Source organism: Colobus angolensis, unplaced genomic scaffold (genome assembly GCF_000951035.1).
Source record: "Colobus angolensis palliatus isolate OR3802 unplaced genomic scaffold, Cang.pa_1.0 Scaffold4, whole genome shotgun sequence".
In the NCBI taxonomy this organism is placed as follows: Eukaryota; Metazoa; Chordata; class Mammalia; order Primates; family Cercopithecidae; genus Colobus; species Colobus angolensis.
In genome coordinates this window covers 1,646,367-1,790,545 of record NW_012117376.1, presented here as the reverse complement: position 1 = coordinate 1,790,545, position 144,179 = coordinate 1,646,367, and positions in this window count along the sequence as shown.

Sequence of the window (144,179 nt, the reverse complement as noted above, 5' to 3'; positions counted from 1 at the left end):
CGAGGCAGTGAGATCTTTATTGGTTTGGGAACTGCAACAGTTTGCGTGCTGAGAGGGTGCAGGAGGTTTCCAAGCACCCCATGTGGAGTTTGGTGCTCTGGCACGGTTCACATGGTTCCCATTTTGCCAGATCCTTTCTAGAGGCTCCTTCCGCACAGCCTGGGGAAGGCCCTCAACAGAACATAATGTAAATCTGTGGCTCTTGTTAGTGTTCTTAAAGATAATACATAGGTTCGTTCAACATTTGACAGTTCACACAGATTATTTCTATTTCTTACCCTGTTTGCTGCTCAAGAGGCACTAGGAGGGATCCCACACAGGAATTATTGACCCTGGTTTGTAGGGGAGGAAAGTGAAGTGCAGAGAAGTCAAATAACTTGCTCAAGGTCAAGTACAAAGAAGTCAAATGACTTGCCCAAAGTATTAAGTGGCAAAGCTGAAACCAAAATCCGGGCTTCGAGATTGGGGCCTTTCCCCTGACTCGCCCTTATCATAATCATAATCTTAAGCTATCTTTACATTTATTGGTAACTTTACAGCACAAAAAGTCACCTACAGAATTCCATATGGTGTTTCATTCTGCTCCTTGAATTAATACTAAGACTATGTAACATTTTCTATTTATTGCACACAGATCTTTATTGTCCTCTCAAGCCTAAGAATTAGGGAACTGTTAGCTAGAAATGAATTAGTGTTTTATGGCAACACTGATTGATAAAATACTGTTGGAGAGCAAGTGATGATGTCATCATGTGGCCTCGGGTTTCAGCTTCACTATTCTATTCGCATGACCTTGAGCAATTCTCTTCATATAAACAAGGGAAAAGTTACAGTCAGTGGGCTCCAGATACATGATCTTAGGTTGGAATTCCAGCTCCATCACTTACTAGCTGTGCCACCTTGGAGAAGATCCTTAACCACTCCTAGCCTCTGTTTCCTCATTTGCGGAATGGGGATAATAGTAGTACTCTGTCATGGGGGGTGTGTATTAGTCTGCCAGGGTTGCCATAACAAATACCATAACCTGGGCAACTTGAACAACAGGAATTGTCTCATAGTTCTGGAGCCTGGAAGACTAAGATCAAGGTGTCAGCAGGGTTGGTTCCTTCCAGGGACCTTCTCCTTGGCTTGCAGATGACCATGTTCTCACCATGTCCTCGTGGGCGCTTTCCGATGCATGCACATCCTCGGTGCCTGTGTGTGTGCAAATTTCCTCTTATAAACACCAGTTGGATTGGATTAGGACCCATCCTAAAGGCCTCATCTTAACTCAATTACCTCCTTAAGGGCTCCCATCTCCAAATACAGCCACATTCTGGGGTGCTGGGGGTTAGGGCTTCAACATATGAGTTTCCAGGGGCAGGGGAACGTAATTTTGTCCATAGTAGACTATGAGAATTAAATGAAATATTTTGTTTAAGTCACATAGCACAGTGCTCCAGAGCCATCAGCTGCTATGACCTCTGATGCTCATCGGTGTACTGGAGATAATAATACCTCTCCCATGGGATTGTTATGACAATCGATGCCAATGTGCTTCATAATCTACACATCACCTTAACAGGATGAATACTAGGTGCTGGGGTGGGGGTGGTGAACTGAACTGGTCACTTGATCTGGGAATTACCAGGCTATTCCATGGGTGGCTTCAAGAGTATTCTTGCTGGGTTGCAGCTGCTCCCCAAGTCCCAGGTGAAGAGAGTTTGGGGCCAGGGTAATGGCTCTCTTGGTTCTGGGTGAAGTGGCATGGACAGCGGGTCAAGACTGGTTCAGATGGAAGGAAACACAATGATGCTCTCCATGCAGGGATCCTGAACTCAGGTGGAAGCACTCCAGACAGGAACCTGAATGTCTACAGTTAGTTGCCAGCTGGAAGCTGGTTATTCTAGAATAAAGCCCCAGGGTGCTCAGAAAGGACATCATCGCCCCCTTGGGACTAGAGGATTATTAGGTTAAACTACATGAACTTGCCAATATTTCCACAACTAGCAATTTCATGTGATTTAACTGAATATTAACCTCCACTTCGTGAATTCATGCATCTGTGCCATTTTATTCTTTGATCCCCATGATTCAATGATTCACTGGTTCAATCTTTCATTCTGCAAACATTTACTGTCGTCTGATGTATGGGCTGTTGTGCTTTGAGTTAAGGAGCAAAGCCGCTCCTCTTCTTCCTGCTTAAGTTCCGGATGCTTTGAAAGAGACGTGAAGTCAGGCAGATGGAAGCGGAAATGCTGGCTTTGTTACCAATAAGATTGGCTCTGGAGAGCATGTACAGACAATGGGCTTCTTGATGTTGACCCCCAGGATTGGGCAGACCACCAGAACTGGGCAGACCCCCACCCAGCCACAAGGGGCGCTAGAAAGCTGCCACCCAGGGTCACCCAGGCACAGGTTCTTCACTGAGACAGCTTCCAAAAAGAAGGGAGAGGAGTTTAAGCTACAAACCTGCTTTCTCTCCTAAATTGGGGTGCGGGGGGAGGGGCGGAAAGGGAGATCAGAGTGACTAGAGGCCAATTCAGGGCAAGAGTGCCCCTTGCCACTCTACCACCTGGAAACTAAACCAGAGAGAAGTTTCCCCACAAACAGTAATGGCAGCCGCCGCCCCACCCCTCCCTGCACCAAATCCCACTTACTGAAAGCGGGTGTCTGCACGGGAGACTTTATGAAAGGTTTTGGGGTAATGGAAATAGATTTACATTCCGGCAAAGCTAACACATTATAATTAGTTACTATAAATCATTTTCTTTTTTTTTTGAGACGGAGTCTCGCTGTGCCGCCCAGGCTGGAGTGCAGTGGCCGGATCTCAGCTCACTGCAAGCTCCGCCTCGCCGGTTTTTCTCCTGCCTCGGCCTCCCGAGTAGCTGGGATTACAGGCGCCCGCCACCTTGCCCGGCTAGTTTTTTTTGTATTTTTTTTTAGTAGAGACGGGGTTTCACCGTGTTAGCCAGGATGGTCTCTATCTCCTGACCTCGTGATCCGCCCGCCTCGGCCTCCCAAAGTGCTGGGATTACAGGCTTGAGCCACTGCGCCCGGCCGAAATAATTTTCTTAATAGGCTGGTGTGTAGCTCTGTTGTTGCTCTCTCTTTTCTCCTCCTTCCTCTGTATCTCCCTCTATTCTCTCTTCTTTACCTCTTAAGGGCATCCTCACTCCCCATTTTACTATATAGAACACTCTGATTCTCTTCAGACTTACCCCTCAGTTTCAGTTGAGATATTTCTTTGTGTATTTCTTCTCCCTCCAGAGCACATATCTCTTTCTGTTATATGGAAGAAGCTACCTTAAGAGTACATAAATAATTCTTTAAATCCTCAAAACCCCAAACTTACTTATGATCTTATTATCCCATCGTTTCTGTCACAAAATAAAAACCTAAAGAATAAATCTCAGTTATGCTAATATTTGACAGATGTGGAATCTCCCCAAAAATGTCTTTTTCAAAATACAATTATTCTAAATACTAACCCAGTGAAGCTTAGTGTTCAAAAACACAGCACTAACAATCTCTGCTCTCCAAAATTAATGTTAATAAATTAAGCTTTGCAATATATAAATTAGTTCCAACCTGAGTCACTAATTTTCATTTTCCCTCTTCCATTCAAATTAAGAAAAAGTGAGAGAGAATTAAGAAATTAAAGAGAAATATCCAATACCTCTTTCTCCAGAAAGAATGAGTTCCTTTCCAGTAATCAGCTTTTAGGAATTACAGCTCCTTTCTCAGTGATTAATCATATACCTGACAAATCTAAAGAGAAATGTAAACTTGAGGAAAACTACATTTTGATACCAGTCTAAAGGGGTATTTCAAACATGGGCTCAATAACACATTTCTGCTAGATGACCATCTTTAATACTATCAGGATAGTCAAATGTGAAACTGGGAGGTATTTTAGAAACCATCAGTTGCGCCCTCCTTGTTAAGCACTAGTTCAAATGGTTTTATGCAGGGAGTCCGAGTAGAGCAGGAACTAGAACCCAGGTCTGAGCTCCCAGCACTGTGTCTTCCCTTCTCATGCCTGCTGTCAGGTTCTACTTTAAAAGTCACAAAAACATCAGAGCAGAAACTGGGGTTTTCCTCTTCCTTATGACTGATAATAATGAAATTCTACCCAATAAAACAAAAGGACAGTTAGGAAACAAAGTATTTGGAACAGATGAATTTGGAAGCTTGATGCTATTCCTCCCACCTATCCTATCCAAGAAGCCACTAACTTTCCTCACTAGAGTTCTCCCCAACATAGCCATCACCACCCTTCTGATGAACAGAGCGCCTCTGGACTGAGGGCCTCCTGCCTCCTACCAGTGCATCCTTCCAGCCGGCCCACCAGGCCACCCTGCTCAATGCATGACCCGATGTGCATCTGCTCTAGGGGAGCATGGTTTACCCTTCTCTAGTGAAAGGTTCACACTTGCTTAACAAAGAGAAGGAACTCCACCCTCACTTTCGGTGCTCTTGGCTAAGACAGGGGCTATTTCTGACCTTTGCACCAGAGATAATATGCTTACTTAACTCCTTACTGAAACATAAGAACGGGGAAAAAAAAGCATGATAGGGCATGCATGACCCAAAGTTCTTTAGTTGTCTTAACTGATGTCCAATTCTAATGCCCTTAAAATCAACTTTAACTCATTCTATGAGCTCATTCATGTATTTGCAGTCAGAAGTACAACATGTATGGAGTAGAAATGAAACCCAATGACCACATTATGGGTTTATCTGCTAATAGCCTAAGTTATCCGAATGCCATTAGATGCATTCCATTCAACTAAGGAATCAGGGTCAGATGTTATATTTTCTTTTCATGTTAGAGGGGGGAAATAAAAGCAGCATAAGGAAGGGTATTTTTCCAAGGCAACCCCCACAGAGCATGAGCAGAAAAGTTCATGTGGGAACCCCAGAGTTCTGGTCCCAATCCAGTCCTCTTGAGCAAAGAGAATTTTCATTCCTACTGAGGGTCCCCAGACATTGGCTCTGCTGTTATCAAGGCTAGGTAACGAGGGGCAAGGGAATGAAGGAGGATGTCACAGACAGTTGTCAAAGGCATAGGGAGTTATGCTTTGGGAGCAAACACCTTGTGATATGGTTTGGCTCTGTGTCCCCATGCAAATCTCATGTTGGATTGTAATCCCAATACTGGAAGAGGGAACTGGTGGGAGGTGACTGGATCACGGGCGTGGATTTCCCCCTTGCTGTTCTCATGATAGTGAGTGAGTTCTCACAAGATCTGGTTGTTTGAAAGTGTGTAGCACTTCCCCCTTGCTCTCTTTCTTCCTCCTGCTCCCACCATGTAAGAGGAGTTTGCTTCCCCTTTCCTTTCCACAGTAAGTTTCCTGAGGCCTCCCCAGCCATGCTTCCTGTACAGCCTGTGGAACTGTGAGTCAATTAACTTAAACCTATTTTCTTTCTAAATTACCCAGTCTCAGGTAGTTTTCTTTCTTTCTTTCTTTTTTTGAGACAGAGTCTAGTTCTGTTGCCCAGGCTGGAGTGCAGTGGCGTAGTCTAGGTTGACTACAACGTCCGCCTTCCAGGGTCAAGCGATTCTCCTGCCTCAGCTTCCCAAGTAGATGGGATTATAGGCATTTGCCACCACACCTGGCTAATTTTTTTGTATGTTTAGTAGAGATGGGGTTTCACCATGTTGGCCAGGCTGGCTTTGAACTCCTGACCTCAAGTGATCCACCCACCTCAGCTTCCCAAAGTGCTGGGATTACAGGCATGAGCCACCATGCCCAACCACCACGTAGTTTTTTTTTGTTTTTTTTGTTTTTTTTTTGAGACGGAGTTTCCCTTTTGTTGCCCAGGCTGGAGTGCAATGGCACGACCTCGGCTCACTGCAACCTCCATCTCCCAGGTTCAAACGATTCTCCTGCCTCAGCCTCCCTAGTAGCTGGGATTACAGGCACATGCACCATGCCCGGCTAGTTTTGTATTTTTAGTAGAGATGGGGTTTCTCCATGTTGGTCAGGCTGGTCTCCAACTCCCAACCTCAGGTGATCCGCCCGCCTCGGCCTCCCAAAGTGCTGGGATTACAGGCATAAGCCACCATGCCTGGCCTTTCTTTATAGCCATGAGAAAACAGACTAATACACCTTGACTTCGCTGAGGCATAAACTTAATGGTAGGAAACCATTATTTCAGTGACAAAGCTTTGTTCAGTTGACTTTGTCTCTTAATTATCTGCATGCAAATGCATTTGTCAAGTTTCCTGAGGTGGGATTGATAACAATAAACCTGCATTTCTGCACAATATTTTAATTCTGGAGGTAGAAGCAGCACGATACACAAGGAAGGAACTGTAGGCGGCCCTGTGCTCATCCTGGCTGCTGCTCGTTGGGTGTGGATTTCGACTCCACATCTATGCAGAGCCTGGAGGCTCACTTAGCCACATTGAGCTACCAGGCTGTATCAGGGCTCTGGGGCCCCAAGGTTCCATAGGCTAAGGCAGGGTTCCTGGAATGTCTTGGCCTAAATGCTCCACATCTTGGGAAGACATCCTTCATCATCATCTCCAAAAAGCAGAGTCAGTCTGATTTCCTCTCCCCTCCACAGGTGTTCTACACCCCCAAGCATGGGTGTAATCATGGGGTTTCTGCCTCCAAGCCACTTGCTGGCCTACTTAGCAAGACACCAAAAAATCCCTGGTCCTTGAGTCCCCATCTTTTCCCCCAAGTATGAGATGGCCCCAGCTCCTTCAGCAGCCACAAAGATTTTCTATCCATGTCACTCAGGCTGCCTTTCTTGTAGGAGACTTTCCAGGGCAGGATCCACCTATGCCCAGAGACAGGCCCATGCTTCTGGGCTTGGATGAGCTAACCTCTACATAAACTCAGCTCCTTTCAGAACTCCCTAAGACATCTTCGATCCTTTCATTCTGTCAGGGAATTTAAAAGATGTTCTTCAAGAGACTGGTCTACATAATATTTCAGGGCCTCCACTACAAACTGGGGCTCTTTGGGGCTCACCTGCAAACTGTACTCTAGTAGTCTGCTCGGATGTTCCAGAGTTTCCTGGTTGAATGTACAGGATATTGCGATCCTTATTACAGGGAGCCAAGGACAGAACCTTAAGGAATACCAGCATGTAAAGGCTAGGCTAGGGCAAGGAATCCACACAGGAGGCTGGGAGGAAACACCAGACAGAACACATTGTTTGTCTGTTCACATCTGCCCCTCCATGCCAGGGTGAGAGAGCACCTCCCTAGGGGGACCAGGAAATTGACTAGCAAATTGTTACAGCAATGGCCTTCAACTTGTTAAGTCTTCTCTGTATTCACACCCTTGGTTAGTTCCCTGCCACACTGACTTGAGGCTTGTCCATATGACTTGCTTTGGCCAAAGTTACAGTAAAGGAAAGATGTCCTGGCTAGCCTGCTGGATCATGAGAGGCACATGGTTCATTCTCCCCAACTGACAGTCAGTTGATCCCCTGAGATGTATGAACAAAGCCATTCTAGATCATCTAGACAACCTACCTTACCTGACTGCAGTTGCAGGAGTAAGCTCAGCCTAACAACTCAGACCAGAAGAACCACACTGAGCAACTTGCTTTGCATTGATAGATAATAACTCATATACTGACCAGGGAAAATTCAGATTAGGAAATCCTGAGTGTGATAGTTAATTTTATATGTCAACTTGACTAGGCCATGGGGTGCCCAGACATTTGGTCAAACATTATTCTGGGTATGTGTGTGTGAGGGTGTTTCTGGAAGAGAGGAACATTTGAATTGGGGACTGAGCTAACCATATTGCACCCCCTAATATGAGTGGGCCTCATCCTATCCATTGAAGGCCTGAATAGAACAAAAAGGCCAAGTAAGAGGGAACTTCTGCTTGACTCCCTGAGTGGAACATTGGTCTTCTTCTTCCCCTCAGGCTGGAACTTACTATTGGCTCTCCTGGTCCTCAGGCCTTTGGAGTCAGATTGGAACTACACCATCAGCTTTCCAGTGTCTCCAGCTTGCCAACTGCAGACCTCAGGATCAGCCTCATAATTGCATAAGCCAATTCCTTATCCAAATATTAGTATATATATATAATTTCTTACAATAAATTTAAGTAAACTTCACATGTATAATACTTCTGTCTTCTATTGGTTTTGTTTTTGTGGAGAACCCTGATGAATACACAAAGTTTCCTGGTAATTGGCATTCTCTGCTCAGGAGCTGGTCCTCTGGTTTTCTGTAGCATGCCTAGCTCTTCCCCTCCCCCAAGACGGCTGAGACAGTCCGCAGGTGGGACTTGAGCCTTCCAGACTCCTTTGTCCTAATTGCAATCAGCAGTGACTTCTCACTCACTGGTACCACCCATTAGCCCCTCAGCTGCTGCTTCTCTGCTGTGGGAGCATAGCTGTCACTCTGGAAACACAGTCCCTGGGCTGCAGAGGGAAGAAGGCCCAAAGGAGGAAGGCTGGTTTTTATTTCTGCTGCATAGGATCATTCTTTTCCCTCTTCCCACCCTCCCCTCACCCTCAGAACTGAATCCAAAATAAATGAACAGACTCCCCGATTCCTGAGCTTTAATGGAACTAATGAGCTGATCACAGAGTCCCAATGCTGTGACTGCTTCCATTCTGGCTAGCGTTAGATTGCATTACTATTTTCATTTGTTTTCATTATTATTAGCTTTTAGCAATGAAATGGAGTTAAAATTATTACAGTTTGTAACATGCTTTTTGTACTAATAATTCAAGTACTTTTGAGTAGGAGCTGAGAGCATTAATTTGTCAATCACTGCTGCTTTGTATCTAGTCCTACTTTAAATAGACTAAACAAAAGAAATGAACACTATATATTTCCCCAAGGGATAGAACTTGTAAACATTCAGATATGTTAGGCTTTCATGAAATTATAAACCATAATTCCAAGGTATATTGCACAAATAATAGGGTATTTCAAAATCAGTGCAGCTGACACACAAAAGCTTCAACTCTGGTTCAGATAATAACATGGGGCAGCCATCTGTGCTCAGAGTTTACTTGCCTAGTCAGGAGCCAAGGTGAAGGTGAATAAATGCAAACATGTTTGGAGGCTGAGCAGAAGGTCCTCAAGAAGCTCTGAGTCACAGGCCTATGTGTGCATTAAAGAAAACGAGAGCCTTTCCAGCTTCCAATCCCAGTCATTTGGAGGCAGCATTACAAAAACAACAACAAAATGAGGATAGCCTGAACTATCACTAAGAAATGCCACATTAATTCTGCCAGGAATGTTTACAACAAAGAGAAAAGGAAGAAAGATCCAGAGCTAGAAATAAACGCGATGTTGTAACTGCATATAAATGCGGTACAACCTCTTCATTAAACACGATGAAAAAGACCAGCTTATGTCAGTGGAATGTCTAGATTACAGGATGCTTTTTCAATAAAGAAATGCCATCTTTTGCCTTAAAATACATATAGTACTCAGTCAGATTAGGACAAGATTAGTTCTCAAGGACCTACTTTTAATGAATGACTAGGAATGATTTGTTGTTATCAAATCAGTTGTCTCGGGTAACACGGTCTTCGGGTAGTCCTGTTAACAGTTAAAAAAGGAAAAAAAAAAAAAACAGTTAACAGTCCTAGTTAACAGGACTACCTAGCTAATAGTCCTAGTTAACAGTTAACAAGGTTAAGCATGAGCTCTCTCTCTCTCTCTCTGTGTACAAATCTTGCGTGTATCTTTGTTTCTCAAACCTTTTTTTTCCCCCTAAAGCAAAAAATCTATAACTCATTTCCATTGTTGATGGCGATGGGTCCTGGATTGGAAACGCCCTCACAGAATAGGGGCCTTGAGTGGGCCTGCTCTGGTCTCGGTGTTGTCTGGGAAGAAATACAACACATGGGGAACAGCGGAAAGGTCCATTTCTGCAGGTTTGACTCCTACTTCCCACTGTTCTTACCCCCATTTTTTCATCCCACCTTGAGAAAATCCAGAATGTTAAACTTGGCCCCTAAAATTAAACGCCTCCAAGAAAACACAGGACTCGGTATGTTACCGGGTTTCACTCCCACTGCTTAAGACTGTGATTTTGATAGTCTCATCTTTCTGACTAGGATATATTTTGTCATTAGTAAGAGGCTGCACTGCACCTGTTCACTAAAGGAGGGAGGTTTTTCAAGTTTGGATTTCCCCTGGCAAAAGAGACCTTGGAAATTGACCAATTGGCTAATCCCATTGATCTCTGAGTCCCCTCCACGTGCCCTGCCCCCCACCCTCCACCTCTCAGGCTGCTCAAAAAATAGCTTTTGACTGTGGCCTTTAACAATATGATAATTTATTTAAAACAGATACAGTCCTGAAAGTGACCCACTTAAAATTATTAAAGAGATACTGTGTTTATTTTTGCTGTCCATAAAACAGAAAATGGTTTATGAATATGCAAACTGATCTGATGTAATTAGCATGATTGGCTCCTACTGCACTCCGTTTTATGTGGTTAGAAGAGTAGATGCAGAAACTAATGAGGTCATGTTAATGTGCCTGTGAAGAGAGCTTCAGCTGTCAGAACAACGAAGGCGAATGTCTGGGAGAATCTTTTCTTTTCCACAAAATCACTGAAAGTTGGCACGAATAGGGTGAGATCCCGCCTGTGTGCTGGGGAGCCACCAGGTCCAGGAGCCACTTTACCTCCTGCATGCAAGGAGTTGAGATGAGAAATAAAAATCTGTGTCCACTCGAAGCAATGATTAATGTGGTATTTAATTATCTAGAAAGTCTTCAACAAGTGCTAATAACTGAAACTCCTCGGGCAGTCAGTACATGCCACACAGTCCCATTAGACATGCTAACACCCTATCCCCTGGCCCTCCTTAATTAAAATAAGAGGCAAAAATGTTAATTGTGCACCGACCACCTCTGGGGATTAATCTGCCCTGATCATAGCACCCGAGGAAGCAGGTTGCTCACCGGAGCATGGACACTGACACACCAGGCTCCTCCTCTCTGAGCGCCGCCACCCACCTGGTAAATGCAGGCCCCTGCCCCTGCTAGGGGAAGGGAAGAGGAAGGGAGGCAGGCCGCGAGTGGGCAGGGGTGCTTTTTAATCTGAATGCCAGAAGGCATGTCTCAGAAATCTTCTTAGATATTGAACAGGACACACAGCCCGCCACTGAGCTTTTCCTCTTACATCTCTCCTAAAGCATAAACATATGAACTTGAAAACCTTATTTTCAATTTCTGCCAGTTCCTCTATGGTTCTAAAAATATACTTCTCCTCTTTGTACCCCCTCCCTCCAACACACACACACACACACACACATTTTGCAACAGAAACAAAGAACGTCTTGAGAGCTCAAATGTTAAAAGGGAGGAGACCAGTCGAAAGTGAAAAATGAAGCTTTGGTGCTAATCAAAGACTCAGCTGAGTTCAATGTAAAGGGACCTCACGGGAAAGACATTGAATTTGCTCATTCTAAAGACACTTAAACTAAAAGAAAAGGAAATGGTGTTCTTCAGCCTGCACCTGGTAGCAACCTTGACTCCTGCCTTTGGAGAAGCAGCTGGTCCATTTCTGATGGTCTCTGCAGTTACAGAATCTCAAAGAGGAATATTTATTGCATGGCTACTACATGCCTGGCACTTTCCTGGGTTCTGCAAAGTAGGAATTTTTATCCCCATTATACAGAGGTGGAAACTGAGGCTTGGAGGGGATCAATAACTTGTCCATAACCAAACAGCTAGTAAATGGCAAAGGCAGGCTCTGAATCCAAGTCTGTCTTACTTCAAGGTTCATGTTCTTTCACTATATTATCTTAGGATGCGGGGCAAAAGGAGAGACATAGGTGTGGGCCCTGCCCTGTGATGTCTTGAGTTTGGCTTGTTTAAGGAAAAGAACGACATTTGCCAAAAATATTTTTACAACTTTGAAAATGGGAACTCCACAGTAGAAAATGACAGCATATCTTGCCCTAGAAACCTCAAGGAAAGGAATTGACAGGAAGCATGGAAGCAGGGTCTTTTTCACCCTGGCCTCCCAACACCCACAACCCTGTACCCGGCATCCTGGTCACATGAAACTTACCTGCCACTTCCCAAGCACGTCACAAATGTGCACGTCTCCAGTCCTTTGCCCACACTGTGTCCTCTGCCTGGATCTCCTTCTCTTTGCTTATTCTACTTCACTCCTCCTCATGAAAATCTGCCTCTCCTTCAGGGCAGTACCTGGATTTTCCTTCTTCTACAGGATGACATTCCTACAGATGAAGCACATGGAACCTACCTCTGTGTTGTATCATTACCACACTAGATTATAGCTGCTTGTTCATGTGTCTGCCTTTTTGGCTGGACTGGCTGTTCTTTGAGCTAAGGGAGCTGAATGTGTATCCAGAACCCTTAGCCAGTGCCAGATACATCGCAGGTGTTCCATAAATGTTTGGTGAATGCATCAGTGAATGAATAAAGGAATAAGTAAATTTTTAAGAAGTGTATGGCCCTTTTCTTAAGGATTTCCACTGCTTTGGAGAACATACTTAGATCATTTCTTTCTTTGCTCACAGGGAGCCACGTCCATAGGCAGGGTGCAGTTACCATCCATAACAGCAGAGGCATGACTGCACAGATATCAGAAGGTCCCATCCTAATCTGAAATCTCCATCCAGTTTCTCAATTTCATCCTGATTTCATGGCACCATATACCTCTCTGTCATAAATCCTTATCGCTGTTGTAATTTTACATCTAGTTAGGTGATTCTTTGATTAATAGCAAGAAGTAACCTCCTCCTCTGGGCTCTGGGCTCCATGAGGGCAGGTTTTGTTGGTCTTACCCTACCTTTAATCACTGCTGTGTATCCCACACCTAGCCCAGTGCCTGGCACAGAGTAGGTGCTCCATAAGTATCTGCTGAACGAATGAAATGTGGGGTAAAGTGGTTTGACCTTAGCCACGTCGCTTCTTCTGAGCCTTTTTCTTTCCATCTCTGCTATCACGGTTTCCTTCCATCTGCCATTCTGTGATGTTGGGATAGCTCCTCACTTCCTGGAAGTGAAAGCTTTTAGTCTCTAGAAGGCCCAGGTAAAAATTCAAATCTATTACCCAAGCAAGAGTATACTAAAACAAGAGCAAACTATGGCATACAAATTGGCCAGCCACCAGGAAGCAAGGCCTTGACTGTAAGCAAGAAGATATGTGTGGTTGTGGTGAGTCAGGGAGGGGCCCAGCTGGAGGGACCAGGCCCTGGCATGGCTGTCAGGGCCCAGAACCCCCAGGGCACAGTACCATGGCTCAACAGGGAGAGAAGAAGAAGGGAAAAGCAAGGAGCATGGTATCACTTCCTAGGGCTGCCATGACAAAGTACCACACACACACACAAACTAGAGGGCTTAAAGCAACAGAAAGTTATTACCTCACAGTTTTGGAGACCAGAAGTCTAACATCAAGGCATTAGAAGGACCATGCTCCTTACCAAGCCTTTAGAGAAGGGTCCCTCCTTGCCACTTCCAGCTTCTCGTAGCTCCAGTCATTCTTTGGTTTGTGGCAGCATCACCTGAACCTCTTCCTCCATCTTCCTATGGCCAATTTCCCTTTGTATCTTCATAACATCCCCCGTCTGTGATCCATGTCTCCTCTTACAAGGACACCAGTTCATATTGGATTAGGGCCTACCCTCCTCCAATTTGACCTCATCTTAACAGGATTACATCTGCAAGGACCTTTTTTTTTCCAAATAAGGTCACATTCACAGGTACCAGGGGTTGGGATTTAAACATATCTTTTGGGAGAACATAATTCAACCCATATCAGGGGTCAAAAGCAGACTCTAGGTCAGCAAACTTTTGGCCACTGCTATGTGCCAGGCCTTGTGCAGGTCTAGATGAAGAAAAAAAAATGAATCAGATATAAACAATAATACAAAGTACACAAAGGAGACATCACATCCTCAAAAGGGCATTTGATGCTATGAGCATTGAATGAGAAGAAGGCAAGATAATGTTCAGTCATGGAAAAAATTCAAAGAGATGGTTGGGCTTCAGATACTCGTTGAAAAATAGATCAGAGTTCAACAGACGAATATGGGGACAGCAAAAGGTGGTCCAGGAAAGGGAAGAGCATAAGCAGGTCATGCAGCACAGAACTGATGCTCTACCCTCTGACGGTGTATGGTTTTTAAGCAGAGAATCATAAAGGGATTCGATTTTGGTTTTCACAAAAACCCCAGCAGGACATCAGAGGCCCTGACTGATCAGTCCCTATCTAGTTACTGGTCCAGAGTGAAGTTTGTTCTGTGTGTGGTCTTAGAGGTGCCAGACATGCCAGGTCAGTACTCACTGGGTATGCGCTTGCCCTGCTGCCCAAAATCCTCCTTCCCTCCCTTGTCAGGCAAAACCCTACTTGACTCTTATAGGTCAACTCTGATGTCACCAGCTTGGTTTGTTGTGACTTGCAAAGCAGTGTCAGCTCACCTTTGCTACAGACTAAAGACACCATATTGTCATTATCTGGCACAATCTACTTCCCCTACTAGATCAGGGGCTTCTAGGGCTCAGGTGCTGGGTCTAATTAATTCCTATGCCACTGGTAAGCAACCAACCCCTGACATGCAGCTGACGTTCAGTAAATGTCACTGACCACAGTACTAAGAAAGGACTAGAGGAGATGAAACTGGATACAGGAAGGTCCATTTAGGTGACATCTACAATAGTACTTGCAAGTGATAATAAGGCTCCTAGTACTGCATAAGGCAGGGACAAGGGGATGAAGAAGAAAGGCAGATTCCCCAGAAGCCTAGAAAGACACACTTTATAATTCTGCCCACTACACCCTGGACATCCCTTCCTCTCCCTCCCCCTCCACCCATGTGCACACTGGTGGACATCCCTTTCTAAAGCCTCAAGGACCTGGCATGACCCAGAGCTTGTCTGCCCTAATTCTGGGCAGGAAGCAAAAGTGCTGCAACCCTTAGCCTGAGGCTCAGTCAGGGAAGTGTTGGGGGTTTGGCCAGCCCTCTCCAAGGCCCCAGGGTAGCTCTCTACTGCTGGCCCTAGGCTTCCCTTAAAGTCATTTCTTAGAGCCCAAGAAGAGCCCCGCTATTGCCCTTTGGTGGGATAAGAGCGACCCCCAGTGCCCAGGAACTTGCCCAGGCAAGCTCTTCACCTACAGGTTCTATTTAAAGGGGCAGTTTGAACCTGTGCTCAAGACCTTTGATAATTTTAGATACAAAGCCAACAAGCTGTGATGAGCCTTCGCATTCTGACAATGCGATCAAGTTCTGAGTGTTGTAGAGTGAGAGAGGAAAGACAATTAGAAAACAATGCAAAGGATGGAGGGAGCATGCTCTGGTGTCACTGGCAAATCCTCAAAATTCAAGGGGGAGGCTCCCTTGTGCTGCACAGATGTGATACAAAACCATCCATGGACACAAGGCAGATCCCTTCAGCAGACATTAGCTGAGTAATTACTATGTGTGGGTCACCTTCACGCCTGCGCACCTTCCAGTTTATAAAACACCCTCATGTCTCTTATCTCTTCTGCTTTTCACACCTACCTATGAGGCACATGTGATCATCCTAACCTCTCTCATGAAGAGACTGGAGCCCAGAGAGGCCATGGGGAGTAGGAGGAGCCAGAGGATAATCCAGATCTGATTCTTGATCCAGGGTCTTTCCCGTACACCAGCCACAGAGCATTGCTCTTGAAGTCACCAAATAAAATAGCCCTCAAAGTGCAGCACATCTAACCAGGCTCTGCAATCCTGAACAAGTCACCTCTCTTCAAGATGGCCAGAAAGAATCTAGAGGAGGGTGACAATGACTTTGTGTTGAGGAAAGGAAGAGCAGGGACAGATTGAAATGACCTCTACTCAGCATGGTGAGAAAGTTTAGAACTGGCAAGCTCCAAACCCACAGTCACTTTGGGGGCTTCCGTATACAGCCCATCTTAGGTATTCAAGTTAGGGGTTTCCTTTGACATTTGGAGAAGTTCATTTAGAAACAACATAGAATTTGTTACTTTGTGCAGTGTTAGACTTTTGCAATTCATTTCTCTAAGTGGTCATGCTAAAAATACAGTCACAAAGAAGAAAGGAACTGAAGACATCAAATAATACCATCTCCTTCAATGCTAAAATGTTTCCAAATGATTTAGATGATGTTGTGGGTAGTAACTTACAAAATGATCTAGAATCTTCTGAGAACATCCTTAACCTTTGAGGTTGACAACAGATCAGATAGTTATGCCGTTTAATATAACATTCCTCAATGTCCTAATCAATGATAAATTCTGAGCCTAATGATCCAGGAAGTCATCTCTGACATTCTCAACTTACTCATTTCTCAAATATTTTATTGAACACCTATTATATACAGGCCTTGGGCTGGTTGCTAGGGATACAATGGTGAACTAAGCAGACACAATTCCTGCCCTCAACCTGCAGCAGGGTGGGAGGCAGAGACACCATAATTATAATACAAACGAATAAGCTTTGCCAAGCGAAAATAAAGAAATGCTATGAGAGCCCCAAGAGGGGCACCCAACTAAGCTCAGATGGTCCAGAAAAGTTTCTTGGAGTTGTTGACTTCTAAGCTGGGACCTGGAGGATGAATAGGAGTTAAAAAAGTAAAATAGTCAAAGGATAAAGAGGGGCAACAATGGAGGCAGTAGTGAGGAGGCTGAGTGCCAAGCAGAGAAAACAGCTTGTGCAAAGGACTAGAGTCTAGTGAGAGTATGAGGCACATGAGAAAGGGAAAGCTGCTTAGAACAGCTTCAAAGTTGACCAAAAGAGGTGGAGAAAGGTTTTAAGACAGATGAAATTAGAGAGACAGGCAGGAGCCAGCTCATGAACAGCCTGATATATAATATTCAGGAATATGGACTTGAGCATGAAGGCAGATCCCTGACCAAACCAGAAAGTACCTTTAAGAAGGTACAGCTTAGGCTGGAATCTGTCTTCAAATGCCCCCTGAACACCCTACAAAAAAGAAAATGTACAATGTGAATGAACTGCTCAAACTAAATGGCCTCAAATGCGAAAACACTTTTTTGAGGATTAGTGCCCAGAGCAGGCACAGACGTACGTCCCTACACTGAGTTGTCTCTCTAAGAACAAAGTTGTAAAGTGTTTGAGGGTATGGGCTGTGAAGTCAGAGTTACTCGTTCAAATGCTGGCTCTGCCAATTAATGGCTTTCTGACTTTGGGAGTATTACCTAATGTTCCTTGGGCTCAGTTTCCTCATCCGTAAAACCTGGATAACCATACCTACACATGTCCAGGACTGCTGCAAAATAAGTAAAATAATGAATGTAAAATTCTTAGCACAGTGCCTGGCGTTAACTTGCTCCATATAAGGTACTACCATTTAGAAAAGTGCGTTGTCCTGGACTGTGGGTGCTAAATCTGGTCATGTGCCAATGAGATTTGATAAAGAGAGAGAGAGTCCAAGATGGCAGCTACAGAGGCCTCTCCAATCCTGCCTCATCTGTGGGCATTTATTTCTAGTTTTAATTGTATGTCAGAGTGACCTGACATTGAAATTCTCTGAGTTCCTGGGAAGGAGAACCTTCCTGGGAAGGTCATCTGGGGATCCAAATGCAGCACACACTGCAATATGACAAGCATAGATGTGAAACTAGGGAACCTCCAGCAATGGTTCCAGTTGCAGAGACAGAGAATGTCATCTTAAAAATGAGAGCCATGAACTGCCCTGGGAGGTTGTCGGACAGGTAGGTCATGGCACATGTATTCGTTTCCTAGCTGTTATAACAAATTACTACAACTTGCTGGTTTAAAACAACAGAAGTATATTCTTTGACAGTTCTAGAGTCCAGAAGTCCAAAGTCAAGATGTCAACTGGGCCATGCTCCTTCTGAAGACTCCAGAGGAGAACACTTCCTTACCTCTTCTAGATTCTGACAGCTCCAGGCATACTTTGACTTGTGGCTGCATCGCTCTTATCTCTACCTCCTTCATGTGGCCTTCTCCTCTTCCCTTCCCATGTGTCTTTCCTCCCTGTGCCTCTTGTAAGGATACTTGTCATTGGCTTTAGGGCATACTCAGATGACACAAGATAATCTCATCTTAAGATCCTTAACTTAATTATATCTGCTAAGACCCTTTTCCCAAGTAAGGTCACATTCACAGATTCCAGAGACTAGGATGTGGATACATTTGGGAGCAGGGAGACCATTCAATCCCCTATAGTGCATGTGGACGATGGGTCCCAACTCCGTAAGATTTCTGTTCACTGATGGCTGTTTACCTCCAAATGCGTACAAGGGCATGTACAGCAAGAGACACAGGCAGAGATCCTGGCTGCCTCATTGCTCTGCTTCCCAGAGCTTCCCTTTGTCCAACCCCCTAGTGTCCATTTTTTGTCCCTCCTCTTGCAAGAAGGGTCTAGTTATGGGTTGTCAAGATGTCCATTTTACCACAGTCCTTGTCTATTCCACCTGAAATCGCATAAGCTACCTGGCCCTGGACACATGTGCAACGTTGCAGGAAGCCATAGGAAGGCAGATAGTTTTATTTTTCCAAAGCCTTTCTCACCCAGAAGGACAGACAGGGTCTCATTATTTGTGGGGACAAGAAAGATACATAGTAGAGGAAACATTGATTCAAGCAAAAGGTTCATTCTTTTTATGTACAAAATTATGCAACATAATTGTTTTACCATGATTAATATTATTTCAGGGGCCTAACAAACACCATTTACAATGCAAATCTCCTCAAGGCTGCAGAAAGGTACCTGTAATCAGGGAGGGTGTGATGGCTGCCCAGATGGAGTGAGGACAGGATGGAGTGAGTGAGAAAGGGTCACATGGCTCATCTTTGAGTGCAGCATCAGAAAGGCCAAGTGGGCATGGCGGTCTCCCCTTTGCTGCACCCAGCAAAGGCTTCAGGAGAACTTTCTGCATCTGCCAAGCATGCCCTCTGAGCTCTAAGCCAATGTCTCCATTTCTACCCTCCCTTCCTGAGGCTTCCCTTTAAAAAGTCACATGTCTTTACTCCTAACCAAGAGAAAGCCACATGACTAGGTGGTGGGAAGATGGGAAATTGGAAAATAACAACATGGGAAAATGTGTCAAAAGTACCCATCTGTTCTAATTCATCCCATCATTAATAACGTCTCCTCGCCCCCCCCGCTTCCCCGTCCAGAAAGAAAAAGCAGGAGGCCTCCCACTGGGCTGTATCCCCATCTCCTGGTGCCATCGCAGGAGCTCACGTGATCTACCGCTTTGATGTGGTTTGATTCTCTAAACGTGTGATTAGCACACACTTTGCACCACACTCCCAGTTTTAGTCCTCTCTAGCACTCACAGGTTAGAAGCCCCCAAGCCCCACCACCAAATTGCCCTTGCGAGAGAGCTGCTCTCTCTAACTCAGCTTCCCCACACAGAGGAGCTCCTGATGCTGAATGAAAAATCACCTCCCTCTGCCTACGCTCAAACAGCACAAAACACATCCTGGGAAATATCCTCTGTCACTCCGGGATAAAATTTCTCCTTACCTCTTTATTCCCATTGCTTCCAATGTCCTGTGTTATAAATGTATAAATTCAATAAGCGTGAAATTTTCTAGAGACAGAGGGAAAAAAATCATTATAGCATGGCATATATGTTGGTGAATTGTTAATTCGCTAGAGTAACAATATCACTGCAATGTTACAACTGGTTTCCTTAGTAACATGTTAAAGTATATAGGAAAACACTTTGGGGTAATAAAATGTTCCCATTTGAATTTTGAATAAACTTTCACAGGAGGTAAGGATGTGGGATTTTAAAAATAACAGATTAGGTAATCAATTAACTTATTCAGTCAATCCATGGAATTTTAAAGTATGAAAATATTGCACTTACTGGAAATATGTCAGGTTACCAGAATTGTGTCTCGCTGTGCTGGTCAGTTAAATTTTGAAGAATTACTTAGAAAATTTTTCCTGTTTAACACTCAGCAATGTATGGAAACAGCTCACCTGGGCATTCTGAAATGAAGAGAGTTTATTCTTAAGGGTCCAATAATTAAAAATAAATTTCGTTCCTGGTGCTGGAATCCAGCAGCCCAGACTTCCAAATCATAATTTTCTGGGGCAACGGTTTTCAAACTCCACCGTGCATCAGATTCCCCTGGAGCGCTGGTTAAAACACAGATTGCTGGGCCCCGCTTCCCAGAGTTTGATTCAGGAGGGCTAAAGTGGAACCTGAGAATTTGCATTTCTAGCAAATTCCCAAGAGGTGCTGATACATCTGGTTCAGGGACCATACTTTGAAACTCATGTTCTAGGGGAAGCCTAAAAATGATCACTGGCCCTACATATCTGAGCAATAAAAAGGGATTTCATAACATCTTAAGACAATCTTAATCTTAAAGCAATAGCACAGGGATCTTCTTTCCTTATTCATCATTTATAAAAAGCGATGGCTCACGCCTGTAATCCCAGCACTCTGGAAGGCCGAGGTGGGTGGATCACCTGAGGTCAGGAGTTCAAGACCAGCCTGGCCAACATGGCGAAACCCTGTCTCTACTAAAAGTACAAAAATTAGTCAGGTGTAGTGGCACGTGCCTGTAAACCCAGCTACTTGGGAGGCTGAGACAGGAGAATCTCTTGAACCCTCGAGGCAGAGTTTGCAGTGAGCCAAGATCGCCCCATTGCACTCCAACCTGGGCAACAAGAGTGAAACTCTGTCTCAAAATAGTAGTAATAACTAAGGAGATGGGTCCATTCTCCCGGGACATAGATGGGTCTAGAGGCTGCATGCCTTCCGAAGAGGATAAACAGGGAGTGGGGCCCTCACCTGGCATCAGACCAACATCACACAGGATGATCCAGGGCCTCTATTTTTAACCAGCTCCATCGCCAGTGCTCAGCAGACAGCCAGACACCAAGTAGGAGGTTGGCCAGATGCGCTTCCACTCAAGTTAAGAGTACAGTCAGTGAGAAGCTTGGTTTTGTTACAGGTTTTACTAAATGTATTCACAAAGTCATTGATGACATGAAAATGCTTAAATCGCAGTCCTTGCCCTTTAGCTCCTGATATGATAATCCAGGTCTCCAGGTATACAGTCAGCGTATAAAGTAGAAAGTGCCCTGGGCTGGAGTCAGGACATCTTGCTTCTGGTCCTGAATTTGCTGTGACTTGCCATTGACCTTGGGTTCTCTTCCCTTTCCAAGAGGGTCAGACCAGTGTTCTCCAAGAACCCCTTCCAGCCCTAGTATCATAGGAATTAACCTTAATCCTATACTCATTCACTGTTTTTTGTTGTGTCTTTTTACTATACCAAATCAATTTCAGTTTGCATAAAGGAAATTCCCAAATTACTGTTTTGTATCTTGCAGAAGATCACTTCCCACAGTTAATTTCTCAACTTCAGTTTCGTTGCTCCAGAAGCTTGCTGTGTCCACATTTCAATTAATTGCCTATTGGCACACACCCGACTCCAAATATTTGTGCAGTTCCCGAGAAAGCCTCATTCAGCTAAGTACCTGATCGCGTCAACCTGCTCTCTGGTTCCAACATCTCAGAATATCCAAGCGAGAAATATGCAAATGCTAAAGTCACCCAGAGAGAATTCATCAGGGGAGGCAGTCACTGGAGGCAGGGAGAGAGTCTCAGATGAAAGATATTATCGCTTGCTGGAGACAAGGGAAATTGGGGTGGGGGAAGGGAAGAAGTAAAGAATCTGAGGACTGCAAGCGCTTGCACTTTATGGCACAGGATACTGTTTCTTCAGAGAAAGACCAAGCAGATCAGCTGAGTTACAAATATGCTATGGAGGTACTTGCAGGGAGGCAGGGTTTGTTTTAGGAGCAGGCAGAAAAGGCAGTATTATTAGAGAGGCTACCCAGGTCTCTGTGCCAATAAATTCATTACTCCTACTTGCTGACAAACTCCTACTATTAGAATCACTCTTCAATGTGTTTTATAACATTGCAAAATGTTTGGGGTATACTGCTCAGTAACAAAAGGGGTATGCAAAATTATGTAAACATGGGACTCTCAAACACATGGAAAAGAAGACAAGAAAAATATGCCAATGCTGATTTGCCTCTGGGTGATGAGATCATGGGAAACATTGTCCCTACTTTATATTTTTCTTTACTCTCCAGGTTTTCTACAATTATTAAGTACTGCTGTATTGCTTTTAAGGTTAAAAAAATTTTTTTGAACTTTTTTTTCCATACGAAAAGCATGCTTTGAAGGTAAGTCACTGTCTTAAAAATGTTCCTGGTAAAATGCAAATCTGTTACCTAAAAGAGATTGTCCATGAATAGTTGTGCATAGTTTAGTTTGTCATCTTGGTTACTCTCATCTTAGACCCTGGGCCACGGATCTTGTTTCATTCATCTTTGCACCTGTAAGCTTAGTCCTGACCTAGGCACAGGATGAGCATCAAATGTTTATTGAATTGTCCCCCAAACAGAAGACAACAGATCTCTGAAGAATGGAACCCAGGATAAGCTTTGAAAGAGCAAGGGTGGTTTGGAAAGGCTTGGGGTAGGCTGAAGCCCAGGGGATGATAATACTGAGGGAGCCCAGTAGAGAAGAAAACAGCACGATGGCCTTCAGCACTGACTCCAGGAAGGGATGGAGTGGAACAAAATGGGGTAGAGACCGGGGGCACGTCTAAGGCTGAAGCTTCCTCGCTGCAGTTTCGCCACTAGCCAGCTCTGCCTTTCAGCAGAGTACTTCAATGGCATTGGTAATGCTACTGCTGAGCTCTAGTTTTCAAAGCTATTCCACTCATGGAGACACTGAAAGTGAAATGGAAGTTCCACTAAGGAAAACGTGAGGAGCTTCTTCTGGCGGGATCTGCCTCACCTGGACTAATGACATTGTGCGGAACGCTAAAGGGAGCTCCAGGGAAAGGTCAGTGGCTTTCAAGTTTGAGCAGGGTTTCACAACAAGACGGAGGAAGATATGGAAGAAACAAAGCTCAGATGGGAAATCTAAGGCACAGAATGGTAGAAGGACTTTGGCAAAACCTAGTGACATAAAGCTGTCTGCTTAATTGCCACTGTGCAGGTGCCCAAGGGAAATGGCTTATATCAAGTCAATGGAAAAAAAGACTTCCTTGATTTTCTCATTTGGGGCAAGCTGCTTATACGTATAATTATACCTACTCATTTAATAAATATTTATTGAGTGCCTACCATGTGTCAGGAGCTGGAAATTGGTAATGAATAAAGCAATACTCCCTGCTCTTGAGGAATATGTGAGCTGGAAGGAACATCATTTACTATCAAGTTCAACTGCTGTATTTTACAGATCAGGAGATCACAGCCCACAAAAGGGAGGCCACATGACCCAGAGCACTCAGCTAGTGCTCTTTCACCGTTTTTAATACCACGAGGTTGTATACCTCGTCACTTCCCAGGGTTTGCAATGTCCCTCCCCTACTCCATTGACAAAAATTCCACCTTCCCTCTAAGGCTTGTTAAAATGTCACGTAGTCTCTGTGAAGTTTTTTTCTATGCCCTCCTTTGGTTTCCGCAGCCCACTGTACCTCTATTGCAGCATTTGTCTTGAACTTTAGTGAGTATAAGTCTGCCCTCTCCACTGGATTCCAAGCCCCCTGAGGGCAGAGATGGTCTCCCATTCATCACTATATTCTCAGCACCTCACACCTGGGGGGAATAACATTTATGGAGTAGCTACCAAAACCTGGACACTATGCTAAATGCTTTATACACAGTCACATTGAATCTCATCCAAACTCTCTAAGGTGGCTCTTCCTTTGCTTGATGTAAAGACGAGGAAACAGAGGCTGAGAGATGTTAAAAAACTTTCCAAAAGTCACAAAGCCAAGTGGAGAATGAAGGTTGAGCCCATTCTATCTGGCTCTAAAGTCCATGCTCTTCCTCTTATAAATGATATGCTCCATGAGGTCAAGGACGATGTCTATCTTGTCCATCGCGGCATCTGTAGCACCTGGCGCACTGTCTAACATGGTGGCGTTACACAGAGTGCAAACCACCAGGAAGTTGGAACCCTCAGGGGTCATCTTGGAGACCATCTGCCAGCAAAGGGCAAGGTGCAGAGACCAGCTCAGGTGCAGCGTCAACAGATCTGCCATTATAATAACCTAATCATGTTCAAGGGCAGAAATCAAAGTGAACACACAGTAATCTCAAAACAAAACAAACAAAGTGAGCCCTAGTTGTGTTGTGTGTGCCAACAACACAAGTCCCTGGAGATAATGAATAAAGCAGAGCCACATAGGACAAGCAGCCCAGCCAGGTAGAGGCTGGGAGAATGGTGAGGTGAGCAAGATCCAGGGATGGGATGGTTGCAAGGTGCTAGGACCACAGTGGTAACAGAATGTGTAGAACATGCACCTTACAGGGAGTCTGGCATGCGGCAAGGGGCTGAGGGGGGCTGCTAAGAGGAGTTTCAGTGATTTCAACACTCATTTCAACTCCTAATTTCTGAACCAAATCTCACAAGTAACTGGTTTCCCCACCAGGTTGCCACCAGCTCCCATTTCCCACCTCCCACCAGCTCCCTACTTCCTGGCTTTGCCTCAGCATCAAACACCAGATCCAGGTTTTCAGAAGTTCAGGAGCAAACCAAGGAAGGCTCAGTGGATCCACATTTTTGTCTCCTTCATCCCCTTCCAGCCAATAAATGATTGCATGATTGCATGGAGAACATCTCTGAGAAATTGGTGGAAAAAAAAAAAAAAAAAAAGAAAAACCCACAGATTTTTTTTTTCCCACTGGGTCTCTTCAAACTCTCTTTTCTTTTTTCTTTTCATATTGACAAGAGAAAACAGCTACCCCTCCACAGACTTGCTTTCTTTTATTGCATGCTGAGAACAAGATAACCCATGGGATTCCTTGGCGCAGTGGCTTCCAAGAAGCTCAGAACTAAATCCAGTGTTCATGTCTCACCCTAGGTTATAAGTTCCTTACAAGCAAGAAGACAGATGTGCTTTTCTTTTTGCTCCTACAGGGCCTAGCACCGTGTTCAGCAAAGGGACTCAACAAAGGTGTGTGCAAGTTAAACATTTGAGCACAGTGCCCCACTCCCACCCTAAGTCTTCCCACCTCTCTTTTGAGTTTTTTTTAAACGTTCTTATTATATACGTGTTTTTATCATGACCTACCTCAAATCCTTTATGTAGGCAGGCAGGGAATAAATGAATAAGTAAACAAATAAATGAATAACGGGCTCCCTCCTGCCTGAGGGTACTTGCACAGGGTTTTATTGGCTCTGCCTCCAGAAAATCCACCCTAACCGATATTGAGCTGGAAAACAACAGTTTGGGAACTCAGCAAGTTCCTTTTTTCTCTTTTTTAAACCTAGATAAGCTTCGGTGCCTCAAGTAAATTCCCCTTTGATTGGTATGTTTCATCAGTTGAACTCTAATTGGTGCAAACAGGTAATTTGGAGATTACAAGATTTATTCTTCTATAACAGTGATTACTGATTGCTAATGATAGTGCTGATTTTTAGGTGTTTAAAATCTTGACAGTTACAATACTCATGTGATTTACTACAGTGTCTTAGAGACAGCCTTCTATGGATCTCTGAGGACAGAAGCCGTGTTCTCCATGAACACTGCCCAGTGCTCCATGGGGGTGTGTGTATGAAGAAATGCTTATTAATTTTAATAATCATCATCACAAAATGATAAAGCATTCACTCAGAATACTGAGTCATGCAGTCTGCTTGCAATTTCATGGATTTTTGAAATGTGTACCTTCTCTCACCAATGCCTAATTATACGGGGTATTAGGATTATTAACTCTAGAAATAATTGGCCTTAAAAGCATATCATAAAAGGAAAAAATTATAAACTCTCCTCCCTGACATTTGGAGAGACTCTGGTTTCGAAGCACTCAGAGAAGCTAGAACTACTAAGTAGCTGCCTTCCTGCCACCCCAGGGAAAGGAGCTAAACAAGGTTGCCCTGGCCTGGTGCCAGCTCAGAAGCCAGGCACCGCCTTTGGGCGCTTTCCCTCGTTATCCCGTGTTAACAGGCCAGGCACTAACATGTCAAAACACCGGTGTGTAAAGTGAGTGGAGAGGGGCAGTGCCCAGACAGGAAAGTTGCCTCCACCCAGGGAGCCAGCACACAGGGCGTGGGCATCCAGTCTTACCAGGATGAAGCTTGGCACACAAGTGCACTTGCCAATAAGGAAGGCACAAGTGATGAACTTGGGCCAGCTAATTCAGAAATGAGCAGCAATCACCACTGGGTCCGGTACCGTACTCAGAACACAACGGCAACTCCCCAGCCTTAGTACCTATTTACATATTTTTTGTTAAGACTTTAAGTGAATAATAACAGAATACGACGTTTCCGATTTCCTGCCTCCAAGCCTTTGCACAGGCGGCTCCCTTTGTAAGTGGCACTGCACCTGCAGGACCTTCTTCTCAGGCAAGGGCCAGGTCAGTGCCGCTTCCTCCCCTGGTTCTACCTCTCTTCTATCTTCCATGCTGGGTAATTAATGCCTCCCTCCTCTCAATTCCCATGAAATTCTGTTAGCACCCTGAAGTGGTGGGTGCACTTTCTCTGCGTGGTGCCAATTCTCTGGGCATGGGTGTTCACTCGTGTGTGAGCTCAAGTCCAAGAAAACCAAAGGCTTCGGTGTCCTCCCATGCTCAGCACACTTCCCTGCACGTAACCTACGTTCAATGAAGCTAGTTGGACATAATCAAGAAAGCTTTCCTCTAGGTTTGTAGAATCATACGACTTAAGAATTGAAATGGACCATTGAGGAAATCTCTTTGACCCTTTCATTCCAGGGATGAAGACACAATGGCGCTAATGGGTGGAATGAGTTACCCGAGGACTCTCAGTGAGTAGCAGTGTCAGATGGAAGACTTTAGCTACAAGGGTCTAAAAAAGAAGCATCCCAAGTCACCTACAAGTAATACACCTACACCTTTTGCTCTTAGAAGAGAGCAGATCTTTGATTAAACTCAATGCTCATGGCCACCCAGGTTTCTTGGCAGTTTGGGGTGTGTATATAACCGCTGTCCTTCTGCATCCCATACTCAGGGCCACAATGGGAATTATGACACTCAAGCCTTCTGTAGCACTTTATATTTTCAGAGTGCTTTCAAATGTATAATTTGATCCTTATGACAATTTTTAGTGGAGTTATTATTCCTATTTTACCTAGCAGGGAACTTGGGTGAGATGACTCGCCCAGGGTCACACAGCTAGGGCTCACTTTGTTTATTTGTTTGGTTTTAAGTTTACTGTGAATTCACTTTGATTTCTGCCTTGGAACAGCTAGTGCAGTAGAGCTGAGCCTTGAAGCTAGGACTTTTATTCTTTTTTTTTCTTTCTTTCTTTCTTTTTTTTTTTTGAGACAGGGTCTTGCTCTGTCACCCAGGCTGGAGTGCAGTGGCACAATCTTGGCTCACTGCAACCTCCACCTCCAAGGCTCAAGTGATCCTCCTACCTCAGCCTCCTGAGTAACTGGAACTACAGGTGTGCACCACATGCTTGGCCAATTTTTGTAGAGACAGGGTTTCGCCATGTCGCCCAGGCTGGTCTCAAACTCCTGGGCTCAAGTAGTCCACCTACCTCAGCCTCCCAGAGTGCTGAGATTACAGATGTGAGCCAACATGCCCAGACTTGAACCTAGGGCTTTTGATTTCAAGCCTGGTGTCTGTGCTCTTTGTCTCAAAGCTGCCCCTCTCAACTCTGCTCCATAGAGACAACATCCTAGGACCTCCCCTTGGCCTGTGGCTTCTGGAGTCAGGCACTTTTGAGCAGCTTTCATCCTTTACTCTCCCCATGTAATCCTAGACATGCCCATCAGATTGTTCCTATCCTGCCTTTAAATGACTCAAAAAGGCTGATGTGTGAGGCTTTCTGGAGAAATAGAGGGCTAGCTCTGGTTTGGCCTGCATAGCACCAATCCCCAGCCCCCTTAGATTGAATTCTACTCTGCCACAGTATATTTTTTTCCTGAAAAATTGGAAAAAGTTTGCATTTCCTAGGAGAGCGTCTTCCTATCACCATTAAAGTGAAGTTACAGCATAATTCATCTTCCTTTGTGATAGAGGAGAAACGCAGAAACATTTGACCCATGTCTCACACCTGACCCATGCCTTTCCCTTGTAGGAGAAAGGAATGAGGCTACAGATGGAACTATTTGACTCTCATTGACTCCCTCAGCTTTTACTGCAAGGGGTGCCATGATTTTTTTCCATAAGTTATTGGGGTACAGGTGGTTTTTGGTTAAATAAGTTCTTTAGTGGTGATTTGTGAGATTTTGGTGCACCCATCACCCATGCAATACACACTGCACCCTTTGGGGTCTTTGGTCCCTTGTCCCACCCCAAGTCCCCAAAGTATATTGTATCATTGTTATGCCTTTGTGTCCTCATAGCTTAGCTCTACATATCAGTGAGAACATAGGATGTTTGGTTTTCCATTCCTAAGTTACTTCACTTAGAATAATAGTCTCCAGTCTCATCCAGGCCACTACAAATGCTGTCAATTCATTCCTTTTTATGGTTGAGTAGTATTCCATCATACATATACATGACCTGTCTAGTGCTGTCAGTGGAGTGTGTGTGTGTATATATATATAAAATCACAGTTTCTTTATCCACTTACCAATTGATAGGCATTTAGGTTGGTTCCACAATTTTGCAACTGTGAATTGTGCTGCTATAAACATGCGTGTGCAAGTATCTTTTTTGAATAATGACTTATTTTCTTCTGGGTAGATATCAGTAGTGGGATTCCTGGATCAAATGGTAGTTCTACTTTTAGTTCTTTAAGGAATCATCACACTGTTTTCCATAGTGGCTGTACTAGTTTACATTCCCACCAGCAGTGTAGAAGTGTTGCCTGTTCACCACATCCATGCCGACGTCTAGTTTTTTGAGTTTTTAATATAGTCATTCTTGCAGGAGTGAAGTAGTATAATACTGTGGTTTTGATTTGCATTTCCTTGATCACTAGTGATGTTGAGCTTTTTTCATATGTTTGTTGGCCATTTATATATCTTCTTTTGAGAATTGCCTATTCATGTCCTTAGCCTACTTTTTGATGGGATTGTTTGGATTTTTTTCTTACTGATTTGTTTGAGTTCATTGTAGATTTTGAATATTAGTCCTTTGTCAGATGTGTAGATTGTGAAGATTTTCTCCCAGTCTGTGGGTTGTCTGCTTACTCTGCTGACTGTTCCTTCCTTTTGCTGTGCAAAAGCTCTTTAGTTTAATTAGGTCCCAGCTATTTATCTTTGTTTTTATTGCATTTGCTTTTGGGTTCTTAGTCATGAAATCCTTGCCTAAGCCAATGTCTAGAAGGGTTTTTCCAGTGTTATCTTCTAGAATTTTTAGAGTTTCAGGTCTTAGATTTAAATCCTTAATCCATCTTGAGTTGATTTTTGTATAAGGGGAGAGATGAGGATCCAGTTTTATTCTCCTACATGTGACTAGCTCTGGGATCAGCTAAGGTTTTGATAGGTTGTGTCATTATTGTCATTCAGTTGGAAGAATTTTTAAAATTTCCATCTTGATTTTGTTTTTGACCCAATGCTCATATAGGAGGAGGTTATTTAATTTCCATGTATTTGCATGGTTTTGAAGGTTCCTTTTCGAGTTGATTTCCAGTTTTATTCCACTGTGGTCTGAGAGAGCGCTTGATATAATTTCAATTTTCTTAAATTTATTGAGGCTCATTTTATGACCTGTCGTGAGGTCTATCTTGGAGAAAGTTCCATGTACTGTTGGATAGAATGTGTATTCTGTGGTTGTTGGATGAAATGTCCTGTATATATCTGTTAAGTCCATTTGTTCCAAGGGTTTTTCTTTGTTGACTTTCTCTCTTGATGATCTGTCTAGTACTGTCAGTGGAGTATTGAAGTCCCCCACTATTATTGTGCTGTTGTCTATCTAATTTCCTAGGTCTATTAGTAATTGTTTTGTAAATTTGGGAGCTCCACTGTTAGGAGCATATATGTTTAGCATTGTAACATTTTCCTTTTGGACAAGGCCATTTCTCATTATATAAAGTTCCTCTTTGTCTCTTTTAACTCCTGTTGCTTTAAAGTTTGTTTAAGTTACAACATAATTCATCTCCCTTTGAGATAGAGGAGAAACGCAGAAACATTTGACCCACATCTCACACCTGACCCATGCCTTTTCCTTGCAGGAGAAAGGAATGAGGCTACAGATGGAACTCTTTCACTCTCATTGACTCCCTCAGCTTTTACTGCAAGGGATGCTGTGATTTTGAAGCAAAAAAAAAAAAAAAAAGAAAGAAAGAAGAAGTAAATCCAGCTGTCATCAGTTGGAGTGGCTCTCAGTACAAAAGAACACTGCTGGTATCATGAAACTTCTCAAACAGGTCAACACAGTCACTCACTGGAGTTTTCTCACTAGGATCAGATAGACATTTGACAAGGTGTTAACCCCACAGAGGAGGGGAAGAGGCAGGGAAGGAGACACGGCCAAATGTTGCCCCCTTCTTTCTCTTCTTCATAGGACCTCTGCTCCCTTGTTTCCTGTTGACTCTGGCAACTTCATCATGCTACATTTGATCATTACATAAGGATAAGGTCAGTCTCTATCACCTTCTCTCCCTAAAGAACTTTTAAAACAACAAAGTATTTTCCGGAATGTATGAAGGCAAAGTCAACAATGGCCATAGATCATTCTCTAGAAAGTTTCTTAGGTGATGGGTCCCTTAGTGTGTTAACATTTGCAGCATTACATTTTGTCTTCCCCTGCCTCCCCCAGAGGCTCTGATATAATCAGCAGCACCCCAACACAACTTGGAGCAATTCGCCTTCACACGCACACCCAGAGTCTTGCCTAAATATAACATGAATCATCTTTTCACATTCATTATCAGCCGTCTCCAATTATCCCAAGAGAAGCTGAGGCTGTGGTCTGATGGTGAGAGACTAATGTAGTCTTTAAGGTGAGGAGTCTGGGTTTGCTGATTGTGTGAGAGCCCAGTAGATCATCTCAGGTGAGCAGACAGGCATTGGCCCGACGAGCACATCCCCTGACTTTGCCGCTGTGTGGCCTTGGGTATTCAAGGGCACAGTTGCCAGGAACAGGTTCCAATCTCCACCATCCTGGTGGCATTGAAGACGGCACTGGGCCAGATGACTTCATGGGTCTCCTCCACCCCTCCAGTGGCTGCTCCTTTCTGTGACATCATAACAATGGAAGTGGGTGGCCCCTGGAGCTGATTCCAATTTGAGGAAAGACTCTCAGCTCTGTGTCCTCCTATTTTCCTTCTCTTCTTCTTTCTTGTTCTCTAACACCCACAGGGCAGGGCTGAACAATAACACCTACCCAGATACCATTTTCCCCAGAGAGAACAGGCAAGGGGCCAGTGGTCCACAAGGGCATCTTGAGGAGTGGAGTAGTTCTTTCTCACATCAGGGAAGAAGAGCAGCCCTGGTGAGGACATGCCTTGGCAGAGAAGAGGCACTCGCATCATAGATGCAGTATCTCTTTCAGTATCAAACGGCACTGGCAGGCATAGACCCAAATCGCCAGACTCCACTAATAACTGAGCCAGCTCCCTCGAGGCCATGACAAACCCTCCCAAAGCTCAGTGAGCTCATAAGCTAAAGTTGCCAATGAAACTATCTAGAGACCCTATCCTGAGGATGCTGGAGCCCAGGTGGAAAGTTCCGGCTCTCTACACCCTTACCGCAGAGTACTTCTCTTAAGACCATGGAAGAAGATGGGGCACGCTCCTGGAGCCAACCAGAGACCTTCCTGGTCGGTCTTCTGAGCAGACCACAAATCCTCCACAGAATTAAAATCTGCAAAGGGGTTTAGAGAGGCACAAGAGGGCACTGGATGCCTTCACATCCTAGTTCCACCTCTTTCCACCTCTTTCACTCATCCGGTTGTTTGGCTCCAGCAGGAAGGTTCTGCTAAATCAGGGGTCATGCAGATAGCGAGGAGAAAGTCACTATATTCATTTCCTAGGGCTGCCAAAACAAATTACCAACAACTGGATGACTTAAAACAACAGAAATTTATTCTCTCTCCTTTCTGGAAGAAATCTGAAATCAAGGTTCAGTAGGCCATGCTCTGTCTTGAGGGCTCTGTGGAAGAACCCTTCCTTGTGTGTTCCCAGGTGCTGGTGGCTCCTGGCAATTTCTGGTGTTCCTTGGCTTGTAGCTGCATCATTCCAGTCTCTGCTGCCATGGTCACTTGGCCTTTATCCCTGTGTGTGCTCACATGGCTTCCTTATAAGGACACCAGTCTTTGGATTTAGGGCCCACCCTAATCCAGTATGACCTCATATTAACTTAAAACTACATCTACAAAGACCCTGTAAGGTCACATTCTGAAGTTGGAGGTGGACATGAATTTTGGAGGGACACTATTTAACCCACTACAGCTAACGTAACTTGAGGAGCCTAAGCCAACTGCTGGTCTGTGTGCTTCATGCACCAAACCCAGCACTTCCAGCCTCTCAGAAGACAGAGTGAGAGCCCCAGAGTGAGATACAGAAACATGGCGATCCCAAACAGACCTGGAACTAAAAACATACCTAGCAGGCAGACAACCATATGGTCTCAGAAATAACATCATCATTTCAAAACACTGTAATCCTCCTCTTGTTTGATTTTCCCAACACCTCAGTGAGGTAGGCAGAGCAAGTAATGCTAACTACACAATGCAGAAGAACCAGCTGAATTTCACAAAGATGAAATAACTTACCCCAGGCCATCTTGCTGGTTAGAAACAGAACTGGGATTAGGATCAGGGTATCCCCATGCTCAGTCCAGTGTACACTCCCCCATCTCCCCAGCTTATAATCACACAAACACTTAAATAAGATCGAGGAGAAGACATCACCAAAAAGAAAAGCATCACCATGGACCGAGAGTTTCAAATGTCCAAGCTAGTCATTAAATACTCAATACTGAATCCATTTGTATAGTAGACATGGAAGAAACAAGAATTAATGAGATACAGCCTCTGTTCTCAAGGAGTTTGCAGTGTGGTGAGGAAGACTAAAACACCTAAACAGACACACATAATAAAATATTACACACACTGTGATGGAAGACTGGAGTGGTAAAGTGAACACAGGAGGGAGTGGCCAGTGCCAACAGGCAAAAGGGAAATTAAAAAAAAACTTCAAGGAGCAAATAGCATTTGGAGATGGTCTTTACAAATAAATTGGTGGTCCTGGGTCAGAAAAAAATTGCTATAAAGAACAGTATGCAGACAATTGAAAATAGGAATATGAACTCTCTATTAGATAATAAATTGTTTTCAATGTTAAATATCCCGAATTTGATCATGTGTCATGGATATGTAAAAAAATCTTCCAGGAAATCTCCTACTGAAGTCTTTAGGGGTAAAGGGTACTGGTGTATACAATTACTCTCAAATGGTTAAGCAAATATTAATAGCAATATGAATGTGTGTGTGTGTGTGTGTATCTGTGTGTATAAAAACACATCCACACACATATGTAAAGAGACAAGGAGAAAAAGATAGAGGTGAATGTGGCAAAGTGTTAATAATTGGTGGAGGCAGCTGAAGAGTACAGGAAGGTTTACTATTATTGCAACTTTCCTGCACATTTGAAATTTTTCTGAAATGAAAAATTAAAATAGACCAGGACTGAGTAAGGAGAGGAGTGAGTCATTTAAGAAATAAATAGAACTGAACAAATTATTGGATTATGATGTGACTAACTATCCTTGCTACCCAGCAAGAAAGGAAGAAGGGATGGATAGAGCATGCAGGTGGCAGTTACTGGGAAAAATAAAACTGTTTCACCTAAAAAAATCATTTAGAGTGCAAGATGCAGGCTGAAGGGAGAGGAGAAGGGAAGGGGCAGTGATGGGCAGAAGGAACAGCATGAGCAAATGCCTAGAAGCCTAGGTAGCCTGGGTGGGTATGGTTTGTGCATGGGGAATTGGGGCAAGAGCTGAAGCTGGGAAGGTTAACCAGGACCAGATCATGCAGAACTTGCCAGCCATGCTAAGGAGCTGAAACCCATCTGAAAGCCAATCTGGAGGCACTGAAGTGTGTCAAGCAGGAGAGTGACTTGAGATTCCCACGTGCAGAAGGCAGCAACAAGTGTGGACAAGAGTGGGTTAGAGCAGAGTTGGGATGATCTGGGAGATGTGTTGCAAGCCTTTTATCACACATAATAGTTAAAAGACCAGAGAGGATATACTTATTTTAATACATTAGAGTGTATTCAAGGTTGTGCTTACAATAGCACCACACTCATTCACTTGCATTCTAATGGTTTTATTGTACATTAGGAATTTACACACAACAGGAAGTGCACCCAGTGTGTGAACATCAGCCTTCCTGTACATCCCAGCTAAGAAAAGGCTAAGAACCACTGGATTCCGTGGGTGAAAGAACAGGGAAATATGGTTTGCTGGAGCCCTGCAAAAAATCCAGGAAAGAAATGCTAAGGATTTAAGACCAGTGGTTTTCAAATGTTTAACCACTGGATGCTCTTCAAGCAATATGCAAAAACAGATAAACATGAAGTTGCTCTGGTTGAGTCAGGGACAGGATGCCCATAATCTGGCCTGCTTAACACCTCCTTCCACTCCAACCTCAGAAGCCACTGAAGGGACTCCAGTAAAATACTTTGAAAGGCACTGGCCTAGACTAACAGGGAGAAGGTAGCAATGAGAATTTTGAGAGGAGGTGAAATATGCAGAAAGTTAAGAATCAACTTCTCAATTAGGGGATGAGGGTGGGGGAAAAGTAATGTAAGTAATGGGGTTACTAGACCACTTGCTAGAGTTCCAGGCTTCTGGTTGGGACTGGGAAGGTGATGATCAAGATGGCAGGTTTCAGAAAAGGATGAAGATTTTTACATGTTCAATTGGAGGTCTGGGTGGGACACATTTTCAGTAGGCAGTGCAATAACATTTAGAGCTCAGGAGAGAAGTCCCATACAGAGAAATAAACTGAAAATTCATCAGCATTTGGTGGTAACTGAAGACCATGGGGAAGAAAAAAACATGCAGGAAAAAAAAAAGCCTGTAATCCCAGCACTTTGGGAGGCCTAGGCGGGCAGATCACGAGGTCAGGAGATTGAGACTATCCTGGCTAACATGGTGAAACCCCATGTCTACTAAAAATACAAAAAAATTAGCTGGGTGTGGTGGCGGGCGCCTGTAGTTCCAGCTACTCAGGAGGCTGAGGCAGGAGAATGACGTGAACCCAGTAGGCAGAGGTTGCAGTGAGCTGAGATCGCGCCATTGCAATCCAGCCTGGATGACAGTGTGAGATTCTGTCTCAAAAAAAAAAAAAAAGACCCATATGGTATTATGAGAGGCGAGAACCTGGGACCAAATCCTGGCTCATGCTGCCAACATTTAGTGGTTGGTCAGAGAGGCAGAAGGAGAAGCAGGTTCATGATTATCTCAGAAGCTAAAGGACGAAGAGAGAAAAGGAATAATCATTACATGTGCTCTGTGTTCCTAAGACTCTGTGATTATACTCATAGTCTAAGAACTATGCAATTATGTGTAGAGAGCTGAGAACCTACCTATTTCTTCATTTCAACTGAACTCAGGGATAGGGATTTTCTCATTCATAAATATGTCCTGTGCTTAACAGAGGCCCTGGAATATAAGTGCTTTATACATATTTGTGGAATGAGTGAATTAATTAATGATCTTTAAGATTTATTTGGAGAAAGCATTATGCTAGCTTTAAGAGCTGAGCAGCAGAACAATGGAAATGATCAAGATAAACTGGAGGACCATCTGAAACTTTCCCCAGAGGAGAAAATCTACTGAACGATGTGCTGACTCCCAGAAGACCCAACAGCCCTGTCATGGCCCACATGGGGCAGGACTTAGGAGGAGCAGTAGAGGCCAAAGGAAGCCGGCCCAAGTAGGCGTCATGACTCAGGTGCACAGCTAGACAAAACTGCATGGAACAAAGCCAAAGAGCCAAGAGGACATGGAAATTACTGGCTGTAATTTCCCAAGAGGACCTAAAGTCATCAAAATAGAAATTCCGAGTTGGATACTCACTTCACTCTTGAAACTGTATTTGAGAAGCGAGACAGGCAGCCCTGTAGGGGCTGGATACTGCAAAACGCCAAATTGGCACCACAGCCACCTTGCCCGTAGAAACCAGGCTTCCTTTCAGTCCTTCTCTGACCCCATAAGCCAAATCTCAGCTTCGGTAACGTTTCCTTCTTCCAAGCAACCACAGGTAGCAGGAGAGACTGGGACCACGGTGGGCAAAGTTCCTGAAGGGGATGTCCTTCCAAAGCCTGCTTGGTAGAATCTCTCGTGCTCAAGGGCAGGAAGAGCGCCCCCTCCTGAACAGAAGACGACTCGCTCCATAAGAAGGAAAAGGAAGCCATCAATTCACCTTCTTTTTTTTTTTTTTTTTTTTTTTGAGGGAGTCTTGCTGTCGCCTAAGCTGGAGTGCAGTGGCACGATCTCGGCTCACTGCGACCTCCGCCTCCCGGGTTCAAGCAATTCTCCTGCCTCAGCCTCCCGAGTAACTGGGATTACAGGTGCATGCCACCACGCCTGGCTAATTTTTGTATTTTTAGTAGAGACAGGTTTTACCATGTTGGCCAGGCTGGTCTTCAACTCCTGACCTTGTGATTCACCTGCCTCGGCCTCCCAAAGTGCTAGGATTACAGGTGTGAGCCACCGCATCTGGGTTTTTTTTTTTTTTTTTTAAAGATGGTGTCTTGCTATGTTGCCCAGCCCAGCCTGGAACTCCTGGGCTTAAGCCATCCTCCCACCTCAGACTCTCAAAGTGCTGGGATTACAAGCGTGAGCCACCACACATGGCCTCAATTCACTTTTTATATTATTACAGATAAAGAATAATAGAAACGCACTCTATGATTAGCTGGATAATAATTAAAATAATAATGATATATAATAATTATGCATAATATGAGGGATGAAGGTAAAGCTACAGCAGGCTCCTGTTTGAGCAGACATGGGACTCCAATTTCCACAAGTAAGTTATATGTAGACCAGGAACGCAGCTAAGCAGTTGTTGCCCCTGCCCTATAGCCCATTAAAGAGGCTAGAATGAAGGACTAATAGCAGCTACAACAAAATTATTATTTGTTCTCTGATATGGATTAAATTGAACACTGCAGACCATTTCTTTGGCCACATGTCTTCAGACTTCTGGGAGCAGCGTGCCGAAAGTTGTCCCTTCCAACGCAACTTCCAAATGGTCTCAGCAGGAATCTGAGCATTCTGATCACACATTTCTTGGCTTCTTTTCAGTGTTTTATCACTTCGCTTAGTTTTAGAAAGTGTTTCCCCCCATTAGATGGGTAAGACTAAACTCTGGTATAGATGAGAACTCACACACACAAAAAAGGTGACCTCAACGTTCCTGAAGAATGGAGGGCTGTAGAACTGAATCAAAAGGGAAAAAAGAGAAGGAGCAAAATGAAACAGGAGAGAGAGAGAGAGACAGTCTGGAAGGACACTAAGGTTTTAAAGGCAGCATCTCTAGGATAATGAATGTTTTATTTTTCCCCTTTTGGTCTGTCTGCATTTCTACTTTTTCTTCAATGAAATGTTATTTTTAAATAGGGAAAAACATAATCAAAATTATTTTTAATGAGACAATTCAAATTAACAAGACAATTCCAAATATTCTAAGGTAGGATTTCTCACATGCATAAACATTTTTTCCTGTTGTGGTTAAATACATACAACATAAATTTCACCATTTTAACCACTTTTAAGCGTACAATTCAGTGGCATTAAGCACATTCACAATGTTGGGCAACCATCACCACCATCCATTTCCAGAAATGTTTTATCATTCAAAACAGAAACTCTACCCATTACATAAGAACTTTCCATTCCCCTCTTCTCTCATCCTTTGGTAATCTGTATTCTCCTTTCTTTCTCTGTGAATTTGCCTATTCTAACTACCTCATCCAAGTGGGATCATACAATATTTGCACTTTGTGTCTGGCTTATTTCACTTAGTATAACGTTTCCAAGGTTCGCCCATGTTGTAGCATGTATCAGTGTATCAGAATGTCATTTCTTTTTTAAGCTGAATAATATTCCATTGTGTGTGTGTGTATATATATATATCACATTTTGTTTAGCCATTCATCTGTTGGTGGACATTTGGGTTTCTTCTACCTTTTGGCTATAGTGAATACTGCCACTATGAACACTGAAGTGCAAGCATCTGTGTGAGTCCCTGCTTTCAATTCTTTCGGGCATATACCTAGAGGTAGAATTGCTGGATCATACAGTAATTCTACGCTTCACTTTTTGAGAAGCCGCCTTCTGCTTTCCACAGGGGCTGCACCATTTTACATTCCCACAAGAAATGCACCAGGATTCCAATTTCTCCACATCCTTGTCAACACTTGTTATTTTCCATTTTTTTGATAGTAGCATCCTAATGAGTATGAAGTGGCATCTTGTTATGCTTTTGATTTGCATCTCCCTAACGAATCATGATGTTGGGCATCTTTCACCTACATTTTGGCCATCTGTGTATCTGTTTTGGAGAAATGCCTATGTAAGTCCTCTGTCCATTTTGGAATTTTTGTTTCTTTGTTTGCTTGTTTGTTTTTAAGTTGTCGGAGTTCTTTACATATTTTGAACATTAATCCCTTATCAGGTACATGATTTGCAAATATTTTCTCCCATTCTGTCAGTTGTTTTTTCATTCTCTTGATAGTGTCCTCTGATGCATAAAGGTTTTTAATTTTCATGAGGTCTGGTTTATCTAATTTTTCTTTTGATGCTGTGCCTTTAGTGTTGTATCCAAGAAATCATCATCAAATCCAGTGTCATGGAGGTTTTCCTCTGTGTGTCTTCAAAGAATTTTATTCTTTTAATTCTTATGTTTAGGTCTTTGACCCACTTTGAGTTAACCTTTTATGTGGTATAAAGTAGGGGTCCAACTTCATTCTTTTTCATGTGGACATTCAGTTTTCCCAGCACGGTTAATTGAAAAGACTGTCCTTTCCCAGGCGGGGTGCGGTGGCTCATGCCTATAATCCCAGGACTTTGCGAGGCCAAGGCAGGCGGATCACGAGGTCAAGAGATTGAGACCTTCATGGCCAACACGGTGAAACCCTGTCTGTACTAAAAATACAAAAATGAGCCAGGTGTAGTGGCGCTTGCCTGTAGTCCCAGCTACTTGGGAGGCTGAGGCAGGAGAATCGCTTGAACCCAAGAGGCAGAGGTTGCAGTGTGCCAAGATCACGTCACTGCACTCCAGCCTTGCTCCAGAGCAAGACTCTGTCAAAAAAAAAAAAAAGAAAAAAGAAAAAAGAAGAAAGAAAGAAAGAAAGAAAGAAAGAAAGAAAGAAAGAAAGAAAGAAAGAAAGAAAAGAAAGAAAGAAAAGAAAGAAAGAAAGACTGTCCTTTCCCAATTGAATGGTCTTGGACACCCATGTTGAAAATCTTACATGCTTCTTATATTGTGAATGGCCACAGATTTCAATGTTCTCTGTAGCTAAATGTGAAAAATAAAATAGCAACACCTTGCATTCGTATAAAGTGAAGGAAAGGTAATATAATTGTGTATTTATATAGTGCCTTACAATGTGCAGCAGCTTTGTGTAGATAAGACAATTCATGGATTTGGGAGTCGGGCTGTCTGGGTTTGAATTCTAGCTTCCTAACTTCCTAGCTGAATAACCTCAGGCAAGCCACTTAACCTTTCTAGGCCTCAGTTTCCTCATCTGTAAAATGGGCATATCCTATCCACTTCATAGTATTGTTATGAGGGTTAAATTAGATAATTCACATAAAGCACTTAATACATTTCCCAACACATAGTAATTGCATGGTACATGAAAGCTATTGCAATCATTATTGTCATCATTAACATCATATTGTAGACTGGCTTATATTCATTATTTCCTGTGGTTCCCACATTTACCCTGTAAGGTAAGCAGGATAATAACAGTAGTGTCATTATAGAAACAGGTAAGATTGGGCTCAAAAGGTACCTTGCTAGACCAAGGCCATGTGGCAAGGAGGTGGCAGAACAAAGTATGTGTTTTTACCACCAGTCATAAAAGGGACACTATCAGAAATAAAGCAGGTTTTACACAGAGGTCTGGTTCCTGGGCCAGTGTTCCTTTTACTGAGAAACTTGTCTGTCATCACTCTTGTTAAGACAGAGATGATTTACTGTTTTCTACCTTTAACAACAACAAAAAAAGAAGCTATGGCACAGTGAGGGTCAGGGTCCTGTGTACAGCAGACCCAGAAATCAGGACAAGACAGGAACAGATAACAGATGTCCCCTGTAGAGCTGAATTTCACAGACTCAGAATAAACTGCCATGGGCTCATTAGAAAATTCCTCCAGTAATTATAAAAGTCTTAAACGTGCAATAACAAATTCATGCAACACCACCTCCTGGCCACACAGACGGAATGAACCTCTGTAGGTATGAACTGCTACAAGTGTGGGAGCTTTCTGTCACTCCACACTTCAGAAAAGATAAAAGACTGAACTAAAATGAATATAAAGATGGCTGTTTAAATTTATTAAAGAGATAGTTACACATGCTCTGAAAAGAGTTGTTAGGCACCTACCATGGGCAAGATGTATCAGAGATGTCTGGATATAAAGATAATAATCTTTGAGAAGTTTCAAAACAGAGGGAAAAAATGCAAATATGAAAGAACTTCAGGCCGAGCACAGTGGCTCATGCCTGTAATCCCACCACTTCGGGAGGCTGAGGCGGGCAGATCACTTGAGGCCGGTAGTTCAAGACCAGACTAGTCAACATGGTGAAACCCTGTCTCTACTAAAAATAAAAAAAAATTAGTTGGTCATGGTGGTGCATGCCTGTAATCTATTCGGGAGGCTGAGTCAGGAGAATCGCTTGAACCTGGGAGGTAGAAGTTGCAGTGAGCCGAGGTCGCACCACTGCACACCAGTCTGGGCGACAGAGCAAGACTCCATCTCAGAAAAAAGAAAAAGAAAGAAAGAAAGAAAGAACTTCAATTTAAAGCAGCAAATATTAAGTGCCTTAACAGTTTCTTTTGGAACGTCTATCAAGCAATTTCTATCAACTAAGGCAAAAGTCTGAAATTCCTCCAAACCAATGTTCCCTTGGTGACTTTCAACCAAAAAAACTGCCCAGTGGGTTCAGCCTCTGTGGAGGCCGTCAGTAGGCAAACCCTCTTCAATATCTTCAAGCAGTAAAGGGAAACACAGCCATCCTGATGTAATAATGGGATGGATGGGGAAGGTATAAATTTCTTTGGATTTACGATTTGGCTGTCTCCCTCACCTCCATCTGTGCCAAACCATACGGGGACGCTCCAGATTAATCATCTGCGGAAAAAGTACATTACTGCAAGGTGCATGTTCTCACTCAAGTGCTTTCAACCAGACCCTGGGAAGTTGGCGAGAGGCTTTCGGGACAGGAGCTTCACAGAGGACATCACATATTTGGCCTCTCCTGTACCTCACTGCTGTCTAAACCTGGAATGGAAAGAAATGCTTTCAGGATCAGGGAGAATAGAAAAGTGACACAGGCTTGAGTGTAAACCTCAGTGTGAGGCTGGGCAGCTGCCAAGCAAGCCATCTGAAGAGGTGACTCGGGGGTGACACCTCATCTGGTCTGTCCTGGAGACTTTAGCCACCAGGGGCAGGCTGATGTCGTAGAAAGAGGCGGGCTTTGGAGGAACACTGGTTCACATCCTGGTTCTGCCACTTGATGTGTGAACGAACCTCAGCAAGGTTTCAGTTTCCTTTTCTAAAAAGGACAGAACCCCTATTCTAGAGAGTGGTTGTGGTAGTGAGTTTCTAAATTGGTTCCCATCCTAGGATTCATGCCCTTATATAATCTCTGCCCCTTGGGTATGAGCTGGACCTAGTGACTCACCTCTGATAAAAAGAATATGGCAAATATGATGGGATGTCACTTCTAAGACTTGGACATAACACTATGACCTCCATCTTGCTTGCATTCTCTCTTGGCCCTTTCCCCATGCTGCTCGGATGAACAGGCTACCTTGCTGTGAGCTGTCCGATGGAGAGGACCATGTGGCAAAGAACTAAGTACTGCCTCCAGCCAGCAGTCCACAAGGAGCTGAATCCTCCCAACAACCCCATGAAGGAACTCAGAAACAGGTCCTCCCCCAAGTCGAGCCTTAAGATGATATAGCCCAGGCAACACTTTGATTGTAGCTTACGTGAGACCCTGAGACAGAGGATCTAGCTATGCTACATGCAAATTCCTGAGTCAGAGAAACTGTGAGATAATAAGTGGCTATTGTTCGAAACCACTACGTTTGGGGATAATTTGTTATGCAGCAATAGATAACTAATACAGTAACACTGAGAATTTAATAAGGTACCATGTGCCATAGCTAGTCCATACATGGTAGCTGTTATCATTAGCAGGAGATGGACCCCCTACCTTCCAATTCATTTGTAGAAAGATGGTGGCATGGAGGCTGGGAAAGGGAAGGAGATGGCATTTTCCAGGAAATCATGAACTAAGCAGAAACTCAAACGAGAAATACAACCAAGTGCCAACTATTTTTTGACAGGTGATCATCTCCCTTCTCCATAGTACCAAAATATTTCCTTTGTGCCATGATTATAGAACCAGCAAGGCTGGCCAGATGCTGTGCCATTGTCCCTTTCCCCCTTCTCCTGTCCTCAAAGGTAGGGGTCATGCCTTCATTTCCTGACTCCATCACAGTGTCAAACACCATCCTTTGCTGATGAGGAGAGTGTGTAATTATTCTTTTTCCCATTCTAAAAAATTTGATAAGTTTTTTCTTCCATTTTATTTCCTTTTGGAATTCTCGTCTTCTCAAAGTCCAATTCACGGGCATCCTTCTCTCCACAGTCTCCCCAACCTGTAGCTCTCCTTCAAGATTATTTACTCCTTCTATGCTTCTCTGCAGAGCAACACTGCTGTTATCCAGCTCTTTATTAGAATTAGTGAATTAGTGTGTTGTAGTCATCTCTCCCTATAGCTGACAGCCTCCAGAACAGCAGGGGCAATGTGTCTTATTCTTTCTTGGGAGCTACAGTGGCCACTCCAAGTTTGAAGTAGGTTCTCAGAACCAGTGACTGGAGGAATAAATTATTTCAAACCATTCTCTGAGATTTGAATAAACAAACCTCTGAGGACAAAATGAAGGGGAAAAGCTCAGAGGACACATCGCAAATTGCAACAGACTTTTTCAAACCCACTAGGGGCCATCAAGTCCCTTCCAAGCCAACCAAGTTTAAGAACTTGTGGGATCTTGCAGGTTTCTTTTCTAAGCATGTTGTAGATCCCTGCTGGCACCATTCCCAGGGCAAGGAAAATGGAGTTGTTAACATTGTACCTACAATGAAATGAAGACCAGGTTTGCGAACACAAGCATACATTGTTAGAAACATAATTCAAGTGGGTACAACAAATAAGAACTTCTGGAATTCACTACCAAAGTCAAAGCCCAACCCATGTTCCGCTGACCCCTTCCTTGGCTCCAGTACACAATTAATCAGAACCCTAGTCCCACAGGAATTGCATCTCCACACAGAACATGGTTTTGTGCTAAGAAGAGCAAAGCCTCTGGTGATTTCATGGTTCTCCCAACTTCCTTCTTTTGCAACAGACAGGGGCAGCCAAAGATGTCATAAACCAGTGGGGAGGGGGAGTGCCAGGGATGAGGCTTGACAGCATTACAGCCATTAATGAAGATGAAGTGGGGCAATAACTCCTGAGAACTTGCTCATCAGAATGCCTGCTGCCTTGGCAACTTCCTTCCTGATGGTCATCTGAACTTGCAGCTGGCCTAGCCCGGGGCTGAGGGAGGACTCTGTGACTCAGTTCCTGGGCACAGGATGTAGGCCCTGGAGGCACCAAGTAAACCACAGATAGGCCTGAGCCTGGGCCTCGCTGCTTTAGATGCCCTCATTTTGAAGCATTGATCAGCATCCACCCGGTGGCAATTGGTAAGAATAACCCACTCAAGCTGGTGACTGGTCATCACCTGCCTGCTTGGCAGTGGTGACTCAGCACCAACCTGCTTAATGGTGGTTGGTCAACATTTGTCTGCCTGGTGGTGATTGGTCAGGACTTAATTTCTTGGTTAGGACCTACCTACTGGGCAGTGGTTGGTCAGTACCTACCTACTTGGCAGTGGCTCATCAGTACCCATGCCTACTTGGTAGTGGTCAGTACCTGCCTGCCTGGTGGTGGGTGGTCAGCTCCTGCCTGCCTGGTGGTGGGTGGTCAGCTCCTGCCTGCCTGTTGGTGGGTGGTCCACACCTGACTGCCTGGTGGTGCTTGGTCAGTACTTGCGTGCTTGGTGGTGCTTGGTCAGCTTCTGCCTGCCTGGTGGTGGTTTGGGAGTACCTGCCTGCCTGGCAGTGCTTGGTCAGCACCTGCCTGCCTGGTGGTGCTTGGTCAGCGCCTGCTGCCTGGTGATGCTTGATCAGCTCCTGCCTGCCTGGTAGTGCTTGGTTAGTACCTGCCTGCCTGGTGGTGCTTAATCAGTACCTGCCTGCCTGGTGGTGGTTGGTCAGCACCTGCTGCCTGGTTGTGCTTGGTCAGTACCTTCCTGTTTGGTGCTCAGTGGTGGTCTGGTGAACCCAGTTGACCAGTGCTGTCCATGAGCAGGCCTATGAATTAAGTGAGGACACTTGTCAAGGAGATCTAGGTCTGGAAGAAGGGTGGGGCAAAAGAAGAAAGAAACATTCATTCCATACTTTACATTTCATGGGCATTTTATCACCTTTCTTTCTTTTGATCTTTACCAAAACTCTATCAAATACATGCAGCCAGCCCACATTTACAAAGGCATTCATTCATTTATTTAACAGACGTTTTGGGAGCACCTATTCTGGACCCAACTCTTGGGAAGTTCTGGGAAGAGATGAATAAAATGCAACACGTGCTCTCAAAGTGCACAGACTCCAATAGAGACAAGGACATCATCGTACCTATCCTAATAACAGCTAACATTACTGTGCACTTCTACACACAAGGCACTGTTCTGAGCACTTCATGGCCAATAGTTCACTTAATCCTCACAACAACTCTTTCAGGTAAATATTATTATCTCCATTTTACAGATAAGAAAACTGAAACCCACAAAATTAAACTAAATTCTCCAGGTTCTCACAGATAACAAATGGCAGTGGTAGAATTTGAACCCAGGAGGTCTGGCTCTAAAGCCTACACCCTTGGACCCTATATTCTAGCCATCTAGATAATCAAGGCCAATGTGACATGTTGAGTATCAGCTTAGAAATGTCCACCTTGCTATTGTGAAGAAGACTAGGTATGGCCAGAGATAGGAGAATTGGGGAGAGGGGCTAATGTAAACAGATCCTCTCCAGAGCCCAAAAGACTCCTATCACTTCCATTTTTAAGGCTTTGGTATGTTAAAGTAAATATATAAAGTCAAACTTATACAATTTTTGTGTATATGTTTATATTTAACAAATGACTTTGATGCATATGTGAAGTAATGCAATTATGTCACATAACTGATATATCACAAATGTGATATAATTACATATATCACATAACTGATATATCACAAATGTGATATAATTACATATATCACATAATTGCATATATCATATAATTGATATATCACACAATGTGATATAACTGCATTATATCAATATGTAATTGCATTTTATCACGTAATTGCATAATTGTCATTGTGCTAGTCACAAAAATATTTCAAGATTACAATAACATATTGATTCAGTGTGCATTTCAGGTGTGATGGTCCTATAACAGAGAACAGACCACATTCCAAGAAAACATCATCCTCTTCCAGTCTTGTCAATGTACTTCTGTGACTGGGTGAAAGTTTTCACTTGGAGATAATGTCAAAAATTTACATTTCTTGTCCTCTGTGATTGATGGTCTGAGAGCTAAATGGCCTTCCAGGTCTCCTGTGACTGGCCTTGACTTTTAGCAATGTCATGAAGTCCAAGAGGCAATGCGGTGCACAGCAGCACTGCATGAATTCAATTCTCAATTCTGTTGCTTACTAGCTGTGTGATCTTGGGTAGGTCATTTAAATGATCTTTGCCTCAGTTTCCCCATTAGTAAAACAGAAATAATATTATCTACCTTCTAGGTTTGCTGTGAGTATTAAATATGTGATTAGTATAGAAGGAGATGTACACACAAACGTATTCCTCAAACATCTATTATCCTGCCCTAAGCCATGTCCCATGCATGGCCTTAGGAGGTACAAAGATGAGTAGGACAAGAGATCAGCTCTGGGGCAATGGTACAGCCTAGTAGGAAGTCAGACTCTGCAATGGGTTCCTTTGGAGCAGTTGATCCTAACCCTACCTGTGAGACTATCTGTTGGATGGCAGAATCTGAGCTCCAGTCTGGCCACTCCTCAACTCAGAATGAGGTGAGTGGAAAAGAGTGAGAAGTCACCCTGTGAGTAGGGTCACCACATCACATAATATGCCACGTGACTCAGGACTCAAGCCATACTAGCGAGCTGCTCTGACACTTTCTAATTGCTTTAAAGGCCTGATACATTTGGCTTATAGACTGCTCTCACTCCTTAAAATTACATGCAATCCCATATTCTACCTTGGAATTAAATTTAAGTTAGAGAATTTTTTAAAGCCACACTTTTTATCAATTGCAGGAAATTTGGGGAGAAAAAAACCAAATGGAGAAAATCGAAATCACCCATCACCCCACCACCCAGAGGCAACCACTGTTCACTTCTTTCCAATCCTTTCCGTATACATTTTTAACACAGTTGAGATCATACTGTATAATCAATTTTGTATCTTGCTTTTCAGAAATGTGAATTTAAAAGTCAAGCACCCAAGAACCCCAGCTATCTCATCAACACTTCAGATGCCTCAGAAACACATTGGAATTTTTAAAAATTGATTCTACAAATCTCCCCCTTCCACTTCTCTTCTGACCACGTGGGGTTTGCAGCAGAATACACACGATATAGACACATTCCCTGAAGTGTAATAGATTTGAATTGCACAGAAGTTGGAGAATGAATGTCTAAATAATTAGGAGGTTAATTAATCTAAAATATTGGAGGATGAAAGAAATTTGAAGCTACAGATTCGACAGAGGTCTTCACAGTTGTCTTGCTAGTGAAAATAGAGGAAAGTGGGAGACTGAGGAACTGAGGATGGTTCAGAGCCAGCTGGCCACAGTTGGCCACACCCAATGTGCGTCTGGCTCTTTCCAACCTATTGACTTGACTATATGGTTCTTGTGGTCAAGAGGCCTCCTGGTGACCCGGCGTGGTGGCTCACGCCTGTAATCCCAGCACTTTGGGAGGCCGAGGTGGGCAGATTACCTGAAGTCAGGAGTTTGAGACCAGCCTGGCCAACATAGTGAAACCCTGTCTCCACTAAAAATACAAAAACAAATTATCCGGGCATGGTGGCGTGTGCCTACAATCCCATCTATTCAGGAGGCTGAGGCATTAGAGTCGCTGGAACCCAGGAGGCGGAGGTTGCAGTGAGCCAAGATCATTTCACTGTACTCCAGCCTGGGTGACAGAGCAAGACTCTATCTCAAAAATAAAATTAAATTAAAAAACTAGAAGACTCCCCCCTGGCATCTCATGCAGAAATGTTATGAAAGAGGCTTAGCGTTCAGGTGCTCTAGCCAGTCAATCTAGGTTCCAATTCAGGCATTTCTACTTATTAATTTTTTGACCGTGGGCAAATTATTTCATCTCTCTGAACCTCAGTCTTCTCATCTATAAACAGGGATGATATTAACAGCGCCTATCTCATAGTGTTGTAATGATTAATTCAGCTCATATACTTAAAAGATTCCAAACACATAGTAAAATCTTAGTAAATCTTAGTTCTTACTAGCTGGGAAGCAATGTATTCCAGAGCAGTGGCTTTCTCATATTTTTTGACTGTGACTGCAGTAAGAAATATAGCTTACATCATGACTCAGTACATAAAAATATACATGTCATTGTTGTGCATATGTATATGTACATGTGTACATAAACACACACACACACACAAACACACACATATATTTCATTAAATGCTAGTTTTCCTTGCCTGTGCAATGCAGTCTTAGTTTCCATTTTAGCCTATTTCACCTTTTGTCTTTTGAAGGCACATGATCAGATCTATGTCATCTTTGAAAATACTAGCTGCAACTCACTAAATGGATTTCATGACTCACTACTGAGTCTCAGTCAGCAGTTCGAAAGATTCTGGCTTAATGGAAAGCATATAGATCTTGGCTCAAGAAAAGCCTGGGGTCCAGTCTCAGCTCTGCCACTTTTTACGTGTGTAACCACAGGTGGAGTTTTATTGTTTGTTGAATCTGATCTTCAGTTTCCTCATCTGTAAAATGAAGATAGTGTCCGTCTTACCGGATTATAACATGGCCTAAGACCAGGCACTTAGTAGGTACTCAGTAAGCTGTAGCTTTCGTGATTTATCTGCTTTGCTATGCAGACGGGACTCTGAGACAATCTTGCCTCCATTACCAATGCCTTTGGGACCTCCAAATGCAATTACCACGAGGCTTTGTCTCAGGACTCAGTATGGAAGAGCTTTGAGGTCTATGATGCCCTCACTTAACAGCATGCTTCCAAGTCCTGCTATTTGGATTTGATTTTTTAAAGTACTTCCTTTATTTTAATTCAGACCCCAGGGACCTGGAGAGTACACCGCTGCTTTTTCCCAATAAAAATCAGACCAGTAATAAGCATATTGCATCTGAAATAGCGAAGCTGGGTGCGCCTTCAAAGGGCACGCATTAGGACTTGGCTCACTCCCAGCCTGGGTTACAGCGTCAATTTCCCTGGAGGAAATGGGAAGTCCTGCCACAGTCTTGCAGGCTGGTCGGCTGTAAGAAAATTTGGCTTTAACCAACTGCTTTATGACGGGGCCACTGAGACACTAAGAGGAGAAAGAAATTGTCTGAGGTACACAGCATAGGAGTGACAAATTTGTACTTAAACGCCCTACAACTCATACCCCATCTTGGAAATCTGAACAAGGAATTATCCAAGAGGGTCAGCCCTCTTGGTCTCCCAAGCCTGACCATAAGAGAGCTCCTCTTTGCTCAACAGGCTTCAGTTATCAGAGGCATTTTCATTCCTAGGGAGGACGATTTCAAGACTGATAACCTTACAAAAACAATTTCAGTAGTTAAAATTTTTTAAAAAAACATATGTCACTCACTAGATGCCAGGCATCATTTTATCTGTTTAACACATCTTCCTTCATTAATTTTCTCAGCCCTATGAGATAAATCCGATTATCCCCAGTTTTAGGAGTATGTTAGAAAAACAGAGGCACAAGGTGATGAAGTAATTTGCCAGAATTCCCATAACTAGGAAGCAACAGATCTGAGATTTGAACCCGGGTAGTCTGGCTCGGGTCTGTAACCTTAAATGCCTCAGCCCCCTGGGACTAGCATGAGCAGCTAGCACGAGGTCTGGGCTACAATGGGCTATGCAGCTCTTTACCTGTGCCCAGAGCTGTCTTTTCTAGAAGCTGCAAGGACAAACACTGTGAAGGAACCTCCATTCTGAAACAGTAAAAGGGCCAAATACCCTGAGAGGAAAGAAGTGGTTTGTTTGTCAATGGTACCCTCCTGTTTGGGAGCGGGGTGATGGCTCTTGACCCATTCATTGAACACACATTTTCTTTCTTTTCTTTTCTTTTTTTTTTTTCAAATGGAGCCTCATTCTGTCACCCAGGCTGGAGTGCAATAGTGCAGTCTCAGCTCACTGCAACCTCCACCTTCCAGGTTCAAGAGATTCTCCTGCCTCAGCCTCTCAAGTAGCTGGGATTACAGGCATGTACCACCACACCTGGCTAATCTTTGTATTTTTAGTAGAGACAGTGTTTCACCATGTTGGCCAGGCTGGTCTCAAACTCCTAACCTCAAGTGATCCACCTGCCTCAGCCTCCCAAAGTGCTGGGATTACAGGCAGGCACCACTACACCCGGCTAATCTTTGTATTTTTAGTAGAGACAGGGCTTCACCATGTTGACCAGGCTGGTCTCAAACTCCTAACCTCAAGCGATCTACCTGCCTTGGCCTCCCAAAGTGCTGGGATTATAGGTAGGAGCCACCGCGCCCGGCCAAACACATATTTTCTAAAGACCATGCCAGGCACATGGCTGGGCTCTGAGGACTCAAAGATGCACACACTGTCTGCCTCATGTAGGTAACAACCTGGGAACCAAAAGGTCGGTAATGACCCTTTTGAAGCTCTTGCTGTGGGTCAGACACGGTGTTCAGGGCTTCCTACACACATCGTCTCCTCCTCTTGAGCCTGACATTTGCTACAGTTTGAATGTCGCCTCCAAAACTCAGGTTGAAATTTAATTGCCATTATTATGATATTCAGAGGTAGGACCTTTAAGAGATGAGGTCGTGAGGGCTTTGCCATCATGAATGGACTAATGCCATTATCGAGGGAGTGGGCTAGTTATCTCAGGAGTCCAGCCCCTTTTTCTCTCCCGAGCATGCTCTCTTGCCACATGATGTCTTCCGCCATGTTATGATGCAGCAAAAAGGCAGATGTGGCCCCTCAATCTTGGACTTCTCAGTCTCCAGAACTGTGAACCAAATAAATTCTATTCTTTGTAAATAATCCAGTCTGTGGTATTCTGTTATAGCAGCAGAAAATGGATCAAGGCAATATTAATACCCCTTTTTGTCACTGAAGTCAAAGTGGGTGAAACTAGGATTTAAATCTAGGTTTGCCTGACTCCAGAGCTTTTATTCTCAACCACTAAATCACACCCCGTTCCCACTCCAGTGAGTAGAAATCAGCTAAGTGGATACTGTAGTTACTACCCCAACATCCAGCCCACCCATCTTCTATTGTAAAATAGCCTGTGATGTGGCTGGGAGGGTTCTTCGTCTGAACTAATCTAGAATATGTCATTCTCTTTCATGGTTCATAAACCAGATTTAAGCCAGTTAGTATATGACATGAACACATGCACATGAGTTGATCTGGAGCAATCTAATCAGAGAGAAGCGCTGGCCTGTCTTCTGATCACTGCAGGAAGAGTTATTGTTTCTTCCATTGTAAATGTACGTGGCAAGCACGAAGCCCCAGTTGCCGTTGGCCACCATCTTGCAACCAGTTAGAAAGCCAGATTGAGGATGGAGCTAGCTCTTAGAAGAGTACAGAGGGGAGACCAGACCTGAGAAACAGAGGCAGAGCCCTGAAAACAATGCCTGAAGCTTAAAGGACCTACTTCTCAATTTATTTATGTGAGTCAAGGTGTCCTCTTTAATGTTTAAGTCAGTTTACTTATTTGCAAATGAGAACATCCTAACTAACATACAAGGTGTTTGGGAGAGATTGAGATCTATGAAGTTCACAGTCATCATCCTAAACTTCTCATCTATGTGCCAAGTAAATACAATAAAACTGCCAGATAATTCATAAGTGAAAAAATGTATAGATCTGACTGATAAAATTCAGATTTGACTGATAAAAGAATTTTAATTCTCTAAAACACAATATAAATGTAACTAAAGAACATGCAACAAACTACAAAACGTATTTGCTGCCCATTTGACAATTAAGAAGTATATCTCCATAAATTCATATAAACTAGTAAGAGAAAGAAGTGCACCTCGGTAGAAAAGCAATGAGCTAGGACATGAGCATTTCTTGAACTGGAAGAAAAAGAAATGAATAAATAGAAGTGTATTCCAGCAGTGTGACATCTTGATGTTTACCTGTTAAAAGGGCAAGGAATAGAAGAAATGATAATACTCAGAGTTGGAGAGAATGTATAAAAACTCGCACTCTCATGCCCTTTGGATTAGGTATAAATCTGTACCATTTCTCTGGGGGACAATCTAGCAATAGGTATAACAATTTTTAAAATATGCATATAGGGGCGGGGCACAGCGGCTCATACCTGTAATACCAGCACTTTGGGAGGCCAAGGCAGGTGGATCACCTGAGGTCAGCAGTTGGAGACCAGCCTGACCAAAATGGTGAAACCCCATCTCTACTAAAAATGCAAAAATCAGCCGGGTGTGGTGGTGGGCGCCTGTAATCTCAGCTACTCAGGAGGCTGAGGCAGGAGAACTGCTTGAACTTGGGAGGCGGAAGTCGCAGTGGGTAAGTCACAGTGAGTCGAGATGGCACCACTGCACTCCAGGCTGGGTGACAAGAGCAAAACTCCATCTCAAAAAATAAAAAATAAAAATAAACATATACATACCATTAGAATCACATACTTCTCTTCTTGAAATTTCATCTAAGGAAATAATATAAATAGTATGCAAAAGTTATATATTTGAAGATATTCATTGCATTTTCTTGGTAATAATGAAAATTAGAAATAATCAAAATATTTTACAATAGGGGAATTGGTAAAATAAATTGTGGCCATTTCATATAATGAAGTTCCATGCTGCTATTTTAAAAGACAATATAGTTATATAAAAAAGAATGATATACTGCTTATTCATAAAACCAGTTTGCAAAACAAATGTATACAGGTTGAGTATCCCAATGCAAAATACGAAATTTGAAATATGTTAAAACCTGAAACTGTTTGAGCACTGAGAGAAGCCACAAGTGGAAAATTTCACACCCAATCTCATGTGATGGGCCATAGTCAAAATGCATTGTCTCATGCACAAAATTATTAAAAATATTGTATAAAATTACCTTCAGGCTATGTGTATAAGGTGTATATGACACATAAATGAATTTTGTGGTTTAGACTTAGGTCCCCTACCCAAGATATCTCATGTATATGTAAATATTCCAAAATCTGAACAAATCTGAAATCTGAAACATTTCTGGTGCTAAGCATCTCCAACAAGGGATACTCAACCTGTATTTATTATATGTATGATATATATATACATGCATATATATATGGTATATATGTAGAAATGATGAAAGATATTTTATCTCTGTTTAAAATTGGAAGCATCTAAAAACAGAAAGCATTATTCTAAAAGTGTTTTTTACAATTTAAAAAAACCTCCTCCTGTAATAATGAATGAACAAGTTACTGTGGTGTGTGGAAACCCGTGCTGATGTGATCTGTAGCCTGGAAGTATCAGGCTTGCTGAACAGGGTGGGGCTGATCCCCACAGGGGACGGGAAATGACCCTGTCAGAGGCCATGTCATGTTGTGAGAAGCTTGTCTCATGGGAGGAAGGTCACTCGCCACCCGGCTGAACGAGCTTCAGGTGCCCAGAGCAAAAGGGAATCTGGAAGGAAAAATGGAGCAAGAACGAGGAGTGTTACCTCTGAAGCTTTTCAAAAGAGCTGCAGTTTCTCAAAAGTTGTTCCAATAAATCCTAATGACAAATGATTTTTGCCATAACTCCATCCATAGATCAGAAAAGATTTCCTGATAAATATAAATGTAATATACATTTTGATAATTACATAACACTTTTAAGATATTTTGCTAATTCTCAGTGTGAAAATTCGTAAAGAAAATGCCATATTGTGTTTGCATCACTAAATGGATAGGTTTTATGTAAGTTTATTTTTTTCCATTTTCTGGTAAAAAGCAACATTTTTGACAACTACAGTATGATGACATTTGTAATGTATACATCAATAGATTCACAGGACATATTTACATTACTTTTTAAAACTTTTATTGTTTCTTACCACATACTACATATCATAGCTTCTATTTTAATGTAATTTTCCATCATTGTGTTCCTTTGAAGTTAAAAATCTAAATAGAAATATTGTTAATGTAAAATATGTCAGAATTTAGACCTTATAGGTATCTGATCTGTGTGTGTGTATGTGTGTGTGTGTGTGTGTGTGTGTGTGTGTGCTCATGCATGTCAAAATATTAGCAATGACTGTCTGGATGGTTGGATTATGGGTAATTTACATTATTATTTTTTTCTTTTTTTGACTTGCCAGCATTTTCTAATACTTTTTATGCTGTTAATACTAGGAGTAAAAATTTGGGTTAACATACTCAGATATTTATGAAATGTTACTTTCTTTATATTTTTCCTGTGAGTTTAACTGCGGCTTCTAGCCGCTCTTCCTCTTTGTGGCAGAAAATCTTATTCAAATCAGAGTCTCCACTCTCATTTTCCCAGGTTCCCTCGGGGCTTACAAAGCACTAAGCCATGAGTGGGCAAGAGTCCTCTGGTTTACCCACTCTGGTCACTGCTACACAACCCTTGCCTGGACCACACTCCCCTCCAGGACTGGCTCCCTGCAGTGTCTTCCACAACGCCCTGCTGGACCGGGGAGATTTCCGCAGGGGTCTCTCAGGACCCCTCACCTGTCTCCCTGGGCCGCCACTTCTAGTCAACTGCTCCCATCATGCAGGAAAATTCTGTAAGATTTGCCTCCTCTCAGGAAGGCAAGAATCTTCTCTGTTCTTGAATCTCCCAAACCCATCTGAAATTGTTGTTACCTCCACCACTCCTAGCACTCAGTCTGGGTGGGACGAAGGGCAGGACACCGAGTTCCTTCCACTCCTAGCTCACTTAACACTTTTGCTTTTTCTCTGCTCCACTCCCCCTTTGTCCTCAAACTGCTTTCATCCGGCAAACTTTATGTAGTCCCAGAGGAGTGTGTGTGCAGGGATTTAAAAAAAAAAAAAAGAAAAAAGAAAAAGAAACTGACTCTAAACAATCACGTATGCTTCTAAATCTTTTGTTTGTTTCTGTAAGTGAAACCTCAAGAATTCAACTTGTGTGTTCTCTAATTATACTGTGTCACATGTCCAATTACATACACATTTAGTTAATTTAAACAAATAAGTAAATAAAAACAGAAAACAACCAAGTTCGTTCTTGCAGTCCTTTTATCTTGCACAATTATTGTGAGACTCAAGTAAAATAACAAATGTGAGCAATAATTCAATACTGCTCTGCTAATGTATCAGGTAGTATTCTTGGTGCTTTACCTGTATTAATTCTGCAAATCCTTAAAATAACCCTTAACGTAAGTACTATTATTATTCTTACTTTGTAGTTGGATAAACTTTGTAGATGAGCTGAAGGGAGATTATGTAATCTGCCCAAAGTCACCCTGCTTACTAGTAGCAGAGCCAGGATTCAAACCCAGGAGTTGGGCTTCAGGGTCTGTACATCGCCAGATTGATAAACTTAACCTGTTTATGATGCTATGTGCCAACAAGAGGTGAAGCATCTTTCCAAAGGTCACCCAGCTAATTTAACAGGGTCAAACCTGGGACTAGATTCCAGTTCTTCCGATTCCAAGTCCATCTTTTTCTTTTGCATTTCTGATTTTTGAGATTGACGGAGCTAATGATTTTGCAAACCAAGGCCAGTGCAAAACTCCCCATTACTTCCACACAGGATGTCTGGGAGGGTTTTGCTCTGATTTGTAAGTGTAGACTGGAGTGGGACTGTCATTGCTTAAGATTCTTAATAGACACAATTGTCAGGTCCAGCTCTCAGGTTCAAAAAGAAAAACTGTTCAAGAACAAGACAGGGAAGGAGAGACTTAGCAGCTACAGCCAATGGGAAAATTCTCAGCGGAGATTTTCACTGACATGGAGCTAAGAATGAGTCAGCGTTCTAGGTGGGGGTTCTTAGATGCTCCTGGGCTATATTGACACATGTTTCCTGGTGTCTTAAACAAGGGATGTGAGGGTCCTTCTCTCATCTGTCACTGGATCCTAGGCTCATTTCGGGACTCTATACTTCAAGGACGGCACAACCAGCTACAGCCCCTGAGACGGGCTGCAAGTTTGATGGAAGAGGGTTGGAAGTTGTGTCAGAGGAAGAAGAGAGAAGGATCTAAACTGGGCTCTTATGGATGGAAAAGTACACAGTTTGGGGACATGATTGCTGTTTTCAAAACTCTGAAGGGCTGTCACAGGAAAGAGTGAGAAGACTTGGACTGTGAGACCTAAAAGCGCAAACCTAGAGTCAAGAAGTGGAAGAGAGAGTGAAAGTGAGAATGGGAATTCAGAGACAGAACTCAAATAAGGTGCTTAGGAGCACAAGCTTTGGAGTTAGACAACTAGGATTTGGATCTCCACTTAGCTGTTCCTTAGCCTCTCTGGAAGCATCAGCTTCCTTGTCTGTGGAACAGGAATAATAGCACACCTGCCTCAGAGAGTTCTTGAGAGCGTTGACTGAGACAAGCCAGGTAAGGTGCTGAGCACTGGACATATGGAAGTGCTCTATAAATGGTCTTTGTAATAATTATTATCGGAGTGTTACTGTTACTTTTATTGCCAGAGCTGTTTAGCAATAGGTTGTGTGCAGATGGTAGCAAGCACCCCTACTCGTACAGACCCGTGTAAGCAGGGGTTCCAAGACTCAGCACTCAGTGAAGATGTGGTGAAGTAGATTCAAGCCTTGAGGTGCAAGAAGGACTAAAGAATCTCCAATTATTTGGAATGGAGATTCCATGAATTCTGCCTCTTTCTGCCATGAGCCAGAAGTGCCCTTCAGAGGAACATCCCCTCCCCATTTCTGGAGTCTGGGGAGCAACATCATGTGCCTGATGCTCCTGTTTCCAATGAGAGTTACCAAGCCAATCGCTGGGAACAGCCTGGCCTTGGTCCAGCACAGATGAGCAGAGACTGCTCATTTCTTGGCAGTTACCACCATAGGTGATGAGAACAAAGCACTCAGTGAGGGCCACAGCTCTGCCCACATGAGGTGTGACAATGAGCCAATAAACACCTCTGGGGTGCACTGAAGCAAATGCAGACCATGAGTATCAAGCCAAATAAACTGACTGCTGAAGGCCCTGCTGGCAGGGGCTCCCTGTGTTCCATGCATATCTGTGGAAAGCTCAGGGCTTAGTGCAAGTCTAAAGTTGAAGGGGCTCCTGGTAGCATCCTGGAAGAGGGTGGATTAACAAGGAGATGGATTGGGGTGGGTGAGGGCATGTGCACCCTGAGTGGAGGGGGTTAGGGAGGACCATGTGTTCTGGACCAGGCTTGTAGATGTGTACCTGGCCAGCCTTCATCCATGCAGGTCTGAGTCCTAGAGAGGTGGGCAGTAGAAAGAAGCTATAATGTGGTTTGCAGAGAGGATATCAGTGAGACATGGGAGTTCAGGGCAGCCTTCTTAGGGCTCACCACAAAGTGCAGCTGTCTGCACAAGGACTTGTGCCATGTGCCTGTGGAGGGAAAATATTCTCCCCACTTTATCAGGACAACTTCTGCATGGGTGTGAGGGTGGCTAACGACAACTTCAGGACCATCAACAGGATACTGCACCTATGGTGCTAAGCAAACCTGCAGCAATACTGCTTTGCTCATTAAAGAATTAACTAGTTAATTAATTTGATATGGTTTTGCTCCGTCCCCACCCAAATCTCATCTTGAATTGTAGTTTCCATAATCCCCACATGTTGTGGGAGGGACCGAGTGGGAGGTAACTGAGTCATGGAAGTTGTTTCCCCCATGCTGCTTTTCTTGTGATAGTGAATTCTCATAAGATCTGATGGTTTTATAAGGGTTTTTCCCTCTTTTTCTCAGCGCTCTCCTTCCTGCCAACATGTGAAGAAGGACGTATTTGCTTCCCCTTCCACCATGATTGTAAGTTTCATAAGGCCTCCCAGCCCTGTGGAACTGTGAGCCAATTAAACCTCTTTCCTTTATAAATTACCCAGTATCTGGCAGTTCTTTATAGGAGCATGAGAACAAACTAATAAATAATTAGGTGATATTTCACTGATTACTTAGTGTGATGGTGAATTTTATGTGTCAACTTGACTGGCCTGCAGGGTGCCTAGACCTTTGGTCAAACATTCTGGGTGTGTGTGTGTGTGTATGTGTGTGTGTGTGTTTCTAGGTGAAGTTAACATTTGAATTGACAGATTGAGTAAAGCAGACTGCCCTCCCTAATGTGAGTGGGCCTCATCCAATTAGTTGAAAATGTATATAGAATAGGCCAGCGCGGTGGCTCATGCCTGTAATCCCAGCACTTTGGGAGGCTGAGGCAGGCAGATCATGAGGTCAGGAGATTGAGACCATCCTGGCTAACACAGTGAAACCCCGTCTCTACTAAAAATACAAAAAATTAGCCAGGCATGGTGGCAGGCGCCTGTAGTTCCAGCTACTCGGGAGGCTGAGGCAGGAGAATGGTGTGAACCCAGGAGGCGGAGGTTGTGGTGAGTCAAGATCACACCACTGCACTCCAGCCTGGGCAACAGAGTGAGACTCTGTCTCAAAAAAAAAAAGAAAGAAAAGAAAAGAAAATGCATGTGGAACGAAAAGGTTGGGTAACAGAGAACTTCTGCTACCTGAGTGCATGAGCTGGAACATTGGTGGTCTCCTGCCCTTGGACTGGAACTTACACCATCAGCTCTTCTGGTTCTCAGGCTTTTAGACTCAAACTGGAACTACACCACTGGCAATCCTGGGTCTCCAGCTTGCCAACTGCTCATCGTGGGACTTCTAAGCATCTATAGTGTGTGAGTTCATTCAGTATAATACACCTCTTTATATGTGTGTGTGTGTACATATATGTGTGTGCATATGTATATGTGTGTGTGTATCTTCTATTCATTCTGTTTCTCTAGCGAACCCTGACTAAATAGTCCTATCATGTACCAGATGCTCTGTTCTGTGGGCAAACAGCTTCAATCAACAGCCCCTTCAGCAGTGGACATCAGAGACAAAAGAAATAGGTGGACACCACATCAAAGTGACAAAGTTGTTCTTGAATACATGTAGAGCTTTCAGAAATAATTTGAGGAATGGGGATGATCAAGAGACTGAGGATCCTAAATAAGACGCAAAGGCCAGAGCCAGTAAAAGACAAGTTAATTACTCTTAATAGGATTGCATTTAAAACCCCAGGATGCTGAGGGTTGGAGAAGTGTGTGTGTATGTGTGTGTGTGTGTGTGTGTGTGTTGTCTGCAGTTGGGAACTGAACCCAGACAACTAGATGCCAGCTTCTATTCACAAATATCAACACTACACACCACCTTTAAGCATAGTGAAGACCACAGGCTTGGATTTTCAGCAGAGGATGAGAAAACATGTTGTCATATACTGTTTGTATGTGTATGTCTTTCATATGTGCACAGAATGTGTATAGGTACATTCACACAAACAGAGACACACAGAGAGTTTTTAGTTTTCTTCAGGAATTGAGTCTTCAATCAAAACAGAGTCCCGGGCTTCAGGCTGGGTGAATCCTGAGATTCCTGTGACCCATCAGAGAGAGCCCACGTGGGGAGAGTGCTGTCCTGGGTGCCAGTCACACCTCTGCAGGCAAGACGAGTGCAGGGCTCCCTAGCCAAGGTGTGTGTAGGGTTTCTTCCTGTTTGATAAGGATTCCTTGTTCTCATGGGGTCCCCTGGAATAGACCTGAACTCACGGACACACTTGCATGGACAGGAAGCACAGCTATCAGGGACTGCTGGTGTGGGGAGTCTCCGTGGCCCCCAGCGTGCACAGTCATTGCAAAAGCTGCTGCTCTTATCTCTTGCCAAATCTCTGAAGCTCTGGAGACAGGGGTTCTCAGGCCTTTTCATGCTCCATCCATTGTTCTGACCTGCCTTCCTGGGCCAACTGCGGACTTTATTTATCCTGCAAACACTCTTAATGGACCTATCATGGACCAAGGACTGTATTCGGTGTGAAGAATTCAGATATAAATAAGACATGGACCTTTTCACAGAGCCCTGGAAATCTGTCTGCTTTTTTAAATCATAAGAAAGCAGGAAGGCAGAGGACTGAGGAATTCAACACTAACCTCCACCCATTCATAGGCAACTGATTATTTCCTGAAGTTGGATTTTTGGAGTGATCATTAATTTTACCCTTTTCTGCCCTCCCGTAAGTAAGTTTGGAACCAACCAAGAAATAAAGCAGAGGACATAGATAGAAATCAAAATATCAAGATATCATCTCTGAAGGTGATTTGAAGAGCGTGGCTTTAGATCTTATGGCCACAGTGGGCTTCCCAGCACTTCACTTCAGGTATCCAATTTACCCATCCAGTAAATGGGCTGACCACAGCGTGCCTGTTTCCCGGGCGGGGCTTGTCCTGGAAAACTTACCACCTGATACTTGGTCCTGAATGCATCCTTACTGAAGGTGGGTCCCAGAAAACCCAGAGGTGAGCATGCCTGTTGTGATGTATCTGAAACTTGCCCATTAGATACATCGCTCCTCCTCTGGGGATTAGTTTGTGAAGCTGCATGAATATTAGAGTGTCACTTCTGCTGCCATCTCTTCCCTTAAGAACATGGGACAGAGGAGAAGGAGGTTCCTCCCAACACCTGATATGTGTACCCATGCTTTAGGTTGCTAGTAATAAGAAAATAAACTTAAGATACACAGGCTTCTGGTTGCCATGGAGACCACAACAGAAAGAGCACTGGACCCGGTGTCCAGATGTCTAAGTTTAAATCCTGACTTTGTCACTAACTAACCAGGCCACCTTGAGCAAATCATCTTAGCTCTCCAGGACTCCGGTCTGTCCTCTGAGAAATACAGATACTGATGCTGAGTCTGTGGCAGAAGGTTATCGGAGGACAAAATTTGAGCTTGGATGTGGACAGGAGGGATTGTGCTTATTGTTATTTCTGATGTCGCCTGGCCTTGGTGTTCTTGCCCCTGAGGGGAAAAGCACAGTGTGTGAGCCTGCCTTAGAGTCGAACCTAACCTGGATCTCATCTTGAGGCTCAGACATCGTGGAACTACTTTAATGAAGGAGATAACTTCTAACCACAAGACCTGTTGGATCTCCTCTGTTTTAAAAGGTTCATCATGAGCCTGTCCAAGACCAGTTCAGAGAGCTGGACACTGAAGATTCTCCATCTTTCCAACAACCTCTAAGTGGTCAAGTAGCTCAGGGGAGATTTTGCATCATACTAATGCACTTTCTCTCTCCGTCTTCTGGTCAGCTATACCACACTACACTACGTTATACACACACACACACACACACACACACATACACACACACACCAGAGAATCCATCTCAACTCTAATGGCTTAGTTGTTTTCCAAGTACAGAGAGAATTTATAAACAACTCCTCAGAAGTTAAAGGAGAGAGAGAAAAAAATTTTGTATCCTGCTCAGAATGGATTTTAAAAAATCTCTCTAAGAGTCAAGCATTCTCTTCCCCTGAGACATGATTATGATTTTTCTCTTCTTTTCTCTCAACAGTTTCACGTGCATTAAATTTCCAATGTGGAACTCATTGGTGCTGCGTGCTTCTGTCCAGTTCTCCCTCCAGGCACAGAATGGGCTGATTTCCTGGTTCCTTGTGGCTGGTTGCAGCTGGGTGATTGGTTCAGGTCAATGAATTGTCAGCAGAGGTGACACATGTTGCCTCTAGGCCAGAGCATTTAACTGTTTAGCTGCCATTGTGAGTCCTCCACAGTGCACACTCTCTCCTCCTGTGTTGTGGCTGCGAGGTTCAAGATGGTAGCTGCTGCACCAGCAGACCAGGTCTCTCGTAGAGAGACAAAGAGCACAGCCTCCTGCTGACCCATGAGCAACATGTACTTGAGCAAGAAAGCAGCCTTCACCGTCGTAACATGTTAGAATTTGAGAGTTGTTTGTAATTGCAGCTTAACCCAGCCTATCTTGTCTGATATGCCCATAATAAATGAAAAAATACATATTCAGACCAAGTGTCCTGACATGGTTTATAGGTCCTAGAGAATCCAAGTTGGCCATAAATGGCACCAATTTGTGGGAGACTGAAAATAACAAGTTCTGCAGTGTCTACTTTCATGGCCTGGTTTAAAGAGAAGACCATGCTTCCCAGAGAACGGGTTCAGCCTTTGCATTAAACATCAGGCTGCTTCCTCTACCGCATGGCAGGTTTTCATCTCCTCTGAATAATTTTTTAGCAACTTGAGAAACTGCAATCCAAACATATAGTATTTTTGGCTGGAAATTAAAACACATCACTTTTAAAACATAAGCAGCATGCCCTGAATGTTTATGGTAAAAAGCTCACTCCTGGCCAGACTGCAAAGCTCACATTACCGAGAGGCAAACCCTGGAACATGCTAGCAGTTTGCATCCCAGTTCGTCCTTCCTACACAGTGCAATGACTGTGAATCATTTCTCCTCTGGCACATGAACTCCCAGGCTTTCTGACTCCTTCCATATCAAAGAGTGACTGGCTAGAATTTCCCCTTGCTGTAAAGGGACAGCCATAGAAATGAGAAGACAGGTTTCTGTCCACCATACTGCCCTTGTGATAAGCCAAAGATATCCATTCAAATCAAATTTCCAATGACACTGCACTGAAGGTGCTAACCATGAAGCCCCCTGTTGAGGGGAGTTACCTTATGGCTCCGTGCACACATTTATTTATTTCATTTATTCACATGTTCATTTGTTAATGCCTACAAGGAACAAGTATCAGTGAAAGATATTGTGAGGCACCCAAAGACAATCTTTGACTCTTAGAAGCCTGCAGTAGATATTTGACACATTTGGTAATACAGGTCAAGAGAGAGACACAACATATTCTGGGAATTTAGAGGAAGGAGATGCAGCAGAGAGTTCATGAAAGAAAAGGGAATGAAATGAACATTTTTGACCACATATTATCTACCTTATTTTTTTTCATTTCTACCATACTTTCTTGAGGTGGTAATTTATATATTAGGTGAAGAAACTAAGCCTCAAATATTAAGGTCAGAAACCTGTTAGTTGGAAGAGTTATGTTTCACACACAGGCTCGTCTGATTCCAAAACTGATGTCAAGTAACTTCACCCCTCTGAGCCACGACTTATCCATCTATAAAATGGAAATCGAATAAAAGTACTGATCTCACAGAGTTGTTCTGAGGATGAAATGAGATAACCTATTAAAATAAAGTTCTTTGTCTGGCACATGGTAAGCACCCAGTAAGTGTTCGTCTTGATATTCTTATTGTGCACCTGCTGTATTGGAAACTCTTGTGCAGTACTTCATAAAATTATTCTTATCATCTTCCCTTTAAGGATAAGGAGAGTGAACCTTAGGTAAATTAAGGAACTTGCCCAAAGTCACCTAACTGGTAAATAAGAGTGCTGAAAGTAGGACTGAGGTCTGCCTGATTTTGAACATCAATGCCCCTTCCGTCGTGCCAAGGTGTCTTCCAAGGCCAATTCAGAAGACTAAAAGCCTCCCAGGAGTGAGTGAATAGTGCCCATCAATGCATTACATGTTGTACAATGCTCATGAGTGGAGGCTTTGCACTGCCCAGGTAGCTTCACATTTTAGTAACCCTATGACCTTGAGCAAGCTATTTAACCTCTCTGAGCTCCTCATAAGGCTGATGTGAGGACTAAACAAGATAATACATATGAAGTGTTTAGCAAGATGCCTGGCACATAGAGATCTCAATGAATGTGAATGTTGATGATAACAGTGATGATGATGATGATGTTGATGGTGATGTCGATGAAGTGGTGATGATGATGACAATGGCTCTGGCATCATTGACCTAGCCTGTGTGATAGTGACACATCCATGGAAGCTGTCACTAAAGAGAGGGAAAGGTAGTTGCTCCAAGATTATTGCCTTGGCCAGCACATACTTCTGGTTAATCAAAGAATGTTCAGGATACAACAAATTAAGGCATTATGGAGAATGGTGATCCCTACCAGAATTAGTGCACTATGAAAATGTATTCTCAAGACATTTATTCTTTATGTGACTTTTTCAAACGTTGGTTGGCAATGAATCCAGAATTCTCTTATCAAAATGAAATCTGTAGAATACAATTTTCAGCTCAAACAATGTGGTTTATACAAAGTGCCACCCTTGCAAGTCAGATGAGGAAATATAAAACTGTTTGAGAATGGATATATTGTTTGCACACAAAAGGCCCTGTGAATCCATGTTTCATGCCAGGCCTCATTTGGCATCTTCAGTGAAGGGGGAAAACTCTCTCTTCTCCAGAGGAAACCCCAATGGAGACCTCAGCACCATATTAACTGAACCCTGTGCTCCTCACAAAATGTCAAAAGACCACACAAAATGCCAGAAGTCCTACTTCTTTGCTTGGTGGGACTCCAGGTTCCTGGAAGGCAGAAACCTGGCATTTATCACCATTGGTTTTTTTTTGTTAGACTGAGATGACTCTGGACTACTTCCCTCAGCGGTGGATTCCATGCTACAGAAATCCATTGAGGGCCCACTAAATGCTGCTCTAGGCACCATGAGGAGTACACAAGTGAGTTAAGATTCAGGCTTGGCCGGGCACGGTGGCTCAAGCCTGTAATCCCAGCACTTTGGGAGGCCGAGATGGGCAGATCACGAGGTTAGGAGATCGAGACCATCCTGGCTAACCTGGTGAAACCCCGTCTCTACTAAAAAGTACAAAAAAGTAGCCAGGTGAGGTGGCAGGCACCTGTAGTCCCAGCTACTCGGGAGGCTGAGGCAGGAGAATGGCATAAACCCAGGAGGCGGAGCTTGCAGTGAGCTGGGATCCAGCCACTGCACTCCAGTCTGGGTGATAGAGTGAGACTCCGTCTCAAAAAGAAAAAGAAAAAAGATTCAGCCTTGACCTCAGTGTGCTTACCATCTAATAGTGTGGGGAAAAGCAAGTCCATGAAGGCAAGGCAAATTTTTACTGTCACAAGATAATCATCTATGCAGCCAACAATCTTTCATCATTCCTTTGCAGTGTGCCTGCTGTGTCAGGCACAGTGCTAAGCTTGGAGGAGGGAAAAGCAAGAAGGCACATTTCCTGGCCTTAGGAAGATCAGAGTCCAAGTGCTTTAGGAACTCAGGTGAATGAGAGAAAGCATCTAATTGGGAACCAGAAAAGAGTTCTGGGAGAGTCTTAGAAGACTAGTAAAATTCAACACATGGACATGGGGGACCATCCAAGGACCAGGACCCAAAATCACAAGTCAAGGTCTGATGAGTGGGCTTTAATCGTTGACTGCTCCATGGGTTTGTTACCTACCACTGATCCTGTAGCCACTGCCAATCACTGTGGACATTTGGGAGCTGATCAGCATTCAGTGCTCCCATCCCTTTGACTCCTTTGTTTCCCATGAGAATTCTCCCTTGTATGAAGACTTGATTAGAAAAAGGACAAAACTCCCTCCAAAGATGTATAATGGGCTTCATCCTCCCTTTCCCTGCTCAGGCTCAGCCTTTCTGGAAAGGCCTTTCTGAGGAAGTAGCATTTGAAGCATTTCAACCAAGTTGAGAACAGGAAGAAGAGTTTCCAGGGTGAAGAAACAGCAGGTCAAATGCCCTGAGACATGAATGTGTTTGGCGAGTTCAAGGAACCCAGAGTATACGATGAACAGTAGAAGTGACAGCAGAGAGAGAGCAGAGATGGGCTGGGACCAGATCCTGTAAGCTTGGAGGCTATGGCAAGGGATTTGGAGTTTATTCTTAAGCTGCTAGAGGGCTGGAAGCAGAGGGGCAGTGGGGTGCTCTGATTTTTAAAATACTCTTCCTGCTGCTGAGTAGAGAATGGACTGTGGAGAGGCAAGACAGGAAGGAGAGAAACCAGCTAGGGCTATTGCTGTGGCCCAGGGATGAGATAGTAACAGCCATCAGTGACATTGGAGAGAAGGAGATAGACTTGGGATATAATTTGCAAGGTTAACATCCATTGGACATGTGTTCTGATGTCACAGGCAAGGAAAAGAAGAATTCAGGGTGACTCCTGGGTTTGCAGGTTGCACAGCTGATAGTGCCACTTAATGAGCAACAGTGGGCAGAAGATAAAGCTATTACTGGGGACATCACAAGGAAGGCCATGTTTTGCTAGAAAAAACCCCAGTGTTTTGTTTTGAGCGTTTAAGGTTGAGATGTCTATGAGGTACCCAGGTAGAGACATCAAGCAGAGAGTTGTGATATGATTCTGGCATTGGGTGTACAGGAAATGTGTAGAGACACAAATGTTGATGTGCTTAGCACATAGATGGTATTTACAGCCAAGGAATGGATTGAGGTCACCTAAGGAGGGAAATAGAGGAAGAAGGTCCAAGGACTGAACCTCAGGGTGTTCCAACAAGCCCTTTAGAACAAGAAAAATCTGAAATGTGCCCGCTCCCTTCACACTTGCATGCCCCACTGCATCAGGATAAACTGCAGAGGGAAAAGCCGAACCTGTTAAGACCATTTTTAACCTCATTTGAATACTGTATGTACATAATTAAAAACATTTGGCCCCAAAGATTAATAACTCCTTCTACATCTTCCTTTGACAGTCGCGCTGATTTGTCGGGCGGGGCGGGTGGGGTGGGCGCTTTCTGAGTTGATTAACACCTCCACGTTGCTTTGAGAAAAGTGTGGGGCGGCGACAGAAAATGCCACATTGCAGATGCCTGACTTGGGGATGGGACTCTGACTTCACGCCTCCCGATAGAGGCAGAGACTCACTTCTGACGGAGGGAAAGTATTACAAAAATATAGATGTAACACATATTCTATTCCGGATTTAGGTCTATAATCTTATGAGCCAGACTGTAATGAATAAAGTTATAATTAGCTGTAGATGAAGAACACGCAGCCGTGTTTTCTAGGGTGCACTTTAGGGCTCCGGTCCAATCTGCACATTTACAAGCTGTGCTATTTGCATTGACTTCCACAGACTCCACTCCGAGACAGAAGAGGCTGCATTATTGATTACAGCGTGTGCATCCTGCTTAGCTCTCTACTACACCCTGTGGGGTGTGGAAATGCAGGAGGAGGGAACAGCCAGGAAATCCGGAAAACACTACCCCATCCTCACAGAATAGTTCCCCAAATAGCAGCATCAACGTTTAATCTACGCCAGAAAACCACTGGCATTTCCCCCCAACGATCTACCAGCTTGGACTAAATGGATGTAAATTAACTGTGTAAGTGGCTGAGACATGAGCTGTGTGACCTTAGGCAAGTCACTTCCCTTCTTTGGGCCCTGGGTTTCGATCTTTGAAACGAGAAGGTGGGCTTGAATATCTCCAAGGGCCTTTCCCCTCAGCATTGGAGGATCTTTGATTCTATCAAAAGACAACCATATCAGATGGTGACTGGACAAGCTTCTGCAGGACCAAGGCTTACTCCAAGTTGCCGAGGAGCCTAGTCCCCCATACACCTTCTCCATGTATTTGATGTGGTATGAAGTAGGATACTGGTAAATGTTTAACAACTGGCTCTCCAGTGAAAAGCTCTGATTTATAGTGTTTTCCAATATCTGTGGTGTAAATACTCCCACTATGGTGAATGTCAACCTGCCAACATGATGTCACTGAATACAGAGTCGGGAAAAGATGCACATAATTGGCTCTCAGGAGCTGGCACTCCTACCAACTGCAGTGCACCACTCATGGTTTGTGTTGGGAGTTAACTGGCAAGTGGCCCCCCGTCTCTTCTCCATCTCTTCTAGACAAGAGATTTTGAGCAACAGACAACACCACTGTTGCAGGTAGCAGAGAGAGTAACTTTGATCTTCTGGCTAATTCCCCTGCTATGTGGTTCTTGAGGTGACTTTTGCCTCAAGGTTAAGGACATGGGCTCATGAGCCAGACATCCAGGGTCTAAAATCTGACTCTGACACTTACCAGCTGTGTGGCCTTGGTCAAGTGACTTAACCTCTCTGTAAAAGATATAAAGTGGGAGTCGTAAACATACCTAGTTCTTAGGTATGTTCGTCAGCTCAGGCTGCCATAAACTGGGTGGCCTAGACACCTCAACTGTATTTGCTCACAGTTCTGGAAGCCAAAAGTCTGAGATCAAGGTGGCAGCATGGCTAGGTTCTGGTTGAGGGCAACCTTCCTGGCTTGCAGACAGCTACCTTCTTTCTTGCTATATCTTCATATGGCAGATCAGGGCTACACTGTTAGGACTTCCTTTAATCACCTTATTACAGACCCTACCTACAATACAGCAACATGGGGAGTTAAGGCTTCAACATACGAATTTTGGGGGACACAAATCAGTTAATAGCAATAAGGTTGTTACAAAGGTTGAGTTAATATATGTAAGACGTCTGCTACATGGTAAGCACTCAATAGACTTATTCACGGTTGGCATTTTTTTTTTTTCCTAATATAATGTCCTATTTGAGTTTGACCCATGGAGTCAAAGATAAACAAACAAACAAAAAATTTTAAAAAAGCAAAACTTTTGTAACTCTAAAATTCAATTTTCTTGCAAGAGCCAAGGGCCCACCCTGAGTCAACAAATGTCTGATCTGATGGTTAATTCAATCCAACTGTTAGTCTAGAAGCTCTGTGCTTAGATTTTGGATCTGAAAAGCAATATTTGGAAACCCATCAATTTTATCCCCTTTGAGAATCCATAGCTAGTAACTAGGCCAGCAGAGGAGCCAGGAGTATTTCCTGTTTCTCTTACCTGCAATTCCAAGATGTCCCATTCCCCAAACTGAAAGCCGGACTCCTGGTACCTACCAATCCTTCCAGCTTCTGGGTGAGCCCCTCCCCAGAAAACATCTGAGTCTGCTTCAACTTGTGGCTGCATTCCACCCCTGCCCTCCTAACCCTCCATAAATCTACATGTGCCTTAGTAAGGAATAAGGTGAGGAAAAGAGAAGGCTGGATGAGAGGAAAAGTGAAAAAGGAGGGAAGGGAACGCCCATTGCTTGAGCACCTTCTGGTTGTCAGGCATGATGCCACATGTTTTGTGTTTATCCCAATGCTGATAGAATCTCCCAACAACCCTCAGAAGCTTTCTACAGACAAGGGCACTGACTCTGGGACTGTCACCAATGCACTGGTACACAGCTGGTAAAGGCAGAGGAGCTGGAATTAAAGCCCAGTTCTAAGCAACTCCAAACTCCTTCAACAGGTCTCTACTCTGCCTACAGTGCACCAATACAAATAAAAATACAATGTCCAGGTATCTTGATTTGGCCAGAACAGTCCTGGCTTTTTTGTTTTTTTTGGAGATGCAGCCTCTCTCTGTCACCCAGGCTGGAGTTCAATGGCGTGATCTTGGCTCACTACAACCTCCACCTCCTGGGTTCAAGAGATTCGCCTGCCTCAGCCTCCCAAGTAGTTGGGACTACAGGTGCTTGCCACTGCACCTGGCTAACTTTTGTATTTTTAGTAGAGATGGGGTTTCACTAAGTTGGCCAGGGTGGTCTTGAACTCCTGACCTCATGATCTGCCCCCTCAACCTCCCAAAGTGCTGGGATTACAGGAGTGAGCCACCATACCCAGCCTACAGTCCTGGCTTTTGGCAACTGAGTCTAGCAGTGAGGTGACCCTGTAAGTTTTGTTCTAGATATTACCCACTACCCATTATTCACAAACATTCCTGGGAGGTGTAACCAATTCAAAAACAAAAAAAGACAAAACAGCCCAATTCGAAAATGGGGAAAAGATGTGAAGAGTCATTTCTCCAGAAAAGATATACAAATGGCCAAGAAGCACATGAAACGATGCTCAGCATCATTAGTCATTAGGGAAATGCAAATGAAAACCACATTGAGATGCCACTTCACACCAACTAAGATGTCCATAAAAATGGTAAATAGTGAGCACTGATGAGGAAGTGGAGAAATTGGAACCCTTGTACATTGCCGATGGGGATGTAAAACGGTACAGCCTCTACGGAAAACAGTTTGGTGGTTCCTCAAAAAGTTAAACATAGAATTTCTGTAAAGCCCAGCAATTCTATTTCTAGGTATATACCCAAAATATTTGAAAACAGACACTCAAATACTTGTACATACATGTTTATAGCAGCACTATTTACAATAACGAGAGATGGGAAGAACCCAAATGTCCATCAGCATATGGACAAACAGAATGTGGCATATCCATACAATGGAATATTATTCAGTCATCAGATGGAATGAAATACAGATACATGGTAGGTGAACTATACATAGGACAAGGTGGGTGAACCTTGAAAACATTATGCCAAGTGAAGAAGCCAGACACAAATGGTCACATATGGTAAGATTCTTTTTATATGAAATATCCAGAATAGGTAAATCCACAGAAATGAAAAGCAGACTGGTGATTGCCAGGGTCTTGGGGGTGGTGGGGAGGAATAGGAATGACTGCTAAGGGACAAAGGATTTTCTTTTGAGGTGACAAAAAATGTTTGGAAGTTGATATAGATGGTGGTTGCACAATATTGTGAAGGCATTAAATGCCACTCAACTTATGCTTTAAAATGGTTAATTTTATGTTATATTCTGTTTCAAACTTTTAAAAAGGGGTGTGGGGGAGGCAGGAGGAGGCCTCCAGGTTCTTTTCCTAATTACCAAGGTCCAGGGCCCAGCCTGGGAAATGAGAGGAAGGAGGAACTCAGAATTAATGAACTCCCCAGATGTGCCAGGAACAGTGCTAGGTCTTTTACCTGCCTTATTTCATTAAATGTTCCCACTTTGCAGACACAGTACCGCTTGCTTTGTGTTTATTATACATCTCTGGTTGATTCTCCCAACAACTCTGAGAAGCATATCCACAGGGCTATTATTCCCACTTTATAGATAGGGCAGCTGAGACTCTTAAGTGTCAGGACCTGGTTTGGAACCCAAGCCTGTCTGACCACAGAGCTTCAGATTCTCATATCAGCAGGTGCCCCTGAGGGCATCAGTGAAAGTCATAGCCAATACTCTTACAGCCACAGCCACAACCAGCATGGTCACTGGAGAGAAAGGGGAGGGAGACAGGGGTGTTGTATCGCTTAGTTGCGTTTACCTCGCAGCTCCCCTTCCCTGTCCTCTAATCAACAGGGTAGAAATACGGCCCCTTAAGTGTGAGTGTCATCCTCCACAACAGTGGAGACAGCAGCTTATTCATCTGAAGACAGAAAACTTGCCTTGGCAGCCTGAGGCCTGGGAGTTATGTCAGAACTTTCAGAATGGTTGGCGGTGCCTTTGCCTGTGCTGGTCCAGGTTCTATGCCGACTTGGAGGAGCTTTTTACTGTATCCGCTGGGGGATGCCGAGATTCCTCACAGGGAAGCCAGGTGTGTTGGCTGGAGCCAGCAGGGGTCAGAAGGGGTCTCCCTGGCTTCCACTGCAGCAGTATCATTGTCCTTCACAGGCCTTCTCTCCTCACAGGCCCTCAGTTAGTTTGTCTCTGTGGAATGATGGGGGTTGTACTTCCAACTCTGAAATGTCGATGATTCTCCCTCAACACCTTGACATTTGCTGAGGAACTTGGCAATGGGATGCGGATATAGGTGTCCCTAAAAGCTGTGCATGAATCAGATCCTCGTTATGAAACCATACTTGTGTAAAACAGAGAGCCAGGGTGTAACGTGAATAACCAGCCTCTAATTCACCACAAGCTTATAGATGTTTATAGAAGCTCAGAAGGAAGAGAAAGAAGAAAGGAAGGAAGCAAGAGATAGGGGAAAGTGTGGAAGGGGTTAGGAGCAGGTACTTGGGAGCCAGAGGTTGTTAGTTTGGAGTTGGTGTCTCTGCTCTTGCAGCATGACCTTGGAGAAGTCACTTGACCTCTCTCAGCTTCCATGTTCTCATCTGTAAAATGGGGATATGAGTACCCACCAAATAAAATAACCTATTTCAAGGGCTTACCAGTCCTGGGCACTTAATAAACTCAATCGAATATAAACTATTAAGCAAAGAAGGAGAGAGTGAAAACAGAAAGAATCAAAGGAGCATTTTGGCGGGGGCAGGAAACCCTGATTGAACCACACTGATTGAACCATGGGCCTGGTATTCTCAGCCACACAACCACAAGGAACATACCCAGAATCATAGAAAGGTTGAAACTGAAGGAAAGGACTGATTTCTCTTTCTCTTTCTCAAATTTGGGGATGTGAAGCGAAGAGGCAGACATGGGGATCCTCTTTAGGCCACCCCAGATTCCAGTTACTGCTGCTTATATTGCTTTGAAATACACCCCCAATCAGCATACATCATCCAGAAAAGCGCATTCCCTGCCCCACACAGACATATACTCTTGTGTATGCACTCTTACAAGATATTTCAAAATGCTCACTCGCACCTTGTCCCGTACACTCACATGCATCCCCAACAAGATTTGAGCACCAAGGTCAATGCCTCTCCTTGTGAGTGACCCTTTTATCACTTTGAATTGATTATCTTAGCATTATTTCCCTCCCCGAATCCCACTGACATCCCCACCTCTCAGACTGGGTCCAGCTCCTCTGTCCCGGGCTGTCAAAGCCCTGTGCTCCTTTCTTGCATGGCACTCAGCATAGTTTATCATCACACATGGATGTGCACAATTATTTGATTCGTGTCTACTTCCCCTCCTAGACTTGTTTCTGCTTCAGCGCTTCAGGAATCAAGTCTGTTTGGCTCATCATGCACCTAGCACCACGCCTGGCAAACAGTAACAGTTTAATAAATACACGTGGAATGTTGAAACGAATGAATGGCCACATAATAATGAGTCTTTTCAAACTCAAGGTCTCAACACCTCAGACCCCCATCCCTGACCCTGCCTCGCTGCAGGGACCTTGACCTTGCATGAGACCCCAGCCTCTGCTCTGAGTCCAGGGCCTCTGCCCTCTGCCTCTGCTCTTTAGCCTCCCTGGCCAGGCGAGGCCCACTTTCTGGAGTCCAGACAGCGTCCTCTTTCCTTCAGCAGTGACGCTTACAGCCTCTCTTCCAGAAGCGTGGGCAGGGATCCCACCTTAGCATTCCCCAGCTCTGAGCTGGGGTCACAGTTAGGATACAACTACTCCAAAGGAGTCTTCAGGCCAGTGACCCCTCGGATCCTTTCCTGATCTCCCTGCCTTTCTCCATCTGCCAAACTCAGCACTTTCCCTCCCTTCCTTTATGCCCTTGACTCAAGCCTCGGATTCATTTTTTAAAATATTTACATTTCCGCCCTTCTTCAGGGGACTCTGTCTCTCTAATAAATAGAACATGAGCAGTTGCTCTCACCTGACCCTGTGGCAGCACTGGGGGTGGGTGGGGCAGGCGGGGGAGCCCTGGCTGCTGCCATTCCTCTCCACACAGGCACCCTGGTCAGACCCACTTCTTCCATGCGGCCCTGACCGCCACCCACCCCCAGTCATTGTCTGATCCCACTCCCAGGAGCCCAGCGGAGCCCTGCCCTCCCCCTCATTAAATCAGAGGCCACGGTGCTCCTAGAGATGCGACAGAGGCGGCTGCCTGGCTTCCCAGACCCGAGTGAGCCCAAGGGGTTGATTAGCATATTGTTGTAGGGAAAGAAGTCTGGAGTAATCCTTTCTTCCTACTGATGCTAAATAACATTACCTGAAGTTTCCTCCACCCCTCCAGCCAGCCAAAAGCAGCCAGAGAAAGCTCTGATTCTCCTCTCCTGTTCTCTCCCTCGTCCTCAACTCCCCTCCTCCTCCCCTTCTCCCTCTCACCTCCTTTCCTCCCCTCCATTCCTCTTCTCCCCGGCCCCCTTCTATCTTCACCTTAGCTCCATCCTCTTTTAAAAATGCAAACACAAGAGCCACCAGGAAGCAGCTCATGGTCTTCTCTGAAGACGCCAGGCTTCTGCCTCTCTTAGAGCTGGGGGCGCCTTCACAGGACCAGTGCTTTGCTCTGCCTGGAAAGCCATGGGAATGACAAATCTTTGGACAAATTACTGATTTCTCATCTAATTTACATCCAATTAGTGTGAGTGAAATGAATCATGTGGTCAGCCCCTCAGGGGAAACATTGAGATAACAAATTCCCAGGGCTTCTTTCCTGGGGAACTGACGAGCCCTGGGGGAAATCCATGATTTCCCCCTCAGGTCAGAGGCCCCCTCCCTTCCCCTAGGCAGGTTACCCAGCCCATAGATCAACCCCGCCCCCTCCCAGCCACCAGGACAGGCCCCAGTGAGTTCAGGCTGGTAAAAAGGATGGGCTGGGTGAGGACCAGGTCTCACGTCGCGCCCCGACTGTGGAGATCCACTTCAGATCTGAGTGCAGCCATGAGGTTTTGGAGCAAGTGTCAAGTCCTGGGCTGGCGGCCCTCATTCCTTGGATCTCCACCACCCCCATAAGGACGTGGAGAGGTAGGCAGTCCCAGGCTGGTGATCCTAACTGGTGTTTTGCTGCCACTCACCGCATCTCAGGCCCCCGTTTTCAATACTTAACGCAGTGGCTCTTAACCCTCACGACAACGACAACATACTCTAGAAGACTGGCACTACTAGGGCCCTCTGCTTTACAGGGAAGGAAACTGAGGCCCAGACAGGACTTAGGAAGCTGCGGCGCTGAGAGTTTTGGACACCCACAGTGTGATCTCAGAGTCCAGGCACTTAACCATCAGGGCTCCTTCTGCTACCTGCATTTTGCAGAGGAGGAAACTGAGTCTCAGAGTGGTGGGGGGAAGTCACTGCCCAAGGTCACCGTGCGCTTTTTGGCAGATGAGGAAGGTCAAATCCAGTGCTATTCCTCCGCTTGCAGCTTCCTGTTGCTCGGTGAACAGGACAACGTCAGAGCACCTCTGACTCCAGGGAGGTGGAAGCAGCTTTCAGGGTGAATGAGGGTGGATTGTGCGAGGCCGCCACCACTGCCAAGAAAAGAAACACACCACCGCACACCTTGCCATCCCTGGGTCACCACTTCCTTCTTTGTGTATGAAGAGTAGCAGGCGGAATTCAGCAATGTTTTTCTAAAATGAGAAAGATGGCTTTCCGAAATCGTTTGATGTGGGAAGACTGGGGCGAGCGGGCGGGGCGGGGCGGGGGCACGGGCTTCTTGTCTGAACAGTGCAGTGGCTGCATGTTTGGGGTGAGCTTGATCTTCCTGTGTAAACTTGTTTCTAGTCTGCTATTTAAAACCTGGCATATGGATGGGATCTCAGCTTCCAGTACTGGCAGTTCTTAACATTCACAGCGACTAAATAAAAAGGGAATTTTAAAAACCAAATGCAGTTTTACCCCATAATGAGGCAAAGAGAGACGTACTAAGAAGTTAACAACTCCCGAACTTAGGCTCAGCCAACCCTGTAAATGTGGGGGCCTCTGCAATGCAGTGTGGGGTTCAGAGGAAAGGAAAAAGGACGTTTTCTGAGCACCTAAGGTAGGCCTTAGCTTTTTGCGCTGGGGGCTTAGCCCCAGGGTTAGGATTAGGGTTAAGGGGATGGCCTGCATAGTCAACCACCAGGTTTTGAAGCCCAGCTCTGTCACTCACTACCTGAGTGACCTTGGAAAAGTTACTTTACCTCTCTGAGCTTCCTCAGCCGTAAAACAGGTCTTAAATAGAACCCAACTCACAAGGATGTCATCAACATTATGTGAGCTAATGTTTGTAAAGTGTGTAGCTTGATGCTCTGCACATACTAACTGTGAAAAAAAAAAAAAAAAACCCTGTAGTTATGACCTGCACATCTGCTGGAGCGGTGAGGATTGTTTTCCCCATTTTCAGCTATTGAGGCTTCAGAGGATGCCATTTATGCGTGGAAGGGGGTGTATCTCTTTCGAGGGCTGAAGACAAACCTGTAACCCCAGGAATGGTAAGCAGAGTAAGAAGAGAGGCCTGAGATGGTTAGGTAGTGAAAACACCAAGAACAGGTTCTGGAAAGAAGGAAGGGGCTCTAGCAGGGATGTGACTTAGGTCACTACGGGCAGGAGCATAGTCACAAGGCTCCTGGGACAGCAACCAGTTAGATTCCTCTCTGGGACCCCAGTAACAACAATTATTACATGCTTACTATGTGTCTGGCACTGTTTCAAATACTTTACAAGTTTCGTTTGCTTTCGCTTAAGCCTCAGAATGGCTCATCGAAGTGGTTATTATTATTTTTGAATAGGAAATCAAGGCTCAGAGAATAAAGACCCAAGGTCACACAGCTAGAAAGTGAGTGACGGGGCTGGATAGTCAGGCTCCTTAAGTAAACCTGCTTGGTTTACTGCCTCTACCAGCACAGGTCTTGGCACCAGGGGCATTTTGTAGCAGAGAATAAGTCCTGGGGGAAAGGTAGAAATAGCCCCTTATGTCTAAGTAGACAATGAAGTTAGCTGTCAGCCTCATTCATCTTGTTGGGGCAGACACCCCTAAGACTCATTCAGGACTGCTTGCAGAGTCCCTTGACAATCAGACCACACCACTTGAACAACCAGCAAACAGCCTGTTCCCTGACCACCCCCACGAGGGAAACAACACTCCCTAGATGTGTGTCCTCAGTTTCCTGATCTGTAAAATGGGAAGATCATGATGCCTACATTCTAAAACTGTTAGTGAGAATTGAGTAAAGCAGCTAGAACTGTACTTGGCACAGACTTCTCAGTTCTGTTGTAACCAATGAGGAAACTGAGGTTCCGCGGGGGGGAGCGACTTGTTCAACTGCGCAGCAGCAGATGAGATCAATATCAGAAATGTTTCCTTTGAACACTGCTTGGTCAGCAGGGCTGGAAATGGGGCTATGCATGTTGCTGGGGAAATTGTCTGGGGCACCTGATGGGGGAATCCAGCGATCTGAAGGACCACGACCCCAGTGATGTCTTGGGTCATCTTTGACTCATTTGTCTCAAAACACATGGATAAACGCCCCTGCTTCTCAGAGGCTCCTCCAACACATGTCCCATCCCGATTCGCCATCTCTCCAGAGCATCCCTTGGGAGGAAGAACTTTGTCTTGACTCAGAGATTCGCCCCAGGCGCTAAGGACGTACGGGTTCGGAGCTCCTGCTTCAGAGCCTGCCACTGTCAAGACTTATGGCCGCCTCATCTCTCCCCCTCGCTGGGTCTGGCTGCATCACTTATCTCCCTGACGCTGACCTGCCAGCAGCTGCAGGAGGCTCTCTCCGGTAAGATTTGATTAATGAGGTTCAGCAGCAACAAATCAGTCTTATGGAGCAGCCCTCCCCTCTCTGGGACACACTCTCACAACACCCGCTGCATACAAACTGCCCAGCAGGTGTGCGGCTGCTCCCAACCCTGCCTGTCAGCAGCCCCTGGCTCTGTGGCCCGAGTTCCATGGGCCGGACCTACGTGGAACTCACAGCTCACCCCCCAGTACCCACTGCACCCAGGAGGTGCTCATCTTGTCTTCAAGAGAATCACATCTTAAGAATCACATCTTAAGTGCAAGCAGGAGGTGCTCATCTTGTCTTCAAGAGAATCACATCTTAAGATAATAATATAATAGTGTAAAAAATAATAGCTACGAGTGGGGAGGATCATCTGAGCCCAGGAGGTCAAGGCTGCAGTGAGCCACTGCACTCCAGCCTGGGTGAGGGAGTGAGACCTGTCTCAGAAAATAAATAAATAAATAAATAAATAAATAAATAAATAAATACAACAGCTACTATTTCTTGACCATATGCAAGGCACTTTCAATCTTGTTTAATTGACAACCTTTTTGAGTGAGGATTTTATTATTCCCATTTTAAAGATGAGGTAACTGAGATGCAGGTGGGCTGGTAACTTGCCCAAAGTCACACAGTTAGAAAGGGGCAGAGCTGGGATTTGAACCCAGGCATCCTGGCCTGTAATCATACTTCCTTGCATGCTTGCAACCTTACAACCTTTTGGAAATATGATGAAAGTGATAGTCCTTCTGCTAGCAAAAAAAAAAAAAAAAAAGTTCTCCTATCTATACACCCATTGCTATACAATTTCAGCATGTGCTGATGTACCCACCTTGAACCCCATCTATGGTCCTGAGAACCCCCACTCTCACTCACTGTAAGACTCAGTCACAGCCTTTCCTCCTTGGGGCCTTGGTCTCCCCTATAAGGAGAGACTCTGGGGGATCCTACCTCCAAGGGCTCATCCCTCTCCCACTCTCTCTGTCAAATGCACAATACCCAAGTCCTGCGTCCAAGTCTCATCTGCTCTCTCACATTTGGAAAGTTCTCGTCATTGGAAGGCAGAATTGTTCTCTTTGAATTTCCAACCACTGTATGTGCGTCACCCATCCCACCCCACCCTTTCTCCTTACCCGCCAGTTTTATTGGAACTGTTTGTTTCTCAAGCAGTTACAGGAAGCCCATGGCGCATCGAGATTCATCCATTCCTTTGCAGCATAATCCACACATCATTCACGTGCATGCCCCTCCAGCCACTGGTGACCCCATGTCACCTTCCTGGGAGCTTTTCTAAAGTGAGTGCCCTGCTTGGGTGCTCCTTGTCCCCCTCCCTGCGCCCCCCCCCCACCTTCTCTTGCCCCTGGACCACCAGGCCTCGAGTCACACCCTTTCTTTGGGAGGTGAAAGAACATTGACTTTCCCCTTTGTGTTCCCCTCTTTACCTTCCCCAAAGCCCTTACATCCCAGAAACATTTGTCAGAGATTTGCCAATAGTCACTTTTTCATCTGCTGGGGCAAGAGTCATCTTTGCATATAGACGTTTTGTAATAGATGCTGCATTGATTATGTAAAGTTCTTTTGGGAATCGCCTGGCCATTTCTGGGTCCTCACTGACCAGTTCCACCTCCACCACACATCTCAGATCTCCTGGGTCAGGAGTGCTGAGCCACCTGAACCAGAGGCTGGGGGAAGGGGCACAGCCCCAGATATATGGGGACTAACGGCTGTACCCATCCAAGGTGAAAGTGCGTGGCCCACTCTTTTTTGGATGGGCTAGGTAAGGAAGGTCCATTTCATCTGCATATGGCCTGTTCCTCAGTTGGAATTATAATGATGACCCTGGTGATGAGCATTTTTTGTATTTTGCAGTGTAGAAAGCAAAGCACACTCCTCCGTTAGTTCATTCTATGCTCACAATCACCTACATGCAAGGGGTTATGATCAGGCCCACTTTAGAGATAGGGAAAGTAAGGCATGGAGAAAGGACTTATACACGAATGCGTGGTTCACACCTGGCTACTCCTGCCCTTGAACCCAATTCATAGAACTGTCAGATCTCTACTTTTTCTCTTACACCATTTTGTTTAAAAGCTCATTTGCAGAGAGTGGCATTTCTAAGGTACTCTTAGATTTCCTCCCCAAGTCTCAGTGTCCTCCAGGAGTATGCAGGGAACAGCCTGTGGTTATGTGCATTTGTGCTGGGGAGAGGTGTAACGATCCATGTGCGGGACATTTGGGAGGGGTGGGAGTGTGTGGGTACGTGGCCCTATGCAGGTTGAGTGTGCATGTGTGTGAGGAGGTGGTTGTGGGTGAGTATGAACTTGCTGGGTGTGGGGAGGTGACAGCACACTCTGCACACCCGTGGGGGTGTGCAGTGTATGTTGTCATGGGTGTGAGCCCCCGGCCTGCTTCCTCCTCTGATGGCTCACTCTGTGCTTTGTCTTCAGAGTCCAAAGCCTGTGGGTTCAGCCTCTTAGGACAAGAAGACTGGGGCGGATCACCATTTGCAGACTATTTGCGGATGACTCTAAAATAAACACTGTAATGAAAGTGCTCAGCCCTCCTCCAAACAGGCTCCCCCTGCAAGCTGGGGTTGTGGTTCAAATGCTTAGAGTTGGTCTCTCCAAAGCGAAGTGCCTTTGAAGTCAGTGAGCAAGTCACCCTGAAAGGAGGCACAAGCATGTCTTCTTGTAGGTGCAGGATGTGGTCACAGAAGGGTCACTGTGGAGTAAGGCCAACAGTCCCAACTGGCAGAGATGGAGGGAAGAAGGATCAGGTGTGCAAATCCCTGCGGGACACAGCACCTCTGGTCACTGTGCCCGGGGGTCATCGGGAAGTTGGCAGGGAGATCAAGGCAGCTCAGCTGGGCTGCTGAAGATCTTGTATCCCAGGCAGGCAGACCCGTGTGTGGGGTCTAGCGGTCTGCCTACCATCTGAAGGCATGAAGGCCCTCAACCCTTTCTCTGGCGAACCTCCAGCTATTCGACTAAAGAGGTCCGGAGGGGCCTTCTCATTGAGTGAGCACTGAGACAGCTCACAGAGAGGCCTGGACGTCCCCCCGCCAGCCCCCACCGTGATCTGTGCACTTGCTAGCTTCCAAGTAGAACCAAACAGTCTGAAAATGGCCTCTAAACCATTCATAACACTGAGTCTATAACTGAGCTGCAGGCAGGAGACAAGGTCCAGTCAAGCTGGTGGAGTGCCCAGTGTGCCCAAGCCAGAGGATGTCAAAATTCCCTTTCTGCCTGCCCCCAGGTTGGCATTCCCTGCAGCAACTCCGGAGCTTCCCCTGGAGCTTCCTGCTCTGGCTTCTACCTGCACTTGGCAGCCCCCTGTGCCAGTTAGAGTCACACCTCCCATTTAACCAGAAGCACATTTTCCAGCTTGTTCTTCCACCAGGCTGGGCTCCAAATGCCTCTTGTGGTTGTTTCCCGAAATCAAATCCAACCTCAAAGCATGAAGATTTGCCATTATTAAAGACGAGCAAAAGCATATGCCCCAGGCTCTGGAGAGAATTTCTAATGAGGATTCCAAAGATCACAGCCGGCTCACGAGCTCTTGGAATCCAACGGGCCCTTAGCCGTCATGGAGTCCTCTAATTACGCTCCCTGAACATGCCAGCTGTATCCGCCACCATGCCTGTGCCGCACTGCTCCCACGACAGTCATCTGTGTGATGTAGAGATGGTGTTTAAAGTCGGCGAATAAAGGGAAAAACCAAGCATGGTCAAAATTATCCTTACAAATCCCTTAGGAGGGAGACCAATATACCGTCTCTCGGTGAGTCCAACACAGCTGGGTTTTCCTTCAGCTTCGGAACAAATCGCTTTTCTTTGGGTTAAGCACCAGATGAGGTTGTTGACTTGATTTGAGGGGCCACGTTGCAAAAAGGATGCATGTCTTTGAACACTAGAATCACCCTCAGGGTGATACTCACAGGAAGAGAGGCATAGAGAGCCTAAAAGCCACTGGGGAAACTGCAGGATCCATCTCCCATCCTGTGCTTCTCCTTGAGTGAAATGGGGGTCAGAATCCACTGTTTCATTCTCCATACACACCTTGTTGTTAGTGTTGCTGTTATGATTATCATGCTGTGTGCATATACATTACTATGCTGTGTTCAGATGCATGGAGTACAATCTCCCTGGAAGATTCATCTCTGGCACCGCAATATGTTTACATCCGGTTGGGCGCAGTGGCTCATGCCAGTAATCCCAGCACTTTGGGAGGCCAAGGTGGGTGGATCACTTGAGGTCAGGAGTTCAAGACCAGCCTGGCCAATATGGTGAAACCCATCTCTACTAAAAATGTAAAGATTAGCTGGGCGTGGTGGTGTGCACCTGTAATCCCAGCTACTGGGGAGAGTGAGGCAGGAGAATTGCTTGAACCCAGGAGGTGGAGGTTGCAGTGAGCTGAAATCACACCACTGCACTCCAGCCTGGGTGACAGACCGAGACTCCGTCTCAAAACAAACAAACAAATAAAAAACAAAAACAAACAACAACAAAATGAATATATATATTTACATCCTTCAGGGCTGCTCATGCATTCTAAATGCCACTTCTGGCCAGGCACGGTGGCTCAAGCCTGTAATCCCAGCACTTTGGGAGGCCGAGACGGGCGGATTCACGAGGTCAGGAGTCGTGACCATCCTGGCTAACACGGTGAAACTCCGTCTCTACTAAAAAATACAAAAAAGCTAGCTGGGCGAGGTGGCTGGCGCCTGTAGTCCCAGCTACTCGGGAGGCTGAGGCAAGAGAATGGCGTAAACCCGGGAGGCGGAGCTTGCAGTGAGCTGAGATCCGGCCACTGCACTCCACCCCGGGCGACAGAGCGAGACTCCATCTCAAAAAAATAATAATAATAAATGCCACTTCTTCCAGGAGGCATTCCCTGATTGCGTGGGCTGAAAGTGGTGTCCCCCAAATATGAACTCCCACAGGACGCTATCTGTACCCATCTGATGATGACTGATGCCACCCTGTGCCTCGTATCACAGTAACTATGTGTGTATCTTATCTCCCCAAGTATGTCGGGTCCTTGTCTGCTTCACCTCCAAGATCCTGACAATATTTGGCCCAATGTCTCCCATATATGCCTTGTCAATAAACATTGATTCAAAGACTAGATATATGAATGAATGAATGAATGAATGATGAAAATGGCTCATCTTGGGACACAAAAACATCTCTAACTTCTGATATAGAAGCTCTGTACTGCTGGATTCGGCACAGGCTAGAGCAAGGACTTCCATGTTGACCTGACCCCACAGATTACATTCCTTTGAGAAATGTCTTTCCATGCCTTCTCCAATCCCTTCCTCTCCTCTGCTAAGCTGCCTTCCCTGACCAGATTCTTCACAGTGTTTTTTTTTTTGTTTTTTTTTTTTTTTGAGATGGAGTTTTGTTCTTGTTGCCCAGGTTGGGGTACAATGGCGTGATCTTGGCTCACTGCAACCTCTGCCTCCCAGGTTCAAACCATTCTCCTGCCTCAGCCTCCTGAGTAGCTGGAACTACAGGCACCTACCACCATGCCCAGCTAATTTTTGTATTTTTAATGCAGACGGAGTTTCACCATGTTGACCAGGCTGGTCTTGAACTCCTGACCTCAGGTGATCCACCTGCCTTGACTTCCCAAAGTGCTGGTATTACAGGTGTGAGCCACCATCCCGGCCGGATTCTTCACATTCTGGTGCATCCAGTGGCACACATTTGTACAGCAATAAGAGCAGAAGCCTCCGCACCCTCCACCACCACCGCCCTACCACTTGCCAGCCCTGCTAGGTGGGAAGGGAAAGCCTTAATATTCCCATTTTATGCACCAGGAAACCGAGGCTCAGAGGCCTGTGCCTGGCCCACCGTCACATAGCTAATGAACAGCAGAGCCTGGATTTTTTTCCCCCCTTTTTCTATTTAATCACATGCTATCTCTAGATAGAGATGCCATATTCTGTTTACAATGACCATCCAGTTTGTGTGGAGGCTCTACCCCTCCCAGGACAAAGAGAGGCCTGTGGACAGTGTCCTAGTGACTCTTGTTCCATGGGAGCGTGTAGTGTGGAAATAATTTAGGAACTCCCTGCTGAAGGGCCAAAGTCCAAAACATGCCTGTGATGTGGGCGTCCGCAACTCCGAATGCCCCCTTGTATATGACAGATCACCTGCCCCCTTTGCCCAGGTCTCTCAGGGTGCTGGGATTTCTATGTTTTCTTCCAAAACCCTGGTACCCAGCTCCAAACTGCCTATCTTTAATTGGCTGGGTCCCCTTCCTTACTTCTCACCCATTTCCTTGTGGCCAAGGACCATCTCCACTCCTCCAGAGGATGGCACAGCATGGTAAATGAGGCTTTGGAGCTAGCAGATCTGGGTTCCAATCCTAGCTCAGCCTCTTTAATACTTGTGTGACTGCTGGCAGTCGCTTAACTGCTCTGAGCTCAGTTCCCTGCTCTGTAAAACCAGGATAATATGTCAAAGGTTTTTTTTTGACATGAAGCTAATGACCTATGAGTATCCGGATTCTTCACTCAGGCCTCATTTAGCTGGAATTTAGACCGATCTGAAGCTCATGCTATACAGTAGTCAAAAGCAAGTCAGACCACCTGGGTTCAACTCCCAGATCCTGCACTTATTCACCTGCTGTGTGACTCTGGGAAATTTACTTAACATCTCTGAGCTTCAGATTCCTCACCAGTAAAATAGGGATAAAAACAGTGCCTAACTCATGGGGCTGCTTTGCACTGAAAAGCCATCACTCGCATTAACAGCTTAGCACAGTGTCTGGAACTTGACCAGTGCTCAGTAAATGTTTGCCATGAGTTATTAGCCATTAGTAATGCATTGGTGAATTGGTGGACAGGTCTACAAGGAGCAAATTTGCATAAGGTTTCAACTACAGGAATGAGAAGGTAAACAAGACCTTAGTCTTGGACCTTGGTCTTTGGGGCTGTCTGGCATCTGACCCCTGTTGAGGGACTGAGCAGCAGGCAGAATGAAGGTGAAGGAGCCATTTTCATGTACCGAGTTACAAAATGTGACACAGGATGGTATAAGGCAGTGGCATTTCCGGGAAATATAAAGTGTCTATTTATTGAGCAGCTAGTATGTTCCCGGACCCGCGCTTGGTGCTGAGGGCTGAGTGGTGAGCCGGAGATACAGCCCTGCCCTCGTGCAGCACGCAGTCTGGTGCTGCTTGTGGGTCTGCACACCAGGGCACTTCCCTCAGGATGAATTCTGGCAATCTTGCGGGGGCCCAGCAGCCTCTGCCAGTTCCAGGCTGCAGATATTCCTGGAGGAGTTTGGAGAAGCAGAACATCAGAGAACAATTACCCGCCTTACAAAAGACACCCCAGAGGGCTTCCAGAAGTAAGAGGGTGAGATCGAGAAAGGGCAGGTAGGATCGTGAGGGTGCCTTCAGGGCTGTGATGGTGGAAGGGTGACATTATGACCTGGTGAAACCTGGGACAGTTAAGGATCGGAATGTGGGGCACCTGATACGAGGCACAGCACTCCGTCGAAGAGGGCTGCTTTCTGCCCCTCGCAGGGTCTGCCCGCAGACACAGATGCACTCAGCACCGTCCACATTCTGCGTGCATGTGTTCAAAACACACAGCTAGCACACACGGAGCATTCCAGGGGTACACACAGGGACACATCTCACTATGTACACAGAAGATACACATCTCAGACCTCAAACACAAACCAGAGGAGCCTCTCCCCGCGACGTCTCCACACTCCTCTGCCTTCTCGCTTCCCCTCCCTCTAGCACCCTGTGGACTTCGGGGGCTGGATAGATGTGGGCCCCAGTCCCAGCCCTGCCACCTAGTAGCTGTGTGACTTGGTGGAGTTCAACTCTTTGAGCCTCAATTTCCCTTTTCTATAAAAGAGGAATAGCAAGAGTCCCTGCCTCGGAAGTCTGCTGAGAGGATGAAGTGAGCTCAGGCATATTAAACCCTTAAAACCGTACCTAGTACATATCAGGACTTAATAAATATGAGTATTGTGTGTGCCCCCCACACCCACAAGCATGTGCACACCTAAACCCTGTGAACAACGTGTCCCTCTATGGGACCCATGCCTGGAACTGGTCATAAAACACACGTGAGCATCACAGATTCTAGCCTGGAGACCATCTCACCAGGCCAATACACCCCCCAAAACACACAACCCCAGAGACCCCAAGCCTGGCCTCCTTTTCCTGGGCAGCGCTGTGGAAAGGTCCCACAAAGGCAGCTTTTCCAGGAATGCCCTTGGAGCCTGAGCCATCCTGAGGCTGGCATGCAGCTGGGAGCAGCTCTGTGAGTGGAGGCTGGACTGGGCAGCCTCACATCCCGAGGTGCTTCCCTACCCTTCCGTTCACCCCAACAGGACCCTCCAGCCCCATGGTCCAGCGGAGACTCAGGATCCAGCCCACAGCTGCCTCCCCTCCTTCCCGCCTCGCGCCTCCGCAGCCTTTGTTATCTCAACTACTTTGAGAGAGTTCTCTTTTCTCCCCCTCGACTCCTCTGATGCTAATCTCTCTCCATAAATCATACCCTCTAATCTTTTCATCACCTTTCTCTGATTAAAGCAGCCTCGGGGGTTGGGAGCCCCAGTCCTCAGTGACTAAAACACTTTGATGTCCAAAGACAGTCCCAGAGGCTGCAGCGCTGGCTGGCGCGGTCAGGCCTCACCCACCGCAGGGCAGGCCAGGAGCAGGCGTCTACACGGACACGTCCCGGAGTTGTCCTGGGCTGCCAGCACAGCCCGGCACCTCGAGGGTTTCACAGATCTCTTCATGAATATTTCTCACTACACACTGGATGTCATTATTCTATTGAGAATCAATTAGCCCAAATGTTGTTATGACAGCTACAGAAAAATGATATTTTTAGCTTCGCTTTATGCTGCTCTGTCTCTTCGCAGAATTATTGAAAACCTTAAAACTAATCTAGTGGCGTCGCGGGCCTTTGTGGCAAGCCGGGGGGCAATTGATCTGGGAATGTGAAATTGTGGGAAATGCAGGGCTTTTCTCAATGAAGTGGGATCGCCTCAGAAATAACATCCAGGATGGGAGGCAAAGCTTGACCTTGGGCAAGGTACTTAACCTCTCTGAATCTCATTGTCTGCATCTGTCAAATGATAGTAACAGCCATGTCTACCCTTAGTATTCTTTATAAGGACGAAATGCAGCGATGCAGGAAATACACTCTGCAAGGCATTCAGCAGCACCATGGGAGGCGCCCAGCAGGTAAGTGACACTGGTGATGGTAGCTAAGCTGGGAGACCCTGGAACAAGGCTTCCTAGGCTCAAGTCCCACCTCTGACACTTCACAGGTAGGTGTCCTCACATACATCACTTCACCTCTCTGTGCCTCAGTTTTATCATCCATAAAATGGGATTCATTATACCTTTTTCCTTTTTTTTATTTTTGAGACAGAGTCTCGCTCTGCCGCCCAGGCTGGAGTGCAGTGGCACGATCTCAGCCCACTGCAACCTCTGCCTCCCGGGTTCAAGCCATTCTCCTGCCTCAGCTCCAGAGTAGCTGGGATTACAGGTGCGTACCACCACACCCGCCTAACTTTTGTATTTTAGTAGAGACAGGGTTTCACCATGTCGGCCAGGCTGGTCTCGAACTCCTGACCTCGTGATCCACCCGCCTCAGCCTCCCAAAATGCGGGGACTACAGGCGTAAGTCACCGTGCCTGGCCCATCATATCTATTTTATAATGTCGTTGTGAGAATTAAATGAGCTAATACAAGTAAAGCACTAAAAAACCTGGCCTGGCTCCAAAAAAATGTCAGCTCATTTTAAGGTAGGATGGCTGTCACCGTCATCTGCTCCCCACCTTTGTTCATCCTGACCCCTTAGCCTAAAATCTTTCCCTTCCCATCTTTGCAAGTTGAAATCCTCCCAACAATAAAATCTAGCTCAAATGTCACCTCTGCCACTACGCCTGACAGACTGGGGCTGGGATTCTGGCTTCAATAATCATCACTGGGAGACCCCATACAAGGCATTTAACCTCTTTGCCTTAGTTTCCTCATGAATAGAAAAGGGAGAATAGCTTCCTCCCTTCAAATCAGGGGCTGGCCGCAGCCACCTCTACAGCCCCGTCCAGTTCTGAAGCTGGGTCAGCAAGTCCTCATTCATTTTAAACATTTGCACACTTCTTTCCCCATCAGGAGAGGTTTTACAGACTTACAATAAACAAGGAAGCTGTTTCATAGCAAAAAGAAAAAAAAAAAATTCCTCTTTGGCTGGGAAGCCCTGAAACAGAGTTGAGGGAGAGGCAGTTCCAGCACAGTCTCCTGAAGCAACACACTCTGCCAAGACAGGAGCTGGTGTCAGAACAAAGGCTGAACCCTTCCCAACACCTTTGCTTCCAGCCAAGTCACACCCCACTCTCCCGTCCAGCGGGTTTTGTCCAGCTGGAGTTTAACAGCACCTGATGGCTGACATCTTTCGGCAGGGAAAGGGCCAGCGGAGCAGGCTGGTAGAGCACCCCAGGGCCCCCAGTGTGCCCTGTACCCTGTGCTGGCCACCCCTGGCTCTCTGCCTGAATAAATTCTTGCAGTGATCTAAGACTCAGAGTGAGGCAACCCTTATTATACAACCTCCCCAGTCCCTTCATTTGGGATTACTTTCCCTCTCTCACCCCTAGTCCCCCACTGCACTCTTTCTGGCTGCTGCTGTAGCCTTTGTATAGTCGCCACCTCTGACCCCAGTCGTGTGCAGGCCTGTCTCCCCTGCTGGACGGTGACCAAATGGAGAACTAAGACCTGGCTCCCACACACTGAGTGTTTCCCACTCTGCCCTCCTGCTCTTGTCACCGCATTGTCTGCTGGGTAAAGCTGTCCTCCCTAGAGACTACCCTGTTCAGTGCCAACTCTTTGGCTTCTGGAAGAGGCCCCCAGCCCAGCATTGTGTCCAGTGTCACCTTGTACAGTCATGTAGGCTGTGGTGCACTGCACAATCAATGGTGCCATTCATATAGCCCAGAATGATTCTGCACAGATGTAAAAGCATGGGAAAACCATCATGGATGTCTGTGAAGCTGTGACATCCCCAGAGTTGAGCACCACAGCGCCCCTGCCTGTGCTCAGGACCTTTTAAAGACTTTCACTGACTCTGGTTATACTGATTTTTGAAGGCCCTACCATGCATAAAAACATGCATATGAAAACACATCCATATACCTCAATTAATAATTTCTTGCTATAAAAATATTTTGAAAAGATTTGTCTAATTTGACTTCTGTAATAATTTGGTTATGAGCAACAGATTTATGTTCAGCTATGATTTCTCAGCAACCATTGTGCATTCTTCAGGATCCTGGAGAAAAGAGAAAATCAAATCTGCAAACTTGTTTCAAACGTAAAGCAATTTTTATGAATTTAGCCATTAACAAAGTTGAACTAGTGTTTTAGAGGCATTTAATTAAACACCTTTTTAAAGAAATCTTGTAGTTTTCTTTTTCATATTTTGGAATCAATAATTTCTTCCAGAATTCAAATATTTTCATGGGCCTCAAGCATGAATACACTTCCTTCCCAATTTCTCCTCAAATGGCAAAGCCAGTCTATAACTTTTAAAGACACCTTACTGAAGGGTTAGCGACCAGCAAGTGGTTACATGTCCCTATTTATTCTGGCAATCTGAGTGTAATTATTACTAGCTCCCCTTTCACTCTCTAGGGTGTGCCGATTTGGACCATCAACTGTATGGTCACCATGAAAATAAAAGAAGGAAGTACCATAGAAGAAAGGATGGCCCAGACCCAGACCTGCCCCAGAGTCCCTTCCAAACAGGCTCTAAGACTTTCCCTGGCTGGCCCCCAAGAGGTCCAGGGACGCTCACCCTCCACCCCACCCCACCACCTCTAGGAATGTTCTAGGGATCTCCACACCATAGAGTCCGGAACAAACTGCCCCTAGTACCTGAAATAGAAAAGTCTCTTTCTTATGCCCAGTGAAGGCCTGCTTACCAAAGTCCTCATTTCCTGCTGCAGGAATGACATCTTTCTTACAAGGCTGACAATGGACATTTTCATTTCCTTTTGTGCAAACCCTACTCCCATCTATAAGGGTGTGCTCTGGCCCTATGACCCCAAAAATAGAATTGCAAAACAGTTCCACGTTGATAACTGTCCCAGAGTCTTAATCTATATATCTTTAAATCTTAAATCTTTTATGGAACAAGGCAGAATATCAGTTAATCAACCAATCAATTTCTCTTTTTAGCACCAATCAGATTATATCATTATTAAATCCATGAGTCCCCCTCCCTCTTGGAGAGGGATGTGGCTGCCTCATTTCTCTCTGTATCCCCAATGCCAAGCCCAGTCAGGCACACAGCAATGCTTGCTAAAGAATGAGAAGATAAATAAATATGACAGCAATTTTCTGTTGGACTGTGAGCTCCTTGAGAGCAAGGATTGTGCTCGTCTGTTTCTGTCTCCACCACCATATGCAATAGCTCAGGAGAGATGCTCACTGGAGGGCAGAGGCTCATGGAACATTTAACTGGATGGATGGGTAGATATAGATGATAGATAGATAGATAGATAGATAGATAGATAGATAGATAGATGATGGGATAGTTGCATAGATGGATGGTTGGATGCCTGCTTAGAAGGATGAATTGTTAGCCTGGGGACTGGGTGGGGTTCAAGAAGAAAACAGAGCTGCTTTGACCCCCAAGAGTTTCTCAGGTCTCAGCTCCAGTTCCCATTCATGGCTGCCTTATGGTTCCAATCCATGAATTCCAAGAGAATTTTGTGTGTTCTTACAATAAACTTTCTTCTATTTGAGACAGTTTGATTTGAGCGGATCTGTTCTTTCTAACCAAAAGACCATGACTCAGATAGGAGCCCTCCCAAGTGGAGTTGGGGTAGGGGGAAATTAATACTTACCTCTTGACTATACCACAAGTGGGTCATAGGAAGCATGGCGTATTCATTCTTTCTCAAGGTCTTCCCCAAGACAAGGCTGCAAAGCTAGGCTGGTTAGCGACGGTGGCTTAGCTCGGTTTAATGAGCCTGATGTGGGAGTGCAGCTCTGTGCCAAGTGTTGGGTGGACTTCTATGAACAACTTGGTCATTAGTCCTTGCCCTTGGAGCAGTCCACTAGCTCCTAGCATCACTTCCAACAGTTGCTGCAACATCTCAGGTAAGTCACTCCCTATTCTGGGCTTCAATTCTCCATGTGTCAAATGTGACGTTGGAAGGAAATCACTGAGCGTCTCCTGCTTTAACATTTTAAGGTTATGTGATTTGCCCAAGGTCACCAATATAACCCTGCTCTCAAAGATTCCTACTCTTCGGTGGGATAACAGGTTTTAGTTCACCAATTCTGATGCAAAGCCCCACCCCTTTTACCAGCTTTCACACAAGCACAGAGAATATAGTTTGATTCTGTCATGTTTCTGAAGATATGTCAGTTCACCCACTCCTCTACCTCACATTCCTCCTGACACCCAGGATTCCTTCCACATTTCTCCAGGCTTAAATCCAGCCTACCTTTTAGGCCAGTCCTCTCCTCCAGGGTACCTTCCCTGCTCCCTCTTTTGGAAATGACGTCTCCTTCCTGGCACCCTCCGCAGGGTGAAGTACCTGCCTTATGTCACAACAGGTTCCATCTCCCTGGTGTGATTTCCTTTGCAGGATGGTGAATTCCCAGGAGGCAGACAGAGATGGGTCTACTCACCCCTCTCTCCCTAAGAGAGGCTTGCTCAGGGCTCTGCACACAGTAGACACCACTGTTTAATGGTATGGACAGCTAGGCAGTGATTTTTATGATATTGTAGAAGGATAGTTTATGACCTAGTAAATATTCAATTATTGTTAGATTTTTTCTTAAATACCAATTACAGAACAGCAGGTATTCTATAATATAACATTTAACTAAAATGTATTTGAAGGAGTGTGGGGAGATGTGTGTGTGCTCAAGACATTCATTAGTGGTGGTAGGATCCGGGGTGACTCTAATTTTCTTCTTTCAGCATATCTGTATTTCTAAACATTCTAAATGAGCATGTATTCACTTTTAGAATGGGAAAAAAGAGAGAAGCAACTTAACAATAAATAAGTCAATGTTTGTTTAATGAATGAAAGGGCCAGGCTCTAACATGTTATGGGAGATTCTAATTTGGAGCTGGATTTTGGAACAGAAGTCATCCGCTGCCAGGAAGCATCCCCCTACCCCGCCGCCACCACCACCACCACCCAGCCATTGCCAGTGGAACTCCAGCATGCTCCTGGCTGTGGAATTGCTCCTACAGAGTTTGCAATGATCACTCGTGGTCCAGCAGGAGTCAGGGTGCCCAGCTTTGCTGACAGTGATGACCACAACCTCTCCATGTCTACAGCACTCTATAGTTGACATACTATAAAGCGTTTTACATACACCCCCTCATTTGCTTCTTATAATTCTGCAACGGAAGTATTAATGCCTCCTAGTACCTATGTGGAAACTGGGGCCTAGAGAGAATGACTGATGAGGTGGAGGTTAAAGTCATAAGATAGCAAGGGATAGAGCTGGGATTTGGACCCCTGCCTTTCACTCAAGCTAGGTCCTCTTCCTCTAGTTCATGCAAATCTCCTGATGTGCAAATCAGAAAGGGTGTCTAGGGTGACAAGGTACCCATATTTCTGTGTGCACCAGGGTGGTTCAGTCCTCAGGAAGGCAGGTTGAAGGGACAGCCATTTTCCGCCTGGAATCTCCAATGCTGGGGAGCTCTCCAAGCAAGGCCCCCACAGGAGCAATCCCTCCCTCCCAGCTTGAGGGAGAGTGTCTGCTGCCACCTGTGTAAACTACTGCCTTGGGCGCCACAGTGGCATACAGGACAGCAGCAGGTGTGGTCAAGCCGCGCTGGTGCTGGCAGAAAGCGGGGCAGCATTTCTGCTGGGCGATATGGCCTGTATCTGGAACTCACGGGGGAATTCACCTCTCTTGGAGTGGAATCTGGGGCTGAGCTTGGGCTACATTGCAGCAGGGAGAGGCACAGCGGGGGAGGCCCAAATGCCAGGGCCCCTCTCTTTCTATTTCATGGGGTGGGGGAATCTCTGTCCTCAGAGATCACACAAATCCTCAGAAACTTTCCATCTGCTATCACCATCTCACCACAAGACCAATTCTTTCACTCTACAGATCTTGTGTAGATCCATTGAGAAGCTTCTAAAAATTAATTACATTTTTTATGAAATAAAATTATAAGAAAAATAAAATACAAAATACAAGGGAAGATATTAAATATTGAATTTGTATATAACTTCCAAATTAAATCATTTCAAATGTTTTAATGAGAAACTTGAATTTGCTTCTGGAAACATTTTTTTAAAAATATCAGGTTTTATGCTGGAAATGATTGCACACAATTGATCAACTGACTCCACAGAAATAAGCAAAACTTTTAACGAGGAGCTTTTCAAATTCCTGACAGGCACCATCAATGAGAAATTTTGCTCTCACGTGTGATAAAATATTTATAATCAGTTTTAGGTGAGTGTTTAATGCAATGATTGAAATTAGATTTACAGAATTGAATGGGTCGTTTCTTTGTTGCAAAAAGTAACGTTGGAATTTCTTTTGCTAAAGCCAGTGGGTGTAGGAACCAATCAAACTTTTCCCCATCAAGCATTTCAAAATAACCATGCAGCTCCGGTCTGCAGACCAGAAACGCACTGTTGGAGGAGTCAGCCTGCAGTGGTCCTGGATGCCTCTAAATGGGCAAAGCAGGAAGGGCAGAAATATCTAACCGCATGTGAAATCAGATCCAGGGTCACTGGATCTCGCCGTCCCCCCACCCCCACGGCAGCCCCCCACCTCCTTGACCCCAGCCTGGGCTGAGGACACCGTGGACACCTGGAGCACAAACTACAGACACTCTAAGGGGCCCTTGATGACCTGAACAGCAGTGTGCTCTGCAATCCACTGCTGTAAGTGTCCAAGGGGGAGGGAACTTCCTTGACCACACCCAGCCCGTTTCAGCAGAGCAGGGAGTGCCAGATGCCACATATCCTGCCGGACACTCTCAGGAAACTCAGAGCGCCCTCCTTAAATCCCTCCAAGGAGCCCCAGCCCAGGCTGCTCCCTGCCAGAGACAACCAGCCCAAGAACTCCAGATGCCCCAGGGGTCACTTGGCTGTTCGGAGGGTGAGTAAGGATGGGGGCATCAGTATTTCCTGGTTCATCAGGTGGGAGAGTCTGGTTTGGAGGTGTCGCCTGCTAAGAGAAGCTGAAGGTCTGGAATTTGCCAGAAGGAATTTTTAGCCAGTTTTAGAACAGTGTTGGAGAGCTGTGTTTGGGAGAAGGGGACCCAGTGGCAAAAGAGGCAGTGCCGAGTTAATGCCATTGGAATGGTCAGCCAGCAAAAGCCACATGGATAATGGGGGCTTGGCCCAGATAGGACCTGAGGCCCCTTCCCTTCTATTCTCCTAGATCTCCAAGAACCCTCTGAAAGGACCTGAAAAGTACATGGGAACAAGGCCTCGCTCCAAACCACCGTGTAGGCATCAACCATAGGAATGCGAGGCCTGAGCTGAGACCCGCATCCTTATTGTTGAGCGAGAGGAGGAGAGAGAGACCGGAGGAAAAATGGGGGCGGGAGGGTTAGAGAGGACCCAGCCAGGATGGAGAGAGTGAGACTGGGAGATTGAGAGAAACGGAAGTAAAGACAGAGACCAGGAGAGAGAGGCAGGGAGCTGGACCTGGGAGAGATACAGATGGAGAGAGGCGGGGATGGAAGGAGCCAGGAGCTGAAGGGACCAGAGAGACAGCGTGGACGGGAGGAAGACAGACGCGAAGAACTTAAAGGGGAGCGCGCCCAGGATGAGAGCGAGCCAGAGCGCGGGGGGCGGCGGCGGCGAGAGCGGGCGGGGGACACGGGGACAAGGAGACGCGATCCGGAGAGCGGCGGGAAGTATTCGCCTCCGTTCCTCAAACACAGGATGCGAGCGCCCTTCGGAGAAGTCGCGCTCGGCGGAAACGCTAACTCCCCGGCCAAGTGCAAATGTAAAGAGGCCCTGAGAGCACTTTGTGCAAATATCAGGCCGGGAAGTGCTGCGCCCGCGGAGCTGCCGGGCACCTCGGCGCCCCCATGCCCTCGACTGCGCGCTAATTCACTTTGCCGTCACCTCTCGGGCGGGGTCGGGCGGGCGCGGGCAGCCGGAGTGCGCAGAGGGCGCAGAGCGCCTCGCAGGGCCAGGGGCCGCCGCCCTGCCTAATGGAGCAAAAGACAGATCAGCAGAAGCAAGGCAGGTGGGGCGGGAGCGGGAGCGCGGACATCCGGCAGGAAGTCAGAGAAGAAGCCGCAGAGACTCGCAGGAGAGAGCGCTGGGCTGCTCAGGACCTGGCTTCGAGTTTGGGGTTTCCAGGTTGTCAGGAATGGAGACTCTCAGCAAGACCTCTACAGCCTCCGTTTACTCCTCCATAAAATCGGAAAATAAAGCCTTTTCTGTTCACCTCCGGGGGCTTTTGTGAGGCTGGAATGTGAAGGGATTTGGAAAGCAATAAGGTTCATATATGCCAACTCCTGATAACAACAGCTAACCCTTTCACAACTGTGTAGGTGAAAAAGGGCTCTACAGACATTTGTTCGCGTGATCTTTACAAATACCATCACTTATGCCCATTTTACAGATTATAAAACTGAGGCATAGGGAGGTGAGGTCACTCACTCAATGTCAGACAGCTGGTAGCTGGCTGGTGAACCCCGACAACCTGGCCTCAGAGTCTGTGCCACTCTACAGTATAGGGGCAGATTTTATTAAGGCCCACATTTTACATATGAGCAAACGGAGGTTCAAAACGTTGGGGCCTTGCTCTAAGTCCTGTAGACAGTAAGTAGCAAAATCAGGACTTGGGGCTTCAGGCACAGAGGAGTCCATGGAAAGAACACGGACTGTGGGGTTAAGTAACTTAGGTTCAGTGTCTTGTTCGGCCGCTGTGTAGCATGGAAGTGCTGATTTAGCGTCTATAATGGGGGATATTGACCATGTCCCTCAGATTACCGTAAAGATTAAATGAGGAACTTGACACACAGTTGGCACTCAGTAAGTTCATTTGGTCAACGTCTATCCAGACTGTGCTGGGTCCTGAGGATGCGGTGATGACAAAGATAAAGAACATCCCTGCCCTAGGGGAACTTGCCTTGTCATAGGGGAGACAGAGGGCAAAGAAACGAATCATTACAGATTGTGCCTAGGAAGGCTAGGAAGGAAATGAAGAGCATGCTAGAATAAATTCATATAGGGAAACGAATGCACACAGGAGATCTGGGAAGGCCTCTCTGAGGAGGTGATATTAAAGCTGAAAGAAGAGATGAAGCCAGCCACGAGGAGAACTGGAAATCACGTCCAGGATAGAGGATAGCCGGTGCAAAGGTGCTGGGGCAGAGAAGAGCTTGGCAGACTCCAGGAACTGGTAGCAGAAGCAGAGTGAATGGAAAACACAACAGCAGAAGAGGGGTTCAGAGGCCAGAGATTTTATCCTAAGCTCAATGGGAAATCACAGAAGATTTTTAGGTAGGGGTGACATGATCCAATTAAAAATCACCCTGGCTGCCACGTGGAGACTGGAGAGGAGCAAGAGTGAAGGCAGAAATTGTTACGTGAGGGTCTATCCAGAATGGAACCAAGAGATGTCGGGGAGAAGAAAAGCTATGGATGGATGCAAAAATATTTTATTACCATGTAAATGCTGACTGCTGCTCATGTTTTCGTCTTTGATTGGTGCTATCTGGTCTGAGGCTCAGTTTCCAGGTCTAGTGGAATGAATGGGTTTCCCACGTCCCACTGGGAACACAGGGCAGTGGCTCTCAGTTACTTCCTTAGCTGGGTTGAGGATCAGGCCGGCCTACTCCTCGTCAAAGGCCATAGATCAAATGGCAGGTCTTGGGACTGTGGGCACTGACCCCAGGACCCAGAGACCAGAATCTTTGGAGGACTAGCTCACTCTCCTCCATCCTCCTCCTGTCTGCTGGGTTAGGCCTGTGAGGGTGGAAGAAATGAATCAGCCATGGTCACTGGCTTCAAGGTGAAGTATTCTGGGGGGCTGGTCACTTTGGAGGAGATCTCAGGAGAGAAAGTGGGGATTTTCCTGTTGTGTTTCTTTAAGCATTTGTTGTTGAAATGGAAGTTACAATCCAAGCTAATTTGAATAACAGAATCATAGGAAAAACACCCTCTAACCACAAAAATGAATATTCAACATTCCCACCTTATCTTCTCTGCTTTGTAGGGCTGTTTCTCAGCTGCATATTAAATGGCTCCTTCATGTGAAGCTGGCAGAGCGGTGGTTTTGCAAGACAGAATGCTGCTGGGCTAAGGTGCTAAATTCAGAACATAAGTCATTCTGGGCCCCCAGAATTTCAAGGATCTTACAGAGACAAGCCTAGAGCCAAAGGGAAGGTGGGAGGACTGGGGAAAATTTGAATCAAGACCATGGAGTGTATTGAGTGAGAACTGAGTGTTCCTGACCAGCTCTCACAAGCCCAGAAGTTGCCAAGCCTGTCCTAGCCCTGGTGGGGCTCATAGGGAAACCTTTCAAGAGAGGAGCATCTGCTGTGTGGATATCTCCAATGGTAGCCCTGATAAATGAGTATTGTGTGCCCGGAGGTGCCACTGCAGAAATCCCACAAGTTGTGTTGATATTGAAAACTGAGACTTCCCTGGATTCAGCTGGCTCCTGAGAAGCACTCAAGCTACTGATATTCTCTGCCATCCACCTTTTCCAGTCGGGCAGGGCTTCTATGTACTCAGTGGCCTGCACCAGATGCACCGTTCTGTGTGTAGTTCCCTGAACACAAGACTAACTTTCCTGTCTCCTTGCCTTGCTGTGCTGTACTTTCTTCCAGGAATGCCTTTCCTCCCAGCTGGACTCCTAGCAGATATCTGCTCCGTGTTGCCTCTGCTTGTGTTTCCTGGCACCCACCCACACCAGGTTCCCACAGGACTTACATGTTGTGCTGTGCTGGAATGACCTGTTTTTGTGTCCTCCACCAAACTAGATTGTAGATTCCCCAAAGGGGTCTCTGCATATGCAGCTCTTGGGGAGAATCTGGCACCCAGCCAAGGCCAACCCAGGCATATTTATGCACAAATGAGACACTGGCTTTAGGATGAGACTTGTGGGTGACCAAAAAACAGAGAAATAGTAAATATGTTGGGTGATGGAATCAGGATCTCATAAGGTCTGACTTGCTGGATTAGTGGGCTTGATTCAACAAGAGGACTTTAACAGAAATAAATGTTGTGTCCTGAACTTATATTACAAACCAATGGCCCTATAGGAGCAGAAGAGGAGATCCAGGGAGAGCTGCCAGAGCAGCCTCTTACACAAAAGATAAGCCTGGTGTGATTAGCAGTGACAGGCATGTAATGGGCTGCCATAAAAAACAAACTCATCCCAGGCAGAATTAATAAAAGCATTCTGCCTAGAATAAAGGGGGTCAAGGGAGGGAATATCCTGAAAAATTACAAAGAGACTCAAATAATCTGAGGGATATCTCAAGGAAATAAAATGAAGATATGAAGAGCTGGCTTCAGATCTCCAAGAGGCTGACCAAGAGAGGTGAGGGCAGATAGGTCCTGGGGAGCTTCAAGAGGCAAAATAGTGGCTCATCCTCAGCACTTTGGGAGGCCAAGGCAGGAGGATCACTTGAGACCTGGAGTTCAAGACCAACCTGGACAGCATAGAAAGACCCCACCTCTACAAAAATAAATAAATTAGTCAGGTGTGGTGGTACACACCTCTAGTCCCAGTTACTCCGGAGGCTGAAGGGGGAGGATTGCTGTAGCCCAGGAGTTTGAGGCTGCAGTGAGCTATGATCATGCCACTGCACTGAGGTTGGGCAACAGAGCAAGACTCTGACTCTAAAAAGCCTGTCCAAATATAGGCAATATCACCTCAGGTAGAATTAAGCTCCCCATCCCTGAAGGTGTGCAAGCAGTGGCAGGACTGGCCACTTGACAGGGAGGCTGTAGAGCCTTGCTGCTACTTCTCCAGCCTCTTTTCTTACTGTTCTCCTCCCCACTCACTGTGCTGTAACCACACTGGTCTCCTAGCTGTTCTTTGGTACACTAAGCACATTTTCCCCCTCAGGGCCTTTGCACTTGCTGCCCCCATAGCTTGGAAAGCTCTTCCTCTAGGAATTAAAATGTCTTCTCAACTAGGCAATACCATTCAGGACAGACCCAGGCAAAGAGTTCATGATGAAGATGCCAAAGGCAAATGCAACAAAAGCAAAAATTGACAAATGGGGTCTAATTAAACTAAAGAGTTTCTGCATAGCAAAAGAAACTATCAACAGATAGACAACCTAAGAATGGGAGAAAAATTTTGCAAACTACACATCTGACAAAGGTCTAATATCCAGTATCTAAAAGGAACTTAAACAAATGTACAAGAAAAAAAAAAAAACACCAAACAACCTGTTAAAGGTGGGCAAAGGACATGAACAGACACTATTCAAAAGAAGACATAACATATATATGACCAAAAATCATATGAAAAAAACTCAACATCACTGATCATTAGAGAAATGCAAATCAAAACCACGAGATACCATCTCACACCAGTCAGAATGACTATTTTTTAAAAATCAAAAAATAATGGATGTTGGCAAAGGAATGCTTACATACTGTTGGTGGGAATGTACATAGTTCAACCATTGTGGGAGACAGTGTGGCGATTCCTCAATGACCCAAAGACAGAAATAATATTTGACCCAGCAATCCCATTAATGGGTATATATCCAAAGGAATATAAATCATTCTGTTATAAAGACACATACATGTTTATGTTCATTGCAGCACTATTCACAATAGCAAAGACATGGAATCAATCTAAATGCCCATCAATGACAGACTGGATAAAGAAAATTTGGTACATATACACAATGGAATACTATGCAGCCATAAAAAAGAATGAGATCATGTCCTTTGCAGGAACATAACTGGAGCTAGAGGCCATTATCCGTAGCAAACTAACACAACACAAGAACAGAAAACCAAATACCACGTGTTCTCACTTACAAGTGGAAGCTAAATGCTGAGAACACATGACACATAGAGGGGAAGAACAAACACTGGGGCCTATCGAAGGGTGGGGAGTGAGAGGAGGGAGAGGATCAGGAGGTATAACTAATGGGTACTAGGCCTAATACCTGGGTGAGAAAATAATCTGCACAATGAACCCCCGTGACACACATTTACCTATGTAACAAACCTGCACATATACCCCTGAACTTAAAAGTTAAAAAAGAGAATGTCTTCCTCCCTCACTTCAATCATATTGCTGCCCATTTGTCACCTCCAGAGAAACACATTCACTGACCACCCCCATCGAAACCTAATATCTGTTTACTGTCTGCCTCTCCCCCTATAATGTAAACTCCTTGAGAGCAGGGCCTTGGTCTTATAGATGGATGTGTCTCTAGTGCCTAGAAGGGCCTGTCACAGAGCAGGTGCTCATTAAATATTTGCCAAATGAATAAAATGAATGACCTCATTTATTCCCCACAATAACCCTTTCTCCTTTTAATTTCTACAAAAGAGTCTCATGAGGATGTAGTGAAGAAAGATTCACCACCAATGGCATGTTCAATAGACAAGTCATGGAGGCAAGGAAGAGGCGGGAACTCACCCTGACAGTACCTGCCCTAACAGGCACCATCATGTACATTATTTCATTTAATCTCTACAGGAAAGCTGTGAGGCACATTTATTTCCCCCAAATTTCAAAGCTCAAAGGGCTACATAACATTAGAATTTGTTGGTTGTAAGCAACAGAAGTAATGTTTACCAACGTAGGCAAAGAGGGAATTCTCAGTAGGAGGAATGACGTCATTCACAAGATTGAAGGAAAAACTTCAAAAAAGATGGAGAGCAGAGCAGCTGCAGAGACCCAGGGCTGTGGTGCCAACAGTTCCCACTGGCATTTGACCTGGTGTCGCTTTGTTCAAGATTCAGATTCCTTCCCGAGGGAGAGTCTGATTGGCAGAGCTTGGATCATGTGACTCCCCTTAGCCAGGAGAGGTGAATAGAATTTGATTGACAGGCCTACAAGCACGGGATAGGATGGAAGATGGGGCTGCCCAAGGGAAATGGAGATGCTATTAGCAGATAAATGAGGACAGGACAAAACAAGAGCAGGTCACTTCTAGGGCTCACAGATTATGGATCTAATGCCCTGCTTGTGCAGAAGCTCAGAAGGGCAAGCGCTCAGCCCGTGATCACACAGGGCAGACACAGGTCCAACACATAGGCCTCCTGGCCCCAGACTTGGTGTGAATGTCAAGTCTCATCAGAAGTGGGTATCCAGATCCTTTTACTTCAAACAAGCCCACAAGGAACAACTCTTGCTCTCGTCATGCTTGGAGGTCTTAGCAGCACTGTGGACTTTCTTCCAGTCTCTGAATCCAGGCTCTAAAATACACCCACTCAAAGTCTCTTCTAAACTTCTTTAACTGCGGCGCTGATGGCCACTGGATCTCAAATGAGAACTAGCATTGCCGACTTCAGGAAGTGACTGTCATAACTAATTTATTTTCATGTCTGTTATGAAGCCCTCCTGGGGTGGTATAATCCACAGATACAAGCCTGCTTCACCTCTACTAGAAGGGTTTTAAAAATGAAATTAGACATGTTTTTGAGGCAAAATCTCTCACAGTTAACTCCCTGGTTCGGCAGAAATTCTCTTAGCATTCGTGACCAAAGGAGACTCCTCCAAACCATTTCCTGTCATCTCCTCTGAGCTGTCAACTTTGATTATTCCTTTCCTGGTACTGTGCCTTGTCTTATACTAAAGGAATAATAAATACCTCCTTTCCCTCTTCTAAATCTAGGACTACCCCAGCACTTTCTATTTCCTACTTTACACAAAACTTTTCAGAAGCAGCGCAAACACAAAGGCAGCAGTTGAAATAATAAATCACTAGGGAATGAGACGGAGGCTGTTTCTAGGCAGTGACCCAGGAACTGGCTTGTTTGTCCAACATGTGGTGAGCCTACTATGCACTAGGCCTTCCCCTGTTCTTTCCTCACTGGACCATTGGCAGTCAGTGTCTTCAGCCATCAGTCAACCAGAACTGCTCTCTGTGGTCCCCCATGGAAGTCCCCTTTCAGCACTCATTCCCATTCACTTCTTAGCAACGTTTCTTCACCTTGTTCTTCTGTGTCCTCCTCACCAGAGTGCAAGCTGCCTGAGGGGGTACTTTTGTTTTGATCACCACTGACATATCCGCCTCAGAATCCAGAACAGTGCCTGGCACATAGTAGGCACTCAGTAAATAGCTGTGGTATGAACGGACGGATGAAACAATGAACCGATAAATGAATGGATCCCTCTTTTCCTTGGAACTCCCTAAATCCCCACACACCAGTATCTCTGGATTCTAGCACAGTGCCTGACACATAGTCAGTGCTTTAAAAATGTGCGATGTGTTTGAATTAAATTCTCCTCCCCCTTCTCACTTTGCTCCTTCCCGTCCTTCCTCAGGAATTTCTTTGTCCCCCCTCCTCCCCTTGGCTCCTTATTAAGTGTCTATAGTCCTTGGGATTTTGTCCTTGTTCCTCTGCTCTTCCCACTCCGCAGAGAATGCTCTGTGAGTGATCTCATCCACTCCCACACTTTCAGCTTCCATCCCCACATCGATGCATGAAGCTGAAAGTAGAAAAAAATACTAAACTGAAAACTGAAATTGTTGAGTTGGAAGTCCTTAGGCACCTCAAAGCTTGGCAGGTTGAAGGTGTGGCAGAATAATGGATTGAAATTTTAATTTACATTTTGTTTTCCCTGATGTAAGAGAGTCAGAGAAATGATGTGTATTTTATCCTCTGTAATTTTTCCTCATCAATTCTAAGAAAGTACGCAGGACATCTTGCCTCGGGGATGGTGGTGTTGGCTAGACTGAGGGCGAAATTAGCCTGAAACCTGGCACGTGCCTTTGAAAACAAACTCAGCAAGATAATTCTGGGTCAGAGTTTCTCAACCTCAGCACTGTTGGCATTTTGAGATGGATAATTTCTGTTGTGAGGCCATCCTGTGCATCATAGGATGCCTAGCAGCATCCCTGGCCTCCATCTACTAGATGCTAAGAGCACCCTTCCCACAAGTTGTAACAACCAACAATCTCCCGGCAATGCCAAACATCCCCCAGGGATGGGGCCCAGGGGGGTGGCTAGGGGGGAGTTTGGAGTGTCGGTGGGGGTCAAAATTATTCCTGGCTGAGAAACACTGTGCTAGATAGATCATCCACAAAAGCAGAGAAGAGGGGCCCGATGGAAACTGCCAACCTTGGGAATTGGACAGCTTCCCCTACACTGGGAATGGGGGACACATGAGATTCCTGGAACCACTGTTGGTTCCTCCTTGTTATGTGCTAGGCCACAACCAAAACACAGGTTTCCTTTCCCGGGATCCTCCTGGCTTAGCACGGTTTCTATCCTTCCAAGATGGCAGCAGTGTGTAGAGGGAAGGCAGTCTTGGAGCTCTCAGAGGCATTTGGGGTGCTGCTTTCCTGGTCCCCCTCTGTCCTGAATGCTTGATTGCAAGCTTCTACCTGGTTCCCTGGCTGGGTCCATGGGCCAGTGATTTCTATCCTCCCTCTCCACCCCAGGGCTGCTCTTGGCTGCCCCCTTGCTATCAGGAGCCCCTACTGCAGCAAGACACAGATCAAATCTGTGGGAAGTTTGCTCCTTGTTAGGATAACATTTGACAAACTGCTTAAAGCATCCCCCAAATCCCCTCAATGTCTTTAGTGCTCTGAGACTGAATCTTCCAGTAAAGATGACATCCTTTTTAGATCTCTGCTCCCTGCTTGTCAGAAAGTTGTACTCTATGGGCCAGGTACCATGGTTCACGCCTGTAATCCCAGCACCTTAGGGGAGGACAAGATAAGGGGATCACTTGAGCCCAGAAGTTTGAGACCAGCCTGGGTAACATACTGGAGCCCCGTTTCTACAAAAATAAATAAATTAGCCAGGCATAATGGTGCACTCCTGTAGTCCCAGCTACTTGGGAGACTGAGGCGGGAGGATGGCTTGAGCCCAGGAGGTCAAAGTTGCAGTGACCCGTGATTGCAACACTGCACTCCATCCTGAGTGACAGGGAGGGACCCTGTCTCAAAAAAAAAAAAAAAGTTGCTTTCTACATAGCACCAAAGAATGAACACTGCCCAGTGAATGATGATTTCAACTCCATCTCCTCAAAATGGTCCTGCACTTTACAGAAGCTCCTGCTTCACTGAGTCCTTATAAGCGAGTGACATTGTCCAAATGCATTGGGCTTCCCATTGGTTCCTCCCCAACAGCCACTGGCAAGTGGCCAGGCCCCAGAGATCCAGATGTGTCCTCTCCATCTGGTAAGTCCTGCCAGACATATGAAGGATGATTTCTCTTTATCCTTTTCTGCCAGGAGTGTCTGGTAATCCCACTCCTTCTAAACAACCCTGAACATCCCTGCATTTCTGCCAAGCTCTCTAAGGCATTCCAAACTCAGGGCATGCTGTCTCCATCACTGTTGGTTTGTTTGGTGTCTTGTAATGCACGCACATTCTCATCTTCCCAAATGTCTTATGTGCAACCATAGGTGGAATTACATATGGACTCTTGGACTTGGGAATAATGCCATGAATTAACATTCTCCCCTAAAATGAATTAATATTTTCCCCTAAAACATTTGTTTATAGAGAGATCTTTCTAAAATGCTCTCTCAAAAGGTCCTGTAACTCTCTTCCAGGGATTCCTTTTTTCACAGCCCATTCATGAAGAGAAAACACCTTTCTCCTTGCTTGAGGTTTCCCTATCAATTTCTCTGTACAATTTCTCAAGTTCTGGGATCACCAAAGTCCGATGGGTTCTTCTGCCTCAGAGACTGCCAGCTGAGGCATGTCAGAGGTCATCCTCCTGCCTCCCAGCTTCTATGTTGTGGTAAGTACCAGCAAAAGGCCTATCTTGGTTGAGTGATAGCCTATCTCTCTCTGCCCATTGCTAATTGGGGTGCACAGAGAATGTATGTGGAGACTGGCAAGATGCTACCACCTGTCTGTGACCCATGAAGGAAGGCTAACCCCGGACAGAGGGGAGACCTGGTCCCACTGCATGGCCCAGTTTGTCCAGAAGTGCTGTGGTAATGCCTCACCATAGCAGGTCTGCAACCTCTCAACTACCCACCCTGGGAAGTTTCAAGCCCCCACAACCTACTCCAGGCAGGGTCATTCTCTGCACCGGGGCCACCGACATCAGGCCCCACCAGAATTTGTAAAGGAACATGGGCCAGGTAGTGGACATAGAATGACTGAAACAATAGTGATTTCTATGTTCAAGATGCTTCTTCCTTCATTTGCCTAAACCTCTTTGTCTGAGGTTTCAGCGGCCTCAGAGAGAAGGCCTGGGATTACAGGATGGTAGCTTCCGTGGGAGGGCCTTGGATCACAGGCAGGTTTGAACCTATGATTTCTTGGGCCTGTCTTGCTCTGGCCTTGGGCAGAGAACCACCCCCATTACTCACACATTGTGCCCCAATCCCACCCTCTGGGAGGCCCTGGGACCTGACTGGGAACCAGGAGCCCCACCCACCCCTCCCACTGGTGGGTAGAACATGTAAGCTGTTGTGCCACTCTGAGCTCAGTCCTGGCCTGTGTTCAGGGCTCTGGGCCAGGCCCCCAGGGGTTCAGTAAGCTGTAGACTCCCTCAGGGCCCTGGGAGAGGAGCACTGTCCTGGGCCTCTGCCTGGTTACTCCTCTCACCTCCATGGCTTTGGCTTCACTTACATCACCTGAACCTTGTTCTGAAAAATCTTTTACGGTAGGAAGGAACTCAGGGGACCTCTCTGGCCAGGGGCCAAATTCCAAATCAGAGCCTTCAGAAGATTCTGCTGGTCACATCCAACCTGCTTCCCCTCTGGCCTGTGGACAACGACTCCTGCGGATCAAACCCACAAGGGAGTGTATTTCTTAGCCTTGGACTGGCCTTTTTCAGATTTACTCCTCTCTCCCTACACCTTCTACTCCCCCCAGCCCACCCCCAACGCAGAGGTTCTAGCTGCCCAGGGCCAGCACTACACAGATGGACTAATTGGGAATGGAAGCCATGGGTCTGAAAATCATCAACTATCTATATTGATGAATAGGTTAGTGTCAACCTGAAGAAGAGTTTAAAGACTGCCCTCAATGTCTGTTTTTAATGTCCTAAACCAGCCTACACTTTCATGGGGGGCAGCATCTGTGCCAGGTGCTGTATATAGCACATTCACAGACTCCATCTCTCTGCAGCCTGAATAAAGACATGTGGGGCAGACAGAGCAGGAGGCCAGGAGGGGCAGCAAGGAGGCCAGGAGCTAGAATCGGGACATGAGAAGACCTCAGTGGCTGGAGCAACTGGACAAAATGGAATGTCCTGGGGACCCAGGGCAAATCCTGGACTTCTGGCAACGCAGTGAACGGAGCTGATATAAAAGGACCTCCCACCTCCTACAGCCACATAGAGATGCTAAGTAAAATACAACATGAAGATTACAAACACCAAGTTGAGATTAAAAGAAAGAACTGGGATCCCCAGGCATCTGGCAGAGACCCCAAAGCCAAAGCCATAAGCAGAAACCAAGAGTATGGTGGTCCCAGGTGTCTTGGACCTAGTGACTTGGGGGGCTGGGATTTTAAAAATCCCAGGGGCTGCACTGTGGCCTTCTGCCTGCACAAGGTGAGAGCATCAAGGGTCAAGAAAAACTATTTCCATCAGTTCAAGGAAGCATCAGACAGATTTCTAGGCCCATGGATGGAAATAAATTTTAAGTCATCTGCAAGAAATCAGAATCCTAGGTGACTCTTCTGTATAAGTCTGAATTTATATTCCCTAGGTGGTGCAGGAGCCCCAGGCTGCCCCCTGCCCCCACATACACACCCAGAATGATCTGAAACATAAAAGACATTCCACAATCCATGAAACAATCTGAATATCCACTAACAGGAGAACTAATACATTATGGTATCTGCATACAACATTTAGAATGCATGATATATAGCTATATGTATCAACATGGATAAATTTCTTTCAAAACACAATTTTGAGTAAAAGGAAGCAAATTGAAAAGAAGTAAAAAGGATGATGCTTGTTCTTGTTTATTAAAACACAATTTTGAGTAAAAGGAAGCAAATTGAAAAGAAGTAAAAAGGATGATGCTTGTTCTTGTTTACGTTTTCTATACGAAGTTTACAATTTCCTCGCCCAGTTCCCCATTCCCCTTCTCGCCTCCCAAAAAGAGCTATTGATATTTTTATAAGAATAACGTTAAGCTTAAAAATTAACTTAGGTCAGGCGCAGTGGATCATGCCTATAATCCCAGCACTTAGGGAGGTAGAGGTGAGAGGATCACTTAAGCCCAGGAGTTTGAGACCAGCCTGGGCAACATAGCAAGACCCTGTTTTCCACAAGAAGAAAAAAACAAAAACAAAAAAAGAAAAAAATTAACTTAGAAAAAAAATTAACTTGGAAAAAAATTAACTTGGGGGAAAATGAAATAGTTATAGGATAAAATTTTCCAATTCAAGAATATAGCAGACACTCATTTGTTCAAGATTCTTTTAGTAGCCTTCCAAGGCAGTTAAAGGTAGGTTTTTTGTTAAGTTTTGCTTTGTTTTTTTTTTCATATATATGCCTTGGACATTTCTTGTTAAATTTATTGCTAGCTGTTTTATCTTTTTGTTTTTTTGTAGATAAGTTTGTTTCTTCCATTATATCCCATTATATTCATGTATATATAAACAACTGGTCATTTGTATGAATGTAATGAAGGATATAATGGAAGAAACAAACTTATCTATAAAATTAAGGACATAATGGAGGATATAAGTTCATTTCTTCCATTATGTCCTCCATTACATTCATATAAACAACTGGTTGTTTACATATATATATGAAAATTAATTATTTCTTTATGTTCATCTTGTACCCTGCTACTTTTCTGAATTTTCCTATGTTTGACAGTAGTTCCAAAGTATATCTTCCAAGGTTTTTCAGATATAGAGTTATATCATCTGAGAACTGTAACTTTATTTCCTCCTTTATAATTTTTATACTTCTAATTTCTTCCTCTTATTTAATTTCACTCGTTTCTTCCTCTAGTACAATATTAAATAATAGTTCTGAAAGTGGGAATTCTTCTCTTGTTCCTGACTTTAGCAGGAAATCTTCCAGCATTTCCCCATTATTTATGATGCTGATTTTTTAGTTGAGAAAGATTTTTTCATCGTAAGGAAATATCTATCTATTCCTATTTTATCGAGTTTTTTAAAAATAAAAAACCGATGGTTCTTTTTCATAGATCAATCATTTTAATATAATGAATCACTTGAATTGGTTTTTTAATGTTAAACCATCCTTGCATTCCTAGAATAAATTCCACTTAAGTATGATTTATTATACTTTTAAGTGCTATGAATTTTGTTTCTAATGCCTTATTTTGGATTTTAAAATTAATATTCATAAGTGAAATGAGTGTGGCATTTCCTTTTGGGTTCAATCTTCACTGGGATTTGTCTCCAATGTATTGCTTGATGCATAAAATAATATGGATTTTTTTCTCTTCAATGTTCTAGAGCTAAATAGTTAATATTGGAATATTGGAATTATTTGTTCTTCAAAGCAGAACAAATTATTTGTAAAACCATTTGGCCTGGTGCCTTTTGGCAGATAGCTCTTTGACAACTTTCCCATGAATATCAGTACATTTAAAATGCTTTATGTCTTCTGGAATCATTTTGGTAAATTATATTTTCTTAGAAAATTTAATAGTCATTTCAGTTTTCAAATTTGTTTTGTAGAGTTGAACAGTTTTCATGATTAATTTTGTCTCTGTGTTAATTCTTCTTTATTATTTCTATTTTATGTATATTTGCTTTCTGAATTTTTTTATTAGGAATATAAACTAATCTATTTTATTGTCTTCTAAAATATTTTTTGAATTTTATTTATTCTATCCTCATTCCATTTTCTGTGTTTTCTAATTCATTACACTATTCTTGGTACTTTATTCACTTTTTCCTCTTCTTTCTTTAGGCTCATTTTGTGATTCTTTTTTTAACTTTCCAGGTTGGATGCTTTGTTCTCATTCTTGTTTATTGAATTTAAGGCTAAATATTTAAAACTATGCATTTTTTCTCTGACATTTCTAGCTTTTTCCCACTACTTCTCCACCATACCCCCATGCAGCAGGTACTTTCTGTTATCTGATTTTGTTGTTATTTTCTACCTAATTGAATTATTATCTGAAAATAATCTCTGTACTATATTTTTTGAGGGAAGAATTTATTGAGGGAAAAACTGCTACAGTTTTCCTTTAAGTGCCCATGGAAAATCTCTCTATGTAACTCTCTGTGATATGTATATATGTGTATGAGTGTATATATATATATGTGTGTGTGTGTACATATATGACACATACATCATACCTTGCTGACTATATTATTCAGATTATACTTTACTTATATTTACTTTTAATCCACTTAATCTGTCAAACAGAAAAAAATAAAATTTTCTACTATTAGTATGTTTCTCGTTCTCCTTGCATTTCCCATAAGTTTTGTTGTTTTTCATGTAGATTCTACTTTATTTGGTACATAGATAGTTTATAACCATTATATCTTCATTAAAGTTAAGTATATGTAACATACATATAATATTAGTAATATATACATAAGCATATATGATTAGAATTTGAAAGTTCTCTTCTTTGTCTCATTTAATGACTTTTATTTTTTCACTGGCATTTCCAGCTTATTCCCACTACTTCTCCATGACACCCTCAAGCAGCAGGGGCTTTTTGTTCTCTGATTCCCCCTTTGTTTCATGTGAAGGTGGCAGTCCCAGCACCTAGGCCTTACCATTTCTATTACCTTAGTTTCCTATGGCTGCCAAAACAAAACACTACAAACTGGGTGGCTGAAAACAACAGAAATCTGGTGGTCACAGTTTTGGAGCTTAGAAGTCTGAAGTCAAGGTATCAGCAAGGCCATGCTCTCTCTGATGACTCTAGAGGCAAATCCCTCCTTGTTCTTCCAGCTTTTGGTATATGCCAGTGATCCTTGGCATTTCTTGGCTTCCAGATGCATCACTCTAGTCACATGGCTGCCTTCTCCTTGTGTTTCTCTTCACATCATCTTCCCTCAATGCATGTCTGTTTCCAATGTACTGTGGGTTAGGACTTTACCACATCTTTTTTTTAGGGGACCCACAGCACCACCCCTGAGTCTGCTGGGGCAAGGTGACAGAATGGTTACCAGAATCTGGAGAGAGGATAGCTCTGTGAAGGGGCTTCCCTAGAAAGCAGTGGCTTCTCTAAAGGGATTCAGGTCAAGCAGGTGACCAAGTAGGGAAGGGAATAAATAACCCTACATAACTTTTCCCCCTTCTAGTTTCTCCCAACATGTCACATTGGGAAGCAGAAGACAGAAGGTAGTCCAATGAGGCAATTCACATGGGTCAGCTTCCCCAAGGCACAGGTCAGTCTGGAGCAGGATGGACGGTGGATATGAAGGGCAAACAGAAGTTCTCCAACATACTCACAATTTCGAAGTGCTCTGGGGCAACTTTTTTCTGATGCATGTTCTTTATGTGTTAGTAAGTGATCTTTTGCTCTTTTTCATAGAACATCTTTGTATTGATGACATGTCAGTTCCTTTTTATTACTCATTAGGGAATTAGTTCAGTTTCCTGAAAGAATCTTTCTCCCTGGGGAAGGAGGGTCAATAAACAGGTAGGTTCAAAGCAGTGTTCCAGTGGTTGTTTTCACAATACAAATATTCTATCTTTTTTTTTCTCTTTTTTTTTTTTTTTTTTGAGACAGAGTCTTGCTCTGTTGCCCGGGCTGGAGTGCAGTGGCATGATCTCGGCCTGCTGCAAGCTCCGCCTCCTGGGTTGATGCCATTCTCCTGCCTCAGCCTCCCAAGTAGCTGGGACCACAGGCACCTGCCACCATGCCCAGCTAATTTTTTTTTGTATTTTTAGTAGAGACAGGGTTTCACCATGTTAGCCAGGATGTTCTCGATCTCCTGACCTCGTGATCTGCCTGCCTCGGCCTCCCAAAGTGCTGGGATTACAGGCGTGAGCCACTGCACCTGGCAAATATTCTTATTCTCTACTGGCACAGAGATAGACTACTTCCTGCAAATATGGCTGTCTGTGTGATTCTTCCTGTAGCTGCATCTCCTTTGCTTCTTTGAACATACTAGATCAGAGAAACTACTATTTCCACCTCAGCTCACTCCCTTTCCTACACTCATGGTTATAAACAAGAGATCTGCACACTGCTTTTGTATCTTAGATTGTGACATTTGCCCTCATAGAATGAATTTTTTTCAACAACTTTTGAGATCTCCCAGCAATGAGTCCTCTCATTGCTAAGACTTCTCTGCTCAGTTCTTTGTCTCCTCTTTGTTGACTGAAATGCTGCTTAGTCTCAGCTGGATTTGGCAGCCCTTTCACATAAATCAGAGTCTGGTGATTAAAACTGCCCTCTAGTTTCAACAAAAAGTCAAATTTACAGACTTTTATTTTTCTCCTTGTTGCTTTTCAGTGCTTTCCCGGAGGAAAGGGAGACAATGTTGCTTTATACAGCCACATAAATGAAGTCTTTTCTAATTGTTAAATAATCATGATCAATTCAAATTGCTCTTAAAAGATTATTAGACCAAATCAAATATATCTGTGAGTCACATTCAGCCCATGGTATGGAAGCATAGGGCTTCTTCATTAAGGCATAGTGGTCAGCCATAAAGCTTTGGAGATGGCCAAGCCAGTAGAGTGGATTGAAAGGTGCACCGCCCCCAGAAAGATATGTCCACCGGGCACCTGTGAATGCGACTTCATTTGGAAGAAGGGTCTTTGCAGATGTAGTTAAGGATCTAGGGATGAGATCATCTTGGATTATTCAAGTGGGCCCTAAATCCAGTGGCAAATGTCCTTCAAAGAAGAGGAGAATACAGGCACACATAGGAGAAAGCAACATGAAGACCGAACACACGTGGGAGTGACTCATCTATAGGACGAGAAATGATGTCAGTCACTGGAAGCCAGAAAAGGCAAGAAGCCGATACTCTCCTAGACTCTCCAGAAGGAACTAACCCTGCTGACACCTTGATCCCAGAGCTCTGGTTTCCAGAACTATGAAGGAATACACTTCTGTTGTTTGAAGCCACCCGGTTTGTAGTCATTTGTTGCAGCAGTCACAGGAAACTAACACACCCAGTTTGAATCCTGCTTTCGCCACGTTCGAGCTATGTGACCTTGAGCAAGTCTCGAGATGCAGGAGGAAGGAGGCGGCTGGAAGAGCACGGCTGAATTCAGATCTCTGCAGGGTTATGATGGGACAGCAGGAGTGCCTGTGTCGTGTGTGGCCACAGAGGACAGGGCTAAAACCGGGGTGCAAGTTTGGGCTTCAGGGAAGGGAAAGACTTTCTAAAAGTCAGAACAATGCAGACATGGAAAGGTGCTCAGCTTTGAGTGACTGCAAAGACACTGTCACTGGAGATGAGCACAAAGAGATGAGACCCACCTGCAAGGTGAATATTAAGAGGACAAGTTCAAGTAGCCGGGCGTGGTGGCAGGCGCCTGTAACCCCAGTTACTTGGGAGGCTGAGGCAGGAGAATCGCTTAAACCTGGGAGGCTGAGGTTGCAGTGAGCTGAGATTGTGCCACTACATTCCAGCAGCCTGGGCGACAGAGCAAGACTCTGTCTAAAAAAAGAAGAAAGAAAGAGGACAAGCACAGGGTTGGAAAGACCTAGGTTATCATCTTGGCCCTGCTGCGTGACTTTTGACAAACATCTCAAAGTTTCTGGGCCTCAGATGTCTCATCTATAGTGTGGGTTCGGCAGCACCCAGAGTTATCATGAGGATTACATGAGAGCTACAAGGAGAAGAGCACTTCACTACGGGCCAGGTACTATGCTAAGTACCCTTTACATGCACTTACCCATTTAATGATGAATGCTCCATAAATGGTGCCTTTTAATTTGGTGATGGTGTTTTTTCATGACATTGTAGACTGTGCTTGACCAGGAGGTGGACTAAATGTAGGGAATCCACAAACCCCACACAAGTTGATATGTATGTGTGCTTTTCTGCAGAGTGGATCCACAGCGATCTTCCAAGTCTCAAAGGGAGCAGTGACCCTGAAAACCACAAAATGTTGCTGCAGAGGGAATTGGATTCTGTGGCCCAAGAGATTCCTTCCAATCTAGAACTGAATGACATGGAGCAGATGCTGCTGTAGCCCAATGTGTGTTCAGGACAAAATGAGTCTGGGTGTCTTGTTGGGGGCACAGGGATACCTCCCGCTACATGCTCCTCTCTGTTCTCTCCTGCCTGTGAGCTGCAGGTAAATTTCAGCGGGGGAAGCGGTAAAAGAAGAAAAAAGCAGTGTGCAATTTTGATGCACAAGGGGCAATTTCCACAGACAATTCTTGGTGCCCATAAACGCCCACCACCTCTGGCAGCTCCACCTGAAACCCAAGGAGCATCATTTTCCATTCTCGCCTCTGAGATAATAAGTTGGAGAGAAGCTTCATATTTCAAATCAAAACTATTTTCCAACTAGAGGAACAGTGGAAACTTTTCAGGCAAATTTCATATGCAGTAACACAATTTCCTCCTGTTCCACTTCTTTTTTCACCTAATACATGATAAATATTCAAGATCTCCTTGAGGGAGCATGAGCGGAGAGCAGGGAGGCATAATCGTCATGGCTGCTCAGTGGTAGCAGGCAGCGGGGCAGACCAAGGTCCCTCTCTCTCAGGGCCTGCCTGGATACCAGCCTGGGTTCCTGGCTCCCTAGGCTGCCCCCAGAAGAGCCATCACTCCATCTGGCTGATGAGAATCAGCCCTGGTGAGGCTTGAGGTAATACTTGAAAATTTTTTATCTTTTTTTTTTTGAGATGGAGTCTCGCTCTGTTGCCCAGGTTGGAGTGCAGTGGTGCGATCTTGGCTCACTGCAACCTCCACCTTCCAGGTTCAAGCAGTTCTCCTGCCTCAGCCTCCCGAGTAGCTGGGATTACAGGCACGCCACCATGCCCGGCGAATTTTTTGTATTTTTAGCAGAGACAGGGTTTCACCATGTTTGCCAGGCTGGTCTTGAACTCCTGACCTCATGAGCTGCCCTTCTCGGCCTCCCAAAGTGCTAGGATTACAGGCATGAGCCACCACACCTGGCCAAAAATTATTTATTATCTTAATGGCTATGAACAATGTTCACTGGGAAAATGCCTTGAAGAGGTACTTTGGATAGACAATGAGACCTAACATAGAGATTATCAGTGATTTAGAGGGGTCCCAGGTCAGGGGACAGGGATCAGGGGACACAAGAGAGACAACCCTCACCAATGGGATTGGTGGGCTTCAGCCACATGGTAGAAGGTTGATGACAAATAAATGGTGGCCTGTGGATGGGAGCACAGAGGGCATCCCTCTGTTAAGAGATAACAATAGATAGCTTTTCTACTGGGCACTTGCCATGTGCCCAGCACTGAACTAATGCTTTACGTACACCACCACATTTAATCCTCATAGCATTGCTATGAGGTTGGAACTATCATTATTCCCGTTTTACAAAGAAACCAGAGTTCAGGGAGCTTACATAAATTGCCTGAGATCACACTGCTAGCAAAGTAAGACACAAAATACCACTACACATCCTACAGAATGTGCAATTAAAAAGACTCACCATATCAAGTGTTGGTAAGAACTAGAGCATCTGGAAGTCTCATAGATTGCTGATGAACATATGGCACAACCACTTTGGAAAACTGGGTTTCTAATAAATTTAAACACGTACTTACCCTATCACCCAGAATTCCACTCCTAGGTATTTACCAAAGAAAAATGAGTATGCATGTCCACAAAAAGTGTGCAAGAATGCTCATAGCTGCTTTTCTCATAAGAACCCCAAACTAGAAAACTCCAAACAACTCCATCAACAGGCAAGTGGATCAATACCCTGGGTGCATACACAGAAGGGAAAATTGCTTAGCAATAAAAAGGAGCAAACTAGTCATACTTGCAGCATGGATGCATCTCAAAATCAACACGCTGAACAAAAGAAGCCAGATGCAGAGTGAGTACCGTGTATTTCCAGTGGCAAGAAGCAGACTTATGGTTGCCCCAGGCTGGGATGGGCAGGGATCGCTTGCAAAGGGCAATGAGGGTGGTGGAAGTCTTCTATGTCTTAATGGTGGTGGTAGTTACATAGGTGGAGACATCTGTCAAAACCCATCTAATGAACACTCAAAATGGGTAAATTTATAACATAAATTATACCTCAGTAAGGTTGTCTTTACAAAAATCTGAAGTACTTACACCATGGCCTGTATGATCCAACATCCCTCCTGCCTCCACCTCTCCCTCCACTCTCCCCTTTGGCCCTCTATTCTGGCCACACCAGCCTCCTTGCTGTTCACTAAATTGTCCAGGCACAGCTCCTTCTCTAGGATTTTGTCTGTGCTGTCCCCACCGCCTGCAGTGCTGTCCCCACAACGTCCATGTGACTCACTCTCTCACCTCTTGCAGATATCTGTTCAAAAGTTACCCAGCAGTGTGGTCTTCCCTGACCCCAGTCCCCGCATAAATTAACACCCATTGCATACTTCCCTGGTCCTTTACCCTGCTTTCTTCTCTATAGCACTTATCACATCCTGGCATATTATACTTGTGTTCATTTACTGTCTGTCTCCCTCTCTAGAGTAAGCCCCATGAGAGCTGGAACTCTGTTTTGTCAGGCAGTACTACTTCGAGGTCTAGAACAATCTCTGGCATGTGGTAGACACGCAATCATTCCTCACTGAATGAATGAATGAAGCCCTTCCTATCCTGCTTCTTTCATTCCCTTTTCCCCACTGATCTTCCCTTAAAAAAATAAAAAAAAAAAGAAAGAAAAGAAAAATCGTTTAATATCAAAAAGATCTCTTTCAGAGATATCCCCACTCTAACACAAAACAGTCTTTTCTTCTGAAAATAACAATAATAATAGAATATTTTACTTCTCAGCTTCTATCATTTGCATTTGGGGATTTCACCAATACTCAGTAATACTCCAAGAACACGGAGTGGATATTTGTCCTACGTTGTATAACTGAAGGACATCCAAAACAAAGAACCATTTTTTCCAAGGTGACTTCTGTCTTTAACACTAGAGACTGGTAGGAACTTAAATCTGCTAGCAACTTAAAAAAAAAAAAGCAGAATTGTCTCTACAGTACTTTTGTTCTGCCTCACTGATCACCCTTCTACATGTATATTTATTTATTTACATAATCAGGATTATACAGCATGAAGACATACTGTTCTATAACCAGTTTTTCTCATTTAGCAATATAGACTAGGTATTTTCCCATGTCATTAAAAATTCTTGGAAAATATAATTATTAACAGGTAAGGAATGTTATATCATCTAGATGTACCATAGTTTATTTAAGCACTCTCTCACTGTGAAATATTTTGGTTGCTTCCTTTTAAAAAAATTTTGATTATAAATAATGAATGTCATTGCATATACATTTTTGCCTGAATTTCTGAGTATTTCCTAGAGATGGAATCCTAGCTGCAAAGGATATGGGTGGTTTTTCTTTTAAGGTTTTTAATAAGAAGTCCCAACTTGTATTTTCAGTTTTTAATACATAGTTCCACTTCTGTTTTCCAGAAGAGAGACACCCATTTAAATGAGTAACAACAGGATAGGAGAGCACTGTAAGGTTTGACCCTTTCAAGCACTGGGCATTGCCATTTCTTAAATCTTGTCTTAATTTGTGTTTCTTGATTGTTAGCAAAGTGGAATGTCTTTTCACATGTTTATTTGTATTTCATCTTCTGTGAATTATGTTATTTTCCCGTTTTGTAATTGAAGTGTTAGTATTTATCTTAGTGAATTATCAGAGCTCTCAGTGAATAATAAGGAGATTAACAAAGAATCTTTGTCTTTGTTTGCTTGCCTTTAATTGTGTTTGTGTTGTTTCTCAAATATATACATTTTTAACTCTCTTTGTTGTTGATGTTGCTTTGTTGAGGAAGTCCTTTCTCATCACAGAATGGGGTTAGAACCCTGCTGAGTGTGAGGCATAGGTCTGTTGTATAAATTCTCTCCTGCTGTCCTCCAACCATGCCATGAGGTAGACATTATCATCCTCACTTTGCTATGTTTTACTATGTAAAAATTTCAAACATACACAGAGGAAAATAAATATATCGATTCTGGGATTTGCTTCAAGATAACGGGGGTGGGCATGAGGGTAGGGAGAGGACCAATAAGAATGGTCATGAGCTGGTGATGATTGTAGTTATTGATGAGTTCATGGGGGTTCTTCCAACTTTTGCAAGATGACGTGACCTGGTTGACACTTCAGGAGGCCAAAATGGGAGCTATTTTCTGGCCCCTTCCCTATGACAGCCACTGCCATGGGATCCCTGAATCATCCCACTGAACCCCACCACTACCCTAAGGGGAAGGAATCATTGGTCCCATTCTACAGATGAGGACACTGAGATTCAAGGGAATGAATTACTCAAGGTTGCATGATGGATAAGTGCAGAAGCAGGATCTGAACTCAGATCATCTTGACCCAAGTTCTATGTTCCTTCCATCCACTGGGCCAGACTATTTCTTTGGAGGCAGAAAATTTAATGAAAGAAAAGATAGACCTTGTTCATAGAGCTTGGCTTAACCACACTCCCAGGAGAGGGCTGTGATTAGAAATTAATCTGATTTTTAAAAAATAAGAAATATAATTCTTCTTGTTTGGCTAAATTTATGGACCAAGATTCAGGCCTGCTACTCATTCATTTTGTCCATCATCATCTCAGCAATCATTCTGAGCACCAACAGTGCTTGAATTGGTTTAAAATTCAAAACAAAAGGTGAAACAAAGAAGAGTTCAACACCACTGATGCAATCAGAGTGCCCCCACCCAAAATGGCCCTCTGGACTTTGCATCACAGACATTTGGCCAAGACCTTTCTTGCAAACGTAATGCTGAATTCACGTCCTAGTGTGCTACTCAACTATTGCTACAATAATGCCGCATAAGAAACAATCCCAGAATCTCCATGGCCTACAACAGCAAGCACACATTGCTCCCCCATGGTCTGCAGGTTGGTTCTCTAGACCCCTGCCCCCGACCCCCAGGGATGCTCAAATACATAAGAAATGTGCCTGTATATTAAAGCCTCATAGGCATACCCAGATTTTGATGAAACCAAAAGTATAACGTGAATTTACATTGTAATCTTCTTAACAGTACAGCTGAGGCAGGGATGGGGTTGGGGACACAGTTCCCATTCCCCTGGCCGTAACTCTTTCTCTGTCTCATTCACTCAGAAACTGTGTTGGAATTTGAGAAAGTGAGAGTGTTATTATGACAGAGAGGTCCTTGAATCTGCTCTGATTTATCTTTTTTTTTTTTTTTTAATAAATCACTCATAGCACTGGTGCTTTATCATTCACCACAAATCACTCATGGTACAATGTCACAGTCCTACCCCCAAGAACGGTGGAATTGCATGGCAGCAGGTAAGAAGGGTAAGCCATTTAGTTATTGGAACAGCACATATTAGTTAAGCATCTACTATGAACTAGGCACTGGGAAGAACCTGCCCTCATGAGGCCATATTCCAGTGGGGTCAGCATCAGGAAACAGGCAATAAATGAATTCTTTTTTTTTTTTTTTTTTTTTTTTGATGGGATTTTGCTCTTCTCACCCAGACTGGAGTGCAATGGTGCAATCTTGGCTCACTGCAACATCCTTCTCCCGGGCTCAAGCGATTCTCCTGCCTCAACCTCCAGAGTAGCTGGGATTACAGGCGCCTGCCACCACGACCAGCTATGTTTTGTATTTTTAGTAGAGATGGGGTTTCACCATGTTGGCCAGGCTGGTCTTGAACTCCTGACCTCAGGCGATCCACCTGCCTAGGCCTTGAATGTATTTTTAAAAGGTCATTGATGATAAATACTCAAGTGATGGATGCCCTAAATACCCTGACTTGATCATTACACATTCCATGCATGAAACAAAATGTTATATATACCCCATAGATATGTACAAATATACTGTATAAAAAAATTTTAATAAAAAATTAAAAGGTCATTGGAGTGGATGATAAGTGCAATAACTGCCAGGGAAATCAAGCGAGGTTGTTGGACAGAGCAGGAGGAGGCATAAAGGATTGAGTGTTGAATGGCAAGGAGTCAGCCATGCACAACTGAAGCAAGTGCATTCCAGGCAAAGGAACAGCAGGGACAAAGCCTGAAACAGGAGCAGAAACAGAAAGGAGTCTGGCATGGCTGCAGAAGAATGAAGGAGGGGACAGGGGCAGACCAGTGGGAGAGGCAGAAAGGAACAGCTCACAGAGGCCCTCGGGGCCTGCAGCAGGGGTCGCGATTTTCCTCTGACATTGGAAGACCCTGGAATGTTTCCACACAGGCGTAGCAGGATCGGATGGGATCTCTCTGACTGCCCCAGTGACTACCCGACAGAGCTGGCTCATCTGGCTGACTGCACAAGGTCTCTCCTCATTTTCCATGGCCCTTCCCCTGAACCGCACTTCTGGAGAAAAAGAGGAGGGCCCACCAGAGAAAAGGGGGAGCCCCTGTGGCCCAGGAAAACCAGCAGCTGTGCTTCCTTCCATGTGCAATGGAAGCTGCAGTATTTTTCCTTCCAAGCAGCACTTGTAACTTCCCAGAAACCTTCAGCACGTGCAATGGGCTAAACCCACATGGATGACTCTGCTGGCAACAGCGCCGTGTGGCACTAGGGCTTGCAGTCAGGGAGAAGTAGGAGATACAAGGGACCTTCAGCAGCTTGCCTGTGCTGGCTGCCCTTCAGCCAATGCTCGGCCCCAAGTGGAGTCCCCCAGGTCCTGTGGCCCGCAAGCTGAAATTCCCTCCAGCATCACCACACCTTACAGCTCCTGAAGAGCTGTTCTTGCCACAGCCCTCAGTTGTCCCAGGAGGCAGCTAGGGCAAAACTGCTTGTCCCCACTCACAAGGGAGGAAACCAAGGCACAGGGAAATGAAGTTTGTGCTCAGAGTCACAGAGGCTTAAAGAACAAGGCCTGGAATTGAACTGGACAATTCTTGCCACAAACCCAGTGCTTTGGCCTTTCTTAGTTCCTCTGCCACAGTCAGAGGCAACCCCAGGAGAGTCTACCATGGGCGAGGCATTGCTCTGAGAGCTTTACACATATGAATAGATTTTATCCTCACAAAAATCCTGTGGGGTCGATACTACTATTATCCTCATGTTACAGATGAAAAAACAGAGACAGAGACATTCAATACCTTGCGCAAGGTCACACAGGGCTAGAAAGTGGCACAGCCAAGGTGTGAACCAGTCTTTATCACTATGTTATGTTGCACTTTATACTCATCTGTGGAAGGAAGGGAGAGGAGGGGAAGAGAGGGGGACAAAAGTGTATGATCATAGCGTGCTACTTATATATTTGTGTGTACAGCTGTCCGTGGGTGTGTACGTGTGGGTGCACCAGTGTGTATGTACACACTTGGGTGTCTATGTAGGTCTGTCTTCACATGAGGGTTTTACTGAGTGCTTATCACCTGCTTTTTCTTTTTTATGTATCTATGCACACATGAGCATCAAGTGTGGTTTTGTTTTTTGTTTTTGTTTTTGCTTTATTTATTTATTTTTTGAGACGGAATCTCGTACTGTTGCCCGGGCTGGAGTGCAGTGGCGTGATCTTGGCTCACTGCAACCTCTGAGGCCCAGGTTCAAGTGATTCTCCTGCTTCAGCCTCCCGAGTAGCTGAGATTACAGGCACCCGCCACCATGCCCAGCTAGTTTTTTGTATTTTTAGTAGAGACAGGATTTCACCATGTTGGCCAGGCTGGTCTCGAACTCCTGACCTCATGATTCAACTGCCTCAGCCTCCCAAAGTGCTGTGATTATAGGTGTGAGTCACTGTGCCCGGCCAGGTGTGGTTTTAGGTGTAACTTCTCATAAGTGCAGGCACGCACACAGGCACTGGCATGAATATTTATGTATCCATGCATGTGGCTGCATCCAAGCATATGAGTGAGCTTGTTAGTGTAACTCTGCCTCCCCACAAGTGCGTATTATGAGGGCAGGTATGCTTTTTCAGTGCATGTGTGTGTGAGTATGTGGGTGTAGGTGACCTTGAGCATTCGCCTGTGCAAATGGATGTGATTTTGAGGGCAGTGCACCTGTTTATGCCCTGTTGTCTATGGCTGTGCTGGTGTACCTAGGAGTGCACATACTCCTGGGATCCGTTCTGCTTGGCCCAACTCCAGCCAGTGCTCCACATGAAAGACAAGGGGAGCCCTGAGATTAAAAGAATCTTTTTGCAGAGTTAGAGTTCTGCACCATCATCACCAGAAACTCTGCAGAAAATAGGTTTTGAAAGTGGACAGAAAATTGATATATTTGTTGTCTAAATCCTGCATTATTTTCCCCCTTGCTTTGGGGTATTTGGAAGCTGCCTGCAGCACGTTAGAGAGATGCTATGTGTAACCCATTGCAACCTGCATGTGATTGGGTGCTGAAGGAGAGGTGAAGGTCATTTTCATGAGCTCCTTAGAGGATGTGACTGCCAGCAGGCTCAGGAAGTATTGGCTGCCTCCAGTCCTCCCTCAGCGCTAGCCCTGCCCAGCCTGCACCTGCCTCTGCCAGCCAGCTTACAGGGGATAAGGATGCAAATAGGGAAAGCGGGGAGGAGCTGCAGAGTGGGGAGTCTGGGGAGAGGAAAAGGAGGACTTGGCTAGGGATGTGGGGCTCTGTTTCAATGGGCCTTTGGTTTATAACTCCACAGGTCCAGTGCTTGTTCAGCCTCAGCTTGCACAGCTCCAGAGATAGGCTACTCACTACCTCTTGAAGTTATCGGTTCCCATTAGCTATTAGGAAGTGGGGTAATTCAGCATTTCATGGCCTGCTGTGTGCCCAGCAAGGCTGCCACCCTCCTGGAGCCCACTGTACTGCAGTGGACAAGCACAGCTACATTTGTTCCATCCCATTGTTCTGTCCCAAGGGCTGTCCTCAGCACCTGCACTGCAGAAGTGGACACATCCTTTCCCCTCTAACCAAACATTCCTCTTCCTTTTATAGCTCCTCAAATGCTGGGACATGGAGTTCTGTCTCTACTTCCCTCATTCTATCCTTTCCCTGCCCTACTCACCACCTCCTCTCCAGCCCCCTGCTTCCCAAGGGAGGCCCCTAGAGGCTGAGGCATGCACTTGCTAGTCTTGGCAAGGCTATGGGGTCCAGGCAGTTCTCAGACCCCAGGGCCCAGATGCTGAGAAGAGAGGAAGGAAAGGAATCCCTAGGTACTTTCTTGGCAGAAGCCAAGGTCTCTTGGAGGCTGAGCCTCTCTTATCAGGAAGGCCCTGGATTATTGGCCAGAGACAAAGCATGAAGTTCTCTGACAATACCAGTAACAAGGCCACATTTTACACCAATAAAAGGACTGTATCTCTGGCTAAAACAGTGATGGTGGGAGATTGAGATAAAAAACAGAAGAGTCATAGGGAGAGAGAGAGACAGAGACAGACACAGAAACAGAGAGACTAGCAGAAATAAGGACAAAGAAAAATGTGCACAGAACAGAAAGAGACAGACAGAAAGATATAGAGTCAAAGAGAGAGTCACAGCAACAGAATCTTGAAGAGACAAGGATGAGAGGCTCAGAGATGGGAACAGATAAACATGGTACTAGAGATAGGGAGAGATGCTCATCAATGGAGATATCAGCCACAGAAGCAGGAAGAGGGGCCCGAGACCCAGAAATCCAGAGACACAGAGAGGGGTGCCCACAGACCTTCCAGACTTCCTTTTTGCTCTCTTGACTAATTTTTTTAAAAAGCAAAAGAAATAAAATGGTTTGATTTGAAGTCACTTCCAATAAAGATCCATGTGCAATAAAGGATAAGCATGAAAGGGAAAAGGCAAATCTAAACTCTTGTGGAAGAAGGAAAAAAATAATTATACCGACCTAGCTGTGGTTACTTTAGTGGCCTGGAATGAACTACCTGATTTTCATGCCTCATGTACACCCATGACCTTGATTCTGGGCTGGCCCTATAATCCACTTTTACCAATAGGATGTGGTGAATGTGACACTGTGCCAATTCTGAGCCTAGGCCTTAAGAAGTCCTGGCAGTTTCTGGGAGTATGTGTGTGTGTGTGTGTGTGTGTGTGTGTGTAGGAGCGTGTGCGCATGCATGCACACGCATGCACCTGAGCACACATGCTCTGGGGAAAGCTAGCCACTGTCTAAGATGTTAGACTATAGAGAGGCCATCTTGCTCACGTGAAGATGCCTAAGCTAATCACCTTGAGAGATCATGTGGCGAACAAGAAACTCAGCCAACAGGGAGAACCCAGGCCCCAGATATGCACCTTAAATGAAACTGTGCCACAGCCCTCAGCTGCATACACAGAGAGCAGAGGTCAACTCTCCCCACCAAGCCCTGCCCAAATTGCAGAATCATGAGTAATAACAGAATTGTTGTATTTTAAGTCATTACATTTTGGGGTAGTTTGTTATGTGGGAATAGATTGCTGAAATATCAGGTTACTACAGTAGCAGTAATTAAGTCTAGTGGATTCCATAATTTCCTTTGGCTGATGGATTACGTGGGAGACTCAGAGCATCTCTTTCCCCCAAAGAATAAAAGTGATACTCAGCTCCTTAATTGTAAAATCAGCAAAAGTCCATCATTGGCAAACTGGAAAGAATATGGTAATTCACAGACTCACCTGCTGTGGAATAGCGATGCTGCTGTTGATAATGATCAGTGATTGACTAACGACGGGTAAAGAGAATCAGCGCTACATTTTATTAGCACTTAACACATGCCATAGTTTATCCCATTTTATAGAAGAGAAGACAGAGGCACAGAGATGTGAAATGACCAACAAAAGTCTCACAGCCAGTCCTTGTCAGGGCCAGGATTTGAGCCCAGAACCCACATTAGGGTTGTTAGCATCCAAAGAAATCAAGCAGAACAAACAAATCCCTACCCAGGAACTACAAATTTAGGGGCCACCTCTGCATCTCAAAGGCCCTGAGGCCTAAATGCTCACCAGACATTCTTGGGAAGTGGGCAGTAGGGAGGATGGGCCAGTGCTCTCGCCCTCTCTCAGGGTGGGCTGGCTCTAGGGTGGGGTCTGTTTTTATCCAGAGCCCCGGGCAGACAAGCACCCAGGGAGGGCTCCCCATCAGGCCCACCCCACCGTGGTCCCGAGCACTCGTCTAGCAGGGCAGCAGCCCATGCTTGCAGACTCTGTCTTGAGGCCTGGAGGAATCTTTGACTCTGAAATTGTTTCCAGGAATACTTTTGCTTCCATTATTATACTGCCTTTCCTGACACCCCCTCCCCCAGCACTTTTTTTCACACTAAACTTTCTCTGAATTCACCTGATTTTTCCCATCTCCTTTACATTCTTTATGGCAATGGAGAAATAATCACCGCTTCTCCAGCAGGGTGATGGGAGTGTGCAATATTAACTGTAAATCAGGCAGAAATTGGTGGAAGGGGAAGGGTTTGATGAGGTGCAGAGACATTATATCATTTTAAAGCACTTTTCTGGTCTCCAGTAATCCCCATGTAAATGAAAAGGAGGCGACGTGCCTCTCTCTCCCAGGCTGCCTTGAGGAGTGCAGAGAAAATACTCCTGGAAAGCGGATCTGGGGCAGAGGAAGGTTGACTGGGGCTGACAGGGGAGGCAGAAATGCCCAGGACAGTGCCCCCAGCCCCTCCACACCAGGGCTGGTCTCACGCTGGGACTGGAATCATCCTGGCCATGCTGCGCCTTCGTGAAAGATGAGGACCCGAAGCTATGGAGGGGGAGACATTGGTGCTGTTCACCAACAGGGGGCAGGGCTGCATCAAACCATCTGCATCTTGTAGCCCCCTAGTCTTAACCGCAGTGGTACTGCCCCCAGGGGAGCGTCTGGAATGTGTGGGGCCTCGGGGGACTTTGTCCATTGTCAAATGTCTTGTAGACACTGCAGAACTTGGTAGAAGCCTAACATCCTGTAATGCGGGGAACACTCCCACGTAACAAAGAACGGCCGCTCCTAAAATGCCAGCAGCTTCCCCTCCGTGCCATGCTCACACAAAGAACATCATTTTCCTGAAGAATGACCATCTATGGAGATTCTAACTGCAGGGTCCGTCTCCAGGGAAGGTTCATTCTCTCCCTGACCTCCCAGGTTCCTTTAAACATAAGTCAGTTCATCTAGGCCTACCAGCTGCTGCTTCAGCTGAATTCAGCTACCTGAATTTCATCCAATCTCAGGTGTTATTGATTGATTGTAAAGGAAAGCACTGTTTTATAGACTACTAAAAAGGAAAAAATGCTGTGACTCGATGCTTTCTCATCGGTTGGATTTTTTTTTTTTTTTTTTTTTTACTTTATACTTATTGAAAGTGTTCTTTCCTACTTATTTAATCATTATATATCATGGAATGTTACAAGTGCAGTAAGTTAGCTACAGTATTCCTAACCTTCCTATTCAGGATCCAATCTTTATGAATCACTTCTCAACTCAAAGTCACCAATGTCCATGTTTTTCCACATGGAATTGAGACAGGTTAGTTCCCTTGATCCCCTCCATGGGCCAGAACTGGAGTGGCTCACTTCACTCAGCCCGCTGCTGGCCACTCCTCGCAGGAGGGCACCAGAGAGTGGAAACCAGAGCAAATGAACACTGGAACCAACTAGTTGCTTATCTCTGGCGGGAACAGGCTCTGTCCAGGCCCTGCAGCAGCATCGAAGCGTGTTACAACCAATGTTTTTCCAGCTCTGCTGTCCAGGGATGGCCAAATACCAGCTAACTCAGTGGAGGGTCAGGGTGGCAGCCCCTGCCCTCTTGGCACCCAGGTTCTTGTCTGGCATCCAGGAAGAATCAGGTCACACAAACTGAAAGGTGATGGATGCGGATGACTTTATTGAGCAGTGGGCAGCTCTCAGCAGAAAGGGAGGCTGGAAAGGGGATGGGAAAGTGATCTTTCCCTGAAAGATCTGAAGTCATCAGCATCTATCCATAGCCTCCAATGCTCAGTTGCTTCTCTGCTCACCGCTCAGCGGCTTGTATCCTCAACGCTCAGCCGCTTGTATCCTCAACGCTCAGCGGCTTGTATCCTCAACGCTCAGCCGCTTGTATCCTCAACGCTCAGCCGCTTGTATCCTCAACGCTCAGCTGCTTGTACTGCTCTCAGAGCTTTTATGGGCACAGGATAGGGGTGGGGCAAGCCAAATGGGCAACATGTGGGTGGAAAATCGCAGTCAGCTATTTTCACTTAGGGCCGAGGTTCTATGTTTAAGGGTGGAGTTTAGCTGGGAGCCCAGCTCTTCTGTATAGAATCATCATTGGTGACATCAAGAGTGGAGATGATGCTGTGTTTCTTCAAAGAAGGCTCCACTCCTGTCTCTGGGATTTTCTTCTGAGCTGTTGATACCCATTTTACATTTGTGGTGCTGGTTGTTCGTTTTTTATTTTTACTGATACATAATGGATGTACATATTTTCAGGGTACATGTGATAACTTGATACATTCATATAATGTGCACAAATCAAATCAGGGGTACCTGGGAAATCTATCACCTAAATATGTTTTCTTTATGCTAGGAACTTCCAATTATTCTCTTCTTGCTAGCTGTTTTTTGTTTTTGTTTTTGTTTTGTTTTGTTTTTGATACAGGGTCTCACCTTGTAACCTAGGCTGGAGTTCAGTGGCAGGATCTCAGCTCACTGCAGCCTTGACCTGCTTGGGCTCAAGCGATCCTCCCACCTCAGCCCTCCAAGTATCTTGGACTACAGGCACGCACCACCATGCCCGGCTAATTTGTTTCTATTTTTAGTAGAGACAGGTTTTCACCATGTTGGCCAGGCTGGTCTCCAACTCCTGATCTCAGATGATCCACCTGCCTCAGCCTCCCAAAGAGATGGGATTACAGGTGTGAGCCACCATGACTGGACACTAGCTTTTTCTTGATCTTCCCAGAATGTATTAACAAAAAGTTTCAGGCAATAAACAAAACTTATTTCTTTCTCCAAATGGTCATGAAATATTTTGCTGACGGGCCATCAGGGGCCTGCCTGCTAGTGTCTGACCAGGTCTCCCAGCATAACTGCATTACCACATCAGTGAAGGGAAGGCGCAGCCCCTGGAGGCCACACCACTACCCATGCCTGAGTAGCAGCAATTGTAAGATGATAAGATGGATCCTGATTATAGAGATGCTAAAATGGGAAGAAGTGTATACCTCAGAATCTATAAAATATATTAGAAAATTAGTTGGTCTATATGGATACATGCCCAGAGTTCCAACAGAGACACCTAGCACTGAAACAGAGACTGCTTGAAAGGCCCGGGAAGGTTTTTCAAGCAAAGATGTACTTTAGACAGACAAATAAATGGAAAGAGGTTTCCGGGCAGCAAGAATCTGTACAAAGCAGTATAAATATAGAGTTTTAGGAAGAGAGAGAAGTCCAGTGTGCCTGGATCATAAGGTACATTGGGAACAAATGCGGCAGGAACTGGGTTGTAATTTCCTATCTGTGTGACCTTGGATGGTTTATCACTCTCAGCCTTAGTTTCCTGAACATCAAACAGATAGGTCCTCAGCCTCAGAACTCCCAGGGCACCAAGCAGTACAATTTGAAGAACAGTTCTAAAGTCATGAGGATTAACAAAGGATTTCAAACATGAAGTGCACATGGTCAGATCTGTGTTTTAATAATAATTACAACAACAGGAACCACTGATGGAATACCTACTATTTGCTAAGCCCTTTGTAATTATTAATAGAAGCTACTGTGTATTATATGCCAGACATGGTGATAAACACTTGCCTTCAATATCTCATTTGGTCCTCACAACATCTTTCCGATACTGCTTTTTATTATCCCCATTTCATAGAGAATGAAAGTGACACTCAACTCAATGATCAGACTTGCCCTAAGTTCCACTGACACTGGAGGCAGAGCCAGGACCAGAACCTAGACTGCTGACATTGAGACCTGGTTGCCATGACTCCCTGAGTAACTGTAACTCCTAGAAACTTGCAGAGGTTCCCTTGCACAGCATATTCTACAGACTTCCCTGGGAGAAGCCTTGTTTCTCCAAGCACAAAGAACGGCTGGACTCAAAATTCCATGTGCATCCTAATTTCTGTGCATAATATTTTAAATGACAAATCAGGCTGCAATCAGAAAGCCCCGAACCAAAATTCAAGCCATATGCAAACAAGCTGTGGTCAACATCCACTTGGGAGGATCAGCTTGGGGAGCCAAGTCTCAGTGGGAGGGTCTCTAAACTGGGGGTCCCCCAGGAACTCAGCCTAAGGGACCAGAGGCAGGCGCCTGATTTCTCTGCCAACTGCCTGCAATTACAGCAATTCTCTCAGTGCTGCAGACTCCCAGGGAAGAGTCATCTGCCGTTTGCTTAAACTGATTAGGAATTACTTTCTCTGTGTCAGAGCCATCCCTGAATCTCAGCAGTATGCAGAGTTGCTGTCCAGGCTTCCAAATCAACACGGATCTTAAAGATTCCAGGATCATCCCAGCTGCTCTCTGTAGTCTGGGGATTTTTGTTTCTGCTCTTTTCCCGTCTTGCCAGGTTTTGTGCCTAGCGTGCTACCTGAGTAACAGCAGTGTCCACTCCCTTCAGGCCTCACCCGGGGGAAATTCTGAAAATACAATTCACAAACTTCTCCCCAGTCCCATTCAGGAGTCTTGTCGTCCTTCCAGAGCTTGGGTTGGCCTGGACAGTGCTAGGAGGTGGCCACTCTGTGACCAAGGACTGGCCTCACATGAGACGGGACATCCTGTCCCCTGAGCTGCCCCTGGCCAGAAGAGTATAATGGTTTCTCTATTGTGCCCAGCTCCTGGACACCCACAAGGTGCTCCTCAGCATCCTTCTCCTGGAAGTTTCTTGTCTTTATTGATGTATTTAGTCAGGTTTGGGGTTTTTTTGTTGTTTGTTTGTTTGTTTGTTTTGAGATAGAGTCTTGCTCTGTTACCCAAGCTGGAGTGCAGTGGTGTGATCTCGGCTCACTGCAACCTCTGTCTCCCAGGCTCAAGCAATTCTTATGCCTCAGCCTTCTGAGTAGCTGGCTAATTTTTGTACTTTTAGTAGGGACAAGGTTTCACTATATTGGCCAGGCTGGTCTCGAACTCCTGGTCTCAAGTTGATCTGCCCACATTGGCCTCCCAAAGTGCTGGCATTACAGGCATGAGCCACCATGCCCGGCCATATTAGTCAGTTTCTTGTCTCTTAACAAATAACCTCAAAATCTTTGTGGCTTACCGCAACACACACTTATTTTCAAAGTTATAGGTCAACAGGTCGACCTAGGTTTGACTGATCCAGATGAATTCATGTGGACCAGGCTGGCCCCAGGCACTGGGCTAGGCTCACGTCTCCTCCACACATCCATTCTGGGGCCCAGGCTGCAGGCACTGTGGATTCCAGGCACATGTCCTGTCCATAGCAGATCACAGGGGCACAAGAAGGCTGAAGAGACACAGTGATGCATCCTAGAGTCTCAGCACAGACTGGCAGCGTCACTACTACCCACGTTCCACTGGCCGAAGCAAGTCACCTGACCCAGTTCGTTATCAGTATACACCAACAGAGAAGTCTACACCACCCACTGTGGTTGCAGGAACTGCAAAGTCACATGATCAAGAGCATGGATGTGTAATCCCAGTATAGGGAGGCAGTAAAGAATCGGAGCAACAAAACAATGTAATGTGGGTTCTTACTGGGACACAGTTACTAACATCTGACACTGTATCAGCAGGATAACCCGATAGACCCGAGAGGAGGCAGTGAGGCTGGACCCCGAGGCAGTTACTGTGCAAACACATTGGGGGCTGCCTTGGGAAAGGGGCGTGGGGTTGCAGTCCCTTCCAGAGAGCCCTTGTGTGAACCTACTGTGACCGTGAGATGTCCCTGAAATCACTGACACAGCAGGAAACATGGAAACAAGAAAATCACTTGAATATCTCGATTTACAGGACCAGGACAGCAGGGCTGTGCCACCGGGATCTTGACTTGTCTTGGAGAACCAAGTCTTCTAAGATGCAGCCTCAGGGCCCTCATCAGCCAGATCCAGAACCGCATTGAGCTCAGAAAGGACTCCTGTGACTTGGGGTCCCAAGGTGCATGCCCACCCCACTGCAGGGATCTGCAGACTCCCCAGAGTCTTGGCTCAGAGACGTTCCACGTCAGGGCTGGAAGGGTGCATGCAGGGCATCTAGTCAGGTCCCTTTGTGTGCAGACAGGGAAACTGAGGCCCAAGAACGAAAGACACCACACAGGGTCGGTGGCAGGGCTCTCTGTCTCCTACATTCATGCTTCCTCCAATACCCCAGGGAACCTGATGGACCCCAGGACCTCTCATCCTCTCCTCCCTTACATTACCCGCTCCCCCACTGACCTTGCTTCTGCCTTGACTTGGGTTCTTCAAGAATTCTGGTGGAAGCTGCAGGGCTGGCTGTTACATTTCTACTGGAGAGGACCAGCATTTTCCCAGGGAGGATGAGTTGACAGCGGAATCAGGGGCAGGAGCTTGGCCAAGAAAGCCAGGGCCTTCACAAGGCCAGGCTGGGTGGATGGAGAAGCGGCTAGGTTTCAGCATCCAATTAGCACCCCCTGTTCTTAGAGCTGCTGGAGCTGGCTGCTGAGCAGCTGGAAGGGAGCAGGCCAGCCAGCTGGGCTGGTCAGTTGGTGAATGAGCACTAATTGGGTGTCAGGCACGCCAGGCCCCATGGCTCCCCTCCCCTCCCCTCCCTACCAAACTCTGGAAGACCACCACAGAGAGCCCAGGGGTGGAAAGCAGCTAATTGGCCTGGCCTGCCCAGCAAGCCCTTTCTCCGCAGATGCCCTGTCACTCTGCTTTCTTTGTCTTTCATTTCAAGGGCTTGGGAAAAATTGCCTATGTCTTCTGAGAAGTTTGCTGTAAACCTCGGAATGGGAGGGGAGCTTGTTTTAAAAGAGGCTCTTAGCAGAGACATTTGGGCGCATTTCCCACAGTGGCCCCCGTGGTCCTGACTGTGGAGAACTGTGGGGACAAGCCTCCTACACACTCCCTCACACTCCTGCTTGTCCGTATTTTTAGACAAGAGCTTCCAAGTCACCCGAAAGCTAAGGAAATGCTTTCTGTTGCCTTTTGCCTGCCAATTTCACTGTTCACTTAGGGAGAAAAGAAAAACTATTGATACTACTTAATTTTTTCCCGTACCTAACTAGAAGAAATCACACTTACCCTAGAGGAAGCAGGCATGGATTTGAACATGAGCATGGAAACAAACACAGATGTCAGGACCCTCACTCTGAGTACCCCCAACATGTAACACATTGAACTTAGAGAAGCAACGAAGTCTGGAATGTATTTAACAGGTGTGGATGGGATGATATTTTGAGATACAAGTCTATACAACCTGTATTTTTTCTCCCCTACATTTTCCCTGCTTACCCCACCATCCCCAAGGAGGAAGTCAGCATTCTGCTCATTGCCTCAGGGGAAAGACACAGCAGGGCAAAAACCAGAAATAGCCTGTAAATCTCTCTGGCTTTTGTATTCCAAAAGCCTGAGCCCTTGGGGGAAGGGGATTTCTCAGGCTTTGACAAGTGTCTTGGCCAGACGCAGGGGGAGAGCTGAGCTTCACTCTCTGACCCCTCCTCAGAGGACCAGATAGAAATTTCGCCAGCTAGGGGAGGGAGGAGAGAAAGACAGAAGGGGGCAGAGCAGACTTGTTCTCATCAGCACCTCTGGGAGGGTCACCCAGGCAGATGGAACTGTGAACAGTCCAACATGGCCCTGAGGCAGTAGAAAGCCGCCAGGCCATATAGGAAGCCAAGAAGAGGGTGCTATGGGAACCCGTGGCCAGGGCAAGAGGTTATTCCCCCACTCTCCCTCTCTCTGCCTAGGAGCCTTGAATTGCAATTCTTGCCTGTGTGCCTGGGTGTGTGGGTTCTCTAAGGAAGGTTAAGGTCCCCCCCCCCCGCCGCCACCCCACCACCAAACTCTATGAAATGAGGATTCAGAGTAAAATATTCAATTTAGTATTAGAAAAAATTTTTAAGGCAATATGCCTTACACACATGGATGTGTAGACACATCATCTTTGGCTTTCAGACATTTTTTATATCACCTTCACAGATAGGCCTTCCTTGACACCCTATCTAAAATAATCCTCTCCCTCCATTCAGTCTCTATCCTCTTAGCCTGCCTTTCTTCATAGCATTGATAATTATCTGACATTACATTGTATATCTAAGTGTTTATTTAGTCATTGTCCATCCTCATGAGGGTAGGGATGCTGTATGTTTTGTTCACTGTTTTACCTATACCTAGAAGAAGGCCTGGCACACAGCAGTCTCAATATTTAGGTGTTGAATGAATGAATGCATTGTCTGCTCAATAGTGACACCTACTGGCAAATGGGATATTGCAGCTCAGCTCTATTAAACATTGTCACTGCTTCACCTAAGGGAGGAGGGAGGACTTTTCTAAACATTGTAAGTGATAGGGTTTGGAAACTCCAGGCAAAGGGAAAATTTTTCTGGACCTAAGATACACACTAAAGAGGCCCCCTGGGGATTATGGTAGAAGAGAGGTAAGAGTAGAGCATAGGTCTAGTGAAGAAAAAGGAAATATAAAATTAAGATTGGGCCTCTGACTCTCAGACTGTAGCCACCAAGTCTCACATTTTGTAGGGTGGTCACCCTGCTACTGTTTAATTCTCATATTCTTCCTCTTTTATTCCAATTCACTTGCCTCAATTGTTTTTTTAATTTGAACACCAGGTGGGGAGAGAGAAGGTGAGGAGAGAGGATGGTTACAAGAGAAGTATAAGGCCCACTGCAGATGAGCTTCAGTTCAGGCTAAGGAGATAGGACAGGATGAGTGTGTCTTGACCTCTAGCACCTACAGAGCAATTTGAGGCTTGCAAAGTCCTTTCCCATATATTTCCTTATTAGATCTCCCTATGGCCCATCCTGGCAGGCAGGGTAGTAATTCACAATCCCCATTTTACAGATGAGGAAACTGGAGCTCAATGAAGAAAATAATTTGTCCAAAGTCCTCCATAAAGAATCCTGGCAGTATCAGGATCCATATCCAAATCTTTTCTTGCTTTACACATCCTAGTATTTAATATAGAGGTCTCAGCCATGGAAGAACAAAAACTGTCACTGGAGAAACAAAATACAAGTAGGAAACAAACAGGAGACCAGAGCACCAGAATTCACAGGACTCTGGAAGGCCAGAGGCAGAGGATCTAACTCCACTCTCTATGAAAGTTTTCACTACAGTTACCTTCCCACAAAAGATGTCACTTTACTACTGGAATTTAGATAAAGTGGGGACTTTGACATTCTCTATTCAGGGTCAGAAAGTCAGATCCTCCTCATCACACCCTATTCTTTGTAAGAGGAAACCACTGACTGCACCCCTGGGAATGTTTGCCCCAATTCACTATCAAACTGCTTGCAATTATCAAACTGTGCTCCCTTGAGTTGACCTTTAGCTGGGGAACAGCTATATTTAGAGAAAACCAGCCCTTTGTAATTACCCCCACTCAGATTACTTAAAGGTCAGCTGCAGATGTGACAGTTTGATCCGTGGGAAGGGCTGTTTCCAGGATCCCTGGATAATTATTCAAACCAGACAATAATTAGCAAACATTTTCTAAAAATGAATCTATCCCTGTTGTTCAGCCCCAGAAGGGAGCCCAGAAGTCTCATCAGGCCAAAGTTGCCCCTTGCTATGGTTTGAATATGTCCCTCAAAAGTTTATGTGTTGGAAACTTAATTGCCATTGTTATAGCATTAAAAGATAGAGCCTTCAAGAGTTGATTAGGCCACGAGGGCTCCTCCACTCTCAGGAAGGGATTAGTGCCATTGTCTGGTTATCTCCAGATTTGGTTTCTGATGAAAAGGATGAGTTCAGCCTGATTCTTCTCTTAAGCTCACTTGCTTTCACCCTCTCACCTCCTGCCATGAGATGAGCCTTGCTATATGCCAGCAGCCTGATCTTTGACTTCCCAACCTCCAGGACCGTGAGCCAAATAAAATCTTCTTTATAAATTACACAGTCTGTGGCATTCTGTTACAGCAACAAAAAACAGACTAAGATATGCCCTCTAGATATAATAACAGCAATTCTTTCGTGTATATCCCTTTACAGTTTACTAAGAACTTCATATCCCCTCTTACTTCCCACATCAGTGTTGTGAGACACACATTCCTACTTTACATTCAATGTTCATACAATTAACATTGAATGTTCAATGTTAATGTTCATACATTACAATGTTCTCATTCCAGATAAGAACACTGAGGTTCTGAGAAGTTAAGTAGACTTGTCCAGAGTCACACTGTGGAACCAAGACTTAAACCTAGGTCTTCTGACTCCAAATCCCTTGCTCTTTCCTAGGAAAATAACTCATTCTGCAAACATTTATTGAGTGCATACTATGTCCCTGACCTTGTAGTAGGCTGCGGAAAGAAAGACCTCGACATTGTTCCAGGTGTTCAAAAACTCAGGATTAGTAGAGGAGCGAAGAGGGGCAGGAGAGACATAAACCAATGGAATATTAGAGGCAGCAGCACCTCTAGTGAGTGTTCATGAACTCCCCTGCTAGAATCTTGGGCATCAGAAGTTAAGAGTCAATTTATTTGAAGAGATTAAGGAGGTCTGTGGTGCAAGTTAGCCAGAAACAATGGAGGAATTGGGAAGGGAAAAAAATATAAAAATGAAGTCAGCCAATAGCCTCGATTAGCACATTTAAAGAATCTAAGGAATGAAATGGTACATGTCACCTGATCCCAATGTGACGAGGAATTGGGGCTATGAATGACATCTCCTCAAGAATAATTTTCTGAGGCCAGGCACGGTGGCTCACACCTGTAATCCCAGCACTTTGGGAGGCCAAAGTGGGCAGATTACCTGAGGTGGGGAGTTCGAGATCAGCCTGACCAACATGGAGAAATCCCGTCTCTACTAAAAATACAAAATTAGCCGGGTGTGATGGCGCATGCCTGTAATCCCCGCTACTCGGGGGGCTGAGGCAGGAGAATCGCTGGAACCTGGGAGGCAGAGGTTGCAGTGAGCCAAGATCACGCCATTGCACTATAGCCTGGGCAACAAGAGCGAAACTCCGTCTCAAACAAAAAAAAAAAAAGAATTTTCTTGGTTTTAAAGGATCCCCTCGAGACCCAGGGGCAGTTTGGGCAGGGGTGGTCTTTAAACCCCACTTTCCCTTCATCCAGAAACTCCATTTATATCTGATTTACATTTTCAGCTTCCATTAAATAAAGGAGTCTATAATTTTTAAAAATACAAGAACTACTGGTTTACTCATAGGTACGGTGGTTTAAGATATTTATAAAGTGACATGAATATTGATTGACTTCACAATTTCTTATTTAAAGTGCAAAAAAGGAAAGTAGTCAGTGATAGTATCTTTAAAAGAAATTCATCTCAACTGGGCAATCATCAGATTCTAACAAGATAAAATAATGATTAAAATAATAATTGTAATAATAATTAGCATGTATTTAGAAATTACTATATGTTAGGGACTCTTCAAAGTACTTTAGAGGAATTAATTCATTTGATTGTCCCCACAACGCTGTGAGGCAGGTACAGAGCACTCACAAGAGGTGATTCACACGGGGTCATGCACTAAGGTTAAGCAGCACCAACTGCACAAAGGAGGGCTGGATCTGCAGAGAAATTGTAGACAATAATGAAAGGAAAGGAGTTCTGGTAGACGCCATGCATCATCTCAGTTGGCAGAGTGATAACGCCACCAAATCAGTAGGAACTGGAATGACTCTAACATCCAATTGTGACCCCCCGGGTTGTTTGAGCTTGAGAACGGTGGGCAGATAGGAGCAGATCAAGCGGCTGCGAAATCTCCTTCGAAGTCAGAGTTCCTGTAGTTTTCATTTAGAGATGGAGGGTCTTTTGAACAATCCAGGCTTTGAGCACACAGGACATACAAGGAGGGTTGGGGTTGTAACGGCTTCATCATAATCACCAATTGAACCTCCACTGGGAAGAAATGAATAGTTCATGCAAATGAGAGTTTGAGATTTGCTCATGCTGGGCTTGAGAGAGAAAGATAAGGAGAAAATGGCAAAGTTTTAATAAACTCTTAGGATAAATTCCACCCTTAAAGATACTGTATAACTCTTTAGGGAAGATATTTATCCAACATTTCAGAAGCACTCATTTGTCTACAAACAGTATTTATGTTTCCATTTATTATATCAATCTCCATTATTCTATTCATTAGTGCAAATCCCTGCAGACCTGCCCTGGCTCCGTGCCTTCAGTCAGCTTGTCTTTACTCAGCTGCCTCCTGGTGTCAGACACTACGCTGGGCTCTAGGGGATACAGTGGTAAAAGAAAGGCATGGAACACTCATTCTAGATTGGCACTGACCAACACCATAACTACTAGCCAACGTGGCTATTTAAATTCAGATTTTATAATTAAAAGTAAATAAAATTGGCCAGGTGCAGTGGCTCACACCTGTAATCCCAGCACTTCGGGAGGCCGAGGCAGGTGGATCACCTGAGGTCAAGAGTTCGAGACGACCCTGACCAACATGGAGAAACCCCATCTCTACTAAAAAACAAAATTAACCAGGCATGGTGGTGCATGCCTGTAATCCCAGCTACTCAGGAGACTGAGGCAGGAGAACTGCTTGAACCCAGGAGGTGGAGGTTGTGGTGAGCCGAAATCGCACCATTGCACTCCAGCCTGGGCAACAAGAGTGAAACTTCATCTCAAAAAAAAAAAAAAGGAAATAAAATTAAAACTTCAGTTCCTGGGCTGGGCATAATAGCTCATGACTGTAATCCCAGCTCTTTGGGAGGCCAAGGCAATCAGATCACTTGAGCTCAAGAGTTGGAGACCAGCCAGCCAAGACTACATGGCGAAATCCTGTCTCTACCAAAACTACAAAAAATTAGCCGATGTGGTGGCACATGCCTGTAATCCCAGCTACTTGGGGGACTGAGGCGGGAGAATCACTTGAGCCTGGGAGGTCAAGGTTGCAGTGAGCTGAGATCATGCCATGCACTACAGCCTGGGTGACAAAGTAAGACCTTGTCTCAAAAAGAAAAAATTCAGTTCCACTCTCACACAAGCCTCATTTCAACATTTCAAGTACTCAACATGTGGACAACAGTGTATCCTGCAAAAGACAGTGCAGATATAGAACATTTCTCTAATGTTCTTGCCCAGAGTTTCTAATGTTAATAACAATTAACATAATTAATCATATGTTAATTAACATAAATAATAACTTAATAATAATTAACATATAATAGAAGGTTCTACTAGAAGTTGCTGCTAGATGAAACAATGCCTGCATTGGGTGGAGGTAAGCCTGTTTTAATTACTAGCTATTCTGTATAGTAATGGTTGCCTATCTTTTGAAATATTTGATAATTCCGGATTTTTAGCCAATTCATACTGTCTCAGCTCAGGTTAGTCTGAATATGTGCAGTAGAATAGTTCTTAGATTCATTTGGATACCATGAGCTTGGTTGAAAAAGAGGTTTTTTGGGGGAGTGCATAATGTATGGACACAACCAGGTGACACATGCAGTACATCTGCTCACTTGAGCCCATATTGCAGTGCAGGTATGCATGAGCTCACATATACTCACACACACCCCCACACACACACACACCTCCATGCACTCCTGAAAATATCTGCTCACTTAGTTGCACACATATAGACAATTACACAAAGAGGCACATACATTCATTAACACAGTCAGACACATACGCCTTTACACAGATGTGATGAGATATGGAACCACATCCAGCTCTTACAGACACACACACACACACACATACAGGTTTACACCAATGCATCAATGCATTTGGCATTGCTGCTGGGTTGTCACATGTGATTGAGTTGGCTACAGTTAAGTTCTGTGGCTTTTTGCTATCCTGATATAATACAGAAACAGATGGGCCAATTTTTCTTGCATTTTCCAGATTCAAGATAAATGCTTGGGTGCTCCACGATAACCTGTCCTTGGGATCCATCCATTCATTCTCTGTCCAGCAAACACTGATTGAGGGCCTAGAAATTGACAGAATCGTGGAGGAGGTTTGGTAACTAAACCACAAAAACTCCATGATGAGTATCAGACTCAGAAAGGAAAGAGTGTCATCCTACAAAACAGAGAAGCCAGCAGTCCCTTGCCTGGGATCAAAATTACAAGCAGTGACCCCATCACCACCCCCCTCTAGGTGTCCCTACCAAGGACATGGGGCTGTAGTTGAATCTGGGAGGAGAGAAGGGGATTACATGTCTAGGTTAGGCCAGATGATGTGGATTAGAGAAGTTCAGAGGTAGAAAAGTCCACCAGCCTCTCCTAACTTGCTCCCTTATCTCGCCTTCATCTCTGATCTCTCATGCTCAACTCTTGCCATTGGCAGATCATACTCAAGTCTTCGCATTTTAAAAAATACCTCACTTGATTCTATAACTCCCCTTCTTAACTTACAGCTACTGTCTATATCCTCTTAGTCACAGCAAAACTTTTTCAAAGAATTGTCTACGCTTACTACCTTTACTTCCTCAACCCAATGGATTCTTGAATCCACCACAGTATGACTTCTGACCCCTCCTGAACTCCATGAAACCACTCTCCCAGAGTCACTGGTGGTCCCCACCCTGCCAAGTCTGATAGTCACCTTTCTTCCCTTATCTTCACAGACCACTGTGCTATGCTTCAGATAGGTCAGTCCCTTCTGATTCTCAAATTCTGCTATGTGCCAAGCACCACGGGGGATATTATGATGTGTGAGCCTCAGGTGCTGCTATCAGGAAACTCACGGTTTCACTCATTTCACTGGTGAGACCCTGTTATGTCATCCAGCAAGAAGGGGTCCAGCAAGCCCTCCACATTGCAGCTGAACCCCAAAGTTTACCCTTGCCTTCCTGGGGCATCGAGTCAAGGGCAGTGGAAGAAATAACTGATAAATCTGGGGAGGGTAGTTAGGATGACCTAGAGTCTGATAGGTCCTTGTTCTGGATTGAATTATGTCAAAAAGTTAGGTTGAAGTCCTAGGATACCCGTACTTCAGAACGTGACCTCTATTTGCAAAGAAGATGGTTGCAGGTGTAATTTGTTAAGATGAAATCGTACTGGAGCAGAATGGGCCTTTAATCCACTATGACTGTGCCCATAGAAGATTGAAGACACAAGAGAGGATGCACGTGGTGATGCAGACAAAGACTGAAGTTATGCAGCTGCAAGCCAAGGATTGCTGGCAACACTGGCAGTTAAGAGAAAGGTGTAGAACAGATCCTTTCCTAGAGCTTTGGGCGAGCTTGGCCCTTCCGGTGCCTGGGTTTTGTACTTCTAGCCTCCCAAACCAGGTGACAACGAATGGCTGTTGTTTGAAACCACCCAGTTTGTAGCGCTTTGTTATGGTAGCCCTAGGAAACTGAGACAGTCCTGCTGTCCATTTTTTGGAGACTGAGCTAATTCCAGTGAGGATCCACCCGGGGCAATCTTCACTGGGATTTGCCTGAGGCCCTCAGCCCCTGAGCCAATGTTTTGAGGCAGAAGAACACAGAAATGCATGAGTGGCAGAATAGGTGAGACCCAGATTCAAGGCCTGGCTCCAGGGTGACTCTGAGCACCTGAGCTACTTTACCCTCTGAAACCCAGTCTCCTCACCTATACAGCAGGATTCTCATGTGAAATTAGCAGATCGCTACGTGTAATCTCATGTGTCTTTGACTAGCAAATAAGGTCACATTAACTTCTAATGACCAAGTTATGGTGGCTCCGAGCGTTACCAGCTCTACTTATGGAAATGAGTCTCCCCAAAGAGTCCCCCATTTTTTTCTAGGAGTTGCCAAAAGGAACTTCACACATTTCCACAAAACCAGACAGCTTCTCTCACCGTCTGGCACTGGCCCATTCTTCCTCTCCCACCTCAGTTCCTTCTTGTCTGTGTCCCTACCTCCCCCAACCATGAAGCCAGCTGGGGAAGTACAGAGCCCAGGAAAGGCAGCCAGCAGCTGCCTCCAGCCATCAGCTCCCTCAGGGTCAGCCTCAGAAGCCTCACCCTCAGTCACCCTTCCTTGGGCAGCCTGCATCAAGTGACTGAGCCAGGTGGGGACACCAAGGCCTGACCATTTCCACCAGATATGGACACCGATGAATGAGTCACTCCGAAGTTCCCCTGAAGTGGGTCGAGGCTGTGCTGGGCTTGCCTCATGGTTCAGCCTCTTCCTCCAACCAGTTCCACTTATGCGCCCTGCCCTCCGGAGGTGTGGATCCGTAGCAACACCTTATACCCCAAACTCCTCAGCCTCTGCTTCTGGAGAATGCACTCTGCACCGACCCTCACAAGGTGGCCTTTGTCTATTTCAACAAGGCAGTTCTGGATGTTTGCAAAGCCACCAACATTCAGGTTCCAGGCGGAGGTGGGGAGAGATCCTCCTCCAAAGCAGCTGTGCTCTGCCCTGAGTCTCGCAAAGTCTCCCTGGATTCCTGTCCATTTCTGTCCAGGATTTTTTTTTTCTAGATTCTTAGCGGGTGTCCCATGAAAAAGAGTTTGTTGCCTTGTCCCCCTGACCATAACACCCAAACGCAGGCCATGTAGGGGGGCAGACGGGAAGTAATGCAAATCATCCCCTCCAGCCTCCTCCCCTAGAACAGCCTTTGCTTCCTTTGCTATAAAACAAAAGCTGCCATGCAAATCAATGGTTTTGAAGCAGACCCAGAGTGGGAGGGAGGTGGGTGGAGAGGAACTAGGGGAGGAACAGGAGTAGGCCCTATTCCACATGTAAAACACCTAGCCCGGTGCCTGGTCCACAGCGAGTGTCCAATAAATGGTAGCTATTATCGTCATTATTATTATTATGAACCATGAAGCTATCATCAGTAGTTGGTCTGCTGGCAGCGGGAGGTAGTGCGGGCTGGGCTGCTCCCTGCTCCAGATCACTAACCCGGGCTAAGTGGTGGTAATTATGACTTTGAGGAATACTGGTAACAGTGCCAAGTTCCAGAACAGCTACAGTCGTGAGCAGAGAGGCCTCTGGCTCAGCTCCGGGCTTCAGGCTGAGCAAGAATTAGCGCAATTGGCCATGATGCAAGGTGAGAACAGTACAGGGACATCACAGGAAGATTGTCCCTCCTGGCACTTATGAGCAGAGAGCCCCTTGTGGACACACAGTGGGGAAGGAGCTCAGTGTTCACATGCAGAAGGACCACAGGGTTCCAAGTCTGTCACAGCGGCCCCAGCCTCCAGCAGCCTGGGCCCCGCGGAAGCCCTTCTGTGGCTCATTAAAGACTTCTGCATGGGCCTTGCTCCATAGGAAACCACAGATCTCCCTGCAGCCTGGTCAGACCCTGATCTGGGGCTGCGTTCTACCAGCAATTACTTTGCCAGGAAAGCACCACTGCCTGACAAGGATTCTCGGGAGTAGCTCAGGGCTGCCTGTACAGGGTTACGAGAAGCTCAGTTAAACGTGAGACTTGGCGCCGAAGGAATTGGTGCCTTCCTTTTTAGAAAAACTGATCCCCCTACAGGCCACCAAATTTGCCCCTGTCTTATCCTTAATAGCCAAAGGAAAAGTTGGCAGGTCCAGTGAAGTCTCAGCCTATCAAGAGTTCTTGTCATTCCTGCAATTCCCTATGCCTCGTTTCATCCCTGCAGCTGAAAGTCACAGGTGCCACAGGACAGGACAAAGAAGAGCAGGGGTCCATGCCATCCGGCACCCGGCCTCTATCCCACCATCTATTCATCACTCACCAGCTCCCTCCAACTGGGCAGTGAAGGTGTGGCTCTTTCCCCAGATTCCTCCTAGTTAGGGGGCCTGGACTGCTGCAGAATGCTGTTCCTCAGAGTGTGAAGTGAGGGTCCATCTCCTTGTGATAAAACAATGGGGACTTTTATGCCAGCCTCCAAATCCACTCCTTGAGGATCCAAGCACACTGAACCCTAGTGCACTTCTGGCCTCCAAGCTTTTGGCACACACTGCTCCTTCTTCCTGGAAGCCCCTTCTCCCGAGTCCACTTGTGAACTCCCAGCCATTGGTCAATGCCCATCTCAAGTGTCAATCCCTCTTTGTAACTTTTCCTGACTTCTCTCTCCCATCCCATCCCACTCCACTGCCTGCTGACTTAATCATCACTCTCTCCTTGGGGATTTAATCACCTCTGCCCTTGCGCTTCCTCCTAACTTTGCAATGCACTATCTCTCTCCACTCTGACCTGCTCCACAGTGGGGACCATGACCGTTTCATCTCTGTACCCTCCCCCCAGCTGGCAATTGGAAGGCATTGCTCAGTATTCATTGCAATGATGGCAAATAAACAAAGATAGAAGGAAAGGAGAGATGAAGGTGGGGGAAGAAAGGACTCCGAAAAAACCGGAAAAAAAGAGAAAGAAGGAGGAGAGAAGGAGGAAAGAAGGGAAGGAAAGAGGAAGGAAGAGATGGGGAGAGAGCTAGAGAGGGAGAAACGGGGAGAGGAGTGGACATCATGAACTAGCTTTTTTGCATCTTCCATGGGAATCAATTTGTGCCAGGTGTTGCTCCTGAAAACCTAAGAATCCCCACCTGGGGAGACACCCAGGAGGCAATACAGGTCACAAGTGGGAGCATCGTACCATAAAGGATGCACCTAGAGAAGGTGCTGTGGTATCAAGGGGCCCCTAAGCCAACCCTGAGGTACCCACACCCCAGGCTCCAGCAAAATCCCTGGGTTTGAGCTCACTTACTCTCTGTGCTCTACTCGACATCCAGTCTTCCCTCCTTCAGCCCTGACCCTGTCCCTTGACAAGCACTCCTCTGGCCTTCAAAAGCATCCTGCCTTTCTTTAATCCTCTAACTTGCATTAAAACCCCATGGAATATTCTCTTAGTTCTGGCTCCATCCCTTATTTCCCAGTCACATCAATCTTAGGATATAAAAATTGTAAATGTGGCTGTAATGTAAACGATTTCAAACTGATTGTTAAGTCGCTGTTTCCTATACGATCTACATGCACTAAAGTGAGACTCATGACTTATTTTCAGACAATGGAAATGAGAAAGTTTGACCTAAGCCTGGACCCTCATTATAAAATGTGAGCTAGATGGACAAATCAAGTGCTGCTTTTTCTATTTACTCATAAGTTTCTAGAGCCATGTTTCTCCAATGTGCCAGGTCAGCAGAGCTAAAGGAATTATGGCATGTATGCAGGCCTTGTCCCTTGATTCAGTTCTGGTCCTCTAGTTGGATGCTGGGAGCAGCGCCACATCACAGACCCCACACACTTTGAAAATCTGCAGGCTTTTTCACACTCAGCATCTTGAGTCTGAGTATACACCCAGCAGGACCTCCCAGAGATGGATCCTGTTCCCCTGTCCTGCACATAGGCCACCAGGGGCATAGCAAATGCCTACGGAATCAATGAATGAATGAAGAAATAAGTGGAGGAGTGAATGAATGAATGTGTGTGAACAAATCAGTAAATGAATGTGTTGCTGAATAAATAATAAGTGAATCAGGGACTAGGGAAGACCCATTGAGCACCAAAACACTGCAGTTGTCCAGGGGGCATGATTGCAAGACCAGCCTTTGGAAAGCTGCACTCACTGTCTTTGTAAGCCCTTCCTTTTTCCATTACAAGTAGGATCTGCCCTTTGAAAAGATATTTAAAGCTTAGAATATGGGAGACAAGCACGTTGTCCCTTTCACTTGAATGCAAATCAGTCAAGATTTTATGATCATTTTCTTTGTTGAGTTTGGAGATGGAGTCTCTCTCTGTCGCCCAGGCTGGAGTGCAGTGGCATAATCTCGGCTCACTGCAACCTCTACCTCTCGAGTTCAAGCGATTCTCCTACCTCAGCCTCCCGAGTAGTTGGGACTACTGGCATGCACCACCACGTCCAGCTAATTTTTGTATTTTTAGTAGAGACAGGGTTTCACCATATTGGCCAGGCTGATCTTGAACTCCTGACCTCAAGTGATCCACCACCTCGGTCTCCCAAAGTACTGAGATTACAGGCATGAGCCACCGCGTCTGGCCAGATCATTTTCTATTTTAAACCTTCAAGAACAATTTCTAATTTGAAGGCCAGGACTGTTTGCAGCCAAGGTATCCAATGAAGACTTGGGGCCCTGAGGAGGTAGTGAGCTCCCCATTAACATGGTTTATAAGCAGGCATTGGGTATGTTGAAGATGACCCACTCCACTGATAGACATGGTCCCTTTGGTTTTTTTTTTTTTTTTTTTTTGAGATGGAGTCTTGCTCTGTTGCCCAGGCTGGAGTGCAGTGGCGCCATCTCGGCTCACTGCAACCTCCGCCTCCCAGGTTCAAGTGATTCAAGTGATTCTCCTGCCTCAGCCTCCTGAGTAGCTGGGAGTACAGGCACCAGCCACCACGCTGGGCTAATCTTTGTAGAGACAGAGTTTCTCTATATTGGCCAGGCTTGTGTTGAACTCCTGATCTCAGGTGATCCACCTGCCTTGGCCTCCCAAAGTGCTGGGATTACAGGCGTGAACCACCACATCGGCCATGGTCCCTTTCAAGTCTGAGTTTCTAAGTGCTCCATGTAAGAGGAAAATCATTACCCAGGTCCCTCCCTCTAGCTTTTCCCTTTGGGTGACGCTCAGTACCTGGCTTTGTTTTATTTTGTTGTTGCTTTGTCTTTTTTTCTTTTGTTTTGTTTTGTTTCTTTGTTTTAGGAAAAAAGGCATTCAATGGCTATATGCCATTCATCTGTAAAATGACAGGCTGGATCCCTAAATCCATGAATTCCATAGCAGTCCCTCATAGTCCTTATCATAGTTGCAGTTCTACATTTACATGTGAGAATGCTTGATTAAAGTCTGGTTGGTTAAGAGCAGGAATTGAGTTCACCTCTCTCTCTTCTATACTGTCTACTTCTATACTGTGTGACCTTGGGCAAGTTACTTAACTTCTCTGTGCCTCAATTTCCTCAGCTGTAAAAAGGATAATAGTACCTACCTTATGGGATTGTTGTGAGTGTTAATTGAAATAATTCAACAAATGCCCTTTGAACAGTGAGTGGCACATAGGAGGTAACAAAGGCTTTCATTATTTTAACAGTTTATTCTTTAGGCAAAACTATAGAGTCACAATAATTTTTCCTCAGAATTTGGTAAATATTTTCCACTATGTTTGAGCACAATTTGAAGATAAATCGGACAATAGTCCAATCCTCTTTTCTTGTTGGTTTTTCTGACTCTTCCTCGTAGGATAATCTTCCAAGTTCTAAGCTTCCTTTAATGTTTTCTCCCAACCCTTGGCGAATATTTTTAGTTGAAGCTATATATTTTTTTCAGCTCAAGGACAGGACATTTTCTTTCAGTATTTCTTTCATTATAATTTCACCTCTATAAAGGCCCCTCCTTCTGGAACTTCCTTTATATGGAAGTAGACTTTCTGGATCTGGCCCTCATGCTATTTTGCTTATATCTCCCTGGTATCTCTAAAATTCTTTTCTTTTTCCTCAGCATTGCTGTTGCACCTCCTCATACCTTCTTCTGAGTTTTGGGAGAATTTCTCAAGTAAGTTTACTAATTATTCAGGTTGGTTTTTGAAGTATCCATTCTGCTATGTATGGCCTCTATGGGGTGCTTTAATTTGAAAATCATGCCTTTTCTTTCCAAGATCTCTTAATTGTTTTCAGATTGATCTTTTTTTTTTTTTTTTTAATACTTTAAGTT